Raw genomic sequence first — 144179 nt, 5'->3', positions numbered from 1 at the left:
TCCTTGGAGTGGGCAGGACACGTCCTGCGCCACTCGCACGATCTGTACCTGGCTCAACAACATTAACCCAATGGGCAGTGAGGGAAACATATCGCCCCTGTCCATGCTGACTGGTCCACGCATCGGTGGTGAGGTGGACCTTGCTACTGACGGCGTTCAGTAGCGCATGTTTTATGTTTGCCTCAACATGCCTGTGCAGGGCAGGGACAGCCTGCCTGCTGAAGTAAAAGCGGCTGGGCACCTTGTACTGTGGGACTGCCAATGCCATCAAGTCACGGAAGCTGTCAGTCTCCACCAGCCTGAACGAGAGCATTTCCAGGGACAACAGTTTGGCAATGCCTGCATTCAGAGCCTGTGCTCGGGGGTGGTTGGCCGAGAATGCCCGCCTTTTCTCCCATGCCTGTACTACCGATGGCTGTAGAGTAGACTGGGAGTGTGAGGATGACTGGGAAGGTGGTGCTGTGGGTGGAATTACACAAGGTCTCTGGGAGGAAGCCAAACCAGCTGTGCGTGAGCTGGAGGAAGAGGCAACACGAGCTGAAGAGGTGGTAGCTGCCGCTGTTGGTTGGCCTACATCTTCAGTGTGTTTCTGTAACTCCACCGCGTGCCTGGTCCGCACATGTTTCCACATATTTGTGGTATTGAGGTTGCTGACATTTTTCCCTCTTTTTACTTTATGATGACACAGCTTGCATTTGACAAAACAAATGTCATCTGCAACTGTGTCAAAAAAGGACCAGGCACTGCAAGTCTTGGGAGCGCCCTTTCTGGCTTTGGAAAGAGACAGGCTCCTAACGGGTGCCAAAGTGGAGGCTACAGGCTCCGCAGTCTTCCCCCTCCCTCTCCCTCTTTGGCCCGTAAGAGGAAGCTCTTCCTCTGAGCTGCTCCCACCACCTTCCTGTTCCTCACGCCACGATGGGTCAAGGACCTCATCATCTCCACTACCCTCTGCCACCAACTGCTCCTCCTGGGTAGTCTCAGCAGCACAGTACGCACGAGAAAGCGGCACCTGAGTTTCATCATCAGATGCGTACTGCGCTGTGGTCACCGGAGGCACTGGCCCACCTGCCTCTTCAGAGTCAGAGAGAAAAAGGTGTTGGGCATCACTGCACACTGCCTCTTCTTCCATTTCTCCAATGCTGCTTGGCTGGCCCCCTGTTTCCAAGCCAAGAGATTCAGAGAACAGAAGTAGAGACGGCTCCTGTCCTGGGCTCTCTGACTGCCTGGCCAATTTGGCAGGTGGTGAAGAGACAGATGGCTGCTCTCCAGTGCTCTGTGCCTGAGAGGATGTGGCACTAACTGAAGTCGATGCCGAGGCGTTAGCTGCCATCCACCCGACAACGGCTTCAATTTGGTCTTCACGCAGCAGCAGTGCACGGCGCTCTCCGACAAAGCTGCGCATGAAGGACTGTTCCCTGCTGAAACTGAGTGACGACGAGTCACCGGCGCCCGCAGCAGGCACAGAATCACCACGTCCTCTCCCTGCTCCTCTCCCTGCTCCGCGCCCACGCCCACGTGCCTTACTCCCTGCCCTCTTCATCTTGGTTGACAGATAAAGATAAGCAGAAAAGTACTAAGGCCTTAGTGTGCTTATTCCTGTAATGCTCCTCCTAACAGGTGTAAGAAACACTAATGTTGTAAATTGTGGACTAAACTTTATTATTTTTCAAATGTGGCCTACACAAGTGTTAAGTTGTGTTTGGTGAACTTAACCTTTTTTTTGGTGCAGATCGGGCTACAGAGCTAGTTTAAATCACACGGAGACCGTGCAGACAGCCGTAAACGGCGCTGCAAGGCCAAAAAACCCTCCTCTAGGTTATCCTATATAGTGTTTTTCCACTATTTAGCTGGATACAAGTGGAAAGACACTAATAGGAATTTTTTTTTTCAAATTTTAAACTGGCTGCACTATTTGAAAAAAAGGAAATTGTTTTTCAAGGTATGAGGCAGTAACGCACCCTGAGCTGAATCCAACCGGCTATGGCTGCACACAGACTACAGGGTGAGCTGCGCTCACACAGAGACCGTGCAGACAGCCGTAAACGGCGCTGCAAGACCCCAAAAAAACCCTCTAGGTTATCCTATGTAGTGTTTTTCCACAATTGAGCTGGAGACTGGTGGAAAGACACTAATAGGAATTTTTTTTTTTTCAAATTTTAAACAGGCTGCACTATTTCAAAAAAAGGAAAATTTTTCTCAAGGTATGAGCCAGTAACGAACCCTGAGCTGAATCCAACCGGCTATGGCTGCACACAGACTACAGGGCGAGCTGGGCTCACACGGAGACCGTGCAGACAGCCGTAAACGGCGCTGCAAGGCCAAAAAACCCTCCTCTAGGTTATGCTATATAGTGTTTTTCCACTATTTAGCTGGATACGAGTGGAAAGACACTAATAGGAATTTTTTTTTTCAAATTTTAAACAGGCTGCACTATTTGAAAAAAAGGAAAATTTTTCTCAAGGTATGAGCCAGTAACGAACCCTGAGCTGAATCCAACCGGCTATGGCTGCACACAGACTGCAGGGCGAGCTGGGCTCACACGGAGACCGTGCAGACAGCCGTAAACGGCGCTGCAAGGCCCTAAAAACCCCCTCTAGGTTATCCTATGTAGTGTTTTTCCACAATAGAGCTGGAGACTGGTGGAAAAACACTAATAGGAAATTTGAGAAAAAATGTGCAGCAGGCTGCACTAAGAGCAAAAAAGAACAACTGTGTGAGGCAGTGTGAACCCCCCCTGAGCTGAATACAACCGGGTATATGGCTGCACACAGACTACAGAGTGAGCTGCACACACACACACACACACACACACACAGAGACCTTGCAGAACGCTGTTAAAACAGCGCTGCAAGGCAAGAGCAAGGTGAACAGTGAAGAACACACAGCGTTTTGCTAAATTAGCCTTTGGAAAGGAAAATAAAGCAATTAGCAAGCTCAACTGGCCCTCAGTTAGAACACAGCGTCCTGTCCCTAACTGAAATCACAGCAGAGTGAGCGCAAAATGGCGGCAGCGCTTTTTTATAGTGCAGAGTGACATCATTTCAGCAGCCAATCCCAGCCTTGCCAGTACTTACATGCCCACCATGCTAAACAGGATGTGCCCACACTTTCATTCATTCCTCATTGGCTGCTGCGTTCAATTTGAATTCTGGGAACTTCCGATTCCGGTATCCGATACGCGGGAAGTATCGGAATTCGGTATCGGAATTCCGATACCGCAAATATCGGCCGATACCCGATACTTGCGGTATCGGAATGCTCAACACTAGTCGTAAGTTCAAAAAACAAGATGACCTGCACAAAGAACAATATTAAACAATGTGAGTAAAAAGCTACATAAAATAAGATAAAAACGAAAGACGCAAAGAAAAAATTTACAGAATTGGGGCAAAACTCAAGACCTTGTTAAGGTCTTTAGGATGTGTGCAGTCTATTCTCATGATCCATTTTGCCTTTAGTTTATGCATGTCTCTAGAAACACAAGCTGAACACAATGTATGGGCACTACAACGTATAGCGCACTACAATGGCAAAATTACAATTTTAACTTGGCAACATCCACTGCTGCTTGTTTGTGGAAAACATCCAAGGAGTCAAAATCTATCTACACCTATAAATTCCAAAAGGGGCATAATTTCAAAATGGGGTCACTTGAGTTGAGGGGGGATTCTACTCTTATAGAACTTAGGGGCTCTGAATATGGAGTCTGCAAACTATTCTACAAAAATTTGCTCTCCAAAAGTCAAAAAGTGCTCTGTCCCTCCTGAGTTTCATAGTATAGCCAAACAGTACTTACTATGCAGCCACATATGGGGTATTGTCAAGTTCAATTCTGTGGTATAAAATTCTGTGACACACCCATGGTGTCAATATGATCACTGGCCCTTAGATGCATTTGAGAGGTGTAATTGGTAAAATGGGGTTACTTATGTGGGGGGTTCTGCTGTTCTGGAACCGTAGGGGCTCTTCCTGGGTCATGGCACCCGCAAACTATAACAGCAAAATCTGCAATATAATGTGTCTCTCCTTCCCTTCTGAGCTTTCTACTGTGCCTGAAACAAAGTACCCGATTACATGTAGAGTATTGGCACACTTCAGAGAAAGTGAACAACAAACTGTGTGGTCCTTTGTTTCCTATTAGCCCTTAAAAATAGTGGGCTAACTTGGGGTTAAAACAGCATTTTAGTGTTAAAAATGTAATTATTTTTTGTTCACCACCCAATTTTATAAAATTCAGTGAGGCATGTGTGATGTGAAGATGTTCACTGCACCCATAGATGAACTCACTGAGGAGTGTAGTTTGTAAATTGTGGTCAATTATGAAGGGTTTCTGCTGTTCTGACCCTTCAGGGGCTCTAACAATGTGACAAGGCATCCTCAAACTTCAATATGGCGCTTCGCTTTTGAGCTTTGTACTGTGTCTCAAAAGTATTTTTCGACCACATATGTGGTATTGGTGTACTTAGGAGAAATTGTGTAACAAATTGAACCATTCATTTTCTCTTATCATGCCTTTTCAAAATCAAAACTCACGGTCAAAGCAATATTTTAGGGGATTTTTTTAAATTTACTCAGCCCAATGTGTTACAATTCTGTACACCGGAGTGTTAAAAATGCTCACTACACCCCTAGATAAATTCCTCAATATGTGTAGTTTCCAAAATGGGGTCACTTATGAGGGTTTCTGCTGTATTGGCATGGCAGGGGCTCTTCAAATGTGACATTGTGTCCGCCATCTATTCCAGTCCAAATTGCACTCCAGAATTCAAATTGCGTTCCTTCTCTTCCGAGTCCTGTGGTGTCCTCTGACAGTAGTTTTCCACCACATATGGGGTATCTTTGTACTCAGGAGAAATAAGACAACAAATTTTACTTTCCACTTTCGCCTGTTGTCCTTGTGAACCTACGGGTTCAAGGTGCTCACTACACTTTTAAATAAATTCTTTGAGGGATGTAGTTTCAAAAAAAGGGGTCACCTGTGGGGGGGGGGTTTCCACTATTTAGGTACATCGAAGGCTCTCCAAACATGACATGGCATCCACTCTTTATTCCAGGGAATTTTTGCAAGTCAAAAGTCAAATAGCGCTCTTTCTCTTCCAAACCCTGCCATGTGCCCAAACAGTAGTTTTCCACTACATATCTTGTATTGGTGTACTCAGGAGAAGATGGACCACAAAATTTGTAGTGCAATTTTTCCTGTTACCCTTGTGAAAATGAAATATTTGGGGCTGAAGCAACTGAAGGGTTAATTAACTTCTTGAATGTGTTTTTGAGTACAATGAGGGGTGCAGTTTTTAAAATGTCACTTTTGGTATTTTCTGTCACATAGGTCCCTCAAAGTTACTTTAAGTGTTCCCTAAAAAATTGATTTTGTAAATTTTGTTGAAAAAACTAAAAATTGCTTATAAACTTTTAACCCTTGTAACTTCCTAACAATAATATGTTTCCAAAAATGATGCTGATGTAAATTAGACATATGGTAAATGTTATTTATTAACTATTTTATATGGTATAACTATCTAGTGTAAGGGCAAAAAAAATTCATAGTTTTTAAATGGTTAAATTTTGTCAAATTTTCAATATTTTCAAAAATAAACACAAATCATGTGTTAGGACTGGCGGAAGGCACCGAGTAAATAATAAGGTGCGTTCGCAGTCCGGGGTCCACCGTGCAGGAGAGAACCCGCTGCTGGCAAATGGCGGCACTATATGGCGGTGAAAACGAACTCTGTTACGTCACAGAGCCGTAGTACCGCACCAAGAGCGCAAGCAAGAAGTCACAGAACCCAATTCCAAGACACAGGATTGGGTTCGTCTCGACACCTCAACTGAGTGTCAGAATAAATTTAAGTAATTAGTAGCACAAGAGTGCGAGCAGTGCCGCACTGGTGGACGCCACTAACCACCCAGGCTTGGGTTGGAAAGCGCTTTAATAACGCATGGCGCCGCACTGGCCGTCACAGCAATAGACGCTGTAACGTATGTTTAGTGCTGAGACGTTGTAAGTTATGCTTAATGCTGATAGCTCAGCCGGGCGCTAGATAGCATACATCCACCTTTTGCGAACAGTCATACACAAGGGAAGGGATGTTTCACCTCTTAACCGCCGATACGCCTTTTAACGGCGGCAGTTAAGGATACTTAAACCACAGTGCCGTTAATTAACGGCGCTGTGGAAAAAGTGAATAGCGCCCCCCCAGCGTTGGATTTTCTCTGGGATCTCGGTTGCCGGGGGTAGCCAACACCGCAGAGAACATGATTCGGGGTTTTTTTTTACCAACCCCCAGGGTGCGATCACCGGTAATTTACCGGCGATCGTAAAAAAAACAAAAAAAACACGCGATTTCACATTTAATTTCTCTGTCCTCCGATGTGATCGCACATCAGAGGACAGAGAAATGGGGTCCCCAATAGCCCCCCGATACTCACCTGTCTCCCCCGATGCTCCTCGTGGCTCCCGATGGGCGCCGCCATCTTGTTCTGGCCAAAAAATGGGCATGCCCGCCGGCCAGCACTCAGAGGATCTTTGGGGTCTCGACTGCGGGGGGTATCCGAGACCCCAAAGAACATGATCAGGGTCGGTTTTCACCGACCTCTGTTTTGCGATCGACGGTAATTAACTGTTTACTGGCGATCGCAAAAAAACAAAAAAAAAAGCAATGTAATTCTCTGTCCTCTGATGTGATCGCACATCAGAGGACAGAGAAATAGGGGGATTCGGGGACCCTATCATACTTACCGGTGTCCCTGGGTCCTCCTGCGTCCTCTCCTGCCCGCCGGCTTCTTCATCTGGTAAGAAAATGGCGGGCGCATGCGCAGTGCACCCGCTATATTCTGCCGGCCAGCAGGTGGAGTAGTTGGGGCTAAATTTAGGGTTAGGGTTAGGGTTGGGGCTAAATTTAGGGTTGGGGTTGGGGCTAAATTTAGGGTTAGGGTTGGGGCTAAATTTAGGGTTAGGCTTCTTTCACACTTGCGTCGGTACGGGGCCGTCGCAATGCGTCGGCCCAACATACTGACGCACGTTGTGAAAATTGTGCACAACGTGGGCAGCGGATGCAGTTTTTCAACGCATCCGCTGCCCAGTCTATGTCCTGGGGAGGAAGGGGCAGAGTTACGGCCACGCATGCGCGGTCGGAAATGGTGGACGCCACGTACAAAAAACGTTACATTGAGCATTTTTTTGTGCCGACGGTCCGCCAAAACACAACTGATCCAGTGCACGATGGACGCGACATATGGCCATCCGTCGTGATCCGTCGGCAATACAAGTCTATGGGCAAAAAACGCACCCTGCGGGCACATTTGCAGGATCCGTTTTTTGTCCAAAACGACGGATTGTGACGGATGCCAAACGACGCAAGTGTGAAAGTAGCCTTAGAGCTAGGGTTAGGTTTGGGGCTAAAGTTAGGGCTAAGGTTAGGGTTGGGGCTAAAGTTAGGGCTAGGGTTAGGGTTGGGGCTAAATTTAGGGCTAGGGTTAGGGCTAAAGTTAGGGCTAGGGTTGCGGCTAAAGTTAGGGTTAGAGTTGGGATTAGGGTTAGGGTTTGGATTAGGGTTGGTATTAGGATTGGCATTAGGGTTACACTTGGGATTAGGGTTAGGTTTGGGATTAGGGTTAAGGTTAGGGTTGGGATTAGGGGTGTATTGGGATTAAGGTTAGGTTTCAGATTAGGGTTGAGATTAGGATTAGGGGTGTGTTGGATTTAGGGTTTTGATTAGGGTTATGGTTAGGGTTGACATTAGGGTTGTTTTGGGGTTAGGGTTGTGATTATCGTTAGGGTTGTGATTAGGATTATGGATCGGGTTGGGATTAGGGTTAGGGGTGTGTTGGGGTTAGGGTTGGAGTTAGAATTGGGGGGGTTCCACTGTTTAGGTACATCAGGCGGTCTCCAAACATGACAGCCAATTTTGCGACAGTCAAATGGTGCTCTCTCCCTTCTGAGCTCTGCCGTGCGCCCAAACAGTGGGTTACCCCCACATATGGGGCATCAGCGTACTCGGGATAAATTGGAGAACAACTTTTAGGGTCCAATTTCTTCTGTTACCCTTGTGAAAAACACTTGGGGGCTAAAAATCTTTTTTTGTGGAAAAAAAATATTTTTTTTATTTTCACGACTCTGCATTATAAACTTCTGTGAAGCACTTGGGCATTCAAAGTTATCACAACACATCTATATAAGTTCCTTGGGGGGTCTAGTTTCCAAAATGGGGTCACTTGTAGGGGGTTACTACTGTTTAGGTACATCAGGGGCTCTGCAAACGCAATATAACGTCCACAGACCATTCTATCAAAGTCTGCATTCCAAAAAGGCGCGTCTTCCCTTCCGAGCTCTGCCGTACACCCAAACAGTGGTTTACCCCCACATATGGGGCATCAGCGTACTCGGGATAAATTGGACAACAACTTTAGCAGTCCAATTTCTCCTGTTACCCTTGTGAAAATAAAATCTTGTGGGCTACAAAATCTTTTTTGTGGAAAAACATTTTTTTCTATTTTCACGACTCTGCATTCTAAACTTCTGTGAAGCACTTGGGCATTCAAAGTTCTCACCACACATCTAGATAAGTTCCTTGGGGGGTCTAGTTTCCAAAATGGGGTCACTTGTGGGGGGTAACTACTGTTTAGGCACATCAGGGGCTCTCCAAACGCGACATGGCGTCCTATCTCAACTCCAGCCAATTCTACATTGAAAAAGTAAAACGGCACTTCTTCTCTTCCAAGCTCTGTGGTGTGCCCAAGCAGTGGTTTACCCCCACATATGGGGTATTGACGTACTCAGGAGAAATTGCACAACAACTTTTGTGGTCTGATTTCTCCTGTTACCCTTGTGAAAATAAAAATTTGGGGGCAAAAAGATAATTTTTGTAGAAAAAATGTGATTTTTTATTTTCAAGGCTCTACGTTATAAACTTCTGTGAAGCACCTGGGGGTTTAAAGTGCTCACCACACATCTAGATAAGTTCCTTAAGGGGTCTAGTTTCCAAAATGGTGACTCTTGTTGGGGGTTTCCACTGTTTAGGCCCATCAGGGGCTCTCCAAACGCGACATGGCGTCCTATCTAAATTCCAGCCAATTCTACATTGAAAAAGTAAAATGGCACTCCTTCTCTTCCAAGCTCTGCGGTGCGCCCAAACAGTGGTTTACCTCCACATCTGGGGTATCGACGTACTCAGAAGAAATTGCACAACAACTTTTGTGGTCTAATTTCTCCTGTTACCCTTGTGAAAATAAGAATTTGTGGGCGAAAAGATCATTTTTGTGTAAACAAATGCAATTTTTTTATTTTCACGGCTCTACGTTATAAACTTCTGTAAAGCACTTGGGGGCTCAAAGTGCTCACCACACATCTAGATAAGTTTCTTAAGGGGTCTAGTTTCCAAAATGGTGTCACTTGTGGGGGGTTTCCACTGTTTAGGCACATCAGGGGCTCTCTAAATGTGACATGGCATCCAATCTCAATTCCAGCCAATTCTGCATTGAAAAAGTCAAACGGCGCTCCGTCACTTCTAAGCTCTGCAGTGCGCTGAAACAGTGGTTTACCCCCACATATGTGGTATCGGCGTATTCAGGAGAAATTGCACAACAAAATTTATGGTTTAATTTCTGTTTTTACACTTGTGAAAATAAAAATAATGGTTCTGAATTAAAATGTTTGCAAAAAAAAGTTAAATGTTCATTTTTTCCTTCCACATTGTTTCAGTTCCTGTGAAGCACATAAAGGGTTAATAAACTTCTTGAATGTGGTTTTGAGAACCTTGAGCGCTGCAGTTTTTAGAATGGTGTCACACTTGGTTATTTTCTATCATATAGACCCCTCAAAATGACTTCAAATGTGATGTGGTCCCTAAAAAAAATGGTGTTGTAAAAATGAGAAATTGCTGGTCAACTTTTAACCCTTATAACTCCCTAACAAAAAAAAAATTTGTTTCCAAAATTGTGCTGATGTAAAGTAGACATGTGTGAAATGTTATTTATTAACTATTTTTCGTGACATATCTCTCTGATCTAAGGGCATAAAAATACAAAGTTTGAAAATTGCAAAATTTTAAAATTTTTTGCCATATTTCCGTTTTTTTATAAATAATCGCACGTAGTATCGAAGAAATGTTAACACTAACATGAAGTACAATATGTCACAAAAAACAATCTCAGAATCAGCGGGATCCGTTAAAGCGTTCCAGAGTTATAACCTCATAAAGTGACAGTGGTCAGAATTGGAAAAATTGGCTCGGTCATTAAGTACCAAATTGGCTCTGTCACTAAGGGGTTAAAGAACGACTTGCATTCATCAACACACATACGTTTTCAAATGTACACTAGCGCATGGCCGTGCGGCCATGTGAACCTTTTATAGCTGCAGCAAGTACAGGACCTTCCCAGAAGAACCAATGGGAGGCTGCCACAGAAGTTGAGCACCTTCAGGACCTTCATAGAGGACCAATGGGGTTTGCTGCAGTATCTAAGCATGTGACCCTTGATCTCCAACAGGAGATCTTGCCCTGGGCATGCTCAGAAGGGAAAAAGCAGGACTTAGTCCCAAAAACATCTGCTCGCCGCTGCCCAGTACTGGCTACAATGGTAGAAGCTGGAAAGGCAGCAGTAACCCTTTGCACAAAGTCAGACTGAGCAAGACGTAGGGACCGACGTCTCTGCTGAGTAGCCTTCACTGTGGCAGGAGAAGAATGGGAGACCGCAGCGGAGATGGACCGAGATTCCCCCTGTACAGAAGCGGGAACTCGACCCCTAACATCATATTGACCAAAATTTACCACTAATATGAAGTATAATGTTTCATGAAAAATAATTCTCAGAATCTGTGGGATATGTTGAAGCGTTGCAGAATATTACCGCATAAAGGTATACTCGTCAGGATTGTAAAAATTTAGCCTGGATAGGAAGGTGAAAACCAGCTTAGGTGTGAAGGGGTTAAAGATGTTGAACAAGATTCTTGGCCTACCTTCACACGTTCAGTATTTGTTCAGCATTTTACATCAGTATCTGTAAGCCAATATCAGGAGTGGGTGATAAATACAAAAGTGGTGAGGTGTTTCTATTATACTTTTTCTCTGATTGTTCTGCTCCTGATTTTGGCATAAAAATACTGATGTAAAATACTGACCAAATACTGAACGTGTGCACACGGCCTATTATTGATGGTCTATCCGTTTTAATTAATTAATTAATTAATTAAAGGTATGTCCTTATAATAGGCCATCAATATCTGTTTGGTTGAGGTCTGACTCTAAGTATCCAGGCCAATCAGTTGGATCCAAATGAACTGCAGTACCAGACACATCAACAATAAAAAGTGCAGTGCTGTGCCTGGGTAAAAAAAAAATAAAGTAAAAACTCTTTAATAACTTGGATGATTTTGTTTCTTGATCCTACACCATATTTAATTTCAATGAATTTAATTTCTCCAATTAGTAATCATCTATGATGTACAATACCTAATTAAATTGAAACCAAGTAAAGAACAGTGACCCTGACCTTTGTGGTTTGTAATTTACTTTAAATTATTCCATTGGATAATCTGCAAAATGCTTTAGCAATAAATAATTCAATAACAGAACCAGTATTCAAGAAAACATCATTTATAAAGAGGTAAGTTCAAACACGTATCTTGATTATTGATCTTGTATTCTAGGTATTTGACAACGGATCGCATACCGTTTCACCTAATGAACTATTGCAAAAGTTGGGTACCAAGCACTAGGAAACAATATATGTACATGAGTGTCAAATGGATTAAGATACCTTGATACATTTTCTATGTTGGTATATGTAATTTTATGCACCTAAGCCACATTAAAGGAGTTTTCTAAGACAACTTGTCCATATATTTTAGTGCCTGTGCCTGATATTGCACTTTTGTCTCATTTACTGAAATGCGAATGCACTGCGATAAGCTGCAGTACCAGGCACTGTCATTACAGAGCTGTGCTTGGTAATCAATGAAGGGGACACTACTGCACCTTGTCCTCTTTGATTTACAGACTGGTAGCGTTAAAGGAAGATGGACCTTCACTAATCTAAATGTATGGGATATCCTAAGGATTGCCATCAATATAGTTTTATAAACCCTTTTAATGACTATAGATTAAATATAAAACAATGCATGAAAATGGAACAAGGTTCAGGTACACCAAAACAAGAGATTATTCTGTTCTTTAAAATTCATGGAATATCTTTAATCATAGGCCATTGATATCAAAGAGAAAGAGAGATAGAAACAAGCCATGTACACAGGGATCACCTAAAATACACTGATATTTGTTTTGGTACTACAAAAGGGTTAAAACACATAAACATTTAAAAGTAATGAAATGACATGAGTGTTGTACAATTAGCCCACAATAGGGCCACAGCCCTCAATCAAGTGACATGACATGAAAAGTGGGTACAAATTCATATATACATACAAAAATATATTTAAACCTTTATGGTCAGAACACCAGGCAAAATAGTCCTAGATTCAATGTCATACTAATGTATAGAATATAATGGAAAAGACAATTCCCACTGAAAGTATGCAATCATACAAGGAGATTTTCCAAAAGATGAAAAAAGCACCAGGATGTTGCACAGCCTACAAACTGAGCACTAGTGTGTATAGAGTGTTACAGGTGTGCAAAGGGGAAATAACCAAAGTGTCAGGTAGACAGCTGCACAATACGTGTAAATAATCAAGCACCATGAAGGCATTGAAAAACATACAAATCAATGTATGAGACACTGGAAGCACACACTCAAATAGTGTGGCACAAACAGATAAAAGTTAATGCAGGGGTAAGAAATTAGGTGCATCAGAAGTAGGACAAAAAATATATGGAAGCATAGTCCTGCCTGTCATGTTTTGAGGGCTGATGGATTGCCCGACATATGTCACAACTATGAGTGGATTCCTCAGGGACCAGTAGATCAGCCCCCAAGTATCCGTGTGTATATATACAGGTCCTTCTCAAAAAATGAGCATATAGTGTTAAATTTCATTATTTACCATAATGTAATGATTACAATTAAACGTTCATATATTATAGATTCATTATCCACCAACTGAAATTTGTCAGGTCTTTTATTGTTTTAATACTGATGATTTTGGCATACAACTCCTGATAACCCAAAAAACCTGTCTCAATAAATTAGCATATTTCACCCATCCAATCAAATAAAAGTGTTTTTTAATAACAAACAAAAAAACCAACAAATAATAATGTTCAGTTATGCACTCAATACTTGGTCGGGAATCCTTTGGCAGAAATGACTGCTTCAATGCGGCGTGGCATGGAGGCAATCAGCCTGTGACACTGCTGAGATGTTATGGAGGGCCAGGATGCTTCAATAGCGGCCTTAAGCTCATCCAGAGTGTTGGGTCTTGCGTCTCTCAACTTTCTCTTCACAATATCCCACAGATTCTCTATGGGGTTCAGGTCAGGAGAGTTGGCAGGCCAATTGAGCACAGTAATACCATGGTCAGTAAACCATTTACCAGTGGTTTTGGCACTGTGAGCAGGTGCCAGGTCATGCTGAAAAATGAAATCTTCATCTCCATAAAGCATTTCAGCCGATGGAAGCATGAAGTGCTCCAAAATCTCCTGATAGCTAGCTGCATTGACCCTGCCCTTGATGAAATACAGTGGACCAACACCAGCAGCTGACATGGCACCCCACACCATCACTGACTGTGGGTACTTGACACTGGACTTCAGGCATTTTGGCATTTCCTTCTCCCCAGTCTTCCTCCAGACTCTGGCACCTTGATTTCCGAATGACATGCAAAATTTGCTTTCATCAGAAAAAAGTACTTGGGACCACTTAGCAACAGTCCAGTGCTGCTTCTCTGTAGCCCAGGTCAGGCGCCTCTGCCGCTGTTTATGGTTCAAAAGTGGCTTTACCTGGGGAATGCGGCACCTGTAGCCCATTTCCTGCACATGCCTGTGCACGGTGGCTCTGGATGTTTCCACACCAGACTCAGTCCACTGCTTCCTCAGGTTCCCCAAGGTCTGGAATCGGTCCTTCTCCACAATCTTCCTCAGGGTCCGGTCTCCTCTTCTCGTTGTACAGCGTTTTCTGCCACATTGTTTCCTTCCAACAGACTTACCATTGAGGTGCCTTGATACAGCACTCTGGGAACAGCCTATTTGTTGAGAAATTTCTTTCTGGGTCTTACCCTCTTGCTTGAGGGTGTCAATGATGGCCTTCTTGACATCTGTCAGGTCGCTAGTCTTACCCATGATGGGGGTTTTGAGTAATGAACCAGGCAGGGAGTTTATAAAAGCCTCAGGTATCTTTTGCATGTGTTTAGAGTTAATTAGTTGATTCAGAAGATTAGGGTAATAGGTCGTTTAGAGAACCTTTTCTTGATATGCTAATTTATTGAGACAGGTTTTTTGGGTTATCAGGAGTTGTATGCCAAAATCATCAGTATTAAAACAATAAAAGACCTGACAAATTTCAGTTGGTGGATAATGAATCTATAATATATGAAAGTTTAATTGTAATCATTACATTATGGTAAATAATGAAATTTAACACTATATGCTAATTTTTTGAGAAGGACCTGTATATAGTATATATATATATATATATATATACTGTATATACAAAAGTAATTAAAACAAGTGAGAGCAGCTGCGACGCTTACCAGGAGTCTCGTTGGAGACCAAGACGTAAATGTGTACATCATGGAAGACCCCCGGAAGCATCTCTGACTCCCAGATCACTGTTAAGAACAATGATGTCACACTTTTGTCCACTGACAATAAAACATTTCAAAATCGAAGAGAACTTGGAGTTTACAGGAAAAAAAATGTTAAGAAACATTTTTCCTGTATAATGAATTGTATATAAGGCAAAATTTTAAAAGGGTTTAAACAAATAATAATCTAAGTAAAGCAAAATGTATTTAATTTTATTAAAAAATGAAAATTGATGTGCAATTTATGAAGGAAGCAAGAAGTGCCAAAAATTAGGGACTCGGCGGGACTCAGATACACCCTGTATGAGACATAAAGACTTGCCTATCACCTGAAGCTACTTATCTAACTATCTCTGTTTTTCCCATAAATAAATCTTCATAACCAGGACCCTTGCATCATCTGTACTCTCAGCCTACATGCACTTAATAGCCCTCTGTGTCCATACACATACTTGTTGGTGACTGGTTGATGCAGCAATAATTGAACACCCGTCAAATTGTTATGTAGTGGTACTCCTAGACTCATAAAGGCTATGCACTAAGTATATAACCTGCCAAAAATTACAAACAGGGTCATCCATAAATTCTTGAAATCACCAACTGTGGTGCCTCATTCAAATATTGTGAACAAAGTTACATAGTTATGGTACTTCTACACTTATAAAAGCTCAGCACACAGTGCAAAGCCTGCCAATAATTAAAAGCAGGTTGATTCATACACCCTTTAAGGCACCAACTGTAGTATCACATTCAAATATTAAGAAAGTGTAGTTGTGGTACAGGGTCATACATACACCCTTCAAAGCACCTGGAGTTCCTCATACAAAATGTAGACGTGTAGTTGTGGCACTTCAACAATCAGGAAAAAATTATAAGGTGGGTCATCCAATCATCCATATACCCTTGAAGGCAACAACTGTCAGGCCTCATTCAAATATTGAGAATTAAAAACACTATATGCTGCTGTCATCTGGTTGTGTGGAAAAGTCAGGGCTAGTCCAGGCTTTGTTCATTTTTATCAGCGTGAATCTGTCAGCATTTTCTCAGCAAAAAACCCCTGTTATGTTGTTATGCCCCTCCCATCAGCACTGAAGACCTCAGCATAGACAAGACACTAGTGGCAGGGCAGCACAACACTTCCAAAGCATAGAGGGGCAGCTCTTGCCAGGTGTCCAGCTTTCAGGCTCAATAGTTGATGGTCGCAGAGAAATTTGGGAGTACGCAGTACTCCAGGATTATATCACAGAAGACAATGATGTCTTTGATACAAACCTCCCATTAACTATATGTCCGGTAGCTGACTTACAACCTGTAGAAGACTTATTTTAGTTTTTTTGTCAGACCAACAAAATTTCACACAAACTGAGTTCTACAGTGTGTATCACAATAGTAAATTTTTGAAAAATCAAATTTGTTCACCTCTAGCAGGCCAATTTTTGTTTTTATTTCAAACCAACAAAATTTCACACAAACCAAGCTCTACAGTATACAGTTAGGTCCATATATATTTGGACAGAGATAACATTTTTCTAATTTTGGTTATATATATTACCACAATTAATTTTAAACAAAACAATTCCGATGCAGTTGAAGTTCAGACTTTCAGCTTTCATTTGAGGGTATCCACATTAATATTGGATAAAGGGTTTAGGAGTTTCAGCTCCTTAACATGTGCCACCCTGTTTTTTAAGGGACCAAAAGTAATTGGACAGATTAAATAATTTTAAAGAAAATGTTAATTTTTAGTGCTTGGTTGAAAACCCTTTGTTGGCAATGACTGCCTGAAGTCTTGAACTCATGGACATCACCAGACGCTGTGTTTCCTCCTTTTTGATGCTCTGCCAGGCCTTCACTGCTGTGGTTTTCAGTTGCTGTTTGTTTGTCGGCCTTTCTGTCTGAAGTTTAGTCTTTAACAAGTGAAATGCATGCTCAATTGGGTTGAGATCAGGTGACTGACTGGGCCATTCAAGAATATTCCACTTCTTTGCTTTAATAAACTCCTGGGTTGCTTTGGCTTTATGTTTTGGGTCATTGTCCATCTGTAGTATGAAACGATGACCAATCAGTTTGGCTGCATTTGGCTGGATCTGAGCACACAGTATGGCTCTGAATACCTCAGAATTCATTCGGCTGCTTCTGTCCTGTATCACATCATCATTAAACACTAGTGACCCAGTGCCACTGGCAGCCATGCATGCCCAAGCCATCACACTGCCTCCGCCGTGTTTTACAGATGATGTAGTATGCTTTGCATCATGAGCTGTACCAAGCCTTTGCCATACTTTTCTCTTTCCATCATTCTGGTAGAGGTTGATCTTGGTTTCATCTGTCCAAAGAATGCTCTTCCAGAACTGTGCTGGCTGTTTTTAGATGCTTTTTAGCAAAGTCCAGTCTAGCCTTTTTATTCTTGATGCTTGAGTGGCTTGCACCGTGCAGTGAACCCTCTGTATTTACTTTCATGCAGTCTTCTCTTTATGGTAGATTTGGATATTGATACGCCTACCTCCTGGAGAGTGTTGTTCACTTGGTTGGCTGTTGTGAAGGGGTATCTCTTCACCATGGAGATTATTCTGCGATCATCCACCACTGTTGTCTTCCGTGGGAGCCCAGGTTTTTTGCATTGATGAGTTCACCAGTGCTTTCTTTATTCTCAGGATGTACCAAACTGTAAATTTTGCCACTCTTAATATTGTAGCAATTTCTTGGATGGGTTTCTTTCTGTTTTCACAGCTTAAGGATGGCTTGTTTCACATGCATGGAGAGCTCCTTTGACCGCATGTTTACTTCACAGCAAAACCTTCCAAATGCAAGCACCACACCTCAAATCAACTCCAGGCCTTTTATCTGCTTAATTGAGAATGACATAACGAAGGGATTGCCCACACCTGTCCATGAAATAGCCTTGCAGTCAATTGTCCAATTACTTTTTGTCCCTTTAAAAACAGGGTGGCACATGTTAAGGAGCTGAAACTCCTAAACCCTTCATCCAATTTTAATGTGGATACCCTCAAATGAAAGCTGAAAGTCTGAACTTCAACTGCATCTGAATTGTTTTGTTTAAAATTCATTGTGGTAATGTCTATACCCAAAATTAAATTAAAATGTTGTCTCTGTCCAAATATATATGGACCTAACTGTATATGACAATAATCAATTTTTGAACAATTAAATTTGTACACCTATAGCAGGCCATTTTTTCTTTTTTTCTTTCAAACCAACAGAATTTCACACAAAGTATGTTATAAAGTATGTATGACAATAGTCAATTTTTGGAACAAAAATATTTTGTGAACTGTACCAAGCCAAGCAGTTTAACCCCTTCATGACCCAGCCTATTTTGACCTTAAAGACCTTGCCGTTTTTTGCAATTCTGACCAGTGTCCCTTTATGAGGTAATAACTCAGGAACGCTTCAATGGATCCTAGCGGTTCTGAGATTGTTTTTTCGTGACATATTGGGCTTCATGTTAGTGGTAAATTTAGGTCAATAAATTCTGCGTTTATTTGTGATAAAAACGGAAATTTGGCGAAAATTTTGAAAATTTCGCAATTTTCACATCTTGAATTTTTATTCTGTTAAACCAGAGAGTTATGTGACACAAAATAGTTAATAAATAACATTTCCCACATGTATACTTTACATCAGCACAATTTTGGAAACAAAATATTTTTTTGCTAGGAAGTTATAAGGGTTAAAATTTGACCAGCAATTTCTCATTTTTACAACGAAATTTGCAAAACCATTTTTTTTAGGGACCACCTCACATTTGAAGTCAGTTTGAGGGGTCTATATGGCTGAAAATACCCAAAAGTGACACCATTCTAAAAACTGCACCCCTCAAGGTACTCAAAACCACATTCAAGAAGTTTATTAACCCTTCAGGTGCTTCACAGCAGCAGAAGCAACATGGAAGAAAAAATGAACATTTAACTTTTTAGTCACAAAAATTATCTTTTAGCAACAATTTTTTTGATTTCACAATGGTAAAAGGAGAAACTGAACCACGAAAGTTGTTGTCCAATTTGTCCTGAGTACGCTGATACCTCATATGTAGGGGTAAACCACTGTTTGGGTGCACGGCAGGGCTTGGAAGGGAAGGAGCACCATTTGACTTTTGGAATGAAAAATTGGCTCCACTCTTTAGCGGACACCATGTCACGTTTGGAGAGCCCCCGTGTGCCTAAAAATTGGAGCTCCCCCACAAGTGACCCCATTTTGGAAACTAGACACCCCAAGGAACTTATCTAGATGCATAGTGAGCACTTTGAACCCCCAGGTGCTTCACAAATTGATCCGTAAAAATGAAAAAGTACTTTTTTTTCACAAAAAAATTATTTTAGCCTCATTTTTTTCATTTTCACATGGGCAACAGGATAAAATGGATCCTAAAATTTGTTGGGCAATTTCTCCTGAGTACGCCGATACCTCACATGTGGGGGTAAACCACTGTTTGGGCACATGGTAAGGCTCGGAAGGGAAGGAGCGCCATTTGACTTTTTGAATGAAAAATTATCTCCATCGTTAGCGGACACCATGTCGCGTTTGGAGAGCCCCTGTGTGCCTAAACATTGGAGCTCCCACACAAGTAACCCCATTTTGGAAACCAGACCCCCCCAAGGAACTTATCTAGATGCCTAGTGAGCACTTTAAACCCTCAGGTGCTTCACAAATTGATCTGTAAAAATGAAAAAGTACTTTTTTTTCACAAAAAAATTATTTTCGTCTCAATTTTTTCATTTTCACATGGGCAATAGGATAAAATGGATCCTAAAATTTGTTGGGCAATTTCTCCCGAGTACGCCGATACTTTATATGTGGGGGTAAACCACTGTTTGCGCACACGGCAGGGCTCGGAAGGGAAGGCGCGCCATTTGACTTTTTGAATGGAAAATTAGCTCCAATTGTTAGCGGACACCATGTCGCGTTTGGAGAGCCCCTGTGTGCCTAAACATTGGAGCTCCCCCACAAGTTACCCCATTTTGGACACAAAACCCCCCCAAGGAACTTATCTAGATGCATATTGAGCACTTTAAACCCCCAGCTGCTTCACAGAAGTTTATAACGCAGAGCCAAGAAAATAAAAAATAACTTTTCTTTCCTCAAAAATGATTTTTTAGCCTGGAATTTCCTATTTTGCCAAGGGTATTAGGAGAAATTGGACCCCAAATGTTATTGTCCAGTTTGTCCTGAGTACGCTGATACCCCATATGTGGGGGTAAACCACTGTTTCGGCGCATGGCAGGGCTCGGAAGGGAAGGCATGCCATTTGGCTTTTTAAATGGAAAATTAGCTCCAATCATTAGCGGACACCATGTCACGTTTGGAGAGCCCTTGTGTGCCTAAACATTGGAGATCCCCCACAAATGACCCCATTTTGGAAACTAGACCCCCAAAGAACTAATCTAGATGTGTGGTGAGGACTTTGAACCCCCAAGTGCTTCACAGAAGTTTATAACGCAGAGCCATGAAAATAAAATAAAAAATTATTTTCTCAAAAATGATCTTTTAGCCTGCAATTTTTTATTTTCCCAAGGGTAACAGGAGAAATTTGACCGCAAAAGTTGTTGTCCAGTTTCTCCTGAGTACGGTGATACCCCATATGTGGGGGTAAACCACTGTTTGGGCACACGTTGGGGCTCGGAAGTGAGGTAGTGACGTTTTGAAATGCAGACTTTGATGGAATGCTCTGCGGGTGTCACGTTGCGTTTGCAGAGCCCCTGATGTGACTAAACAGTAGAAACCCCCCACAAGTGACCCCATTTTGGAAACTAGACCCCGAAAGGAACTTATCTAGATGTGTGGTGAGCACTTTGAACCCCCAAGTGCTTCACAGAAGTTTATAACGCAGAGCCGTGAAAATAATAAATACGTTTTCTTTCCTCAAAAATAATTATTTAGCCCAGAATTTTTTATTTTCCCAAGGGTTACAGGAGAAATTGGACCCCAATATTTGTTGTCCAGTTTCTCTTGAGTACGCTGATACCCCATGTGTGGGGGTAAACCACTGTTTGGGCACACGTCGGGGCTCAGAAGTGAAGTAGTGACTTTTGAAATGCAGACTTTGATGGAATGGTCTGCGGGTGTCACGTTGCGTTTGCAGAGCCCCTGGTGTGCCTAAACAGTAGAAACCCCCCGCAAGTGACCCATTTTAGAAACTAGACCCCCCAAGGAACTTATCTAGATATGTGGTGAGCACTTTGAACCCCCAAGTGCTTCACAGACGTTTACAACGCAGAGCCGTGAAAATAAAAAATAATTTTTCTTTCCTCAAAAATGATGTTTTAGCAAGCATTTTTTTATTTTCACAAGGGTAACAGGAGAAATTGGACCCCAGTAATTGTTGCGCAGTTTGTCCTGAGTATGCTGGTACCCCATATGTGGGGGTAAACCACTGTTTGGGCACACGTCGGGGCTCGGAAGTGAGGGAGCACCATTTGACTTTTTGAATACAAGATTGGCTGGAATCAATGGTGGCGCCATGTTGCGTTTGGAGACCCCTGATGCGCCTAAACAGTGGAAACCCCTCAATTCTACCTCCAACACTAACCCCAACACACCCCTAACCCTAATCCCAACTGTAGCCATAACCCTAATCACAACCCTAATTCCAACCCAACCCTAACCCTAAGGCTATGTGCCCACATTGCGGATTCGTGTGAGATTTTTCAGTATCATTTTTGAAAAATCCACGGGTAAAAGGCACTGCGTTTTACCTGCGGATTTACTGTGGATTTCCAGTGTTTTTTGTGCGGATTTCACCTGCGGATTCCTATTGAGGAACAGGTGTAAAACGCCGCGGAATCCGCACAAAGAATTGACATGCTGCGGAAAATACAACGCAGCGTTTCCGCGTGGTATTTTCCGCACCATGGGCACAGCGGATTTGGTTTTCCATAGGTATACTTGGTACTGTAAACCTGATGGAACACTGCTGCGGATCCGCAGCCAAATCCGCACCGTGTGCACATGGCCTAATTCTAAAGGTATGTGCACACGCTGCGGAAAACGCTGCGGATCCGCAGCAGCTTCCCATGAGTTTACAGTTCAATGTAAACCTATGGAAAACAAAAATCGCTGTACACATGCTGCAGAAAAACTGCACGGAAACGCAGCGGTTTACATTCCGCAGCATGTCGCTTCTTTCTGCGGATTCCGCAGCGGTTTTACTACTGCTACAATAGAAAATCGCAGTTGTAAAACCACAGTGAAATGCGCAGAAAAACCGCGGTAAATCTGCCATAAATCCGCAGTGGTGTAGCACTGCGGATTTATCAAATCCGCAGTGGAAATATCCGCAGAGGACCAGAATACGTGTGCACATACCGAAACCCTAACCCTACCCCCAACCCTACCCCTAACCCTACCCCTAACCCTACCCCTACCCCTACCCCTAACCCTACCCCTAACCCTAAACCTAACCCTAACCCTACCCCTAACCCTAACCCTAATTCTTACCCCAAGCTTAGTGGAAGAAAAAAAAAATCTTTATTTTATTATTGTCCCTACCTTCGGGGGTGACAAAGGTAGGGGGGGTCATTCAGTATTTTTTTTATTTTGATCACTGCGATAGGTTTTATCGCAGTGATCAAAATGCACTTGAAACTAATCTGCCGGCCGGCAGATTCGGCGGGCGCACTACGCATGCGCCCGCCATTTTGGAAGATGGCGGCGCCCAGGAAAGAAGACCACGGACCACGGGAGGCTCGGTAAGTATGATGGGGTGGGGGGGGAGCACGGGGGGGTGGATCGGAGCATGGGGGGGTAAATCGGAGCACGGGGTGGATCGGAGCACGGGGGGGTGCATTGCAGCATCGGGGGTGGATCGGACTGCAGGGGGGGTGGATCGGACTGCAGGGGGGGTGGATCGGAGTGCAGGGGGGGTGGTTGGAGCACGGGGGTGGGATTGGAGCACGGGGGTGAGCGGACAAGAGCTTGGGGGGGAGCGGACAGGAGGACGGAGGGGAGCGGAGCAGCGTAAAGGACAGATCGGAGGGCTGGGGGGGGCGATCGGTGGGGTGGGGTGGGGGCACATTAGTGTTTCCAGCCATGGCCGATGATATTGCAGCATCGGCCATGGCTGGATTGTAATATTTCACCAGTTATAATAGGTGAAATATTACAAATCGCTCTGATTGGCAGTTTCACTTTCAACAGCAAATCAGAGCGATCATAGCCACGGGGGGGTGAAGCCACCCCCCCTGGGCTAAACTACCACTCCCCCTGTCCCTACAGATCGGGTGAAATGGGAGTTAACCCTTTCACCTGATCTGCAGGGACGCGATCATTCTGTGACACAGCATATGCGTCACAGGTCGGATTGGCACCGACTTTCATGACGCATACGCTGTGTCACAGGTCGGGAAGGGGTTAAAAACTTTTTTTAAACCACTGAAATTTTACACAAAGCAGGTTAAACTGTATGGATGTCTAATTAAAAGCTGGAAAAAAAGGTTGAACCTTTATTTTTAATTTTATATACCACCATAATGTAACAATAACTGCATTATTAACAGTTTTTATGAGTTTTAGATACCACCATAATGTAACACAAAGAATGTAATACTCTATGGATGACAAATTCAATGCAGAAATTTTTTTGAACGTAAATATTTTGAAAGTGTAGTTGCTGTACTCCTACACTCATAAAGGCTTTTTACAAAGTGGAAAGCCAGGAAAAAATTATAAGGAGGTTAATTCGTTAGCTGGCTGCTCTATTTAACTCCACTTAGATCTTTGCTCCATGCCACCTGTCAATGTTCCAGTATTGGTCTAGTTCACTCCTGGATCGTTCTTGTGACCTGTCTTCCCAGCAGAAGCTAAGTTCCAGCTTGTATTTCTTTGGTTTGCTATTTTTCTGTCCAGCTCGCTATTTTTATTGTTGTCTTGCTTGCTGGAAGCTCTGGGACGCAGAGGGAGCGCCTCCGCTCCGTGAGTCGGTGCGGAGGGTCTTTTTGCGCCTCTGCGTGGTCTTTTTGTAGGTTTTTGTGCTGACCGCAAAGTAACCTTTCCTATCCTCGGTCTGTTCAGTAAGTCGGGCCTCACTTTGCTAAATCTATTTCATCTCTCTGTTTGTATTTTCATCTTTACTCACAGTCATTATATGTGGGGGGCTGCCTTTTCCTTTGGGGAATTTCTCTGAGGCGAGGTAGGCTTTATTTTTCTATCTTCAGGGCTAGCTAGTTCCTTAGGCTGTGCCGAGTTGCATAGGGAGCGTTAGGCGCAATCCACGGCTATTTCTAGTGTGTTTGATAGGATTAGGGATTGCGGTCAGCAGAGTTCCCACGTCCCAGAGCTCGTCCTTTATTATCAGAAACTATCAGGTCATTCCGTGTGCTCTTAACCACCAGGTCCATTATTGTCCTGACCACCAGGTCATAACAGTACAGGTGGCCCAAAGTACTAATGCATCTCAATAGAGGGATAAGAGAAGTTCTGAGACCATTATTTTTTCTTTGCAGTGTGTTTTGTCTCTCTCTTCCCCTTTACCTCTGGGTGGTTCAGGACACTGGTGTAAACATGGACATTCAAGGTCTGTCCTCATGGATGGATAATCTCACTACAAGGGTACAAAACATTCAAGATTTTGTGGTTCAGAATCCGATGTCAGAGCCTAGGATTCCAATTCCTGATTTGTTTTTTGGTGATAGATCTAAGTTCTTGAATTTCAAAAATAATTGTAAATTGTTTCTTGCCTTGAAACCTCACTCCTCAGGTGACCCTGTTCAACAAGTAAAGATCATTATTTCTTTGTTACGTGGTGACCCTCAAGACTGGGCATTTTCCCTTGCGCCAGGAGATCCGGCATTGCGTGATGTTGATGCGTTTTTCCTGGCGCTTGGATTGCTTTATGACTAACCTAATTCAGTGGATCAGGCAGAGAAAATCTTGCTGGCTCTGTGTCAGGGTCAGGATGAAGCGGAGATATATTGTCAGAAGTTTAGAAAGTGGTCTGTGCTCACTCAGTGGAATGAATGTGCCCTGGCAGCAATCTTCAGAAAGGGTCTCTCTGAAGCCCTTAAGGATGTCATGGTGGGGTTTCCCATGCCTGCTGGTCTGAATGAGTCTATCTCCTTGGCCATTCAGATCGATCGACGCTTGCGTGAGCGTAAAGCTGTGCACCATTTGGCGGTACTATCTGAGCATGAGCCTGAGCCTATGCAATGTGATAGGACTTTGACCAGAGCTGAACGGCAAGAACACAGACGTCGGAATGGGCTATGTTTTTACTGTGGTGATTCCACTCATGCTATCTCCGATTGTCCTAAGCGCACTAAGCGGTTCGCTAGGTCTGCCACCATTGGTACGGTACAGTCTAAATTTCTATTGTCTGTTACTCTGATTTGCTCTTTGTCATCCTATTCTGTTATGGCATTTGTGGATTCAGGCGCTGCCCTGAATTTGATGGACTTGGAGTATGCTAGGCGCTGTGGTTTTTTCTTGGAGCCCTTGCAGTATCCTATTCCATTGAGAGGAATTGATGCTACGCCTTTGGCCAAGAATAAGCCTCAGTACTGGACCCAATTGACTATGTGCATGGCTCCTGCATATCAGGAGGATATCCGCTTTCTGGTGTTGCATAATCTGCATGATGTGGTCGTTTTGGGGTTGCCATGGCTACAGGTTCATAATCCAGTATTGGACTGGAAATCTATGTCTGTGTCAAGCTGGGGTTGCCAGGTGGTACATGGTGATGTTCCATTTTTGTCTATTTCGTCTTCCACTCCTTCTGAAGTTCCAGAGTTTTTGTCGGATTATCGGGATGTATTTGATGAGCCCAAAGCCAGTGCCCTACCTCCTCATAGGGATTGCGATTGTGCAATTAATTTGATTCCTGGTAGTAAGTTTCCTAAGGGCCGATTGTTCAATTTATCTGTGCCAGAACACGCCGCTATGCGGAGTTATATAAAGGAATCCTTAGAGAAAGGCCATTTTCGCCCGTCGTCATCACCGTTAGGAGCAGGGTTCTTTTTTGTGGCCAAGAAGGATGGTTCTTTGAGACCTTGTATTGATTACCGCCTTCTTAATAAAATTACAGTCAAATTTCAGTATCCTTTGCCGTTGCTGTCTGATTTGTTTGCTCGTATTAAAGGGGCTAGTTGGTTCACCAAGATAGATCTTCGAGGGGCGTATAATCTTGTGCGTATTAAACAAGGCGATGAATGGAAAACAGCTTTTAATACGCCCGAGGGCCATTTTGAGTACCTGGTTATGCCATTCGGGCTTTCCAATGCTCCATCAGTATTTCAGTCCTTTATGCATGATATCTTCCGAGAGTACCTGGATAAATTCCTGATTGTGTATTTGGATGATATTTTGGTCTTTTCGGATGATTGGGAGTCTCATGTGAAGCAGGTCAGAATGGTGTTCCAGGTCCTTCATGCGAATTCCTTGTTTGTGAAGGGGTCAAAGTGTCTCTTTGGAGTTCAGAAGGTTTCATTTTTGGGGTTCATTTTTTCCCCTTCTACTATCGAGATGGACCCTGTTAAAGTCCAGGCCATTTACGATTGGACTCAGCCGACATCTGTGAAGAGCCTGCAAAAGTTCCTGGGCTTTGCTAATTTTTATCGGCGCTTCATCGCTAATTTTTCTACTGTTGCTAAACCGTTGACTGATTTGACCAAGAAGGGTGCTGATGTGGTCAATTGGTCTTCTGCAGCTGTAGAGGCTTTTCAGGAGTTGAAGCGTCATTTTTCTTCTGCCCCTGTGTTGTGCCAGCCAGATGTTTCGCTTCCGTTTCAGGTTGAGGTTGATGCTTCTGAGATTGGAGCAGGGGCTGTTTTGTCGCAAAAAAGTTCTGATGGCTCGGTGATGAAGCCATGTGCTTTCTTTTCTAGAAAGTTTTCGCCTGCTGAGCGTAACTATGATGTTGGTAATGGTGAGTTGTTGGCCATGAAGTGGGCATTCGAGGAGTGGCGTCATTGGCTGGAAGAAGCCAAGCATCGCGTGGTGGTCTTGACAGATCACAAGAATTTGACTTATCTTGAGTCTACCAAATGGTTGAATCCGAGACAGGCTCGATGGTTGTTATTTTTTTCCCGTTTTGATTTTGTGGTTTCGTACCTTCCGGGCTCTAAGAATGTGAAGGCTGATGCCCTGTCAAGGAGTTTTGTGCCTGACTCTCCGGGTATTCCTGAGCCGGCGGGTATTCTCAAAGAGGGGGTAATTTTTAAGAAGACGATAATCAATACAGGGTCTCAAGGAGCCATCCTTTTTAGCAACAAAAAAGAAACCCGCTCCCAATGGTGATGAAGACGGACCGAATATGCCCCTTCTCCAAAGACTCCTTAACATAACTCCGCATGGCGGCATGCTCTGGCACAGACAGATTGAAAAGTCGGCCCTTAGGGAACTTGCAACCAGGAATCAAGTTAATAGCACAATCACAGTCCCTGTGTGGTGGAAGGGAACTGGACTTGGGCTCATCAAATACCTCCTGGAAATCCGACAAAAACTCAGGGACCTCAGAAGAGGGGGAAGAGGAAATTGACATAAAAGGAACATCACTATGTACCCCTTGACAACCCCAACTAGTCACAGTCATAGTTTTCCAATCCACCACCGGATTATGTTCCTGTAACCATGGAAAACCCAGTACAACAACATCATGCAGGTTATGCAACACCAAAAAAAAGGCAATCTTCCTGATGTGCTGGGGTCGTGTACATAGTCATCTGCGTCCAGTACTGAGGCTTATCCTTGGCCAAGGGTGTAGCATCAATACCCCTCAAAGGAATAGGGCTCTGCAAAGGCTGCAAGGAAAAACCACAGCGCCTGGCGAATTCTAAGTCCATTAAGTTCAGGGCAGCGCCTGAATCCACAAATGCCATGACAGAAAAGGACGACAATGAGCAAATCAGGGTCACAGATAAGAGAAATTTAGGCTGTATAGTACTAATGGTAACAGACCTAGCGACTCTCTTAGTACGCTTAGGGCAATCAGAGATAACATGAGTAGAATCACCACAGTAAAAACACAGCCTATTCTGACGTCTGAATTCCTGCCGTTCTGTTCTAGTCAGAATCCTATCACATTGCATAGGTTCAGGACTCTGCTCCGAGGACACTGCCATATGGTGCACAGCTTTGCGCTCGCGCAGACGCCGATCAATCTGAATAGCTAGAGACATAGATTCGCTCAAACCGGCAGGCGTAGGAAAGCCCACCATAACATCTTTAAGGGCTTCAGAAAGACCTTTTCTGAAAATAGCAGCCAGTGCCTCCTCATTACATTTAGTGAGCACCGACCATTTTCTAAATTTCTGGCAGTATAATTCTGCCGCTTCCTGACCTTGACACAAGGCCAACAGGGTTTTCTCTGCATGGTCCACAGAATTAGGTTCGTCATACAATAATCCGAGCGCTTGAAAAAATGCGTCTACATTCAATAATGCTGGATCCCCTGTTTGAAGAGAAAAGGCCCAGTCTTGAGGGTCACCACGCAGCAAGGATATGATGATTTTCACTTGCTGAATGGGATCACCTGAAGAACGGGGTTTCAAAGCAAAAAACTATTTGCAGTTATTTTTAAAGTTCAAAAACTTGGATCTGTCCCCAAAAAACAAATCAGGAGTAGGAATTCTAGGCTCTAAAGCCGGAGTCTGGACAACGTAGTCCTGAATACTCTGTACTTGTGCAGCAAGTTGATCCACACGAGAAAACAAACCCTGAACATGCATGCCAGAGCATAAATCCTGAACCACCCAGATATCAAGAGGAAAAAAAAAGACACACCAGAGCACAGAGAAAAAAAATGGTTCAGAACTTTCTTTTCCTTCTTTTGAGATGCATTTAATTCATTTTCGGCCACTTGTACTGTTATGATACGGTGGTTTAGGAGCAACATGGAACGAGCTCTGAAGGAAGTGGAAACTGTACTGACCGCAGTCCCTAAGCTCAACACAACACTAGAAGTAGCCGTGGAATGCTCGGCTCTCTCTACTGCACATGTGTGCTGTACTCACGGTCAAGGAGCGCACGGTGCCTCACTCTATGGAGGTCACTAGGCACATGATGCCTCGCTCTCTGGCAGTACCGCTTTTAGTGTAGGGAGCCAATGGGAACAGTCCTTTTTTTCAGAGCCAGTGCTCTAAGGACGCTGCTCAGCCTCCTATGTGCTGCTTGTCCACCCCAAAAATCTCTGCTGTCATACCCGCTTTCTCTTAAGCTGGCCCCCCTGCCTCCAGGTCACCAGGTCTGTCAGCTGCAGTTCGTCACAGTGCCGGTGCTTCAGGTGCGTAATGCACTGCCCCCCTTGCTGCTCACACGCTGACAGCTGGGGACTCACTCCTGTTTTGCGTGTTTTTTCCCTCATCTTGGACCCAGGTTCCCTGTCTAAACACACCCTCTCTTCCTGGGTAATGGGGCCTGTCCGTTCCCCTATTCCTTCCCTCGGGAAACAGGGGACGCAGCCTTGACAGTTCTGGACCCGGCGCAGCACAGGTACCCGCAGCCCGGTCATCCTGAGTCCGTACATATCAGTTCTTTAATGCAATCATCATAGAAGGCATGTTCTAGTTTTCAAGAGCAAATTGTACATTACATCCAGAACAGTTTCACTTTAAAGGACTTTGTGGCTCATATCAATCCACAAGATGACACTAGTCACATACTTCATAATTTCAGCGGAAAATCATTTCCCCACAGATAGGTTGTGTATGTTCTGACTTCTGTAACATCATTTGGGTGATAATATTCATACCTATTTGCTTCATACAATATTAATCTTCTTCTTCAAGGCTTTGGAATATAATGTTGTAAAAGTGAAAGCAAGTTGGTGAAGTGTGTGTTAACTCAAATGTGAAAGTAATTGTCATCTTGACTATTTCTCCATTGCGTGTGCGGCTAACCACCTCATTGACCTTTTTTTGTCTTTTTGGCAAGAAAACAACAGCTCTATCAATACCATGTGGTTTTCCTATCAATTCATCATGCTGGTAAAGTAGGGGTGAGATTAGGGATCTACATAACATCTGTGGACTATAGTTAATATGACACTGTGACAAGACCCACTGTGTTATGATACGGTGGTTTAGGAGCAACATGGAACGAGCTCTGAAGGAAGTGGAAACTGTACTGATCGCAGTCCCTAAGCTCAACACAACACTAGAAGTAGCCGTGGAATGCTCCTAACTTTCCCTAGGCATCTCGTCACAGCCTAAGAGCTAACTACCCCTAAAGAAAGAAGCAGGAAAGCTATCTTGCCTCAGAGAAAATCCCCAAAGGATAGATTAGCCCCCCACAAATAATGACTGTGAGCGGAGAGGGAAAAGACATACACAGAATGAAACCAGGATGAGCACAGGAGGCCAGTCTAGCTAAATAGATAGGACAGGATGGAATACTGTGCGGTCAGTATAAAACACTACAAAAATCCAAGGTGTGGAGGGCAAATCTGCCTCCCAGAGCTTCCAGCAAGACAGAATAATTCACACTGATAAGCTGGACAAACATAGAAAGCACAGAATGGATAAGTCCACAAACTATGGACAGAAAAGAGCAAGCAAAAACTTAGCTTAGCTGAACTGGTCAGGATAACAGGGAACTCCAAAGAGATGTGAATCCAACCAGGAACCAATTACAAGTGGCACTGGCTGACGGACAGAGCAGGCATAAATAGCCGATAAGAAAAGACGATCAGTGGAAGCAGCTGAAGACAGCTAACTCCAAGGAGCAGCCATACCACTTGAAACCACAAGAGGGAGCCCAAGAGCAGAACTCACAAAAGTGCCACTTACAACCACCGGAGGGAGCCCAAGAGCGGAATTCACAACACCACTGGGGTTTAGCTACCAATTTCACATAGTTTGTGCACAGCTGAACAGAGATGCAAGAAAAAAACATTTTGATTCAATAACATGTTGGATGGATTATCTAGTGGAAACACCCATATATTAGAAGTCCCATCTACGACCACCACACTCTCCAATTGACACCTCTTGAAATACAGCCGAAATGTTAAAATATCTAGCTTCTGTTCTAGAAACTGCAGGGGCTCCTTTTTGACGTCCTCGTCCAACAAGTTCAGTATTAGTAGGTGATGGATTGTCAGAATCCGGCCAAGGAACACAAGGCTTCAGTAGTTGCGAGTACAGGCCCCGTGCTCTTCCATGTGCTCTTGCTCTTCCAGTCATAATTTAATCTAGAAGATTTCACCTTCGTAATCCAGAGACAGAGTACAACACCACCCAAGCATTCACCCTCTGGTCCTCAGACTTTCTATCTGCACAGTGACTGCCTCTAGGCAGAAGATTATGATGTTGGTAGTAGTTGGTGCATTTAAGACACAGTCATGAAGCAGCCATAACAACTTGAAACATAACTATTTTTACCGAGATACCACACTGTTCAATATGTGACCTGTGTTTTTATTTTTCCCCCAAAATAGTGTATAGACCAAGGGTAACAGACAGCAAATACAGTGGAATGTAGGCCTTAAATGCCACAATTTGTAGCCCCCAGATAGATCAGGCATCTGACAACGATACCAGACTGTTCAATATGTGGTCTGTATTTTTTTAGTTTTTCCCCCCAAATAATATATAGACCTAGGGTAACAGACAGCAAAAAAAGGTGAATGGAAGCCTCAAATTAAATAATTTGTAGCCCAAAGATACATGAGGTGTGTCATTTTTGCAGACTAACGAGCAGATCTAATATGATGCAGGTGTTAGTTTTGGTTGTGAAAATTTAAAGGGTGATTCCATAATTTTTTCCTCAGAATTGAGTGACTCCATAATTTTTCCCCTATGCTTGGTTAAAAAAAGTAACCATTACTGACTACCACATTTTTGCTCTTGATTTCTTTTAGTGTTTCTTAAAGCCAGAAAAATGCCATTTGAAATGACTTTAGTTTTGTGCCGTGCCTGTGATGTGCTTTTTTTCTACAAAATTAAACAACTGAATGAACATCCTCCAAGGCCGGTGATTCCAAATTTTTTGCCAGAGGTTGCATATGTGGCTTGTGTTTTTTTATTTTTTACCCCAAAATAGTGTATAGATCTAGGGTAACAGACAGCCAAAAAAGTGGAACGTAGATCTGAAAAGCAACTATTTGGAGAGCACAGATAGACCAGGAGTCTGACGGAGATAGAACACTGTTAAAAATGTGGCCTGGATTTTTTGGGGCCCACCAAAATTGTGTCAATAAGGAGGCTATGACACTAAAAAAAAATGTTGGAGTACTAAAATTGTAAAATATTTAGTGCAATGATGTGCGATGCGTGTGGCGGACAAACACAGTGATAAATATAAGAACTGTAGCTAAATATTTTTTGGCCAGATAAAGATGTTTTGGTCAGCAAAATGGTGTCCATAAATGTTGTAAGGCACTCCAAAAAATACTACAGTACAAAAAAAGGGCAGAATTTTCTGTGCACTCAGATGTGATACCTGGGACAAAAAAAGCAGTTTGAAATTGCTAGATTTTCACGCTGTTGTATTAAAATGACCTGGCTGTAGTCTGCAGTGTGACCAAGCAAATAAATGTAGAAAAAAAGGTCTCTGGATTGCTTTGTAATAAAATTAGCAAGATTCAGGTGCTAAAAAAATTTAATCCTAACCACAGATATCTGCAGCTAGGTATATATAAAATAGGCAGCAGCAGACAGTAATGGACCCTCTTGATGTATGCAGTGAGATCCATATACTCACATACAGTGCCTGCATGCCTTGCACTGATGTGAATATGCGTACATAGACTCCCCTGCCTACCTAGCACTGCAATCAATATACCCCTTAATTAACCCTGTTAAACTGTTGATTTATCTGAATTTGAGGATTCTGTGATGGTAAACCCACACTAACTAATAAAAGAAATAATCTGACCCTGTCTCAGCAGCAGCTTTCCCTACACTAGCTGAGTCCGGAGCAGAATGCACCGAGCAGGGCGGCGTCAAGTCTTTTATAGACCTGATGACGCTGTACAGCCAGCCAATCACTGTAATACCACAACAAAGATGGCTGCGGTATTACAGTGCATGGCAGACAATCTCTGCATGTTCATTGGCGCTCAAAATTTCCGGGGCGCAGACCCAAGATCCCGCCGAATACTCCCGGAAATGCTCAGTGCTCACCGAGTACACAGAGTACCATGATATTTGGGTGAGTAACGAGTAGTGGCGAGCACGTTCGATCATTACTACTGTCTATTCCGATATTTGGAAGCAGAATGAACAAAAACAGCAATTCAGGAATTGCTTGCCTTTTTTATGCCATCCGCGTGAGGTAAAAATGATAAAGTAGTTTTATTCTTCAGGTTAGTACTATTACAGAAATACCTCATTTATATAGTTTTTTTATGTTTTGGCGCTTTTAAGCAATGAAAACCATTTTATAGAAAAAATATGTATTTTTTTGCATCGCTTTATTCTGAGAGCTTTAACTTTTTTAGCTTTCCACAGATGGAGGTTGTTTTTTTGCAGGACAAGATGATGTTTTCAGAGATACTTTTTACATTCCTCTTTTTGATCTTGTTTTATTCCACTTTTTCTTAGGCAGTATGATGATAAAACATCATTTCTTTCCTAGTTGTTTTCTTTTTACTTTGTTCACTAAGGGTTTAACTAGTGGGACAGCTTTATAAGTCGGGTTGTACCGCACACAGCGATACCAAAAATGTGTACAATGTATACTGCCCAAAAAAATAAAGGAAACACTTAAACAACAGAATATAACTCCAAGTAAATCAAACTTCTGTGAAGTCAAACTGTCAACTTAGGAAGCAACACTGTTTGACAATCAATTTAACATGCTGTTGTGGAAATTGAATAGACAACAGATGGAAATTGTTGGCAATTATCAAGACACACTCAATAAAGGAGTGGTTCTGCAGGTGGGGACCACAGACCACATCTCAGTAACAATGCTTTCTGGCTGATGTTTTGGTCACTCTTGAATGTTGGTTGTGCTTTCACACTTGTGGTAGCATGAGACGGACTCTACAACTCACACGAGTGGCTCAGGTAGTGCAGCTCATCCAGGATGGCACATCAATGCGAGCTGTGGCAAGGTTTGCTGTATCTATCAGCGTAGTGTCCAGAGGCTGGAGGCACTACCAGGAGACAGGCCAGTACACCTGGAGACATGGAGGGGGCCGTAGGAAGGCAACAACCCAGCAGCAGGACCACTACCTCAGCCTTTGTGCAAGGAGGAACAGGAGGAGCAATGCTAGAGCCCTGCAAAATGACCTCCAGCAGGCCACAAATGTGCATGTGACTGCCCAAATGGTTAGAAACCGACTCCATGAGGATGATCTGAGTGCCCGATGTCCACAGATGGGGGTTGTGCTCACAGCCCATCACTGTGCAGGGCGCTTGGCATTTGCCACAGAACACCAGGATTGACAAATTCGCCACTGGCGCCCTGTGCTCTTCACAGATAAAAGCAGGTTCACACTGAGCACATGTGACAGACATGACAGAGTCTGGAGATGCCGCAAAGAGTGATCTGCTGCCTGCAATATCCCTTAGCATGACCAGTTTGGCAGTGGTTCAGTAATGGTGTGAGGTGGCATTTCTTTGGAGGGCCGCACAGCCCTCCATGTGCTTGCCAGAGGTAGCCTGACTGCCATAAGGTACTGAGATGAGATCCTCAGACCCCTTGTGAGACCATATGCTGGTGCGGTTGGTCCTGGTTTCCTCCTAATGCAGGACAATGCCAGACCTCATGTGGCTGGAGTGTGTCAGCAGTTCCTGAAAGAAAGGAAGCATTGAAGCTATTACTGGCCCGCCCGTTCCCAAGACCTGAATCCGATTGAACACATCTGGGACATCATGTCTCGCACCATCCATCAACGTCACATTGCACCACAGACTGTCCAGGAGTTGGCGGATGCTTTAGTCCAGGTCTAGAAGGATATCCCTCAGGAGACCATCTGCCGCCTCATTAGGAGCATGCCCAGGCGTTGTAGGGAGGTTATACAGGCATGTAGAGGCCACACACTACTGAGCATAATTTTCTTGTTTTGAGGCACTTCATTTTTCACTTTGATTTTGAGCATCATTCCAACTCCAGACCTCCGTGGGATATTAGTTGTGATTTACATTGATCATTTTTAGGTTTTATAGTTCAACACATTCCACTATGTAATGAATAAAGATTTACAACTGGAATATTTAATTCAGTGATATCTAGGTTGTGGGATTTTAGTGTTCCCTTTATTTTTTTGAGCAGTGTATATATTTTATTATTATTTTGTGATTTTTCTAAAAAAAAAAAAACTATCTTTTTTTTCACTTTTTTAATTTGATCCACTCTGGGACTTTCACATTTGCAGGCTGATCGCTTTTAAAGCATTGGAATGCAGGAGAAATCCTATGCTTTTACAAACTGTCAGATCTGCACTGACAGACAAACTTGCTACATCATGCTCTGAGCATTATCTAGCAAGATTGGTAGCTTTGGTGACCCAGGTCACCATGGCAACGATCGGCCCATAGTGATTACGTCGTGAGGGCACCGATCGGAGAGCAGAGGGAGCTATCCACCACATGCCTGCTAAATGCTGCGATTTATATATATTTATATATATTTAGAGGGTTAAAGTGGTGGTGATCGCCTGCGCACAGCCTCCTGTGAGTTTGAGATTGCCACGCACTGTGAGGATTCACTGGTTTCTGAGCCAGGACTGAAGGGTATATGTGCGTTATACAGACTTCTAGCCAGAGCCTGGCCATACACATACACATGTCAGGGCGCGGCCTCTTTCAATGCAAATGTATGGAGTGAGGCCAAGCTCACTGAACGGGCTCTGGCCGAGAGTATGTATAACTCACACATACCATCCAGTCCCACCTCACAATCCAGCGAATCCTTACAGCGCACTGTCCGTGCGCTGGGGGATCGAAAAATGTGTAATCACATAGAGTGACTGCAGACTTATTGATTTGGACTGAACAGCCCCTTTAAAGATGAAAGAATAACGGTACAGCCCCCTTCCTCTCCTGACTCATTTTAAAACATATTGAGAACTTGTGCTCCCATTAAATGGGAGATTTAATGTGAATGAAAACAGTACACCTCTCTGAACGGTGTCTGGGAGGCCGTGATTGGTGTTGTCCAAAAAATTGTTGATCAGCAGATTAAGAAGCTCAACAAAGCCTACAAATGTTACTCCCATAAACACGAAATGTTTGAGAAAAAACAATATCTATATTGGATATTATATTTGGACAATCAGCAAACACATAAAAACATATAAAAAGAAGAGATCATGCAGATTAAAAAATCGGGAAATAATACAGAATACATTTAGATCTGTCCGAAAATAATATTTAAAACAGTCATATACACACTGTTGGGGCTAGCGGAACGCACCAAATAATAAGACTGATAGTGTACGGTGCGTTCGTAGCCCGGGGTCCACCGTGCAGAGATGGAACCTGCTGCTGAGTAATGACGGACTATATGGCGGTACTCATAAGTATACTCGCGTGGGTTAAACTTCACCCAACGTGAAGGAAGCGATCCTGTTGCGTCACAGGATCGCGGTACCGCACATAGAAGGCGAGCAAGCAGTCAGCGAACTTAACCCCAACTAGGATTGAAGTCCGATTAGACCACTTGCTGACACAACACCGCAACAGGGTGTGTTAGGCAACTCTTATAATTAGAGCACCGAAGTGCGAACTGTGCCGTGCTGGCAGGCACCACTAAGCACCCAGACGTGGGTCAGGAAGCGCACAACTGGCGCGTGGCGCCGCACTGGCGGTCACAGCAATAGACGCTGATACGTGTGTGACACGTTGAGTGATTTGTCGGGCGCTAGGTAGCAGCCATACTCCATACGCGAACAGTCATACAATAGGGTAGGGGTATTTAATGAACGACTTGCACTCACAACAAACACACGTATTCAATTGTACACTAGCGCATGGCCGTGCGGTCATGCGCAGTTTATATAATTGCAGGACAGGAAGTGGCCACAGAAACTTTGCCCTTCCAGGGCCTGCCAAGAGGACCAATGGAATGCGCTGCAGAGCCAGAGCACATGACCCTAGATCTCCAACGGGAGATCTTGCTCTGGGCATGCTCAGTGTGCGCAAACAAGGACTTAGTCCCAGGGAAGTCCGCTCGCCGCTGACCAGCACTGACTTTAATGGCAGGAGCTGAAGAAGCAGCAGTAACTCTCTGTACAGAGTGAGAGCGAGCAAGACACTGGGAGCGACGTCCCTGCTGAGCAGACTCCACTGCGGCTGGAGGAGAATGGGAGACCGCAGCGGAGACGGATCGAGATTCCCCCTGTGCAGCAGAGGAAACTCGACTCCTAACATTACCCCCCCTCCTAGGGCCCCCCCTCCTTGGGCCTCGCTACGCTCGAAGGCAGCAATGAGCTGTGGGGCCCGAATGTTTTCAGCAGGCTCCCAAGACCTGTCCTCTAGACCATAACCCTTCCAATCCACCAAAAAAAACTTTTTGCCGCGTACCACCTTGCACCCCAAAATAGCGTTCACCTCGTAATCGTCCGTAGACGAACCCGATGTCCCGGCAGATGACTCGGAAAACCGGGACATGTATATGGGTTTCAAGAGGGACACATGAAAGGTGTCGGTGATACCCAAGCGTGGAGGAAGAGCCAGGCGGTAGACCACAGGATTAACCTGTTCGAGAACCTTGAAGGGACCCAAGTAGCGAGGAGCAAACTTAGTGGACTCAACTCGCAGCCTGATGTTACGGGCGGAGAGCCACACCAAGTCGCCAGGGGCAAAAGTCGGAGCGGGGCGCCGATGAACATCGGCGGAGGACCTCATTCTCTCCTTGGAGGCCCGAATGGCATCCTGCGTGCGATCCCAAATGCCCCGTGCCTCCACAGCCCAGTCTGCCACCCTGGGATCAGCGGAAGACACAGGCATGGGCACAGGAACACGCGGATGCTGGCCGTAATTTAAGAGGAATGGAGTCTGACCGGTAGAGTCGGCTATGGCATTGTTAAGTGCAAACTCTGCCCACGGTTGCAAGGATGCCCAGTCATCCTGTCTGGCAGAAACAAAATGTCGCAGATATGTGACCAAGGTCTGGTTGGCCCTTTCTACCAACCCATTCGTCTCGGGATGATATGCCGAAGACAGATTTAACTCAATACTGAGTAGACGACATAGCTCCCTCCAGAATCGAGACGCAAACTGGGGACCCCGGTCACTAACAATTTTGTCTGGCATACCGTGTAAGCGAAAGATATGCTTGATAAACAAGACAGCCAACGCCCATGCAGATGGTAGCCGTGGAAGATGCACCAAATGCACCATTTTGGAAAAATGATCGGTGATCACCCAGATAATGGTGCAATTACGAGACTTGGGTAAGCCAACCACAAAGTCCATCCCGACCATCTCCCAGGGCCTGTCAGCCACGGGCAGAGGATAAAGCAACCCAGCTGGCCGTTGCCGAGGAGTCTTGTTCCTGGCGCAAGAGACACACGCCCAAACGTACTCCGCGACATCACGAGCCATATGCGGCCACCAGTATGTCCTCGCCAGTAACTCTGATGTCCTTTTAGTACCAAAATGTCCACCCACCCTGGACGAGTGCGCCCAAGAGAGAACCTCCGGTCGCAAATTAGATGGAACAAAAGTCTTGCCCGGGGGCACAGACTCCAGCGAAACCGGGGCCACGGTTCTCAAACTCTCGGTGGGGACAATAAGCCGAGGCTCCTCCTCCTCCTCCACAGATGACACAACGGAGCGAGAGAGAGCGTCGGCCCGAATGTTCTTCTCCCCAGAAAGGAAATGGAGGGTGAAATGAAACCGGGAGAAGAACAAGGACCATCTGGCCTGGCGAGAATTCAACCGCTGAGCTGTCTGCAGATACACCAAATTTTTGTGATCTGTGAAGACTTGGAAGGGAAAACGTGCTCCCTCCAAGAGATGTCTCCACTCCGAGAAAGCCAACTTCATGGCTAGCAACTCCCTGTCCCCGATGGAATAATTCCTCTCTGCTGGTGCGAAGGTCTTGGAGAAAAAGAAGCAAGGATGCTTCCGACCTTGAGCATCCTTTTGGAAGAGGACTGCTCCAGCACCAACAGAAGAGGCATCCACCTCCATGATAAATGGCTTATCAACATCGGGGCGATGAAGAATGGGAGCGCTAGCAAAGTGGGACTTAATAGAAGTGAAGGCCTTGGAGACCTCCTCAGACCACAATTTGGGATTCGCCCCCTTCTTGGTGAGGGCAACCAAGGGAGCTACCAAAGTTGAGAAATGCGGGATGAACTGGCGATAATAATTGATGAACCCCATAAAGCGCTGCACCGCTTTAAGAGAATGGGGTTCCTGCCAGTCCATCACAGCCTGTAGTTTGGCAGGATCCATAGCCAATCCCTGGGCTGAGATGATGTAGCCTAGGAAAGGTAAGGACTCCTGCTCAAACATACACTTCTCCAACTTGGCATAGAGGGAGTTTGCCCGTAGGAGGTCGAAGACTTTGCAAACATCTCTCCGGTGGGAGTCAATATCTGGAGAGTAGATGAGAATATCATCCAGATAGACTACGACCGAGGTGGAAAGCATATCCCGCAAGATATCGTTCACAAAGTCTTGGAAAACAGCTGGGGCATTACAGAGCCCAAAGGGCATCACCAGATATTCATAGTGCCCATCCCTGGTGTTAAAAGCCGTCTTCCATTCGTCCCCCTCACGGATGCGAATCAGGTTGTAAGCACCCCGCAGATCTAATTTAGTAAATACCCTTGCTCCCCGAAGCCTATCGAACAGTTCAGATATCAAAGGCAAAGGGTATTTATTCTTAACGGTGATGGCGTTAAGACCCCTGTAGTCTATGCATGGACGCAATTCCCCACTCTTCTTCTGCACGAAGAAGAACCCTGCCCCAGCAGGTGACACTGACTTCCTGATGAACCCTCTTGCCCGATTTTCCTGGATGTACTGTGACATTGCCTCCGTCTCCGGGAGAGATAGCGGATAGACTCGACCCCGGGGAGGCTCAGCACCAGGCAAGAGGTCAATAGGACAGTCATAGGGGCGATGGGGCGGAAGGGTCTCCGCCGCCTTTTTGGAGAATACGTCTGCATATGACCAATTCTGCTTGGGGAGAGAGGAAAGATCTGCGGGTACCTCAGTTGTAGCTACCTGAACGCACTCCCTCTGACTCCTACCCCCACAAGATTCACCCCATCCCAGAATTCTGCCTGAGGACCACTCGATATGAGGAGAGTGGTACCGTAGCCAAGGTATTCCCAACAGGACTTCATCAATTCCCTCTGGAATGACGAGCAGAGAAATATTCTCCTGATGAGATGGCGACATGGACAGAGTAAAAGGGATGGTCTAGTGAGTTATCTGTGAGGGCAGAGTCGACCCATTCACCACTCGTACCGTTACAGGTTGAGCTAGCATAACCAGAGGTATTGCGTGGCGTTGGGCGAAGGCAGAAGACATAAAATTGCCCTCCGCCCCAGAATCCACGCAGAGCTCTACCGAGTGGGAGAATGAGCCTATAGTAATTGTCCCCTTAAAGGACAATTTAGAGGCAAACGTCACCGTGTCTAGTGTACCTCCACCTACGACCACTAGACGCTGACGTTTCCTCGACCGCTGAGGACATCTGGTGGCTAAATGTCCAGACTGCTGGCAAACATGACAGACCCTGAGTGCACAAACGGTCCGGGACTTAGGTCCCGCTTGTGACACTTCCCTGGCCTCATGTGACTCAGGAACCAGGACCGGAGATTCCAGAGGTTTGGCGAAAGTAGGAGCCAGCCGAAACCTCTGCCTACACTGGGCTCGCTCTAACCTCCGCTCGTTAAAACGGAGGTCAATTCGAGTGGAGACTGTTATTAACTCCTCCAGTGTGGCAGGAATCTCCCTAGTGGCCAGAGCGTCCTTTACATGGTCAGCCAAGCCCCTCCAAAATATGGGGATAAGAGCTTTATCCGACCATTCCAGCTCAGATGCTAAAGTGCGGAATTGGACGGCAAAATGACTGACCAAGGACTCACCCTGAGTTAATGCCAGCAGTTGGAGCGCAATGTCATGGGTGACTTGAGGTCCTAAAAAGACCTGTTTTAAAGTGCTCAAAAACAGAGGAGCACTCTGCACCACATGATCGCCACGCTCCCACAGCGGCGTAGCCCATTCCAACGCCCTGTCCGACAATAGAGACACAATAAATCCCACCTTAGCCCGCTCTGTGGGGAAACGTGCAGCTAGAAGCTCGAGATGAATAGAGCACTGACTCACGAATCCCCTACAAAATTTGCTATTACCAGAAAATTTTTCTGGCAGCGGGAGGCGAGAAAATGTCGGAACAGGGGTGGCAATGGACAAAGTTGCTGCAGCCACGCTGGCAGCCTGTACAGCAACTGCGGTAACATCCACAGCTGAGGTTGCGCTCTCGAGAGCCGCCAACCTACCCTCCAGCTGCTGTATATACCGCAGGGATTGCTGTTTGTCCGTCATCACTAGCCAGACCCTGGCGCTAGTGTAATGTTAGGGCTAGCGGAACGCACCAAATAATAAGACTGATAGTGTACGGTGCGTTCGTAGCCCGGGGTCCACCGTGCAGAGATGGAACCTGCTGCTGAGTAATGACGGACTATATGGCGGTACTCATAAGTATACTCGCGTGGGTTAAACTTCACCCAACGTGAAGGAAGCGATCCTGTTGCGTCACAGGATCGCGGTACCGCACATAGAAGGCGAGCAAGCAGTCAGCGAACTTAACCCCAACTAGGATTGAAGTCCGATTAGACCACTTGCTGACACAACACCGCAACAGGGTGTGTTAGGCAACTCTTATAATTAGAGCACCGAAGTGCGAATTGTGCCGTGCTGGCAGGCACCACTAAGCACCCAGACGTGGGTCAGGAAGCGCACAACTGGCGCGTGGCGCCGCACTGGCGGTCACAGCAATAGACGCTGATACGTGTGTGACACGTTGAGTGATTTGTCGGGCGCTAGATAGCAGCCATACTCCATACGCGAACAGTCATTTAATAGGGTAGGGGTATTTAATGAACGACTTGCACTCACAACAAACACACGTATTCAATTGTACACTAGCGCAGAGGTCCCCAACTCCAGTCCTCAAGGCCCACCAACATGTCATGTTTTCAGGATTTCCTTAGTTTTGCCCAGGTAATAATTGCATCACCTGTGCAATGCAAAGGAAATCCTGAAAACATGACCTGTTGGTGGGCCTTGAGGACTGGAGTTGGGGACCTCTGCACTAGCACATGGCCGTGCGGTCATGCGCAGTTTATATAATTGCAGGACAGGAAGTGGCCACAGAAACTTTGCCCTTCCAGGGCCTGCCAAGAGGACCAATGGAATGCGCTGCAGAGCCAGAGCACATGACCCTAGATCTCCAACGGGAGATCTTGCTCTGGGCATGCTCAGTGTGCGCAAACAAGGACTTAGTCCCAGGGAAGTCCGCTCGCCGCTGACCAGCACTGACTTTAATGGCAGGAGCTGAAGAAGCAGCAGTAACTCGTTGTACAGAGTGAGAGCGAGCAAGACACTGGGAGCGACGTCCCTGCTGAGCAGACTCCACTGCGGCTGGAGGAGAATGGGAGACCGCAGCGGAGACGGATCGAGATTTCCCCTGTGCAGCAGAGGAAACTCGACTCCTAACACACACAGGTGCTTCTCACAAAATTAGAATATCATCAAAAAGTTAATTTATTTCAGTTCATCAATACAAAAAGTGAAACTCATCTATTACATAGAGTCATTACCAACAGAGTGATCTATTTCAAGTAAAACACCTGGAAAGGCTTGCAAAGCATTTACAAAGGTCCCATAGTCTGTTGATCTATTTCAAGTAAAACACCTGGAAAGGCTTGCAAAGCATTTAAAAAGGTCCCATAGTCTGTTTCAGTAGGCTCCACTATCATGGGGAAGACTGCTGACTTGACAGATGTCCAGAAAGCAGTCATTGACACACTCCACAAGGAGGGTAAGCCACAAAAGGTCATTGCTAAAGAAGCTGGCTGTTCACCGAATGCCGCATCCAAGCATATTAATGGAAATTGAGTGGAAAGAAAAAGTGTGGTAGAAAAAGGTGCACAAGCAACCGGGATAACCGGAACCTTGAAAGGATTGTCAAGAAAAAGTTATTCAAAAATTTGGGGGAGATTCACAAGGAGGGACTGTTGCTGGGGTCATTGCTTCAATAGCCACCAAACACAAATGTATCCAGTACATGGGTTACAAGTGTCACATTCCTTATATCAAGCCACTCATGACCAATAGACAACGCCAGAAGCGTCTTACCTTGGCCAAGGAGAAAAAGAACTGGACTGATCTCAGTGGTCCAATGTGTTGTTTTCAGATGAAAGTAAATTTGGCATTTCATTTGGAAATCAAGGTCCCAGAGTCAGGAGGAAGAGTGGAGAGGCACACAATCCAAGCTGCTTAAGATCTAGTGTGAAATTTCCACAATCAGTGATGGTTTGGAGAGCCATTTCATCTGCTGGTATAGGGTCACTGTGTTTTATCAAGACTGTCTACCAGGAAATTTTAGAGCACTTCATGCTTCCCTCTGCCAACTAGGTTTCTGGAGATGAAAATTTCATTCTCCAGCAGGACTTGGCACCTGTCCACTCTGCCAAAAGTACCAAAACATGATTTAAAATAAACAGTATCACTGTGCCTGATTGGCCAGCAAACTCACCTGACCTTAACCCCATAGAGAATCTATAGGTTATTGTCAAGAGGAAGATGAGAGGCACCAGACCCAACAATGCAGACGAGCTGAAGGCTGCTATCAAAGCAACCTGGGCTTCCACAACACCTCAGAAGTGCCACAGGCTAATCGCCTCCATGCCATGCCACATTGATGCAGTAATTGATGCAAAAGGAGCCCTGACCAAGTATTGAGTGCATTTACTGAACATACATTTCAGTAGGCCAATATTTTGGATTTTAAAATCATTTTTCAAGCTGGTGTTATTAAGTATTCTAATTTAGTGAGATAATTACTTTTGGGGTTTCATTGGCCGTAAGCCATAATCATCAACATTAACAGAAACACATGAAATAGATCGCTCTGTTTGTAATGACTCTATATAATAAATGAGTTTCACTTTTTTGTATTGAAGAACTGAAATAAATTAACTTTTTGATGATATTCTAATTTTGTGAGAAGCATCTGTATGTCTATTGCTATAAGTGGCATGCCCTTGTTTGGGTTTTCAGATTAAGAAACTGACAGACTCCGTGGATGGAAGAATTATAACTTTTATTGAGAAGAAGGTTGGCAATTTTTTTTTAAATGTCAGAACTGTATTTTTTTAGATTTAGTTGTTTCGTTATTTTCACTTTAGCAGATGAAACAATTGAGATATCAAAATTTACATTTTTCATTTAGTTGCATAATAATTCTGCACATAAAGATATTCTCCTATATGAGACAAATTCTCATTTTTACTTTCTTAAATATTCAGGTTAATTAATCTTTTGGATCAACTCACTGCAATATAGTTGTTAAATAATAAAAATAATCATCCAACTACAACTTGCCTAATAGTTGTGCACACAGTGTACCCCATAAAGCTATCAATAAAAACATCAGCTCAGGGGGAAAAAAAAAAAAACAAAAACCATAAGGCCGCATCCCCATGGTCAGTGATCGGCAGCGCTTTAAACGCAGCACATGGCCGCTCCGTCCAAAGCGCTGCCGGCTTTTGAGCGCAGGTGATTCCGCATGTGTTCATTGAACCATGCGGAATCACCACGTCCAATACATTGTATGGGTGACAATTATCTTGGAGAGACTCGCGTTTCCACAAGATAAACAGACATGTGGCGGTCTGGAAAGATGCGCCGCATGTCCGTCTCCGCAGGGAATCCGGAGGCGTCCGTGCACGCATAGTTTAGATGGGATTTCTTGAAACCCTATCCACTATGCTGTAACATCTTGATGCTGCAGCTTGGACTCTGCGAATGTGGGAATATACCCCTAACACAGCACCCATGACCAAAAAATGGAAACATTGCACGTCTCAGAAAATGGCAACTTTTTTTCACCACTTAGTAATATTAAAAAAAATTATTAAGAACTATGCATGTTTGATATAACAATATTTATGCTAACCTGGAGAATCATTTTGCAGTATATTGAAGGCTGTAAAAACCAAAAAAACAATAGCAGAATCACAGTTTTTTTTGTCATTTTGACACACTTGAAATTTTCTCCCAATTTTCTAGTGCATCACATGATTAAATTGTATGATGTCATTCAAAAATACAACTCGCTTTATTAAATATAAGTAGTGTTGAGCGATACCGTCCGATACTTGAAAGTATCGGTATTGGATAGTATCGGCCAATACCCGAAAAATATCGGATATCGCCGATACCGATATCCGATACCAATACAAGTCAATGGGACACCAAGTATCGGAAGGTATCCTGATGGTTCCCAGGGTCTGAAGGAGAGGAAACTCTCCTTCAGGCCCTGGGATCCATATTAATGTGTAAAATAAAGAATTAAAATAAAAAATATTGATATATTCACCTCTCCGGCAGCCCCTGGACATCACGCTGGTAACCGGCAGGCTTCTTTGTTTAAAATTAGCGCATTTAGGACCTGCGAATGACGTCGCGGCTTCTGATTGGTCGCGTGCCGCTCATGTGACCGCCACGCGACCAATCAGAAGCCGTGACGTCATTCGCAGGTCCTAAATTCCTAGAATTAGGAGTTTAGTGAATGAGAATGACGTCGCGGCTTCTGATTGGTCGCGTGGCGGTCACATGAGCGGCACGTGACCAATCAGAAGCTGCGACGTCATTCGCAGGTCCTAAACGCGCTCATTTTAAACAAAGAAGCCTGCCGGTTACCAGCATGATGTCCAAGGGCCGCCGGAGAGGTGAATATATCAATATTTTTTATTTTAATTCTTTATTTTACACATCCCTATGGATCCGATACCGATACCCGATACCACAAAAGTATCGGATCTCGGTATCGGAATTCCGATACCGCAAGTATCGGCCGATACCCGATACTTGCGGTATCGGAATGCTCAACACTAAATATAAGCCATCATAAAGCTATGTGGAGGTACAGTGGGTACGGAAAGTATTTATACCCCTTTAAACTTTTCACTCTTTGTTTCATTGCAGCCATTTGGTAAATTCAAAAAAGTTCCTTTTTTTTCTCATTAATGTACACTCTGCACCCCATCTTGACTGAAAAAAACTGAAATGTAGTAATTTTTGCAAATTTATTAAAAAAGAAAAACTGAAATATCTCATGGTCATAAGTATTCAGACCCTTTGACTAGCATTGATTAGAAGCCCCCTTTTGAGCTAGTACAGCTATGAGTCTTCTTGGGAACGATGCAACAAGTTTTTCATACCTGGATTTGGGGATCCTCTGCCATTCTTCCTTGCAGATCCTCTCCAGTTCCGACAGGTTGGATGGTGAACGTTGGTAGACAGCCATTTTTAGGTCTCTCCAGAGATGTTCAATTGGGTTTAGATCAGGGCTCTGGCTGGGCCAGTTAAGAATGGTCACAGAGTTGTTCTGAAACCACTCCTTTGTTATTTTAGCTGTGTGCTTAGGGTAATTGTCTTGTTGGAAGGTAAATCTTCGGCCAAGTCTGAGTGAACCTGAACGGGCACTCTGGAAGAGGTTTTCATCCAAGATATCTTTGTACTTGGCCGCATTCCTATCTGCCATAAAGGCCTGACTGGTGGAGGGCTGCAGTGATAGTTGACATTGTGGAACTTTCTCCCATCTCCCTACTGCATCTCTGGAGCTCAGCCACAGTGATCTTGGGGTTCTTCTCTACCCCTCTCACGAAGGTTCTTCTCCCACCCCACGTTTACTGTTTGGCTGGGCGGCCAGGACTATGAAGACTTCTGGTGGTCCCAAACTTCTTCCATTTAAGGATTATGGATGCCACTGTGCTCTTAGGAACCTCGAGTACTGCAGAAATTCTTTTGTAACCTTGGCCAGATCTGTGCCCTGCCACAATTCTGTCTCTGAGCTCCTTGGCCAGTTCCTTTGACCTCATGAGCTGTGAGGTCTTATATAGACAGGTGTGTGCCTTTCCAAATCAAGTCCTATCAGTTTAATTAAACACAGCTGGACTCCAATGAAGGAGTAGAACTATCTCAAGGAGGATCACAAGGAAATGAGCAGCATATGACTTAAATACGAGAGTCTGAGCAAAGGGTCTGAATACTTATGACCATGTGATATTTCAGTTTTTCTTTTTTATTAAATTTGCAAAAATGTCTACATTTCTGGGCTTTTTTAGTCAAGATGGGGTGCAGAGTGTACAATAATGTAAAAAAATGAACTTTTTTGAATTTACCAAATGGCTGCAATGAAACAAAGAGTAAAAAATGTAAAGAGGTCTGAATACTTTCCGTACCAACTGTAAAATAGAAAGTTATGGCTCTTGGAAGAAGGGGAGGAAAAAATGAAAGCATAAAAAATGAAAAATTGCCATGTCAGGAAGGGATTAATTATTTCATGACATTATTTTCAACAGTGTATATTTTTTATTATATTTCTTATTCTATTACTTTTGTGCCATGCTTATCTGTATCTAATATTGAGCTTACGCAATCAGTTTCAATAATTTTTTTCAGAAGATATTTTACAAGGCACACTTACTTAATATTCAGGGGTGCCATTGATGGTAACCACAACTGTATCAGAAATGAATGTCAAGAAAGTGCTGTCTTTTTGGCAACTTATTGTATACATCTCAGTAACATGCAGCAGTAGTGTCATAGACCTACAGTTTACAGATGACCTTGCATTTGGGAACACCCCAATATCAACTGCTATGTTAACATAAATAGTCCCAGTTGTAAATTATAGACATGAAGCATAGAATCTTTTTGAAAGATATTCCCAAATTCTAGGACACTTACAGCAGAAGATCTGTACTTGATATAAAGCTAATATAGCACATTTATCACCTCTTGAAGCCAACTGTTGGGTTATAGATGAACTAACAGTTCTCAAAGTGAGAATAAGAAGAAAAAAGACAAAAATAAGAAAATGAATCATACTTCTTACAGTTACTGTACCATTCTGTTCAGTAGATTTATAGAAAAATAGATGTGGGAAACTGCATTTATTAAGTAAAATTATGTCTATTTCAATTTAATATTGACCTTAAGTTTAACTCGGAAAACTGATTTTTGAGGTCAGTCACAAAATCATCAAGAATAAATCAGGCGAGCTATAACCAGGTAAGAATATTGAAGCTTTAGGGAACTCTTTTCAAAGATGACCTAGATTGAAGCAACCACTCAAGTTGTGCAGTAGAGAGACTCCAATAAATGAAAATGATAATTTCCAATGCTCAGCTAAAATTCTAATACCGTATAGCAATCCCAACCACTTAAGTCTTTTGAATGACTAAGTTACAGTTTTGGAAAAAAAACATTGTATAAATATGACATTTACATTGAATATACAGTTATACAGTGTATGTGCTTAATGTTTGTAGAAGGAACTCAAAGCTGTGAAATGTTCGCATAATATGCATTTTTTTATGTGTCCTTTGAAGTAGGACATACAGTTGTGTGAAAAAGGGTTTGCCCCTTCCTGATTTCCTGTTCTTTTGCATGTTTGTCACACTAAAATGTTTCAGATCACCAAACAAATTTAAATATTAGTCAAAGATAACACAAGTAAACACAAAATGCAGTTTTTAAATGAAGGTCTTTATTATTAACCCCTTAATCCCATTTCACATACTATCCCGTCAAGGTGACCTGGGACTTAATTCCCAGTGACGGAATAGTATGTCATACTGTTTAGTGCGACATCGCGACTTAAGTTGCAGTGATCGCATTAATTTTTCGGCTCCATCTTACCTGGAGGAAGATGGCGTCGGCACCCCAGGGCCTGGCTCTGCCCCCCAGGCCTCTCGATCGCTGTGATTGGCTGTTCAATTCTGAACAACCAATCACAGCATTTCTCATTGTTTCAGCCAATTAGATTGGCTGAAACAATGAGGTCCCAGGCTAGGATCGAGTACCGATGTACTCGATCCTAGGGCCGGTGCCTGGTAACTCCAGGCATCGACAAACCCCCCCGGATTGTCGCGATCGCCGATCGTATCGATCGCGCCAATCAAAGGGCACAGCGGTGGTATTGCCACACTGTGCCCTGCTGTACCGGCCTGGATCGGTGCTGCAATAGCACCGATCGTAGGCAAGAGCCTAGTGCAGGCCCAGCAGGGCCTGCAGGATCTGATTGGCGCGACTGATGCTATCGACGATCATGCCAAACACAGGGCACAGTGGCGGTCACGTGATTGCTGTGTGCCCTGCTGGTGACCTGGCTGTGACCTGCCTAGGATCGGAGGGATGCTAGGCAGTTGCCATGGTCACCAGGGCCTGCAGGGATTGGTGGGATCGATGTTATCATTAGATCCCACCAATGACAGCTCACAGCAGTGGTGTGACTGCTCTGTGACCTGTCTGTCACCTGCAGGTGACCTGTCTAACCGCTCTGCAGGGGTCCCCACTCTAGCTGAGGACTCCTGCAGAGCGGTCACACAGCCAGATCTACTCTTGCTGGGCCTTGTGGTGCTACAGAAGCCTGTAACACCACAATCCCTGCATCAGTGCATTACAAAAGAAAGAAATAAGACCGAAGAAAGAAGAAAGAAGAGAGACTACAAACGTAAGTGTTATCAGCCCCTACCCAATCTATCTTCACCCCCCAATCCCCCATTCCCTCTCCCCCCTCTTTTTTACCCCATCCATCCCTCTTTGCGCCCCCTCCGTGCGCACTTTTAGCAGCCGCCGAGCATTGATTGGTGATGCAGTTCACCGATCAACACTCGTGCTCTCTTTTTTTTCATCAGCCCCCTTTGCCCAATTCCGTACACCCATCCTGCAGCTGCCAAACTTTGAAGTGACGCAGTTCACTTATCAGAGCTTGTGCCTGCCATTTTCCTTTTTTTTCACCACACCTGTGCGAACACCCAGCAGCCGCCGAACTTTGATAAGTGACACGGTTCACTTATCAAAGCTCTCTTGCCTGTCGTTTTCTTTTTTTTTCACATCTCCATGCGCTCACTCAGCCGCCGGGTCTAGCCTGTGCCTTCCTTTTCTTTTTTAAATTTCTCACATCTGCGTGCGCCCACCCAGCCACCGCATCTAACCCGTGCCTTCCTTTTCTTTTTTTTCACATCTCCGTGCGCTCACCCTGCCGCCGCGTCTAACCCGTGCCTTCCTTTTCTTTTTTTTCACATCTCTGTTCGCACACCCAGCAGCCGCTGAACTTTGGAAAATGACGTGGTTCACTTATCAGATCTCTCGTGCCTTCCGTTTTTTTTTCACATCCCCATTTGCACACCCAGCAGTGGCTGAACTTTGATAAGTGACGCGGTTCACTTATCAGAGCTCTTGTGCCTGCCGTTTTTTTTTTCACATCCCCGTTCGCACACCCAGCAGCCGCCGAACTTTGATAAGTGACGCGGTTCACTTATCAGAGCTAGGGCCTGCTGTTAGACTTTTCTTTCACAGGTATTTTTTTCCCCCTATTTGCTTTTTTTTTCCTTTAGCTTTTTCTTTTCAGAGTAGTTTGCACCAAGCACTATCCCCCCCCACACTTACACATAGTTACCAATAAAGTACACCCAAGCACCATACTTACAAAAAAAATGTCACGCTCATCCCGTTCGTCCCAACAGCGCTATTCAGCGGAGGAGGCATATTCTTTCCTTGCCTCTGACACTGATAGCGGGGGAGAGGATCCCACTTTTCTTTATTTTTCCAATTCTTCCTCATCCTCTTCCCACTCCTCATCTTCCTCCTCCGGCCCTGCGGAACTGCCACGCAGACGCCGCAAGACAGAAGATGAGGCAGCGCCCATCATTGATGAAGATGATGAAGCGCCCACCATTGCCAATGACGAACCAGCACACTCACTGCGGACCCCATATGGACCTCGCCACCCGAAAATTACGAGCCACTGATTCCTGATTTTGTGGCAGAATCAGGAATCAAGTTTGACACCCCCGGCCTCACAGAACTAGACTTTTTCAAAGTCTTTTTCTCTGAGGCTTTCGTTAACCTCATGGTGGAGCAAACTAACTTGTATGCTCGGCAATTTTTGGACCAAAACTCAGGTTCATCATATTCTTACTGGTCTCCTGTAGATGCAGTTGAAATTATGCAGTTTTGGGGCCTGGTCCTCCACATGGGGATCCTGAAGAAGCCTGAACTTCGGCAATATTGGAGTGTTGATATTTTATATAACACTCCAGTGTTCCGAATGGTCATGACCCGGACATGTTTTGAGGTCATCCATAAGTTCCTGCATTACAACGATAATGCACGGTGTCCCGCACGAGATGACCCCAACTTTGACCGTCTGTTCAAAGTTCGGCCGGTCATCGAACACTTCAACAAAAAGTTTGGTGAAGTGTACGTGCCTCAAAGGGACATCTGCGTGGATAAGACCTTAATTCATTTTAAGGGGTGGCTCAGATTCCATCAATACCTGTCCAGCAAAAGGGCCAGGTACGGAATCAAACTCTATTAGCTGTGTGAGAGTACCTCAGGGTACACTTACAGCTTTAGAGTGTACGAAGGCAAAGACATCAGGATTGAACCGCCTGAGTGTCCTTCTATCCTGGGAGTGAGTGGGAAAATTGTGTGGGATTTGGTGCACCCACTGCTGGATAAAGGTTATCACCTCTATACCAATAACTTTTATACCAGCATCCCAGTCTACAAATCTCTCTCCGCGAGGTACCGCAGCCTTCGGTACTGTCCGCAAAAAACAGAGAGGCATCCCAAAGATGCTACTTGGGCAGACTCTCAGAAAAGGTGAGAGCAAAGCCCAATGTAGCAACCACCTGCTGGTGGTCAAGTACAAGGACAAGAGGGATGTCGTTCTATCGACCACCATACACGGTACCTCTACAGAGGTCAGCAAACCGACCTGTGTACTGGGGTATAACAAAAACATGGGGGGCGTTGATGTCTCTGATCAACTCCTCCAACTGTACAGTGCTTTGAGAAAAGCCATGTTGTGGTAGAAAAAGCTGTCCGTGTACATCGTACAAATGGCAATGCTCAACGCTTTCCTGCTGTCACGATGTGCACACAACACCGATACGTCGTACCTTCATTTCCAGGAGGTAGTGGTTAAGGCCCTGATGTTTGGCACGAGGGAAGGAGTGGGCCCCAGTACTTCTGGAACTGAAGGTGCACATATCGTACCAGGTTTAGCATTTTCCTGGGGTGGTCCCACCAACTGGAAAAAAAGGTAAGCCGCAAAAAAGGTGCCGAGTGTGCTACAAAAGAGGAATATGCAAAGACACCATCTATCAATGCGACACCTGCCCCGAAAAACCTGGCCTGTGTATGAAGGATTGCTTTAAATTGTACCACATCTCCATGCACTGCTAATTTGCAGGAAACAGATTTATTCCAAAGGAGGCACATCTACGTAAGTTCTTTGGGGGTCTACTTTCCAAAATGTTGTCACTTGTGGGTTTTTTTCCTGTTTAGGCACATCAGGGGCTCTGCAAACGGAACATGATTCCTGCAGACGATTCCATCAAAGTCTGCATTCCAAAACGTCAGTACTTCCCTTTCGAGCCCCAACGTGTGCCCAGTTTTTTCCCACATATGGGGTTCCAGCGTACTCAGGACAAATTGGACAACAACTTTTGTAGTCCAATTTCTCCTGTTACCCTTGGGAAATAAAAAAATTGGGGACAAAATATCATTTTTGTGGGCAAAAAATATGATTTTTTATTTTCACACCCGGCCGTTATAAACTTCTGTGAAGCCCCTGGGGGTTCAAAGTGCTCATCACACATCTAGATAAGTTCCTTAGAGGGTCTAGTTTCCAAAATTGGGTCAATTATGGGGCGGGTTTCCGTTGTTTAGGCACATCAGGGGCTCGTCAAACGGAACATGATGGCCGCTGAACATTCCATCAAAGCCTGCATTCCAAAACGTCAATACTTCCCCCACATTTCTCCCACATTTGGGGTACCAACATACTCAGGACATATTGGACAACAACTTTTGTGGTCCAATTTCTTCTGTTACCCTTGGGAAATTAAAAAATTGGGGACCAAAAGATCATTTTTGTGGGCAAAAAATAGGATTTTTTATTTTCACACCCAGGCTTTATAAACTTTAGTAAAGCACTTAGGGGTTCAAAGTTCTCACCACACATCTAGACAAGTTCCTTATGGGGTCTAGTTTCCAAATTGGGGTCACTTGTGGGGGGTTTCCACTGTTTAGGCACATCAGGGGCTCGTCAAACGCAACATGGCGCCCGATCGCAATTCCAGCTAATTTTAAGTTGAAAAAATCAAACGGAACTCCTTCCCTTCCGAGCCCTGCCATGCGCCCAAACAGTGGTTTCCTCCCACATATGGGGTGTCAGCGTACTCAGAACAAATTGGACAACAACTTTTGCTGTCCAATTTCTCCTGTTACCTTTGGGAAAATAAAAAATTGGGGACTAAACAATCATGTTTGTGGAAAAAATATGATTTTTTATTTTGACGCCTGGGCGTTATAAACTTCTGTGAAGCCCCTGGGGGTTCAAAGTGCTCATCACACATCTAGATAAGATCCATAGGGGGTCTAATTTCCAAAATGGGGTCACTTGTGGAGGTTTCCACTATTTAGGCACATCAGGGGCTCGTCAAACGCAACATGGAGTTCGATCGCAATTCCAGCCAATTTTAGGTTCAAAAAATATCAAACTGCGCTCCTTCCCTTCCGAGCCCTGCCATGCGCCCAAACAGTTGTTCCCCCCCACATATGGGGTATCAGCGTACTCAGGAAAAATTGGACAACTTTTGCAGTCCAATTTCTCCTGTTACCTTTGGGAAAATAAAAAATTGGGGACTAAACGATCATGTTTGTGGAAAAAATATGATTTCTTATTTTCACGCCCGGCCGTTATAAACTTCTGTGAAGCCCCTGGGGGTTCAAAGTGCTCATCACACATCTAGATAAGTTCCTTAGGGGGTCTAGTTTCCAAAATTGGGTCAATTATGGGGTGGGTTTCCGTTGTTTAGGCACATCAGGGGCTCGTCAAAAGCAACATGGTGCCCGATCGTAATTCCAGCTAATTTTAAGTTGAAAAAATCAAACGGAACTCCTTCCCTTCCGAGCCCTGCCATGCGCCCAAACAGTGGTTTCCTCCCACATATGGGGTGTCAGCGTACTCAGAACAAATTGGACAACAACTTTTGCTGTCCAATTTTTCCTGTTACCTTTGGGAAAATAAAAAATTGGGGACTAAACAATCATGTTTGTGGAAAAAATATGATTTTTTATTTTGACGCCTGGACGTTATAAACTTCTGTGAAGCCCCTGGGGGTTCAAAGTGCTCATCACACATCTAGATAAGATCCTTAGGGGGTCTAATTTGCAAAATGGGGTCACTTGTGGAGGTTTCCACTATTTAGGCACATCAGGGGCTCGTCAAACGCAACATGGAGTTCGATTGCAATTCCAGCCAATTTTAGGTTAAAAAAATCAAACTGCGCTCCTTCCCTTCCGAGCCCTTCCATGCGCCCAAAAAGTTGTTCCCCCCCACATATGGGGTATCAGCGTACTCAGGAAAAATTGGACAACTTTTGCAGTCCAATTTCTCCTGTTACCTTTGGGAAAATAAAAAATTGGGGACTAAACGATCATGTTTGTGGAAAAAATATGATTTTTTATTTTCACGCCCGGCCGTTATAAACTTCTGTGAAGCCCCTGGGGGTTCAAAGTGCTCATCACACATCTAGATAAGTTCCTTAGGGGGTCTAGTTTCCAAAATTAGGTCAATTATGGGGTGGGTTTCCGTTGTTTAGGCACATCAGGGGCTCGTCAAAAGCAACATGGTGCCCGATCACAATTCCAGCCAATTTTAGGTTGAAAAAATCAAACGGCGCTCCTTCCCTCCCGAGCCCTGACATGCACCCAAACAGTGGTTCCCCCCCACATATGGGGTATCAGCGCACTTAGGACAAATTGGACAACATCTTTTGAAGTCCAATATCTCCTGTTACCTTTGGGAAAATAAAAAATTGGGGACTAAATGATCATGTTTGTGGAAAAAATATGATTTTTTATTTTCATGCCCGGGCGTTATAAACTGCTTTGAAGCCCCTGGGGGTTCAAAGTGCTCATCACACATCTAGATAAGTTGCTTAGGAGGTCTAGTTTCCAAAATGGGGTTACTTGTGGGGGGTTTCCCCTGTTTAGGCACATCAGGGGCTCGTCAAGCGCAACATGGCGTCTGATCGCAATTCCAGCCAATTTTAGGTTGAAAAAATCAAATGGCGCTCCTTCCCTTCCGAGCCCTGCCATGCGCCCAAACAGTGGTTTCCCCCCACATATGGGGTATCAACATACTCAGGACAAATTTGATAACAACTTTTGCTGTCTAAATTCTCCTGTTACCTTTGGGAAAATAAAAAAATTGTTGCTAAAATATCGTTTTCGTGACTAAAAAGTTAAATTTAAATTTTTTCCTTCAACATTGCTTTAGCTCTCGTGAAGCACCTGAAGGGTTAATAAACTTCTTGAATGTGGTTTTGATCAGCTTGAGGGGTGCAGTTTTTAGAATGGTGTCACTTTTGGGTATTTTTTGCTATATAGACCCCTAAATGTGACTTCAAATGTGAGGTGGTCCCTAAAAAAAATGTTTTTTTGTAAATTTTGTTGAAAAAATTAGAAATTGCTGGTCAACTTTTAACCCTTATAACTCCCTAACAAAAAAAAAAATTGTTTCCAAAATTGTTCTGATGTAAAGTAGACTTGTGGGAAATGTTACTTATTAAGTATTTTGGGTGACATACAGTACAAACCAAAAGTTTGGACACACCTTCTCATTTAAAATTTTTTCTGTATTTTCATGACTATGAAAATTGTACATTCACACTGAAGGCATCAAAACTATGAATTAACACATGTGGAATTATATACTTAACAAAAAAGTGTGAAACTACTGAAATTATGTCCTATATTCTAGGTTCTTCAAAGTAGCCACCTTTTGCTTTGATGACTGCTTTGCACACTCTTAGCATTCTCTTTGATGAGCTTCAAGAGGTAGTCACTGGGAATGGTCTTTCCTCTGTTTGTGGTCAATATCGGTCAATATCTCAGGTGGTGGCCTGAGGCTATTTTATAGGGACCCTAGCGTCGCTCCTCCTCCGCGTTGCCACCTTGTCTGCTTAGGTTCTTAGGTCGGGCAGCCAACTTGGAATTGACTGTCCTGCCGGTCTCTGAAGTAAAGCGTAGAGTCTATTACTCCCCCGGTGTTCCGGCTACCAGATCTGCGCTCAATGGGAGGCAGCCTGCTTCTAGCTGGTCTCCCACTGGTCTTTTACTCCTGTTGCTACGACTTCGGTGCTCACTCACTACGGCACACTTCCTTTCTTGTCCTTTCTTAGGAGGCTGCCGCATGGGTTGCAGGCGCAGTTTCGTATCCCTCTTTCCTTCCTGGGCCAAGCCCAGTCTGCTCCTATCCTCTCCTCCTCTGCCTATCTCCTTCTCTCTCCAGTCAGCTTCTGCCTCCAACTGACCTCACTTCCTAACCAAACCCCCAGTTTTACCCAAGTGTGAGGAGTGGCCTAAAAGATAGAACCCTTAGCTCCCCCTGGTGGCTGGCGTGTGATGTGTGTGTGTCAATATAAAAGTCTCACACTCAACTTCAGAGTATTAAATTTTTTATTGGTGCAAGGTAGCACTGGAAACGTTTCAGCTCAAACCGAGCTTTCATCAGTCACTACAATGTGTGAAAAAAACCCATAAATAACACAAAAACCATAACAGACCGTATATAAATAAATACAAAATAATATAAAATGGAACAAAGGTATATACAAATAGATGCAAGATTATATAATAGCCAGAGATATATTACACAATATGCAGAGCGTATCACGCCGCAGAGAAAACACGCCAGTACATCCTTGCTACATGAAGGTATAGAAGATAAAAGATAAAGGAGACACACATACCGTGCTGTGCCTTACGTATAGTGATCGGACTTAGTGCGTATGTAAGATCATGCTTGATAACCTAATCTGGCATGAGAAAAATGTGGATTAAGTAGAGTGATGATGTGAACTGGGAGTAGTAAAAAATCCTAGCAAGGCGGACTGGTACTTACAGCTAAACCTCTGAAGATGGGTAGGGTAGTGGTGTTTTAACGCCTAAACTAAAATATAGAGGTACTGTGATTACAGATGGAAGGAGAAGCATATATATATACACAGTGGCCATATGATATGTAAATTTGGCAGTGGTATTACCTTATAATAAAGTGTGTCACTTGAAAGGGCCAGAGACATGAAATAGCCAGCATAAGGTGAGGACTGTAAGAGATATGGCATAGTGAGGGAGGTTAAGGAGACAGGTGAATGTAGTGGCTCAATAGTCTAACGCTGTGTAACAAAGCGTACTCTACCTTATGGATATACTGTCCGTGGTAAGAGGTAGTTGCCTAAGACGGCCACCAATGGAGCAGGGGCTAAAGGGATATAACATAAATCAAAGATAGCCTAATAGTGCATCGCTACTATCAGAGGGATCCTGGCTCAGAGTGAGGGGAATACCTGTTAGGAGAAGCCGCCTGTGTCGGGATACCGTCCCTGGAGACGCGGAGTCCACCGCTCGTCTGTCACAGCGGACAGAAGGCGTGCTATTTGAGCCTGGCACTAACAGCTGATAGGAGCGCCGAAACTGGAAATGACGTCCGGAATATCGGCCGGGGCGGAAGTTAATGGCCGTGCGTTTCACTGTGAGGAACAGCGTTCCACCAGTGAAGCGCTAGATATATCTATCCAAAACCCTTATATATGGAGTAAGGGACCAAAAGAAAGGGAAGAGGGGGCGGTAAATGTAAAGAAAGAAAAAAAGGGAATAAAAGAAAAATATATATACGGATTCAATGGAGTGGGTGGAATGAAAGGAGGAGCCAAGAAGGAACAAACTAAGTAGCTAGAGAGGAAATGGTATGAAAGAACCTATTAATGTGAATAATGCGTGCCTTGTAATGCATTTATGCAAATAGGCTATAGTGATTGTGGCAAACTATGCCCGATATAATCGGGTAAGGTGGTAATAGCTCAATAATATGCATATATACGTGCATCACTTAAGTAGGTGGTATAAAGATAGCTGTGACATACTATGCCTGATACGATGGCGTAATATAGTGATAAAGGTGTCATTTACACATAAGTGCATTTCCATAGTGATGGTGACATAGAAGAGGTGCTTCAGATGGTGACTTGAGACGTACCATTCATCATTAATATAGACGGTTCTAAAAAACAAAAATACAAAGTCAGAGCATATACATAAAAACAACTTCATATGCACAGTATGCGTGTCATAATATTGAAATAATAACCTTCAAATAAAAGCAGCTAATTCATAGTCCCTATTGAGACCTCTGGGTGATAAGGTATCCAATGTATGGATCCAATATGCTTCACGTTTTTTAAGCATAAGGATCCTATTTCCCCCCCTGCATTGTACGGGGACATGCTCTAGAACCTGAAACCTTAATTGGGAAATATTATGCTTCTGTGCGTGAAAATGATAGGGTAATGGAAGTAGTAAGTTCTGGCAACGGATTGTAGATTTATGTTTGGATACTCTGTCCCTGATGGACTGTGACGTCTCCCCCACATACAATAACCCGCATGGACATTTAATTACATATATTACATACGTGGAATCACATGTGAAGTATCCTTTAATTTTAAATTCCTTGCCTGAATGTGGATGTCTAATCGGATTGCCTTTTTGAATGTTGTTGCATTGGACACACCTTAGGCAAGGGAAGGTGCCCTCCTTTGGTGTGCCCAAAAATCTTTGTCGTGTGATGATGTTAGTCCCGATGTCTGCCTTTATTAGATTATCCCTTAGGTTGGGGGCACGTTTAAAACAGGGTAAGAATGGATTCTGAAATTCCCTAACTTTGGGATAGGCATTAGTGAGGATCGGCCAATAACTCCGTATGGTTCTGTGTAATCTGTACATAAAGGGGTGAAATGTGTGGACAAATGGGATACGGGAGTCCGTATCAGTCTTAGGTCTGTTGGTAGTGGTCCTGGATTCTTCAAGAAGGGAAGAGGGATAGCCTCTAGCCCTGAATTTTTGGGTCATCTCCTGTATACGTAATTCCCTGATGTCAGAATCAGAAACAATACGTTTGACCCTTTGGTACTGTGCTTTCGGTATGGATCTTTTTGTGGATGGCGGGTGTAGGCTATCAAAATGTAAAAGACTATTCCGGTCTGTATCTTTGGAATAAAGGTCCGTGCTTAGAAGTCCGCTGGAATCTTTTACTACCATTGTGTCTAAAAAATTCATTCTCCAAAGATCGTAGTTCATGGTGAAAGTAATCCCAGGCCAGGATGTGTTAGGAAAGGATAGGAAATTGTGGAGGGATTCTTCCGAACCTCGCCATATGCAGAAAACATCGTCTATATACCTCTTCCACACACTAACGTGGTCCCTAAATAGGGGATTGGGATAAATCACACTCTCCTCGAAGTCGATCATATATGCGTTTGCATAAGGTGGTGCGGCGTGCGATCCCATAGCGGTCCCCCGTTTTTGTAGATTTTTGGGCACACCAAAGGAGGGCACCTTCCCTTGCCTAAGGTGTGTCCAATGCAACAACATTCAAAAAGGCAATACGATTAGACATCCACATTCAGGCAAGGAATTTAAAATTAAAGGATACTTCACATGTGATTCCACGTATGTAATATATGTAATTAAATGTCCATGCGGGTTATTGTATGTGGGGGAGACGTCACAGTCCATCAGGGACAGAGTATCCAAACATAAATCTACAATCCGTTGCCAGAACTTACTACTTCCATTACCCTATCATTTTCACGCACAGAAGCATAATATTTCCCAATTAAGGTTTCAGGTTCTAGAGCATGTCCCCGTACAACGCAGGGGGGGAAATAGGATCCTTATGCTTAAAAAACGTGAAGCATATTGGATCCATACATTGGATACCTTATCACCCAGAGGTCTCAATAGGGACTATGAATTAGCTGCTTTTATTTGAAGGTTATTATTTCAATATTATGACACGCATACTGTGCATATGAAGTTGTTTTTATGTATATGCTCTGACTTTGTATTTTTGTTTTTTTAGAACCGTCTATATTAATGATGAATGATACGTCTCAAGTCACCATCTGAAGCACCTCTTCTATGTCACCATCACTATGGAAATGCACTTATGTGTAAATGACACCTTTATCACTATATTACTCCATCGTGTCGGGCATAGTATGTCACAGCTATCTTTATACCACCTACTTAAGTGATGCACGTATATATGTATATTACTGAGCTATTACCACCTTACCCGATTATATCGGGCATAGTTTGCCACAATCACTATAGCCTATTTGCATAAATGCATTACAAGGCACGCATTATTCACATTAATAGGTTCTTTCATACCATTTCCTCTCTAGCTACTTAGTTTGTTCCTTCTTGGCTCCTCCTTTCATTCCACCCACTCCATTGAATCCGTATATATATTTTTCTTTTATTCCCTTTTTTTCTTTCTTTACATTTACCGCCCCCTCTTCCCTTTCTTTTGGTCCCTTACTCCATATATAAGGGTTTTGGATAGATATATCTAGCGCTTCACTGGTGGAATGCTTTTCCTCACAGTGAAACGCACGGCTATTAACTTCCGCCCCGGCCGATATTCCGGACGTCATTTCCGGTTTCGGCGCTCCTATCAGCTGTTAGTGCCAGGCTCAAATAGCGCGCCTTCTGTCCGCTGTGACAGACGAGCGGTGGACTCCGCGTCTCCAGGGACGGTATCCCGACACAGGCGGCTTCTCCTAACAGGTATTCCCCTCACTCTGAGCCAGGATCCCTCTGATAGTAGCGATGCACTATTAGGCTATCTTTGATTTATGTTATATCCCTTTAGCCCCTGCTCCATTGGTGGCCGTCTTAGGCAACTACCTCTTACCACGGACAGTATATCCATAAGGTAGAGTACGCTTTGTTACACAGCGTTAGACTATTGAGCCACTACATTCACCTGTCTCCTTAACCTCCCTCCCTATGCCATATCTCTTACAGTCCTCACCTTATGCTGGCTATTTCATGTCTCTGGCCTTTTCAAGTGACACACTTTATTATAAGGTAATACCACTGCCAAATTTACATATCATATGGCCACTGTGTATATATATGCTTCTCCTTCCATCTGTAATCACAGTACCTCTATATTTTAGTTTAGGCGTTAAAACACCACTACCCTACCCATCTTCAGAGGTTTAGCTGTAAGTACCAGTCCGCCTTGCTAGGATTTTTTACTACTCCCAGTTCACATCATCACTCTACTTAATCCACATTTTTCTCATGCCAGATTAGGTTATCAAGCATGATATTACATATGCACTAAGTCCGATCACTATACATAAGGCACAGCACGGTATGTGTGTCTCCTTTATCTTTTATCTTCTATACCTTCATGTAGCAAGGATGTACTGGCGTGTTTTCTCTGCGGCGTGATACGCTCTGCATATTGTGTAATATATCTCCGGCTATTATATAATCTTGCATCTATTTGTATATACCTTTGTTCCATTTTATATTATTTTGTATTTATTTATATACGGTCTGTTATGGTTTTTGTGTTATTTATGGTTTTTTTTTCACACATTGTAGTGACTGATGAAAGCTCGGTTTGAGCTGAAACGTTTCCAGTGCTACCTTGCACCAATAAAAAATTGAACACTCAATGACACTGAAGTTGAGTGCGAGACTTTTATATTGATTATTGATGGTTTGGGAACCTAGTCTCTGCACCACATATATAGCAGTGCACACGGTGTTTATTCATGAAGTGTGTGTGTGGCTGTGATACCTGGCAGGGTGAACTCCTTTGGTGCCATCAGACGTAACATCGCTCCCCCTGGTGGAAGAACGACATTTCTGCAACAACCAGGACTCTGGGGCGCTGCACTATGACTTCCCTTATGATAAAAGTCACTCCATCTTTGTATACCTTTTATATATATACTTTTTTATATTTTTTATTATTTTTATCTTTTTAATTATTTATATGTATATTTTTGCATACTAATATATATTCTTGACCGCTAGTGGTGTATTAACTGCAATGTATTTACTCTGTATTAATTTTTATTTTTTATACCATCATAGGCGATTTTTACTACAATTTACCGATTCGGGGATTTTCCTCTTTGCCCTTGTTCCGGATCGGGCCGTGCAGACTTTGGCTTAGATTTTTGATCCGGTTAGGACACACCTGACTGATGAAATGACATTGATGACATGTCATACATATATTTTCTGTTTATATTGTGCTTACTATGTAAAATGTTTTGTTATAATCACTTTTCATAATGAACATTTCAATTTGTATGTATGTAATTATGGAGCAATATGGGTATAATTCTTTTATATATATATTTATATATATTCTTTGTCCCCCATTTATTATTCTACTAGCTGAAGAGCCCGGCGTTGCCTAGGCCTAGTAAATATCTGTGGTTAGTTGTAGCACCTCACTTATTTTCCCATCACGCCTCTCATTTTCCCCCCTCACATCTCTCATTTTCTCCCTTACACCTCTTATTTTCCCCCTCACTCCTCTTATTTTCCCCCTCACTCCTCTCATTCCCCCCTAACACTTGTCATTTCGACCTCACATCTGTCATTTTCCGATCACTCCACTCAGGGCCGGCTCCAGGTTTTCGAGGGCCCCGGGCGAAAGAGTCTCAGTGGGCCCCCCTCTTTAACACATATCCCGATTTATGATGCACAGATACGGCAGAGAAATGTATAGTACAATGCCAGATTTCACTTCTTACATGAGTGACAGCTATTGTAAATTCTGCAGTGTATATATACAGGACAGGAGGAGTTGTACTGTGCAGTGTATATATACAGGAGAGGTGCTTTTCTGTTTTGAGTTTTTCTATGAAATAAAGACTTTTCTACATAAACAACGTTGTTTGGTTTTGCGGCCCCAACAGATCTGTGCTACAAAGTAACAGGCGGCTCGGGCATTAATGAGGGACCTGATGCTGAATCCTTTCCACAAACCCTAATGACCCAATTAGTGCCCCGTCATTAGAAGTCATTAAACGCCTCCCTGTCCCGAGCAGTCATGTACAGTATGGGGGGATCCTGCAGCCCACCCCCTGTCTGCTCCATACCATACACTGCCCTCTGTCGCGCTCACTATTATCCTGTGCATTTCTCTGTCATCGTTACCCCATGTTACACTTGTCACCCCCCACTACAGAGTAGCAGGGCAGCCAATGTCACCCCCTCCCGGACTCTAATGGCAGCAGGAAATGTCTGCTCCTCTATTGGGTTGGAACCTGATTTAATCAAGGAACAATGTGGATTTGTTGCCGGTGGCTGCAGGGGAAGGGTTAAGTGATGCCATGTCCTTGGTGGGAGCAGTGGCAGCTGCTGGGACCTGGACAGAGACAACCAATGTTGCTGTGACTGCACAGTGTGACCTGGAGGAGAGAAGCTGAGACTCCGGAGCAGAAATCACCCACATGCCAGCACTGGGCAGAGTCCCTCCAGTCACCAGCCTGGGGCCACGGGGCCCCAACGTACAGCCCACAGCTCAGTTTTATCCATGGCAGCAGCTCCCCTTCCTCCTGGCATCTGGTTAACCCCATTTCTGCGGGTCGGATTGTTATCTTTAAGGTTCAGCAATAACCTTCATACACATGGGAAGGGGTTAAGCTTTTTCCTACCCCACTGGTGCAGGTTTGGTGCAGCATGCATGTATTCTGGGAGAGCTGGGTGGCTGCAGGTTGCAGGCTGCACCCCACCAGCTGCTCCTCCAGACATCACCCACATTTTTAGGCAGCAGAGTCAGACAGCAGCAGACTGAGCCATAAGACCAACTGCAATCACTGCTGGATACCTTTGCACTCACTCAGTCACTGGTAGCAGCTCCTCCGGAATCTGCCTGATAAGTTCAGCTCAGCACTGCAGCCAGCCAGGGGCAGAGATCAGAGCAGAGAACGTGCTCTCTCCGCCCACAAACAATGTCACACTGGCTGCCTTATCTTAACCCCTATGTGCCTGCCTGGCTGCACTGACTGAGTGAGAAGATGCTTGTGTCAGAGCTGGCACATAGGGGTTAAGAGAATGCAGCCAGCAGTGACTTTGTGGGCGGAGAGAGCATGTTCTCCTGCTCTGCTCTCCCAGATGTATCTATGACAGCGTGAGTGGGCCCCCCTCTCTTCCCAGGGCCCCGGCATTTGCCCAGGTGCGCCGGGTGCTGACGCCGGCCCTGACTCCACTATTTTCCCTCACTCCTCTCATTTTGCACTCACACCTTTTCATTTTCACCACACACCCCTCATTTTCACCTCACACCTCTCATTTTCCCCTCAGTATATACATGTTTGTCATCTCCCTTATATATAGTATACACCTGTATGTCATCTCCTGTATATAGTATATACCTGTATGTCATCTCCCCTGTAAATAGTATATACCTGCTGTATGTCATCTCCTCCTGTATATTGTATATACCTATGTCTCATCTCCTCCTGTATATAGTATATACCTGTATGTCATCTCTTCTGTATATACTATATACCTGTATGTCATCTCCTTCTATATATAGTATATACCTGTATGTCATCTCCTGTATATAGTATATACCTGTATGTCATCTCCCCTGTATATTGTATATACCAGCTGTATGTCATCTCCTCCTCTATATACCTATGTGTCATCTCCTCTTTTATATAGTATATACCTGTATGTCATCTCCTCCTGTATATAGCATATACGTGTGTCATCTCCTCCTGTATATAGTATATACCTGCAAGTCATCTCCTCCTGTATATAGTATATACCTATGTGTCATCTGCTCCTGTATATAGTATATACCTGTGTGTCATTTCCTCCTGTATATAGTATATACCTGTGTGCGTCATCTCCCCTGTATATAGTATATACCTGTGTGTCATCTGCTCCTGTATATAGTATATATGTGTATGTCATCTCCTCCTGTATATAGCATATACGTGTGTCATCTCCTCCTGTATATAGCATATACGTGTGTCATCTCCTCCTGTATATAGTATATACCTGCAAGTCATCTCCTCCTGTATATAGTATATACCTATGTGTCATCTGCTCCTGTATATAGTATATACCTGTGTGTCATCTCCTCCTGTATATAGTATATACCTGTGTGTGTCATCTCCCCTGTATATAGTATATACCTGTGTGTCATCTGCTCCTGTATATAGTATATATGTGTGTGTCATCTCCTCCTGTATATAGTATATACCTGTATGTCATCTCCCCTGTATATAGTATATATGTGTGTGTCATCTCCCCTGTATATAGTATATACCTGTGTGTCATCTCCTCCTGTATATAGTGTATATCTGTGTGTCATCTCCTCCTGTATTAGACCTCGTTCACACATTATTTGCTCAGTATTTTTACCTCAGTATTTGTAAGCTAAATTGGCAGCCTGATAAATCCCCAGCCAACAGGAAGCCCTCCCCCCTGGCAGTATATATTAGCTCACACATACACATAATAGACAGGTCATGTGACTGACAGCTGCCGTCTTTCCTATATGGTACAGTTGTTGCTCTTGTAGTTTGTCTGCTTATTAATCAGACTTGTGTGTGTTTTAGGGCGAGTTTCATGTGTCAAGTTGTGTGTGTTGAGTTGCGTGTGGTGACATGCATGTAGCGACTTTTGTGAGATGAGTTTTGTGTGGCGACATGCGTGTAGCAACTTTTTGTGTTGAGTTGCATGTGACAGGTTAGTGTAGCAAGTTGTGTGCAGCAAGTTTTGCGCATTGTGAGTTTTGCGCGTGGCGAGTTTTATGTGTGGTGTGTTTTGAGTATGTGCAAGTTTTGTGTGAGGCAACTTTTGCATGTGTTGCAACTTTTGTGCATGTGGCAATTTTTCCACGTGTGGCGAGTTTTCCATGATGTGAGTTTTACACGTGTGGTGAGTTTTGCGTGAGCCTAGTTTTGCACGTGGCGAGTGTTGCGCGTGGTGAGTTTTGAGCGGCGACTTTTGTGTTTTGACTTTTATGTGGCGAGGTTGGTGTATGTATGGTGAAATGTGTGCTGAGGGTGGTATATGTGTTCCAGCACGTGGTAGTGTGTGGCACATTTTGTGTGTGTGTGTGTTGATATCCCCGTGTGTGGTGAGTATCCCATGTCGGGGCCCCACCTTAGCAACTGTACGGTATATACTCTTTGGCGCCATCGCTCTCACTCTTTAAGTCCCCCTTGTTCACATCTGGTAGCTGTCAATTTGCCTCCATACTTTTCCTTTCACTTTTTCCCCATTATGTAGATAGGGGCAAAATTGTTTTTTGAATTGGAACGCGCGGGGTAAAAATTTCGCCTCACAACATAGCCTATGACGCTCTCGGGGTCCAGATGTGTGACTCTGCAAAATTTTGTGGCTGTAGCTGCGATGGTGCAGATGCCAATCCCGGACATACACACACACATTCAGCTTTATACATTAGATATACCTGTAAGTCATCTCCCCTGTATATAGTATATATCTGTATGTCATCTCCCCTGTATATAGTATATACTTGTATGTCATCTCCTCCTGTATATAATATATAGCTGTATATCATCTCCCCTGTATACAGTATATACCTGTATGCTCTTTTAACGTACTGGTGACTGCAACAAATTGATAACTACAGCGAACTGGTTATTACAACGGCAGTTTGCAATTTTCACTCGGCAACATTCATTCAAAATCAGCGATACACCTGTAGATAAATTCCCAAAGGGGTATTATTTCCAAAATGGGGTCACTTGAGGGGGGGGTTCTGCTCTTCTAGCAATTAGGGCCTCTGTATATGGAGTCTGCAAAATTTTTCTAGGAAAGTCTGTGCTCCAGGAGGCAAATAGCGCTCTATTCCACCCGAGTCTCTCCGTATGACTAAGTAGTACTGTACAGCCACATATGGGGTACTAGATGGTGGCCCGATTCTAACGCATCGGGTATTCTAGAATATGTATGTATGTATATAGCAGCCACATAGTATATAGCACAGGCCACGTAGTATATAGGAGTACTATGTGGCCTGTGGTATATACCATGTGGCTGCTATATACATACATACATATTGTAGAATACCCGATGCGTTAATATAGGCCAAACAGTAAATAACACAGCCCACGTAGTATATAACACAGCCCACACAGTATATAACACAGCCCACACAGTATATAGCAGCCACGCAGTATATAACACAGCCCATGTAGTATGTAACACTGGACACGTAATATATAACACAGCCCACGTAATATATAGCACAGCCCATGTAGTATCTAACAGTGGCCAGGTAGTATATAGCAGCCACGCAGTATCTAACACAGCCGACGTAGTATTTAGCAGTGTGGGCACCATATCCCTATTAAAAATAATAATGAAAATAAAAAATAGTTACGGTATATACTCACCCGCCGGAATCCAGCGTAGATCCAGTGAACCTCGGGCGATGCGCGCACGGCTGCCGCCATCTTGCGTTCCCAGGATGCATTGCGAAATTACCCAGATCACTTAGCGGTCTCGCGAGACCGCTAAGTCTTCTGGGTAATTTCGCAATGCATCTCTGGGAACGGAAGCTGGCGGCAGGCGCGAGCGCACTGTCGGACTACGGAAGGTGAGAATAGCAGGTTTTTTTATTTTTTTTAATTATTTTTAACATTAGATCTTTTTACTATTGATGCCACATAGGCTACCACGGCATAACGCGGTCCGTTACCGCTGGCATTAACCCTGTGTGAGCAGTGACTGGAGGGGAGTATGGAGCGGGCGCTGACTGCGGGGAGTATGGAGCGGGAGCCGGGCACTGACTGCAGGGGAGTAGGGAGGGACTAATCGGACTGTGGCCGTCGCTGATTGGTCGCGGCAGCCATGACAGGCAGCTGGCGAGACCAATCAGCGACTTGGATTTCTATGACAGACAGAGGCTGCGACCAATGAATATCCATGACAGACAGACAGAAGGACAGACGGAAGTGACCCTTAGACAATTATATAGTAGATTGCCACGTTCTGTAGAAATTGTGGGACAAATTTTGGTGCCATTTTTACCCACTTCTTATGTGAAAATGTAAAATCTGGGGCTAAAACTAAATTTTGATGGTAAAAATGTAGTTATTTTTTCTTCACTGCTGAATGGTATAAAATTCCGTGACACACCCGTGGTGTCAATATTATCACTGCACCCCTAGATGAATTCATTGAGAGGTGTTTGTAAAATGGGGTCATTTATGAGGAGTTCTGCTGTTCTGGCACTTCTTGGCCTCTCCCAAAAGGTCATAGTACTTGCAAACTATAATCATAAAATCTGGTGATCCTTGCCTTCTGAGATTTCACTGTGCTTAAAAAATATTTCTGGTTTTACATGTAGGGTATTGGCGCACTAAGAAAAAAAATCGACCTGATTGTTGTAAAAAAAATTCCTATTATCCCTTGGAAAAAATTAGAAACTTGTGGCTAAAACATTTTTGTGAAGAAAATTTGATTTTATTATTTTCGCGGTTCAACGTGAAAGGTGCTCACCATGCACCTAAATACATTTCTTGAGGAGTCTATTTTCCAAAATGAGGTCACTTGTTGGGCATCTCCACTGTTTAGTCACATCAGGACTTGACGTGCGCTAATGATTTCAGTAAATTTTACCTTCAAAAAGTCAAATGACACTCTTTCCCTTCCAAGCCCTTCCATGTGCCCAAAAGTAGTGTTCTCCCTCATATGGGGTATCAGTGTACAGATCTAGTTCAGTTCCCTGAGGGGTCTAGTTTCCAAAATGGTGTCACTTGTGGGGGATTTTCACGATTTAGGCACATCAGAGGCTCTCCAAACGCAACATGGTGTCCACCAATTCTTGCAGCAAATTTTAAATTAAAAAAGTCAAATGGTGCTCCTTCCCTTCCAAGCCCTGCCATGTGCCTAAACAGAGGTTTACTCCCTCGTGTGGGGTATCGGCGAACTCAGGAGGAATTGTACAAGAAATTTTGGGGTCCATTTTTTCCTGTTACTCTTGTCAGAATAAAAAATTTTGCATCTGACGTAAAATTTTGTGGAAAAAGTTAAATGTTCATTTTTTTCCACATTCCAAAAATTCTTGTGAAGTACCTGAAGGGTTGATAAACTTCTTGAATGTGGTTTTGAGCACCTTGAATGGTGCAGTTTTTAGAATGGTATCACTTTTGGGTATCTTCTATCATATATCGTTTATCAAATTTGTCCCTCATACCTTGAAATCGTCAGGGGGGCAGGTCTTTCCCCCTTAACATAGATGCACCACAGCCATCACTCAGGGCCTCTGCGCGCCGGGCGCCGCCTCCTCTTGCTTTATTAGCGTCCCCGGCGCCTGCGCTGTAAGTTCGAAGGACAGTGCAACTGCGCATGCCTGAAAAAAACTTACAGTGCAGGCGCCAGGGACGCTAATGAAGTAAGAGGAGGTGGCGCCCGGCGCGCAGAGGCCCTGAGTGATGGCTGTGGTGCATCTGTTAGGAGGGAAAGACCTGCCCCAGGATGATTTCAAGGTATGAGGGACAAATTTGATAAACGATTCTTTCAGCAGTGGCAGGAACAAGAACTAAAAGATCCACCTTGACATAATGCAGCATTAATGCTGCACAAGGTGGCTCTTTTAGTTACAAAAGCCTGGGGTGACAGGTTCCCTTTAATGTGCAAACCACCCTCGTGGGAAAAGGGGTTAAAGAAATATCCAAAAAATGTCCAACATTCAATTGTACATCTAAAGTAAATCTTAAATTCATGTCATCATTATTCAAATAACTGACAAATTCTGTTGCTAAGATGGAATCATCCTTTCCTTATCAGGAGGATGTCATCAATGAAACGACCCATCCACCTGATATGGGAGTGAGAATTGTTTTTAACATATTTATTAATGACCTTGTAGCAGACATACATTGTAAAATTTCAAAATTTGCAGTTGATACTAAAGTCTTCAATGCAATAAACAAAGAGGAGTATAATTTAATATTACAGAGGGATTCATGTAAGTCTGGTGTGAAAAATGGCAATTGAAGTTTAATGTAAATAAAATAAATTAAAATATGTTCTAAATGGTAAAACACTGGGTACTGTCACTGAAAAAAGACATAGTTGTATAGTTGGACAGCAAACTCAACTTTGGTGACCAGTGCTAGGCAAATGCTGCTGAGGCACATAAAATCATGGTATGCATTAAAAAGGCATAGATGCTCCTGACAAGAGCATAGCTTTGTGTCTATACTAGTCAAACTAAAACCATGGGTCAACATTCCTGTTAAGGTACCTTCACACATAACGATATTGTTAACGATATCGTTGCTATTTGTGACGTAGCAACGATATCGTTAATGAAATTGTTATGTGTGACAGCGACCAACGATCAGGCCCCTGCTGGGAGATCGTTGGTCGCTGAATAAAGTCCAGAACTTTATTTCGTCGCTGGACTCCTGCTGACATCGCTGGATCGGCGTGTGTGACACCGATCCAGCGATGTCTTCACTGGTAACCAGGGTAAACATCGGGTAACTAAGCGCAGGGCCGCGCTTAGTAACCCGATGTTTACCCTGGTTACCATGCTAAAAGTAAAAAAAACAAACACTACATACTTACCTACCGCTGTCTGTCCTCCAGCGCTGTGCTCTGCACTCCTCCTGTACTGGCTGTGAGCCGGAAAGCAGAGCGGTGACGTCACCGCTCTGCTTTCCGGCTCACAGCCAGTACAGGAGGAGAGCAGAGAAGCAGAGCGCAGCGCTGGAGGACAGACGGCTGTAGGTAAGTATCTAGTGTTTGTTTTTTTTTACTTTTAGCATGGTAACCAGGGTAAACATCGGGTTACTAAGCGCGGCCCTGCGCTTAGTTACCCGATGTTTACCCTGGTTACCGGCATCGTTGGTCGCTGGAGAGCGGTCTGTGTGACAGCTCTCCAGCGACCAAACAGCGACGCTGCAGCGATCCGGTTCGTTGTCGGTATCGCTGCAGCGTCGCTTAATGTGAAGGGGCCTTTAGTATAAGTGCAATCTGTAGGTGCATATTGTAGGGCACTTAGTTAACACTATCTTGATCAAAAGATAAAAGGTGTACCCAATTAAGATAGTCCCAAACTCTAGTGACTCATGTCACAATCCATTTTTAGATTTGTGGCAGTTCTGGAACCACTTTGTTTAAATGTAGCTTTTTTTTCTTTCAGTCCATCGGGGGTTAATGTCAGTTCCCCCCCATCCCCCCCCCCCCCCCGGCAATCTGGTGTAACTGCAGTGTTGCTGGGTCAGCTGATGTGGGTGATGACCACTCCCACCATCCTTTAAATGGTCACCTGATGCATCAGCTGGTTGTTGATTATAGAGTTTATCTTTGGAGACCAGCCTAGTAGGAGCAGCTCTATTATGTCAGCCACTTCTGGTGTTTGGAGTCATGTTGCTGTGCTATCTGCAGTGTGGAGCTTGGCAGTGGTGTCTGGAAGCTAAGTGCTGTATTTTCACCTTGTCCCTTTGGTGTTTGTCACTGTCCCCTGTGTGTAGTATCTGCAGTGGTGAGGCTAGTACCCCTTGCCAGCTAGTGCACTCGCCAGGGCAATATTAGATGACAGCGAGGGACTTAGGTTCATGATGGTGGCGGGGGGAAGGACCCGATTATGGTGTTAGGGGAATGCAGGGACAGGCTCAGGTTTGAGGTCAGGTGGTGATCATCCCCATTTCCCTATCTGTAGGGCCTTTTTCTCCTCAATACCATCCCGATGTGTGTGTTGCGCCGTCCGCTGACAGAACACCCATTGGGTCGCTTTATATGCCGTGACATTATCACCAACCATCACATTTTTCTGGTGAAACATGACTCAATTGCAGGACTTCACCCAACTGATCCAGACTGTCACTGATGAGCTTAAGGAGCTGCAGTCTCAGGTGGTGCAGCAGCTTTAACAGTTGTCAGGGTTTTGGGTCTCGGCTCATGTGCTGGCTCAACCGGAACCCAAGATATCTCTCCCTGACAGGTTCTCTGGATGGAGAGATAAATTCTTGGTTTTTCAGGAGGCCTGTAAATTATATTTCAGGCTCCACCCTCCTTCTTCAGGGAGTGAGGAACAGCGTGTGGGGATAATAGTCTTCCTTCTCAAGGGTGATCCCCAATCCTGGGCCTTCTCCCTGCCGACTTATCCATCATCTTTGCAGTGGGTGGACAAGTTTTTTGCGGCCTTGGCGCTGGTGTATGGTGATCCTGATGGCATGTCCCTGGCTGAGTCTCAACTCTGCAAAATCAAGCAGGGTGGGCCGGCCGGCTGAGGAGTACTGCTCAGAGGTCAGGAGGTGGGCCACTGAAATAAAGTGGAATGACCCTGCCCTTAGGAACCATTTTTGTCAGGATTTGTCACCTAGGCTAAAAGATACTCTGGTGCAGTATGCTACTCCTGGGTCATTGGAAGCCGCCATGGCCCTAGCTATCCGGGTGGATAGATGCCTCAGGGAGAGACGTACACCAAATCTGCCCCATGTTGTCCTTTCTAGGGAGGAGGACACATCGCTGCAGGTGGATGAACCTATGCATGTGGAAGGAGTCTCATCTCAAACAGGGTTGCCTGGAGTTTGCCGTGATATGCAAGCATGTTTCTACTGTGGGTAGACTGGTCATTTCATCAAGGTCTCCCCAGCTCGTGCCAAAGTACCTTCACCATCTCAAAAACTGCATCCCCCAGGCCGTGTGGAGGGAGGCGTCCAGGGTGTGTATATTTCCTCCATCTTTTCATCTCAGTGCACCATCCCTGCTGAAGTGGTGGTTGGCTGGGTAACTGAGACTATACCGGTGCTTGTGGACGGTGGAGCTGGAGTTAATTTGGATGATCCTAGCTTTGTCCAGATCCATGGTCTGAGGGATCAACCATTGGGTCGCTTTATATACCGTGACAACTCACCTCACTATGCGCCAGCAGGCCTCAAAATAGACTGGGGTGGAGCGGTTAGAGCAGAACATGGATATGACTGTACTCAGTACCTGTCTGTGCACAGCCCAAAGTGGAGTGACCACACCCCAAAAGTACAAGAAACTACAACAAAAGGAAAAAACATGGACCTGCATTGTTATTAGTATAAGGGTATGTGCACACGCTGCAGATTTTGCTGCGGATCCGCAGCTGCGGGTCCGCCGCGGTTTCCCCATGCATTTACAGTATAATGAAAACCTATGGCAGCCCTCACAGATACGTGTGCACATACCCTAAGTGCAATGTGTAGTTGCAAATTCACACTGCGACTATTAACAAACAAAACCTAGAATAAAAATAAAATAATAAATAGATACCCTGCAGTAAATGAATAATGCTTCTTGTGGAGAGTGACATGCATGTATGAGGAGACTTACAGGCCATGCAATGCTCCTCTGGGAAATTAAATATACAAATTGTCTCTTCAGAGAGGAATAGGACTTGAACTCTAGTGCCAGCTATTGGAGGTGGCAATACTAAAAGTCAATATCAGCCCTTTAATGAGCCTTGCCATATGATTTAGAATAAAAGAAAAAAAACAGAATTTCAATTTACAGACACGTGTTTCAGGGTGTTGCTTCTCCTCAGAGCAAAAGCATGAGATCTGATTTGGCTGTATGAGACACCTCTGACTGAGGTCTAAGGGGTAACATCTCGCCTTGTGGAGAGTGACATACCTGACAAGAGAGTGACAGAAGCGTCAATCGGTGACAGTGCGTAAAGGTCAGGCTGCAATTGTGGAGCTCCAGGGCCACGGCGGTGAGCGCAGGTCGGCAGCGTGGTATTTACTTCTAACACCAGCCTACTAAGCGGTTCTCTCTGCTGGTAGATGTTATCGCTGCAGGGCGGTTCTAAATGATGAGAGCAGTGCTGCGGTAGCAACTTCTTCCAGAACAGCTTAGTAGCCTGGCATTAGTAGTAAAATGTCAAGCTGCCAACCTGTGGTCACCGCAGTGTTCAGAGTACAGCAGTGTAATAATGATGCTGCTGTGCTTTGATCACTGACTCGGCTCTACTCCATCAGTATAACGTCTTATTCAGATGTGTGTGCGCAAGAATGTCTGAATTACGCTTTAATGCTGTGTCTGCAATGCGCATCAGAAGTCAGCAGTAAAGCCTCGTTCAGATCACAGCTTTCATGCTTCTTGGCATGCTTTCCACCAGTCTTTCACCCTGCTTCTGGCACTAAAATTTAAGCTGTTCTTCTTTGTTTGATCGCTTGTGACTATCCATCATCCTCTTGATTGGGCTGCCCATGACAGGGTTTTGATGTGGTGGTCTCTTAATTTTTGTCAGAGCCTGAGGCGTATCTAGGTGCTCTGGCACCCGGGGCAAGAATTCAGTTTGGCACCCTCCCTTCCCCCCCGGACATATGTGATTTGCACACTTAGTCATGTACCCACGAGCTCCTCTCCCTAATGCTCTCAATGTTCAGTGAAAAACAGAGAGAAGCAGGACGAGAAGCTCGTTGTCACAGGACCATAAGTATGAAAATCGAATATGATTGAAGTGTCCATGTGACGACTACTGGAATCTGCAGAGCTGAATCCTGACATCGAAGGCTTCTGAATTCTCACAGCGAATGCACTGCACATTTTTAGGATTCTCCCTTGCCGGTGGACAGTCATGTCAGTGCAGCGCCCCAGAGACCTGGTCGTTGCAGTATGACGCTCTGCCGCTAAGGGGAGTGATGGTACGTCTGATGGCATTAAAGGAGTTCTTCTGACCAGGTATCACCAGCACACATTACACTTCACACTCCGGCCACTAGGGGGAGAAAAAGGCAGTATTTATTGGGCCACTCCTCACACTGGTAAAACTAGGGGTTAGATAGGAAGTTAGTCAGAAGCTGACTTGGTTGGATACAGGCAACATCCCGTGGCAGGGGGTGTTGCAGGGGGAAGATTCATGGGGGTCCCTGTCAGGCGTGGGAACCTGGCAGGTGCCTAGCGACCAGAATAGAACGTTACGGAACCGCGCCTGCACACCCCGCGGCGGTATTCTAAGAAAGAGACACGAAGCAAAGGATATTGTGGAACAGTGAGAAATGAGATCAAGCACAAAGGAGAGCCAGTAGGAGTCGTGCCTGGAGAACGGCAACATCCTACTGAGGCACGTAGCCGGTGGCCGGAACACCGAGGAAGTAACTGACTCTATGCCTTACTTCAAACTCCGCAGGACAGTTAATTATAGGTTGGCTGTCTACCTTACATCACCTAAGCAGACATAGGGGGCAACACGTGGAGAGGGGCATCTCTAGGGTCCCGAAAGAGCTCTGAGCCTACCCGTCAAACGGGTGCGTCCTAGCCATAACATACCTGGGGGACGGAGAACTAGAAAGATCTGGAACGAATTAGAAAGAACGAACGAACGAGAACAGATGTTGTGAGGACTATTCCGAATGCTCAGCAGGGCAGCACTACAACACACAGGCGCTAGTGGTAGGCAACGATTTCCACCTGTAAAGGGAACTCTGGATGTGCCATCGGACCGGCCGGTCTCAGACAGCCCTGTTAACCGTGCTCTGGATTGAGGATCCTGAAGTCTTCAGTAAAGAGGTAAAGAGACTGCAACCTTGTGTCCTCGTTATTGTCTGCACCTCACACCATCACCATCCATCTTACTGGGAAGCCCTGGGGACATACTTCATCTGTGGGAAGGTATACCATCTAGCTGCCATTCCATCACCCCAGCGGACCCCAAGCAGTGTCGGTCGCCCTGACCGAACACCACAGGAGGCGTCACGAAACCTTGACAAACTATCATCACCCCTTTTATTGGACGTCCCTTAGCAGGGTCACGGACTGGGTCCAGCCACCGTGACAACCCCAGAACTGAGACAGAAAGGACCGGTACCGAGTAACTTGTGGCCCTGTGTCTGGGGGAGCTCCAACTTGGCGTCACGAACAGGATCGTACTTAAGCCTGAAGAATTGGGTCATGTGTGCCTTGGAACTGTGATTGAAACGTGTTTGAACTGTGATTTATTGCTAAGACTGTGCATTGCTATTTGCCTCCAAGATTCCCGCCAAAACCGCCGCCATTGCCGCGCCACGAGGAGCGCAGGAGAAGGAGGGCATGACATGGGCGGAGACTGCCAAAGAGGCGCCAAAAGTGACGACCGCTCTCTCCGACTGCAGCTACAGGATGATGAGCTGAGGAATGGAGGAGCTCAAACCCCAGAAAATGGAGGAGCCTTGTGTGTGTGCTGTTGCAGGTCCAGGAGAGGAGACGGCGACCAGCAAGTGCCTGAGTGAAGACGAAGTGACCCAGGATCACTGCAACCTAGCGGAGCCGGACCAGGGCTTGCCGCCACAGGGGGACCCGGACTTCCTGGAGTTGCCGGAGGAGGCATCGAACCACCCAACTCCAGACGTGGGGTGGGCAACGGCAAAGAAATGGAAGTTGGAGCTGTGCCGGAAGATCACACAGGGAGAGCCGTGGTCAGAGCCGCAGCAGACTCCAGTGTCCTCGTCAGCAGAGCCGATCGACATCGGTGGAATCACATCAGACGCAGGTACCAAAAGCGACCCTGCCCCACCGACCGATCCAACTCCAGTGACTGCTCCCCATCCCAGCTGTGACCAGCCTTCCGTAACCGAGATCGGGGTGACAACCCTTTACGCCATGAAGGGGATACTGCCCCCGCTACCGATATCTATGGGCGAACCGTTAGACGTGAGTCCCGAGGGGGTGATCTTTGAGTGGGATGTGCCGAGGATCCAGCCAGACGGGTCCAGACAGGAGGGCTCTTACGTAGTTGGGCTCACCTGGGAGCAGTACAGACAATGCTTAGTTGCACAATGGGAAGACCGAGAACAAACGAAACAGACTGCCCAAAAAGTACCGAAATCTAAGACCAAACGTGGCAAAAAGGATCCGGTGAGACGAGGGACAGTGTTAGCCTTTCACCCAAAGAGGGGTTGGGGCTTCATACTCGAGCCAGGACTGCCGACCGAAATCTTTATTGCCAACTATAACATGGAAACTCAGTCCCGTGGTGGGGCCCTTGATCGAAGTTTGTGCAGGGGGGACCATGTGACCTACACCCACCACCGGAGTGAGCAGGGGTGGTATGCCAAGAATGTCCAACGATATGAGCCTACTATGGCGCCCCCTACTGCCGTGACTGAGATTAATGGCAGTCGTTCCCTGGTATTTGGCCTAGCGGATGCTAGCATTACTACCACCGTGCGTATCGGTACTCCTGCAGGATCTGCTATAAAAATTGACATCCATATCAAACCTGTTAATGACTTGACCACACCGGAGAGACAAACCCACAACGGTGATACGGCATCGGACGAGAGTTCAGATAGAGACCTTCCCCGGTCAGGAAGTGTGCATTTCTGACTGGTGCCATGCAACCTACCATCGCGAGGATAAACCTCGGAAACCTGAAACTGTAAATAGTTAACTAATTGTCTCTTGCTTTTTTTCTACTTAAAACCAGTCTATGGTTATTTCTTAAAGGGATCCCTATTGTTTTACATTTTTCTACTTTTCCATAAGTTCATCATTGTTTAAAAGACTGCCGGATCATGAACAGTGAATGATTCCAAAACTGTGTTGTATATAGTTTGCGCCTTATTAAAGGCGCCCTCTACTGGTTTTACAAAAAGAAAGAAGGCTTTGCGAAGAGACTGCTTTTGGACATGACGCAGAAGGTCTTGCTTTCAACGGACTTGCAGACAGAGAGAATCTGCACTATCTCAGAGACTTGGTTCCCTCTTAAAGGGAATGTTCACATGTTGCACTTAAAGGGAACCTGTCACCTGAATTTGGCGGGACTGGTTTTGGGTCATATGGGCGGAGTTTTCGGGTGTTTGATTCACCCTTTCCTTGCCCGCTGGCTGCATGCTGGCTGCAATATTGGTTTGAAGTTCATTATCTGTCCTCCATAGTACACGCCTGCATAAGGCAAGATTGCCTTGCGCAGGCGTGTACTATGGAGGACAGAGAATGAACTTCAATCCAATATTGCAGCCAGCATGCAGCCAGCGGGTAAGGAAAGGGTGAATCAAACACCCGAAAACTCCGCCCATATGACCCAAAACCAGTCCCGCCAAATTCAGGTGACAGAGTCCCTTTAAGCATGATGTTGCCTTAGGAAAGTTAAAGAATTGTAATAATGTTGATAATGTTAGAAACTGTTGATAATGTTGTTAGAGATTGAGGACAGGAAAAGATTGAAAGTGAACCTGTAGGGGTTAGAGAGAGAGTCCTCCTGAGAACCGTAGAACGATAGTTGGTTGCTGATAGAAAGACAATGACAGAAGGCACAGCCAAGGAGCTAGGCGGTCCTGCATTGGTGAAGCTAGAAAGAGAAGAAAAGTTGAGTTTGTATTGTAGTACTTTATAGTAGGCCTTTAGTGGGTTCAGCTTATATGCCCTTAAAGGAAAAGTTAAATTATTGTTCAGAATTTGCACTTAGTAGAATACCCGGCAGGGTACCAGAAGTTATTTATAGTCAAAATGTTATTTAACCCCTTAGTGACAGAGCCAATTTGGTACTTAATGACTGAGCCAATTTTTGCAATTCTGACCACTGTCATTTTATGAGGTTATAACTCTGGAACGCTTCAGCGGATCCCGCTGATTCTGAGAATGTTTTTTCGTGACATATTGTACTTCATGATAGTGGTAACAATTCTTGCGATTATTTATGAAAAAACGGAAATATGGCAAAAAATTTTAAAATTTTGCAATTTTCAAATTTTGTATTTTTATGCCCTTAAATCAGAGAGATATGTCACGAAAAATAGTTAATAAATAACAATTCCCACATGTCTACTTTACATCAGCACAATTTTGGAAACAAATTTTTTTTGTTAGGGAGTTATAAGGGTTAAAAGTTGACCAGCAATTTCTCATTTTTACAACACTTTTTTTTTTTAGGGACCACATCACATTTGAAGCCATTTTGAGGGGTCCATATGATAGAAGATAACTAAGTGTGACAGCATTCTAAAAACTACACCCCTCAAAGTTCTCAAAATTACATTCAAGAAGTTTATTAACCTTTTACGTGCTTCACAGGAAATGAAACAATGTGGAAGGAAAAAATTAACATTTAACTTTTTTTTGCAAACATTTTAATTCAGAACCATTTTTTTTTATTTTCACAAGTGTAAAAACAGAAATGTAACCATAAATTTTGTTATGCAATTTCTCCTGAATACGCCAATACCCCATATGTGGGGGTAAACCACTGTTTGGGTGCACCGCAGAACTTGGAAGTGAAGGAGCGCCGTTTGACTTTTTCAATACAGAATTGGCTGGAATTGAGATCGAACGCCATGTCACGTTTAGAGAGCCCCTGATGTGCCTAAACAGTGGAAACCCCCCACAAGTGACACCATTTTGTAAACTAGACCCCTTAAGGAACTTATCTAGATGTGTGGTGAGCACTTTGAACCCCCAAGAGCTTCACAGAAGTTTATAACGTAGAGCCGTGAAAATAAAAAATCGCATTTGTTTACACAAAAATGATCTTTTCGCCCACAAATTATTATTTTCACAAGGGTAACAGGAGAAATTAGACCATAAAAGTTGTTGTGCGATTTCTCCTGAATACGCCAATACCCCATATGTGGGGGTAAACCACTGTTTGGGTGCACAGCAGGGCTTGGAAGAGAAGGAGCGCCGTTTTACTTTTTCAATGTAGAATTGGCAGGAATTGAGATTGGACGCCATGTCGCATTTGGAGAGTCCCTGATGTACCTAAACAGTGGAAACCCCCACAAGTGACACCATTTTGGAAACTAGACCCCTTAAGGAACTTATCTAGATGTGTGGTGAGCACTTTGAACCCCCATGTGCTTCACAGAAGTTTATAACGTTGAGCCGTGAAAATAAAAAATCGCATTTTTTCTACAAAAATGAATTTTTGCCCCCAAATTTTTATTTTCACAAGGGTAACAGGAGAAATTAGACCACAAAAGTTGTAGTGCAATTTCTCCTGAGTATGTCAATACCCAATATGTGGGGGTAAACCACTGTTTGGGCACACCGCAGAGCTTGGAAGAGAAGGAGTGCCGTTTTAGTTTTTCAATGTAGAATTGTCTGGAATTGAGATCGGACGCCATGTCGCGTTTGGAGAACCCCTGATGTGCCTAAACAGTGGAAACCCCCCACAAGTGACACCATTTTGGAAACTAGACCCCTTAAGGAAGTTATCTAGATGTGTGGTGAGCACTTTGAACCCCTATTTGCTTCACAGAAGTTTATAACGTTGAGCCGTGAAAAAAAAAAATCGCATTTTTTCTACAAAAATGATTTTTTTGCCCCCAAATTTTTATTTTTACAAGGGTAACAGGAGAAATTAGACCACAAAAGTTGTAGTGCAATTGGAAGAGAAGGAGTGCCGTTTTAGTTTTTCAATGTAGAATTGTCTGGAATTGAGATCGGACGCCATGTCGCGTTTGGAGAACCCCTGATGTGCCTAAATAGTGGAAACCCCCCACAAGTGACCCCATTTTGGAAACTAGACCCCCCATGGAACTTATCTCGATGTGTGGTGAGAACTTTGAATGCCCAAGTGCTTCACAGAAGTTTAGAATGCAGAGTCGTGAAAATAAAAAAAAAAATTTTTCCACAAAAAAGATTTTTTAGCCCCCAAGTTTTTATTTTCTCAAGGGTAACAAGAGAAAACGGACCCCAAAAGTTGTTGTCCAATTTGTCCTGAGTATGCTGGTACCCCATATGTGGGGGTAAACCACTGTTTGGACGCACGGCAGAGCTCGGAAGGAAGGAGTGCCATTTTGGAATGCAGACTTTGATAGAATGGTCTGCGGGCGTTATGTTGCGTTTGCAGAGCCCCTGATGTACCTAAACAGTAGAAACCCCCCACAAGTGACCCCGTTTTGGAAAGTAGACCCCCCAAGGAACTTATCTAGATGTGTGGTGAGAACTTTGAATGCCCAAGTGCTTCACAGAAGTTTAGAATGCAGAGTCGTAAAAATAAAAAATATTTTTTTTTCCACAAAAAAGGTATTGTAGCCCCCAAGTTTTTATTTTCACAAGGGTAACAGGAGAAATTGGACCCCAATAGTTGTTGTCCAATTTATCCCGAGTACACTGATGTGCCATATGTGGGGGTAAACCACTGTTTGGGCACACGGCAAAGCTCGGAAGGGAGGGAGCACCATTTGACTTTTTGAGCGCAAAATTGGCTGTCGTATTTGGAGACCCCCTGATGTAACTAAACAGTGGAAACCCCCCAATTCTAGCTCCAACCCTAACCCCAACACACCCCTAACCTTAATCCCAACCCGATCCATAATCCTAATCACTAAGCCTAACGATAATCACAACCCTTACCCTAAAACAACCCTAATGTCAACCCTAACCATAACCCTAATCAAAACCCTAAATCCAACACACCCCTAACCCTAATCTCAACCCTAACCTCAAACCTAACCCTAATCCCAATGCACCCCTAATCACAACCCTAATATTAACCCTAATCCCAAACCTAACCCTAATCCCAAGCGTCACCCTAATGCCACCCTAACCCTAATACCAACCCTAATCCAAACCCTAACCCTAATCCCAACTCTAACCCTAACTTTAGCCCCCACCCTAGCCCTAACTTTAGCCCCGGCCCTAACCATAGCCCTAAGGCTACTTTCACACTTACGTCATTTGGCATCCGTCGCAATCCGTCGTTTTGGACAAAAAACGGATCCTGCAAATGTGCCCGCAGGATGCGTTTTTTGCCCATAGACTTGTATTGCCGACGGATCGTGACGGATGGCCACACGTCGCGTCCGTCTTGCACTGGATCAGTTATGTTTTGGCATACCGTCGGCACAAAAAAGTTCAATGTACCTTTTTTTGTACGTCGCGTCCGCCATTTCTGACCGCACATGCGTGGCCGTAACTCCGCCCCCTCCTCCCCAGGACATAGATTGGACAGCGGATGCATTGAAAAACTACATCCGCTGCCCAAGTTGTGCACAATTTTCACAACGTGCGTCGGTATGTTGGGCCGATGCATTGCGACGGCCCCGTACCGACGTAAGTCTGAAAGAACCCTAACCCTAAATTTAGCCCCAACCGTAAACCCTAATTTAGCCCCAACCCTAACCCTAAATTTAGCCCCAACCCTAACCCTAGCCCTAACCCTAGCCCTAACCCTAACCCTAACCCTAGCCCTAACCCTAGCCCTAACCCTAGCCCTAACCCTAGCCCTAACCCTAGCCCTAACCCTAACCCTAACCCTCGCCATAACCCTAACCCTAACCCTAGCCCTAACCCTAACCCTAGCCCTAACCCTAGCCCTAACCCTAATTTTAGCCCCAACTGCTCTTCTCCTGCCGGCCGGCAGATGGCGATAGATGGCGGGCGCACTGCGCATGCGCCCGCCATTTTCTTTTCCCTGGCGGCCAGGAGGAGCAGCAGGAGGACCCAGGGACACCAGTGAGTATGATAGGGTCCCCGAATCCCCCTATTTCTCTGTCCTCTGATGTGCGATCACATCAGAGGACAGAGAATTACACTTTGCTTTTTTTTTTTCTGCGGTCGCCGGTAAACAGTTAATTACCGGCGATCGCAAAACAGGGGTCGGTAAAACCGACCCTGATCATGTTCTTTGGGGTCTCGGCTACCCCCTGCAGCCGAGACCCCAAAGATTCTCCCAGCGCCGGCCGGCGGGCGCACTGCGCATGCGCCCGCCATTTTGATGATGGCGGCGCCCATCGGGAGCCACGAGGAGCACCGGGGGAGACAGGTAAGTATTGGGGGGCTACCTGGGACCCCATTTCTCTGTCCTCTGATGTGCGATCACATCGGTGGACAGAGAAATTAAAAAGAAATCGCGTGTTTTTTTTTTGCGATCGCCGGTAAACGGTTAATTACCGGCGATCGCAAAAACCCCCCCGAATCATGTTCTCTGGGGTCTCGGCTACCCCCGGCAGCCGAGACCCCGGAGAAAATCCGACTCTGGGGGGCGCTATTTACTTTTTCCACAGCGCCGTTAATTAACGGCGCTGTGGTTTAAGTACCCTTAGCAGGAGCCGTTAAAAGGCATATCGGCGGTCGTTAAGGGGTTAAAAATATTTAACCTTGTTTTGTTTGTAACGTTCAAGAGTCCTCACCTCCCATAATGGGAAGCTTTGTTATATTTACTTGTTTCCAGCATTCCAAAATTTTGTATGTCTTTTGCTAACATGTATTGTTGTTCTTCCCAGTCCAGGAGTACTGGATTTAACCGGGGGGGAGTGCAGCGCCCCAGAGACCTGGTCGTTGCAGTATGACGCTCTGCCGCTAAGGGGAGTGATGGTACGTCTGATGGCATTAAAGGAGTTCTTCTGACCAGGTATCACCAGTACACATTACACTTCACACTCCGGCCACTAGGGGGAGAAAAAGGCTTTATTTATTGGGCCACTCCTCACACTGGTAAAACTAGGGGATGATAGGAAGTTAGTCAGAAGCTGACTGGGTTGGATTTAGGCAACATCCCGTGGCATGGGGTGTTGCAGGGAGAAGATTCAGGGGGGTCCCTGTCAGGCGTGGGAACCTGGCAGGTACCTAGCGACCAGAATAGAACGTTACGGAACCGCGCCTGCACACCCCGCGGCGGTATTCTAAGAAAGAGACACGAAGCAAAGGATATTGTGGAACAGTGAGAAACGAGATCAAGCACAAAGGAGAGCCAGTAGGAGTCGTGCCTGGAGAACGGCAACATCCTACTGAGGCGCGTAGCCAGTGGCCGGAACACCGAGGAAGTAACTGACTCTATGCCTTACTTCAAACTCCGCAGGACAGTTAATTATAGGTTGGCTGTCTACCTTACATCACCTAAGCAGACATAGGGGGCAACGCGTGGAGAGGGGCATCTCTAGGGTCCCAGAAGAGCTCCGAGCCTACCCGTCAAACGGGTGCATCCTAGCCATAACATACGTGGGGGATGGAGAACTAGAAAGATCTGGAACGAATTAGAAAGAACGAACGAACGAGAACAGAAGTTGTGACGACTATTCCTGAATGCTCAGCAGGGTAGCACTACAACACACTGGCGCTAGTGGTAGGCAACGATTTCCACCTGTAAAGGGAACTCTGGATGTGCCATCGGACCGGCCGGTCTCAGACAGCCCTGTTAACCGTGCTCTGGATTGAGGATCCTGAAGTCTTCAGTAAAGAGGTAAAGAGACTGCAACCTTGTGTCCTCGTTATTGTCTGCACCTCACACCATCACCATCCATCTTACTGGGAAGCCCTGGGGACATACTTCACCTGTGGGAAGGTATACCATCTAGCTGCCATTCCATCACCCCAGCGGACCCCAAGCAGTGTCGGTCGCCCTGACCGAACACCACAGGTGGCATCACAAAACCTTGACAAACTATCATCACCCCTTTTATTGGACACCCCTTAGCAGGGTCATGGACCGGGTCCAGCCACCGTGTCAACCCCAGAACTGAGACAGAAAGGACCGGTACCGAGTAACCTGTGGCCCTGTGTCTGGGGGTGCTCCAACTGCACAAGCATGTGATTTGTATACTTCTGACCACATTCCGACTAGACGTGTCTGGCCTCACTCAGTTCATTTTCATTGAGTGAGGCCACACATGTCTAGTCAGCACATGACTGCATGAATGTAAATCGCCAGCACAAGAGAATCCTAACAGTGTGCAGTACGCACTGTGAGGATTCAGAAGTCTGCAGTCACAAAGAATGACTGCAGACTCATTACAAACCTGGACATTCCCTTTAATGCTCCTAACAAATAAAAACATTAGAGTTAGTTAGTGTCACAAATAACATTTACATCCAGGTACCTTATAGATGACGTCGTCTCTAGAGTCGTTCTCCTTCTTTTCTTCATCTTGTCCAAACCCCATGATGAGTTTTCTCATCCACAGTTGTCTCTGCAGACTTCCATCTTCTCCGCTCTTCCGCAGCAAATCTCCACATGATGCCCTTAAAGATACAAGTGTCATTATAATGCTCCTGAATAAAAAAATTGCCCCTCACTATATTGTCTGCACAAAATATGACCCCCACACTGTCCCTCTTCAAACTGACCTCTCCTTTCCATACCGGGCCCTCTTCACACTGTTCTCTCACACTGTGTCCCCCCTATAGGGCCCAGTATTTATACTGTACTCTCATCACACTCCCCCTCCTTGGTATACTGTCCCTTCCTGGATGCGCCCTTACACTGTCCCCCATGCTATGCCCCCACTACTCAGTTTCTATTCTGTGTCCACTCACATTTCTCCCCCCATACTGTCCTCAGCTTTTTCCCCAATGCTGTCCTCAGCTTTCTCCCCCCATACTGTCCTCAGCTTTCTCCCCCATATTGTCCTCAGCTTTCTCCCCCCATACTGTCCTCAGCTTTCTCCCCCATATTGTCCTCAGCTTTCTCCCCCCATACTGTCCTCAGCTTTCTCCCCCCATACTGTCCTCAGCTTTCTGCCCCCATGCTGTCCTCAGCTTTCTCCCCCCATGCTTTCATCAGACTTCAGTCCCCATGCTGTCCTTAAATTCTTTGGTGTCTTCAGCTCCATTACCCCGAGCACTTACCACCAACCGCAATGCTGTGTCTTGTGTTATCTATCGCCTATGAAGAGCCTGCGAGTGACGTCAGCAGCGTGCGTGATCATATGACCTGATGATTAAGCTGCTGGCGTTTCACTGAGCAGGAAGTACCGGGGGCAGTCAGGACTTTGTTCAAGTGTACTCGCGTCTGAAGACGCCGTCCAGTACAAATCTCCGAGAAGTGAAGCGCAGCACCTTCTGTGAGAACAGCAGAATCTCAGTGTGGGGGCGGCAGAATGCCGCCGACGGGGAGCTTCCTCCTTGGATCGCGCATCAGGCGGCCCGATGGCGCCCCCTGTCGGCTGCGCCTGGGGCATATGCCCCGGCTGCCCCCCTTAGATACGTTGCTGGTCACAGCTGTATATGTGGGGGGAGCGCCCGTGCCGTGGATCTTCTGTGTGAGAAATCACCTGGTAACTGCTGCCCCGCCCTCCCTCCCATTTTTTAATCGTCAAGGCCTGGGGGTTAGTGGCTGAGCTGCGGTGTTTGGATAAAGTTGATTTATTAAGTTGGAAGTTATTGATAATTTTGATTTAATCTTATTGATCTAATAAAAGGCCTTGGCCAAAATATTCTCCACCTAAATCAATGTGTGTGTTCTATTTAGGTAAGGAAGATATTAAGGTACAGTAATTTGTATAATGGACGCCCCCCTTTTGGTGAATACAAAGGGGGTCGCATGATAACACAGCCTCTCCTCCCCCCCCCTCTTTTTCTTTTGTTTCTGTTGTGGTGTATATGGGTTATTGAATGAATTGGTTTACAAAGGGTTAATGGTGTTCAGTAAGCTGTGCTGGGCACGAGCAGGTTCAATCTGGTTTTTACTGGTATGTTTTCCCGCACTTTTTGCGGTTTTTGATTGGTTAAAGGCAAAAGTGCGGGGGGGGGGTTTTGTGTATAAAAATCAGCTGTTTTAACGGCTCGTCGCCAGTCAGCTGAGAAGATCAAAGAGTGAAGACGGATGATGGAAGCCCTCCTTCAGCAGCTGATTCAGAGGGCGGAGGCGGAGGGTGGCACCGATTGGCTGCGGAGTTGCCTGGCTATAAGACCTGCTATGAAACCTACCTCTGAAAATGAGGTGCCGGCTTCTCCTGCTCCACGGTCGTCGCCTTCCCCTCAGCCTTTGGAAGCTTCCCCGGCCAGGTCAAGTCGGAGCCTGCGTAGACAGCGGAGGGCGAGAGTCGTCTATTCGCCAGAGCCGCCATCGGTGTCTGCTCCTGATGTTTCCAGCGCGCGGCGCTGCGGTGGGCGGAGAACAGCGAGGCGGAAGTCCCGGAGTCCGCCGCGAGATCTTCACCGCGGTCAGCTGTCTTCGTTACCTCAGGCGCCGGGGAATGATGTCATGTCCGGTGAGTCGCTTGTGGAAGACCCGGAAGTGATCCCGGCGCCGGTGAGGAGAATCACTGAAGCGGCTAACCGCTGTAGCCGTACAAGCGCTGCAGCGGTTCAACGATCCCAGGCACCGATGTCCCTCCAAGGCGGTGAGCAATTCAGCGCGAGCGCTTCATCTGCCGCTGCTGCCGCTGGCAAGTCTTGGATCTCTGCTGCGTCGGCTTCGTGTCAAGATGACAGTCGTCTGCCACACGGATCGCATTTGCCCACCGGAGTGGGCTTGAGTACGGGTATCACTTCTAACGCCGTTGGACTTCATGGAGCTGGTGAGAACAATAATGTCCCTCTATCTGTTAGTCCTCTGGAAGTGAAGGATTTAGTCAGGGAAGCGTTAGTGGATTATTTGGGTAATGGGGTTTTTCCTGTCATGCCCAGATCTTCCTCTACTGATGTTAATGCTGGTAATTTTAGTGCAGTTTTAAAGCCTGGTCTGCCAGAAGTGCTGTTAAAAGAATCGCTCACATGTGATGTTTCGCCGCTGGGCTTTCATTTGAGCCCTGCGGTGAAAGAGCAAATTTGGAGCAGGTCATTTATAGATTTATTTTCGCTTTTACCTTCTGGCAGGGAACAGCAGAATAAGTATGAGAAGAGAGATGATTCTGATGATAAGAAGAAATCTAATCCCGTTAAGTCTTTTAACAATTGGGTTCAGGCTTTCTCAATTTATTCTGCTGTTCTCGGTGAGAAGTTTCCCAATCTTTGTTCTGGGCTTTTTCAGCACTTGTATGCTATACTTGAGGCTCATCGAAATTTTGGGGGTATGGCCTGGTTGCTGTACGACGAAGCTTTCAGGCAGAAATTGTCTATGTTCCCTAACCTAACGTGGGGTACCAAAGATGTTGGGTTATGGGTTAATCTTATGTTACCTCAGAGGTTTCAGACACAAAGGCAAACCCCTACCCCCTCAGTAAGGAGGGGTGTGTGCTTTGCATATAATGAATCTAGTTGTAAATGGGCCCAGAATTGTCGTTTTCGACACGAGTGCTCTTTCTGTGGAGGCATGCACCCGATGTCCAAGTGTTTCAAGAAACAGATGCAGTCTAATCAGCCAGGACATAGCAGAGAGCCATTTTCAAAGGGCGCAGACGCCAGTGATGCTGGGAAAAATGGCGCATTGGCTAGAAATTTACCCAGATCAGGAGAGTAGTTCTCTCCTGTTTAACGGTTTTTTAAAGGGGTTTTTTGTGCCTCCGTTTAAAGGTAATGGTTGCAAATTAGTTGAAAATCTAACATCTGTAGTTGAGTTTTCGCATGTGGTAGAGGAGAAAATCATAAAAGAGCTAGAGGCAGGTAGGATTTCTGGTCCTTTTGATTCTCCTCCGTTTGTGGATTTTAGGATTTCTCCTTTGGGAGTCGTTCCTAAAAAGGAGGTTGGGTCCTATAGACTCATTCATCATTTATCGTACCCCAGAGGTGCGTCATTAAATGATGATGTGGCAAATGTGAATTGCTCTGTTCATTATACCTCGTTTGACGTTGCTTTAGATTTGTTGCGTAAGTTTGGTTGTAATTCCCTTATGGCAAAGTCAGATATCAAGTCGGCATTTCGGATTTTACCGGTTAACCCAGATGGGTTTAGCTCTCTTGGTTTTTCGTTTCAGGGTAAATTCTTTTTTGACAAATGTCTGCCTATGGGTTTTTCCCTGTCTTGTTTTTATTTTGAGTCTTTTTCTAAGTTTCTCCAATGGGTAGTTGAGTTTGATTTTGAAGGTGGCGGTATGCTACATTATTTGGATGATTTTTTATTTATTGGTCCAGCTAGTTCAGTTATTTGTCATTCTATGTTGAGCAAGTTTTTGAGTATTTGTAATCATTTTGGCGTTCCCATTGCGGCAGAGAAGACGGTATTTCCTTGTACATCGTTAGAATTTTTGGGTATTTTATTAGATTCTGAAAGCATGACGTGTTCTTTGCCCCTTGAGAAAGTATCTAGATTGTATGCTTCCGTTTCTCGTTGTTTAGCGTCAGAGAAGGTTACTCTAAAGGAGTTGCAGTCGTTGTTGGGATCTTTGAACTTTGCTCTAAGAATTATCCCCATAGGCAGGGTGTTCTCCAGGAGGTTATATGAAGCAACTGCTGGCCATTCCTCTCCTAACTCTCATATTCGGCTCGGTTCAGCGTTAAAAGAGGATTTGAAAGTGTGGTTGAAGTTTTTGTCCAAATTTAATGGAAGAACGGTGTGGCAGGCACCGTTTGTTTCTGCAGAGGATTTGTCTTTGTTTTATTTTGCTGATAGAGAGTTAGGTGTTAGTTTATCATTTTTGTCTTTTTGGTCGTCCGAGGTGTGGCCTTTGTCATGGCAACAGCACAAAGTTATTGATAATCAGACAGTTTTGGATTTGTTCTCTGTATTTTTATGTTTACAGCTTTGGGGTTCTCTTCTTCAGAATAAGAGAATTTTGTTTTTGTCCAGTAATCAAGGCTTAGTTTTTGCATTGAATACTTTGTCATCAAAGAACAGATGGGCTGCTAGGATTATTAGGCACTTGGTTTTTCTTTGTTTGGAGTATAACATTTGGCTAAAGGCGTCTTTTTCTTCTGCGAGCAATAGTAATGATACATTTGTTTATCGTCGCCAGCTTTTTCTGCACAAGAGAGGAATTCAAGAGGAGGAAGGAAACAGAGCAATTTGCCCACAATGGATTTGGGATGTGATACAAGATTAGCTTCACACTTCATTTCTAAATCTCTGGCTGATCGAACATGGGCCGAATATTCGGCGGCATGGAATTTATGGTTTAATTTTTGTTTAACAAAAAATCATCCACATGCAGTTTGTAACGTAGAAATGTCACTGTCATTCTTAGAGTATCTGGTAAAAAAAGGTTTATCTTACTCAGCTTTGTCAAAACATGTAGCTGGCGTTTCATTTTTTCTTAAGGTTTTAGGTACTAATCCTATGTCTGACATCTTTCATGTACGTCAATTTTTGAAAGGTTTTAGGAGGGGCCATTTCAAGCCTGATGAACGCCGTCCGATTTCTTTTCAATTATTAAAAAACCTCTGTTCATCTGTTTTCTTAGTTTGTATTAATGAGTTTGAGTCATGTCTTTTCTCTACAGCCTTTTCTTTAGCGTTTTTTGCAGCGTTACGGGTTGGAGAGCTGGTGTCCCAGAAGAAGTCTGTTCCGTCTGGTCTCTTTGTTGAGGATGTTACAATTTTTGATTCCCATGTCATATTATTTGTGCGTAAATCCAAAATGGATCAAATGGGTAGGGGCTCCTCTTTGCGGCTGAACTCGATATCTGATACTAGCATTTGCCCTGTTGCCAATACGAAAAGATGGGTGTTGTTAAGGCCTAATATCAAAGGCCCATTTTTTATTCACCTTAATGGCGAGCCTGTGACTTGTTTTCAGTTCAATTTTATTCTCAAAAAATGTTTAAAGGAGCTGAATCTGTCACATTTGAAACTATCATCCCATTCTTTTCGTATTGGAGCTGCAACTGAAGCCGCTAGATTAGGCTTTCGTGATAACACAATTAAAAAAATCGGCCGCTGGGACTCTGATAGATTTAAATTATACATTCGCCCTAATTTGTATTCCTCTTAATATTTGGTTCATTTTTTAGGAATATGGTCGGTGTGGATCATCGGACATTCTTATGTTTTCTGGGCTGAAAAGAGGGCGAATGTGAGAACTTATACGGGGAATCTTTCTTTTAATTCTTCTTTTCTCCGAGTATTTTGGTTTAGCAGGCGCGGTATGCAGTGGAAGAATTTAGTTGAAGACATGAGAAGATTGAAGAGATTATGGCCTGTACCGAACTTGATAATTTTTCATCTTGGAGGGAATGATCTTGGTAGAATCAGCACGCTGAATCTAATTGCTTTCATGAAAAGGGATGTAGCTATTTTGAAAACAGAGTTTAGTAATGCAACAATTGTATTTTCAGAGATCATCCCAAGGTTTTTATGGTTCAGTACCAATATGTTATTTTTGGAGAGGATTCGTAAGCGAGTCAATAGGAGCTTGGAAAAATTTATGGGTTTAATTGACGGTTTTTCTTACAGGCATGTTGATCTGGAGGAAATTATTCCGGGCATGTACAGGAGGGATTGGGTTCATTTGTCTGATGTTGGTCTGGACGTGTTAAATTTGGACTTCCAGACCATCATTGAGAAATGACTTTGGCGTTTTGGGGGGGCCTCGCCTTCTTAAGGCTAGGCGTTTGGGAAAGTCGCCCGTTAATTTCGGGTGGATTGGATTATATCTGTGGAGTTTTTAACCAATTTACTCAAATCTCAATGGTTATATTTATTTCTTGGATTAAGATAAATTTTTATGTAACCCAAAAATAAACGCCACGGCCATTTTATCCCAACCAGAACTCTGTGTCAAGTGTTTTTATTGGGAGTTTATTATGGGGCTTGTGTTACCATGGACGCCCCCCTTTTGGTGAATACAAAGGGGGTCGCATGATAACACAGCCTCTCCTCCCCCCCCTCTTTTTCTTTTGTTTCTGTTGTGGTGTATATGGGTTATTGAATGAATTGGTTTACAAAGGGTTAATGGTGTTCAGTAAGCTGTGCTGGGCACGAGCAGGTTCAATCTGGTTTTTACTGGTATGTTTTCCCGCACTTTTTGCGGTTTTTGATTGGTTAAAGGCAAAAGTGCGGGGGGGTTTTTGTGTATAAAAATCAGCTGTTTTAACGGCTCGTCGCCAGTCAGCTGAGAAGATCAAAGATCCCTCCCTCCCTCCCTGAAGTTATGTTTTTATGTTATTTATTGTTCGTCGTGCCGTTTATTTGTGGGAAAGACGCCCGTTAATTTCGGGTGGATTGGATTATATCTGTGGAGTTTTTAACCAATTTACTCAAATCTCAATGGTTATATTTATTTCTTGGATTAAGATAAATTTTTATGTAACCCAAAAATAAACGCCACGGCCATTTTATCCCAACCAGAACTCTGTGTCAAGTGTTTTTATTGGGAGTTTATTATGGGGCTTGTGTTACCATGCCATGAGCAGAGCTATACATCTAATCCCACCATGCTTAATACAGTCCTCTGAACTGTGCAACAAATCCCATCACATGGGACACGGTCTGCAGGGCCATGCATCTAATCCCATCATGTGTCATATACTCTGTGTATTTAACTTCATCCTCTGTGATACACTTCACTGAGCCATGTATCTAATGCCATCATCTAAGACACGGTACGCTGAGCCATGCATGAGCTCTATATCTAAACCCACTGTGTCATACACTCCTGTGTGATGTACTTTGTGTATCTAACTCCATCCTGTGTGATACACTCTGCTGAGCCTTATATCTCATCCCAGCATGTGATACAGTCCGCGTATCTAATCCCAGTGCATGATACAGTCTGCGTATCTAAACCCAGCGTGTGATATGGCAAGCAGTACCAACTAACAGAGTCAGAGCTGTCAGCCGTCCTCGATGATAGCAATAAAATGTCTCCGCACTGTGATCCTAAACTTCATCCTCCCTTATCCTTTTACAAACCCCTAGAAGGAGAGGAGACGTCACACACATGAGCAGATCCAGCCCACAGTTACTGCAGTGTTAATGTGAGCTAGCACTACACTAGGTTTTCATGGCAGCAGCTTCTCCCCACAGTTTTAAAAAGTGGAAAATATAAAAACTGTTTAACCCCTTAGTGACAGAGCCAATTTGGTACTTAATGACCGGGCCAATTTTTGCAATTCTGACCACTGTCACTTTATGAGGTTATAACTCTGGAACGATTCTGAGAATGTTTTTTCATCATATATTGTACTTCATGTTAGTGGTAACATTTCTTCGATATTACTTGCGATTATTTATGAAAAAAATGGAAATATGGCAAAAAAATTTAAAATTTTGCAATTTTCAAACTTTGAATTTTTATGCCCTTAAATCAGAGAGATATGTCACGAAAAATAGTTAATAAATAACATTTCCCACATGTCTACTTTACATCAGCACAATTTTGGAAATAATTTTTTTTTTTGTTAGGGAGTTATAAGGGTTAAAAGTTGACCAGCAATTTCTCATTTTTACAACACCATTTTTTTTAAGGACCACATCACATTTGAAGTCATTTTGAGGGGTCTATATCATAGAAAATAACCAAGTGTGACACCATTCTAAAAACTACACCCCTCAAGGTTCTCAAAACCACATTCAAGAAGTTTATTAACCCTTTATGTGCTTCACAGGAACTGAAACAATGTGGAAGGAAAAAATGAACATTTAACTTTTTTTTGCAAACATTTTAATTCAGAACCATTTTTTTTATTTTCACAAGTGTAAAAACAGAAATGTAACCATAAATTTTGTTATGCAATTTCTCCTGAATACGCCAATACCCCATATGTGGGGGTAAACCACTGTTTGGGTGCACGGCAGGGCTTGGAAGAGAAGGAGCACCGTTTTACTTTTTCAATGTAGAATTGGCAGGAATTGAGATTGGACGCCATGTCGCGTTTGGAGAGCCCCTGATGTGCCTAAACAGTGGAAACCCCCCAAAAGTGACACCATTTTGGAAACTAGACCCCTTAAGGAACTTATCTAGATGTGTGGTGAGCACTTTCAACCACAATGTGCTTCACAGAAGTTTATAACGTTGAGCCGTGAAAATAAAAAAAATCGCATTTTTTCTACAAAAATGATCTTTTTGCCCCCAAATTTTTATTTTTACAAGGGTAACAGTGCAATTTCTCCTGAATACGTCGATTCCCAATATGTAGGGGTAAACCACTGTTTGGGCGCACCGCAGAGCTTGGAAGAGGAGGAGTGCCGTTTTACTTTTTCAATGTAGAATTGTCTGGAATTGAGGTCGGATGCCATGTCGCGTTTGGAGAGTCCCTGATGTGCCTAAACAGTGGAAACCCCCCACAAATGACCCCATTTTGGAAACTAGACCCCCCATGGAACTTATCTAGATGTGTGGTGAGAACTTTGAATGCCCAAGTGCTTCACAGAAGTTTAGAATGCAGAGTCGTAAAAATAAAAAATATTTTTTTTTCCACAAAAAAGATTTTTTAGCCCCCAAGTTTTTATTTTCACAAGGGTAACAAGAGAAATTGGACCCAAAAGTTGTTGTCCAATTTGTTCTGAGTATGCTGGTAACCCATATGTGGGGTAAACCACTGTTTGGGCACACGGCAGAGCTCGGAAGGGAAGGAGCGTCGTTTTGGAATGCAGACTTTGATAGAATGGTCTGTGGGCGTTATGTTACGATTGCAGAGCCCCTGATGTACCTAAACAATAGTAACCCCCCACAAGTGACCCCATTTTGGAAACTAGATCCCCCAAGGAACTTATCTAGATGTGTGGTGAGAACTTTGAATGCCCAAGTGCTTCACAGAAGTTTAGAATGCAGAGTCGTGAAAATAAAAAAATATTTTTTTTCCACAAAAAAGATTTTGTAGCCCCCAAGTTTTTATTTTCACAAGGGTAACAGGAGAAATTGGACCCCAAAAGTTGTTGTCCAATTTATCCCGAGTACGTTGATGCCCCATATGTGGGGGTAACCCACTGTTTGGGCGCACGGCAGAGCTCAGAAGGGAGGGAGCACCATTTGACTTTTTGAGCGCAAAATTGGCTGTCGTGTTTGGAGACCCCCTGATGTACCTAAACAGTGGAAACCCCCCAATTCTAGCTCCAACCCTAACCCCAACACACCCCTAACTCTAATCCCAACCCGATCCATAATCCTATTCACAACCCTAACGATAATCACAACCCTAACCCCAAAACAACCCTAATGTCAACCCTAACCATAACCCTAATCAAAACCCTAAATCCAACACACCCCTAATCCTAATCTCAACCCTAACCTCAAACCTAACCCTAATCCCAATACACCCCTAATCACAACCCTAACCTTAACCCTAATCCCAAACCTAACCCTAATCCCAAGCGTAACCCTAATGCCAACCCTAACCCTAATACCAACCCTAATCCAAACCCTAACCCTAATCCCAACTCAAACCCTAACTTTAGCCCCAACCCTAGCCCTAACTTTAGCCCCGACCCTAACCCTAGCCCTAAGGCTACTTTCACACTTGCGTCGTTTGGCATCCGTCGCAATCCGTCATTTTGGACAAAAACCGGATCCTGCAAATGTGCCCGCAGGATGCGTTTTTTGCCCATAGACTTGTATTGCCGACGGATCGTGACGGATGGCCACACGTCGCGTCCGTCGTGCACTGGATCAGTTGTGTTTTGGCGGACCGTCGGCACAAAAAACGTTCAATGTAACTTTTTTTGTACGTAGTGTCCGCCATTTCTGACCGCGCATGCGTGGCCGTAACTCCGCCCCCTCCTCCCCAGGACATAGATTGGGCAGCGTATGCGTTGAAAAACTACATCCGCTGCCCACGTTGTGCACAATTTTCACAATGTGCCTCGGTATGTCGGGCCGACGCATTGCGATGGCCCCGTACAGACGTAAGTGTGAAAGAAGCCTAACCCTAAATTTAGCCCCAACCCTAACCCTAAATTTAGCCCCAACCCTAACCCTATCCCTAGCCCTAACCCTAGCCCTAACCCTAGCCCTAACCCTAACCCTAGCCCTAACCCTAGCCCTAACCCTAGCCCTAACCCTAACCCTAACCCTAGCTCTAGCCCTAACCCTAGCCCTAACCCTAACCCTAGCCCTAACCATAATTTTAGCCCCAACTGCTCTTCTGCCGGCCGGCAGATGGCGACAGGTGGCGGGCACACTACGCATGCGCCCGCCATTTTCTTTTGCCAAGAGGATGCCAAGAGGATGCCGGCGGCCAGGAGGAGCAGCAGGAGGACCCACGGACACTGGTGAGTATGATAGGGTCCCCGAATCCCCCTATTTCTCTGTCCTCTGATGTGCGATCACATCAGAGGACAGAGAATTACACTTTGCTTTTTTTTTTTTACGGTCGCCGGTAAACAGTTAATCACCGGCGATCGCAAAACAGGGGTTGGTAAATACGACCCCGATCATGTTCTTTGGGGTCTCGGCTACCCCCGGCAGCCGAGACCCCAAAGATTCTCCCAGTACCGGCCGGCGGGCGCACTGCGCATGCGCCCGCCATTTTGAAGATGGCGGTGCCCATCCGGAGCCACGAGGAGCACCGGGGGAGACAGGTAAGTATTGGGGGGCTACCTGGGACCCCATTTCTCTGTCCTCTGATGTGCGATCACATTTTTTTTTGCGATCGCCGGTAAACGGTTAATTACCGGCGATCGCAAATGCAGGGTCGGTAAAAAAAAACCCGAATCATGTTCTCTGGGGTCTCGGCTACCCCTGGCAGCCGAGACCCTGGAGAAAATCCAACTCTGGGGGGCGCTATTTACTTTTTCCACAGCGGCCGCCGTTAAAAGGCGTATCGGCGGTCGTTAAGGGGTTACATTATTTTTCATATTTTACACTATTAAGATATAGAGATAGAGACAGGATCAGGTCAGGGACAAGCTAAGGTCAAGTACCAGGAGATAAGGAGATAAGGGAGATAAGGAGCAGGGTTGGGTAGGAGGAATGTCAGCAGACAGGGGTAGGGGTCAGATGAACGCAGCAGGACAGATTAGGAAACTCACCAAGGCCAGCTAAACACGACGAAGGTACGAAATATTACTGGCACTGCACACAGGTAGCAACACAGAGATATAGCAGCCCGGACACAGGAATGAGGCAAGGAAAATTAACCCCTGACATGACCAGACCGGGAAAGGAGAGATAAGACAAAAACCCGGCCTGGATCATGACAGTATGTTATTTTAGTTGGTGCAGCCAAACTAATGTCCAAGGTAGGGGTGTAGGGGTCAGCAAGCTTTTTTTTTTACTTTGAGGGCCATATTGAACTCTACAAGATGGTCGCAAGCCATATTCTTTCTGATTAAATTGTGTGCCTCTTTAAAGGTTAGAATTTCCTTGGTGCCCCCTTTATAAACTAATAATGCTATATGTGCCCCTGTAAATAATAGAACCCAAGTGCCCCCAACAAAGACTTAATGCTATAAATGCCCCTTTATAATGCAATAATGCCTTGTGTACAACCGTTAAAAGTGATAATCCCACACAGGACCTTAACCCCTTCCCGACCTTTGACGCCACGTAGGCGTCATAAAAGTCGGTGCCAATCCGACCTGTGACGCCTATGTGGCGTCATGGAGGGATTGCATCCCTGGAGATCGGGTGAAAAGGTTGACTCCAATTTCACCTGATCTGCAGGGACAGGGGGAGTTGTACTTCAACCCAGGGGGGGTGGCTTCCCCCCCCCCCGTGGCTACGATCGCTCTGATTGGCTGTTGAAAGTAAAAATGCCAATCAGAGCAATTTGTAATATGTCACCTATAAAAACTGGTGACATATTACAATCCAGCCATGGCCGATGCTGTAATATCATCGGTCATGGCTGGAGACCCTGATGTGCCCCCCCACCGATCTCCCCAGTCCTCCGGTCCTGTGCTCCGCTCCCCTCCGTCGTCCTGTCTGCTCCCCGGTCCTCCTTCCCGCTCCCCCGTGCACCAATGCTACCCCAGTGCTCCGATCTCCCCCCCTCATACTTACCGAGCCTCCCGGTGTCCGTCCGTCTTCTCCATGGGCGCCGCCATCTTCCAAAATGGCGGGCACATGCGCAGTGCGCCCTCCGAATCTGCCGGCCAGCATATTTGTTCCAGGTATATTTTGATCACTGCGATATAACCTATCACAGTGATCAAAATAAAAACAATAGGAAATAACCCCCCCACCTTTATCACCCCCATATGTAGGGACAATGATAAAATAAAGAAAATATATATTTTTTTCCCACTAGGGTTAGGGTTAGAACTAGGGTTAGGGCTAAGGTTAGGGCTAGGGTGTGGGTATGTGAACATGGTGCGGATTTGGCTGCGGATCCGCCACGGATCCGCAGCGGATTGCCCGCTGCGAATTCTTAGCAGTTTTCCATCAGGTTTACAGTACCATGTAAACCTATGGAAAAACAAATCCGCTGTGCCCATGGTGCGGAAAATACCGTGCGGAAATGCTGCGTTGTATTTTCCGCAGCATGTCAATGTTGTGCGGATTCCGCAGCGTTTTACACCTGTTTCTCAATAGGAATCTGCAGGTGAAATCCGCACAAAAAAACATTGGAAATCCACTGTAAATCCGCAGGTAAAACGCAGTGCCTTTTACATGCGGATTTTTCAAAAATCGTGCGGAAAAATCTCACACGAATCCGCAACGTGGGCACATAGCCTTAGGGTTGGAATTAGAGTTAGGGTTGGAATTAGGGTTAAGATTAGGCTTGTGGTTAGGGTTATGGATAGGGTTAGGGGTGTGTTGGGGTTAAAGTTGTGGTTAGGGTTGGGATTAGGGTTAGGATTAGGGTTAGGGTTGGGATTAGGGTTACGGGTGTGTTGGGGTTAAGGTTGTGGTTATGGGTGTGTTGGGGTTAGGATTGTGATTAGGGTTATGGCTACAGTTGGGATTAGGGTTAGGGGTGTGTTGGCGCTAGTGTTGAAGTTAGAATTGAGGGGTTTCCACTGTTTAGGCACATCAGGGGTCTCCAAACGCAACATGGCGCCACCATTGATTCCAGCCAATCTTGCGATCAAAAAGTCAAATGGTGCTCCCTCCCTTCCGAGCCCCGACGTGCACCCAAACAGTGGTTTACCCCCACATATGGGGTATCAGCGTACTCAGGACAAACTGGGCAACAACTATTGGGGTCCAATTTCTCCTGTTACCCTTGTGAAAATAAAAACTTGGGGGCTAAAAAATCTTTTTTGTGGAAAAATTTTTTTTTTTTTAATTTTTACGACTTCTGTGAAGCACTTGGGCATTCAACGTTCTCACCACACATCTAGATAAGTTCCATTGGGGGTCTAGTTTCCAAAATGGGGTCAATTGTGGGGAGTAGGGTTGAGCGACTATTTTAGGGTCGAGTCGGGTTTCGCAAAACCCGACTATCTCAAAAGTCGAGTCGAGTGAAATCGGCCGATTATGGCGAAAAGTCGGGGATCGACCGAAACATGAAACCGAATGCAAAGTCAATGTGAAATCTATCTTTTTTCTCTCTCTCTCTCTCTCTCTCTCTCTCCTCCGTCCCTGAACAGAAAAGCTGGTGTTACACATTGCAAATCGCTACAGCGCACAAGCGACAAGATGGCGATAGGCGTCCACGCCCCTAACACCTATGTCATCACTCTGCCCACGCTCCTTCATTGGCTGAAAAAATGGTGCCAAACGCGTCATACGAAACGCGACTTTGGCGCGAAGATCGCCAACCGCATGCCCGATCCCACACTAGGTTCGGGTCGGGTTTCATGAAACCCGACTTTGCCAAAAGTCGGCGACTTTTGAATTTGTCCGATCCGTTTCGCTCAAGCCTAGTGTGGAGTTTCTACTGTTTAGGCACATCAGGGGCTCTCCAAATGCAACATGGCGTCCGATCTCAATTCCAGCCAATTCTACATTGAAAAAGTAAAACGGCACTCCTCCTCTTCCAAGCTCTGCGCCCAAACAGTGGTTTACCCCCACATATAGGGTATTGACGTACTCAGGAGAAATTACACAACAACTTTTGTGGTCTAATTTCTCCTGTTCCTGTTACCCTTGTGAAAATAAAAATTTGGGTGCAAAAAGATCATTTTTGTAGAAAAAATGTGATTTTTTATTTTCACGGCTCTACGTTATAAACTTCTGCGAAGCACCTGGGGGTATAAAGTGCTCACCACACATCTAGATAAGTACTTGGGGGGTTTAGTTTCCAAAATGGGGTCACTTGTGGGGGGTTTCTACTGTTTAGGCACATCAGGGGCTCTGCAAATGCAACGTGATGCCCGCAGACCATTCCATCAAAGTCTGCATTTCAAAAGTCACTACTTCCCTTCCGAGCCCCGACGTGTGCCCAAACAGTGGTTTACCCCCACATATGGAATATCAGTGTACTCAGGACAAACTGGGCAATAAATATTGAGGTCTAATTTCTTTTGTTACCCTTGTGAATATAAAAAATTGCTTGCTAAAACATAATTTTTGAGGAAAGAAAAATGATTTTTTATTTTCATGGCTCTGCGTTGTAAACATCTGTGAAGCACTTGGGGGTTCAAAGTGCTCACCCATTATCTAGATAAGTTCCCTGGGGGGTCTAGTTTCCAAAACGGGGTCACAGGTGGGGGAGCTCCAATGTTTAGGCACACAGGGGCTCTCCAAATGCGACATGGTGTCCGCTAACGATTGGAGCTAATTTTTCATTCAAAAGTCAAATGGCGCTCCTTCCCTTCCTAGCCTTGCCGTGTGCACAAACAGTGGTTCCTCCACATGTGAGGTATCAGTGTACTCAGGAGAAATTGCCCAACACATTTTAGGATCCATTTTATCCTGTTGCCCATGTGAAAATGAAAAAATTGAGGCTAAAATAAATTTTTTGTGAAAAAAAAATACTTTTTCATTTTTACGGATCAATTTGTGAAGCACCTGGGGGTTCAAAGTGCTCACTGTGCATCTAGATAAGCTCCTTGGGGGGGTCTAGTTTCCAAAATGGGGTCACTTGTGGGGAAGCTCCAATGTTTAGGCACACAGGGGCTCTCCAAATGAGACATGGTGTCCGCTAAAGATTGGAGCCAATTTTTCATTGAAAAAGTCAAATGGCGCTCCTTCCCTTCAGAGCCCTGTCTTGCGCCCAGACAGTGGTTCCCCCCCACATATGGGGTATCGGCGTACTCAGGACAAATTGTACAATAACGTTTGGGGTCCAGTTTCTCTTTTTACCCTTGGGAAAATAAAAAAATTGTTGCTAAAACACCATTTTTGTGACTAAAAAGTTAAATGTTCATTTTTTCCTTCCATGTTGCTTCTGCTGCTGTGAAGTACCTGAAGGGTTAATAAACTTCTTGAATGTGGTTTTGAGCACCTTCAGGGGTGCAGTTTTTAGAATGGTGTCACTTTGGGGTATTTTCAGCCATACAGACCCCTCAAAATGACTTCAAATGTGAGGTGGTCCCTAAAAAAAATGGTTTTGTAAATAAAAAGTTAAATGTTAATTTTTTTTAAAACATTCCAAAAATTCCTGTGAAGCACCAGAAGGGTTAATAAACTTCTTGAATGTGGTTTTGAGCACCTTACGGGGTGCAGTTTTTAGAATGGTGTCACACTTGGGTATTTTCTATCATATAGACCCCTCAAAATGACTTCAAATGAGATGTGGTCCCTAAAAAAAAAAATGGTGTTGTAAACATGAGAAATCGCTGGTCAAATTTTAACCCTTATAACTCCCTAACAAAAAAAATGTTGTTTCCAAAACTGTGCTGATGTAAAGTAGATATGTGGGAAATGTTATTTATTAACTATTTTGTGTCACATAACTCTCTGGTTTAACACGGACAACAATCTCCTCCTTATTGATATCAGAGATCAAGTGACCTCTATACACAACATAATCCACTATACTAAGACCAATAATACTAAATACAAAAGGAAAAAATACCGCCACACCATGACCAGACCACATATTACCACCACATAGTGACCGAATAATATCACATACAGGGGACAAACACCGCCACACCATGACCAGATCACATATTACCACCACATGGTGACTAAATAATATCACATACTGTAGACTGTAAGCCCTCGTGGGCAGGGTTCTCTCTCCTTCTGTACCTGTCTGTTGTGAATTCTGTTGTCAAGCTCCCTCCTGTGGTCATGAATGGTACTTCGGCTGGTTCTGTCCATGGGCTTCCTCTGGTGGTTGTGAGTGGGGCTGCGGCTTCTGAGTTTCCTTCCACAAGTGACGAGGTTAATTCGTTAGCTGGCTGCTCTATTTAAATCCACTTAGATCATTGCTCCATGCCACGTGTCAATGTTCCAGTATTGGTCTAGTTCACTCCTGGATCGTTTTGGTGACCTGTCTGCTCCAGCAGAAGCTAAGTTCCTGCTTGTTTTTCTCTTGTTTGCTATTTTTCTGTCCAGCTTGCTATTTTGATTTTTGTCTTGCTTGCTGGAAGCTCTGGGATGCAGAGGGGCGCCTCCGCACCATGAGTCGGTGCGGAGGGTCTTTTTGCGCCCTCTGCGTGGTTTTTTGTAGTTTTTGTGCTGACCGCAAAGTTACCTTTCCTATCCTCTGTCTGTTCAGTAAGTCGGGCCTCTCTTTGCTAAATCTATTTCATCTCTGTGCTTGTGATTTTCATCTTAACTCACAGTCATTATATGTGGGGGGCTGCCTTTTCCTTTGGGGAATTTCTCTGAGGCAAGGTAGGCTTATTTTTCTATCTTTAGAGCTAGCTGTTGTGAATTCTGTTGTCGGGCTCCCTCCTGTGGTCATGAATGGAACTTCGGCTGGTTCTGTCCATGGACTTCCTCTGGTGGGTGTTTCTGAGTTTCCTTCCACAGGTGACGAGGTTAATTCGTTAGCTGCTGCTCTATTTAACTCCACTTAGATCTTTGCTCCATGCCACCTGTCAATGTTCCAGTATTGGTTTAGTTCACTCCTGGATCGTTCTTGTGACCTGTCTTCCCAACAGAAGCTAAGTTCCAGCTTGTATTTCTTTGGTTTGCTATTTTTCTGTCCAGCTTGCAATTTTTATTGTTGTCTTGCTTGCTGGAAGCTCTGGGACGCAGAGGGAGCGCCTCCGCACCGTGAGTCGGTGCGGAGGGTCTTTTTGCGCCCTCTGTTTGGTCTTCTTGTAGGTTTTTGTGCTGATCGCAAAGTAACCTTTCCTATCCTCGGTCTGTTCAGTAAGTAGGGCCTCACTTTGCTAAATCTATTTCATCTCTGTGTTTGTATTTTCATCTTACTCACAGTCATTATATGTGGGGGCTGCCTTTTCCTTTGGGGAATTTCTCTGAGGCAAGGTAGGCTTTATTTTTCTATCTTCAGGGCTAGCTAGTTTCTTAGGCTGTGCCGAGTTGCATAGGGAGCGTTAGGCGCAATCCACGGCTATTTCTAGTGTGTTTGATAGGATTAGGGATTGCGGTCAGCAGAGTTCCCACGTCCCAGAGTTCGTCCTTTATTATCAGTAACTATCAGGTCATTCCGTGTGCTCTTAACCAACAGGTCCATTATTGTCCTGACCACCAGGTCATAACAGCTAGCTAGTTCCTTAGGCTGTGACGAGTTGCATAGGGAGCGTTAGGAGCAATCCACGGCTATTTCTAATGTGTGTGATAGGATTAGGGATTGCGGTCAGCAGAGTTCCCACTTCCAAGAGCTTGTCCTGTATTATTAATAACTATCAGGTCTTTCTGTGTACGCTTAACCACCAGGTCCATTATTGTCCTAACCACCAGGTCATAACAGTACAGGTGGCCCAAAGTATTAATGCATCTAATAGAGGGATAAGAGAAGTTCTGAGACAATTTTTTTTTCTTTGCACTGTGTTTTGCCTTTCTTTTCCCCTAGACCTCTGGGTGGTTCAGGATACAGGTGTAGATATGGACATTCAAGGTCTGTCCTCTTGGATGGATAATCTCACTGCAAGGGTACAAAACATTCAAGATTTTGTGGTTCAGAATCCGATGTCAGAGCCTAGGATTCCAATTCCTGATTTGTTTTTTGGGGATAGATCTAAGTTTCTGAATTTCAAAAATAATTGTAAATTGTTTCTTGCTTTGAAACCTTGCTCCTCAGGTGACCCTGTTCAATAAGTGAAAATCATTATTTCTTTGTTATGTGGCGACCCTCAAGACTGGGCATTTTCCCTTGCGCCAGGAGATCCGGCATTGCGTGATGTTGATGCGTTTTTTCTGGCGCTTGGATTGCTTTATGATGAACCAAATTCAGTGGATCAGGCAGAGAAAATCTTGCTGGCTCTGTGTCAGGGTCAGGATGAGGTAGAGATATATTGTCAGAAGTTTAGGAAGTGGTCTGTACTCACTCAGTGGGATGAATGTGCCCTGGCAGCAATTTTCAGAAAGGGTCTCTCTGAAGCCCTTAAGGATGTCATGGTGGGATTTCCTATGCCTGCTGGTCTGAATGAGTCTATGTCTTTGGCCATTCATATCGATCGATGCTTGCGTGAGCGTAAAGCTGTGCACCATTTGGCGGTATTATCTGAGCATAGACCTGAGCCTATGCAATGTGATAGGACTTTGACCAGAGCTGAACGGCAAGAACACAGACGTCGGAATGGGCTGTGTTTCTACTGTGGTGATTCCACTCATGCTATCTCCGATTGTCCTAAGCGCACTAAGCGGTTCGCTAGGTCTGCCACCATTGGTACGGTACAGTCGAAATTTCTTTTGTCCGTTACTCTGATTTGCTCTTTGTCATCCTATTCTGTTATGGCATTTGTGGATTCAGGCGCTGCCCTGAATTTGATGGACTTGGAGTTTGCTAGGCGCTGTGGTTTTTTCTTGGAGCCCTTGCAGTATCCTATTCCATTGAGAGGAATTGATGCTACGCCTTTGGCCAAGAATAAGCCTCAGTACTGGACCCAATTGACCATGTGCATGGCTCCTGCACATCAGGAGGATATTCGCTTTTTGGTGTTGCATAATCTGCATGATGTGGTCGTTTTGGGGTTGCCATGGCTACAAGTCCATAATCCAGTATTGGATTGGAAATCTATGTCTGTGTCCAGCTGGGGTTGTCAGGGGGTACATGGTGATGTTCCATTTTTGTCTATTTCGTCATCCACCCCTTCTGAAGTCGCGGAGTTTTTGTCGGATTATCAGGGTGTATTTGATGAGCTCAAATCCAGTGCCCTACCTCCTCATAGGGATTGTGATTGTGCTATTAATTTGATTCCTGGTAGTAAGTTTCCTAAGGGCCGACTGTTCAATTTGTCTGTGCCAGAACACGCCGCTATGCGGAGTTATATAAAGGAATCCTTGGAGAAAGGTCATATTCGCCCGTCGTCATCACCGTTAGGAGCAGGGTTCTTTTTTGTGGCCAAGAAGGATGGTTCTTTGAGACCTTGTATTGATTACCGCCTTCTTAATAAAATTACAGTCAGGTTTCAGTATCCTTTGCCGCTGCTGTCTGATTTGTTTGCTCGTATTAAAGGGGCTAGTTGGTTCACCAAGATAGATTTTCGAGGGGCGTATAATCCTGTGTGTATTAAACAGGGCGATGAATGGAAAACAGCATTTAATATGCCCGAGGGCCATTTTGAGTACCTGGTTATGCCATTCGGGCTTTTCAATGCTCCATCAGTATTTCAGTCCTTTATTATTATTATTTTTATTATTATTATTTATTTATATAGCACCATTGATTCTATGGTGCTGTACATGAGAAGGGGTACATACAAGTTACAAATATCACATACAGTAAACAAACTAACAATGACGGACTGATACAGAGGGCGAGGACCCTGCCCTTGCGGGCTTACATTCTGCAGGATTATGGGGAAGGAGACAGTAGGTTGAGGGTTGCAGGAGCTCCGGTGTTGGTGAGGCGGTAGCTCCGGTGTTGGTGAGGCGGTAGCTCCGGTGTTGGTGAGGCGGTAGCTTCGATAGTGATGAGGCAGCAGCGGTGTCAGTGCAGGCTGTAGGCTTTCCTGAAGAGATGAGTTTTCAGGTTCCGTCTGAAGGATCCGACTGTGGTTGACAGTCGGACATGTTGGGGCAGAGAGTTCCAGAGGATGGGGGATATTCGGGAGAAGTCTTGGAGGCGATTGGATGAGGAGCGAATAAGTGTGGAGGAGAGAAGGAGGTCTTGGGAGGACCGGAGATCACGTGAGGGAAGATATCGAGAGATTAGTTCAGAGATATATGGAGGAGACAGGTTGTGGATGGCTTTGTAGGTCAGTATTAGCAATTTGAACTGGATACGCTGAGGGAATGGGAGCCAGTGAAGAGATTTGCAGAGGGGGGAAGCGAAGGAGTAGCGAGGAGAGAGATGGATTAGTCGGGCAGCAGAGTTAAGGATGGACTGGAGAGGTGCAAGGGTGTTAGCAGGGAGTCCTTTATGCATGACATCTTCCGAGAGTACCTGGATAAATTCCTGATTGTATATTTGGATGATATTTTGGTCTTCTCGGATGATTGGGAGTCTCACGTGAAGCAGGTCAGAATGGTGTTCCAGGTCCTTCGTGCGAATTCTTTGTTTGTGAAGGGGTCAAAGTGTCTCTTTGGAGTTCAGAAGGTTTCATTTTTGGGTTTAATTTTTTCCCCTTCTACTATCGAGATGGACCCTGTTAAAGTCCAGGCCATTTATGATTGGACTCAGCCGACATCTGTGAAGAGTCTGCAAAAGTTCCTGGGCTTTGCTAATTTTTATCGTCGCTTCATCAGTAATTTTTCTAGTGTTGCTAAACCGTTGACTGATTTGACCAAGAAGGGTGCTGATGTGGTCAATTGGTCTTCTGCGGCTGTGGAAGCTTTTCAGGAGTTGAAGCGTCGTTTTTCTTCTGCCCCTGTGTTGTGCCAGCCAGATGTTTCGCTCCCGTTTCAGGTCGAGGTTGATGCTTCTGAGATTGGAGCAGGGGCTGTTTTGTCGCAAAGAAGTTCTGATGGCTCGGTGATGAAAAAATGTGCCTTCTTTTCTAGAAAGTTTTCGCCTGCTGAGCGCAATTATGATGTTGGCAATCGAGAGTTGTTGGCCATGAAGTGGGCATTCGAGGAGTGGCGTCATTGGCTTGAAGGAGCCAAGCATCGCGTGGTGGTCTTGACGGATCACAAGAATTTGACTTATCTCGAGTCTGCCAAATGGTTGAATCCTAGACAGGCTCGTTGGTCGCTATTTTTCTCCCGTTTTGATTTTGTGGTTTCGTACCTTCCGGGCTCTAAGAATGTGAAGGCTGATGCCCTGTCAAGGAGTTTTCTGCCCGACTCTCCGGGTGTTCCTGAGCAGGCAGGTATTCTCAGAGAGGGGGTAATTTTGTCTGCCATCTCCCCTGATTTGCGGCGGGTGCTGCAAAAATTTCAGGCTGATAGACCTGACCGTTGCCCAGCGGAGAAACTGTTTGTCCCTGATAAATGGACTAGTAGAGTTATCTCTGAGGTTCATTGTTCGGTGTTGGCTGGTCATCCTGGAATCTTTTGTACCAGAGATTTGGTGGCTAGATCCTTTTGGTGGCCGTCTTTGTCACGGGATGTGCGTTCTTTTGTGCAGTCCTGTGGGACTTGTGCTCGGGCTAAGCCCTGCTGTTCTCGTGCCAGTGGGTTGCTTTTGCCCTTGCCGGTCCCGAAGAGGCCCTGGACGCATATTTCTATGGATTTTATTTCGGATCTCCCTGTCTCTCAAAAGATGTCGGTCATTTGGGTGGTTTGTGATCGCTTCTCTAAGATGGTCCATTTGGTACCCTTGTCTAAATTGCCTTCCTCCTCTGATTTGGTGCCATTGTTTTTCCAGCATGTGGTTCGTTTACATGGCATTCCGGAGAACATCGTATCGGGCAGAGGTTCCCAGTTTGTTTCAAGATTTTGGCGATCCTTTTGTGCTAGGATGGGCATTGATTTGTCTTTTTCCTCGGCTTTCCATCCTCAGACAAATGGCCAAACCGAACGAACTAATCAGACTTTGGAAACATATCTGAGATGCTTTGTTTCTGCTGATCAGGATGATTGGGTGTCCTTTTTGCCTTTGGCTGAGTTCGCCCTTAATAATCGGGCCAGCTCGGCTACTTTGGTTTCGCCGTTTTTCTGCAATTCTGGTTTCCATCCTCGTTTCTCTTCAGGGCAGGTTGAGTCTTCGGATTGTCCTGGTGTAGATACTGTGGTGGATAGATTGCAGCAGATTTGGACTCACGTGGTGGACAATTTGACATTGTCCCAGGAGAAGGCTCAACGTTTCGCTAACCGCCGGCGCTGTGTGGGTCCCCGACTTCGTGTTGGGGATTTGGTTTGGTTGTCGTCTCGTAATGTTCCTATGAAGGTTTCCTCTCCTAAGTTTAAGCCTCGTTTCATTGGTCCGTATAAGATTTCTGAGGTTCTCAATCCTGTGTCATTTCGTTTGACCCTTCCAGCTTCTTTTGCCATCCATAATGTGTTCCATAGGTCGTTGTTGCGGAGATACGTGGCGCCTGTGGTTCCATCCGTTGATCCTCCTGCCCCGGTGTTGGTTGAGGGGGAGTTGGAGTATGTGGTGGAGAAGATTTTGGATTCTCGTATTTCGAGATGGAAACTCCAGTACCTGGTCAAGTGGAAGGGTTATGGTCAGGAAGATAATTCCTGGGTCTTTGCCTCTGATGTTCATGCTGCCGATCTGGTTCGTGCCTTTCATTTGGCTTGTCCTGGTCGGCCTGGGGGCTCTGGTGGGGGTTCGGTGACCCCTCCTCAAGGGGGGGGGGGTACTGTTGTGAATTCTGTTGTCAAGCTCCCTCCTGTGGTCATGAATGGTACTTCGGCTGGTTCTGTCCATGGGCTTCCTCTGGTGGTTGTGAGTGGGGCTGTGGCTTCTGAGTTTCCTTCCACAGGTGACGAGGTTAATTCGTTAGCTGGCTGCTCTATTTAACTCCACTTAGATCATTGCTCCATGCCACCTGTCAATGTTCCAGTATTGGTCTAGTTCACTCCTGGATCGTTTTGGTGACCTGTCTGCTCCAGCAGAAGCTAAGTTCCTGCTTGTTTTTCTCTTGTTTGCTATTTTTCTGTCCAGCTTGCTATTTTGATTTTTGTCTTGATTGCTGGAAGCTCTGGGATGCAGAGGGGCGCCTCCGCACCATGAGTCGGTGGGGAGGGTCTTTTTGTGCCCTCTGCGTGGTTTTTTGTAGTTTTTGTGCTGACCGCAAAGTTACCTTTCCTATCCTCTGTCTGTTCAGTAAGTCGGCCTCTCTTTGCTAAATCTATTTCATCTCTGTGTATGTGATTTTCATCTTAACTCACAGTCATTATATGTGGGGGGCTGCCTTTTCCTTTGGGGAATTTCTCTGAGGCAAGGTAGGCTTATTTTTCTATCTTTAGGGCTAGCTAGTTCCTTAGGCTGTGACGAGTTGCATAGGGAGCGTTAGGAGCAATCCACGGCTATTTCTAGTGTGTGTGATAGTATTAGGGATTGCGGTCAGCAGAGTTCCCACGTCCAAGAGCTTGTCCTGTATTATTAATACCTGGAAATAGCAAAGAAGAAAAAAAGCCAGCTCACCAAGTAGCCACCGCAGGAGCACGGAACCCAACGCTGATCCACGCGGTCATCTCATGAAGAAAAGAAAAAATCGTTCCAGCTCCAAATAGTAAAATCCAAATTCCAACTTTATTAAACCAATATAAAAACAACGGTGGACATATGCTCTACATGTGCATATCAGGACACGAGCGACGCGTTTCGATCCTACACGGATCTTTATCAAAGCCTTTGATAAAGATCCGTAAAGCCTTTGATAAAGATTCCAAAGTTGGAATTTGGATTTTACTATTTGGAGCTGGAACGATTTTTTCTTTTCTTCATTATTAATAAATATCAGGTGTTTCCGTGTGCTCTTAACCACCAGGTCCATTATTGTCCTAACCACCAGGTCATAACACCTGTCAATGCCTTGTTTTTGCTCATATTTATTGTATTTGTCTATATTTGCCCCCTTTTCACATGTAAAACACCATGGACTAAATGGCACTATAAAAAAATGTATAATAATAACATACGGGGGACAAATACCGCCACACTATGATCAGAACACATAGTGACCAAATAATACCACATACAGGAGACAAATACTGCCACACCATTACCAGACCACATATTACCACCACATAGTGACTGAATAATACCATATACAGGTGATTAATACACTCACATCACGACCAGACCACATAGTGACTGAATAATACCGCATACATGGGATTAATGCAGTCACATCATGACCAGACAACATAGTGGCCAAATACTACCACATACAAGAAAAATAACAACAAAACAAGATCAGATCACATATTACCACCATATAGTGAGAGTACTGATCATTAATAAAAACCACAATACTAATAACACTAATATTACCACTGGTGACATTATTCACAGGAGCTCTTTCTATAGTGTCAGTGTACAGATAATACAGTGATCACCAGTGACATTATACACAGAAGCTCTGTATATAGTGTCAGTGTACAGGTAATACAGTGATCATCAGTGACATTATACACAGGAGCTCTGTATTTAGTGACAGTGTACAAGTAATACAGTGATCACCAGTGACATTATACATAGGAACTCTGTATATAGTGTCAGTGTACAGATAATACAGTGATCACAGGACCAATATACACAGGAGCTCTGTATATAATGTCAGTGTAGAAGTAATACAATGATCACCAGTACCAGTGCCATTATACACATGAGCTCTGTATATAGTGTCAGTGTACAGGTAATACAGTGATCACCAGTGACATTGTACACATGAGCTCTGTACATTGTATACAGTATATAGTGTACGTGTACAAATAACACACTGACTCACCGGTGACATCTGTAGTTGAAGTCTTTCATCTTCATCCAGTGCAGACATCATCACTTCTTCCAGCAAGGACTCGTCTCCGCAAAAAATAACACAGTTATATATAGCTGATCACTTCCAGAGCACATTCCTGTTATGAACAGGTAATTCAGAACCACAATGGACCTTGAAGTTCAGAGCACACAAAGGGACCTGACATTTACCAAAAACATAGGACGAGCTCTGAGACGTGGAAACTCTGCTGACCGCAATCCCTAATCCTATCACACCACACTAGAGGTAGCCGTGGATTGCGCCTAACGCTCCCTATGCAACTCGGCACAGCCTGAGAAACTAACTAGCCCTGAAGATAGAAAAATAAGCCTACCTTGCCTCAGAGAAATTCCCCAAAGGAAAAGGCAGCCCCCCACATATAATGACTGTGAGTAAAGATGAAATACAAACACAGAGATGAAATAGATTTAGCAAAGTGAGGCCCGACTTACTGAATAGACCGAGGATAGGAAAGATAGCTTTGCGGTCAACACAAAAACCTACAAACAACCACGCAGAGGGGCAAAAAGACCCTCCGCACCGACTAACGGTACGGAGGTGCTCCCTCTGCGTCTCAGAGCTTCCAGCAAGCAAGAAAAACCAATATAGCAAGCTGGACAGAAAAAAATAGCAAGCAAAAGTAACACAAGCAGAACTTAGCTTATGCAGGAGAGACAGGCCACAGGAACGATCCAGGAGGAAGCAAGACCAATACTAGAACATTGACTGGAGGCCAGGATCAAAGCACCAGGTGGAGTTAAATAGGGCAGCACCTAACGACATAACCTCATCACCTGAGGAAGGAAACTCAGAAGCCGCAGTACCACTCTCATCCACCAAAGGAAGCTCATAGACAGAACCAGCCGAAGTACCACTCACGACCACAGGAGGGAGCTTGGCCACAGAATTCACAACAGTAGCCCCCCTTGAGGAGGGGTCACCGAACCCTCACCAGAGCCCCCAGGCCGACCAGGATGAGCCACATGAAAGGCACGAACAAGATCGGCAGCATGCACATCATAGGCAAAGACCCAGGAATTATCTTCCTGACCATAACCTTTCCACTTAACGAGATACTGGAGTTTCCGTCTCGAAACACGAGAATCCAAAATCTTCTCCACTATATACTCCAATTCCCCTTCAACCAAAACCGGAGCAGGAGGATCAATAGATGGAACCACAGGTGCCACGTATCTCCGCAACAATGACCTATGGAACACGTTATGGATGGAAAAAGAAGCCGGAAGAGTCAAACGAAAAGACACAGGATTAAGAACCTCAGAAATCCTATATGGACCAATGAAACGAGGCTTAAATTTAGGAGAGGAAACCTTCATAGGAATATAACGAGATGACAACCAAACCAAATCCTCAACACGAAGTCAGGGACCCACACAGCGCCTGCGGTTAGCGAAACGTTGAGCCTTCTCCTGGGACAAAGTCAAATTGTCCACCACATGAGTCCAAATCTGCTGCAACCTATCCACCACAGTATCCACACCAGGACAGTCCGAAGACTCAACCTGCCCTGAAGAGAAACGAGGGTGGAACCCAGAATTGCAGAAAAACAGCGAAACCAAAGTAGCCGAGCTGGCCCGATTATTAAGGGCGAACTCAGCCAAAGGCAAAAAGCACACCCAATCATCCTGATCAGCAGAAACAAAACATCTCAGATATGTTTCCAAGGTCTGATTGGTTAGTTCAGTCTGGCCATTTGTCTGAGGATGGAAAGCCGAGGAAAAAGACAAATCAATGCCCATCCTAGCACAAAAGGCTCGCCAAAACCTCGAAACAAACTGGGAACCTCTGTCAGAAACGATGTTCTCTGGAATGCCATGTAAACGAACCACATGCTGGAAAAACAATGGCACCAAATCAGAGGAGGAAGGCAATTTAGACAAGGGCACCAAATGGACCATCTTAGAGAAGCGATCACAAACCACCCAAATGACCGACATTCTTTGAGAGACGGGGAGATCAGAAATAAAATCCATAGAGATGTGTGTCCAAGGCCTCTTCGGGACCGGCAAGGGCAAAAGCAACCCACTGACACGAGAAAAGCAGGGCTTAGCCCGAGCACAAATCCCACAGGACTGCACAAAAGAACGCACATCCCGCGACAGAGACAGCCACCAAAAGGATCTAGCCACCAAATCTCTGGTACCAAAGATTCCAGGATGACCAGCCAACACCGAACAATGAACCTCAGAGATAACTTTATTCGTCCTCCTATCAGGGGCAAACAGTTTCTCCGCTGGGCAACGGTCAGGTCTATTAGCCTGAAATTTTTGCAGCACCCGCCGCAAATCAGGGGAGATGGCAGACAAAATTACCCCCTCTTTGAGAATACCCGCCGGCTCAGGCTAACCCGGAGAATCGGGCACAAAACTCCTAGACAGGGCATCCGCCTTCACATTTTTAGAGCCCGGAAGGTACGAAACCACAAAGTCAAAACGGGAGAAAAACAGCGACCAACGAGCCTGTCTAGGATTCAACCGTTTGGCAGACTCGAGATAAGTCAAGTTTTTGTGATCAGTCAAGACCACCACGCGATGCTTAGCTCCTTCAAGCCAATGACGCCACTCCTCGAATGCCCACTTCATGGCTAACAACTCTCGATTGCCAACATCATAATTTCGCTCAGCAGGCGAAAATTTCCTGGAAAAGAAGGCGCATGGTTTCATCACCGAGCAATCAGAACTTCTCTGCGACAAAACAGCCCCTGCTCCAATTTCAGAAGCATCAACCTCGACCTGGAACGGAAGCGAAACATCTGGTTGGCACAACACAGGGGCAGAAGAAAAACGATGCTTCAACTCCTGAAAAGCTTCCACAGCAGCAGAAGACCAATTGACCACATCAGCACCCTTCTTGGTTAAATCAGTCAACGGTTTAGCAATACTAGAAAAATTATTGATGAAGCGATGATAAAAATTAGCAAAGCCCAGGAACTTCTGCAGACTCTTCAGGGATGTAGGCTGAGTCCAATCATAAATGGCCTGAACTTTAACAGGGTCCATCTCAATAGTAGAAGGAGAAAAAATGAACCCCAAAAATGAAACCTTCTGAACACCAAAGAGACACTTTGACCCCTTCACAAACAAAGAATTAGCACGCAGGACCTGGAACACCATTCTGACCTGCTTCACATGAGACTCCCAATCATCCGAGAAGACCAAAATATCATCCAAGTATACAATCAGGAATTTATCCAGGTACTCTCGGAAGATGTCATGCATAAAGGACTGAAACACTGATGGAGCATTAGAAAGCCCGAATGGCATAACCAGGTACTCAAAATGGCCTTCGGGCGTATTACATGCTGTTTTCCATTCATCGCCCCGTTTAATATGCACAAGATTATACGCACCACGAAGATCTATCTTGGTGAACCAACTAGCCCCCTTAATCCGAGCAAACAAATCAGACAGCAGCGGCAAGGGGTACTGAAATTTGACCGTAATTTTATTTAGAAGGCTGTAATCAATACAAGGTCTCAGCGAACCATCCTTCTTGGCCACAAAAAAGAACCCCGCTCCCAATGGCGACGATGACGGGCGAATATGACCCTTCTCCAAAGACTCCTTCACGTAACTCCGCATAGCGGCGTGCTCAGGTACAGATAAATTAAACAGTCGACCCTTAGGAAACTTACTACCAGGAATCAAATCGATAGCACAATCACAATCCCTATGCGGAGGTAGGGCATTGGACTTGGGCTCATCGAATACATCCCGGTAATCAGACAAGAACTCTGGGACCTCAGAAGGGGTGGATGATGAGATAGACAGAAATGGAACATCACCATGTACCCCCTGACAACCCCAGCTGGACACAGACATAGATTTCCAATCTAATACTGGGTTACAGACTTGTAGCCATGGCAACCCCAACACGACCACATCATGCAGATTATGCAACACCAGAAAGCGAATATCCTCCTGGTGCGCAGGAGCCATGCACATGGTCAGCTGGGTCCAATACTGAGGCTTATTCTTGGCCAAAGGCGTAGCATCAATTCCTCTCAATGGAATAAGACACTGCAAGGGCTCCAAGACAAACCCACAGCGCATAGCAAACTCCAAGTCCATCAAATTCAGGGCAGCGCCTGAATCCACAAATGCCATGACAGAATAGGAAGACAAAGAGCAGATCAAAGTAACGGACAAAAGAAATTTCGACTGTACCGTACCAATGGTGGCGGACCTAGCGAACCGCTTAGTGTGCTTAGGACAATCGGAGATAGCATGAGTGGAATCACCACAGTAGAAACACAGCCCATTCTGACATCTGTGTTCTTGCCTTTCAGCTCTGGTCAAAGTCCTATCGCACTGCATAGGCTCAGGTTTATGCTCAGATAATACCGCCAAATGGTGCACAGATTTACGCTCACGCAAGCGTAGACCGATCTGAATGGCCAAAGACATAGACTCATTTAGACCAGCAGGCATAGGAAATCCCACCATGACATCCTTAAGGGCTTCAGAGAGACCCTTTCTGAAAATAGCTGCCAGCGCACATTCATTCCATTGAGTGAGCACGGACCACTTTCTAAACTTCTGACAATAAATCTCTATCTCATCCTGACCCTGACACAGAGCCAGCAAATTTTTCTCTGCCTGATCCATTGAATTAGGTTCGTCGTACAGCAATCCGAGCGCCAGAAAAAACGCATCAATATTACATAATGCAGGATCTCCTGGCGCAAGGGAAAATGCCCAGTCTTGAGGGTCGCCACGTAATAAAGAAATAATGATCTTAACTTTTTGAACTGGGTCACCAGAGGAGCGGGGTTTCAAAGCCAGAAATAGTTTACAATTATTTTTAAAATTCAAAAACTTAGCTCTATCTCCAGAAAATCACTCAGGAATAGGAATTTTAGGTTCTAACATAGGATTCTGAACCACTAAATCTTGAATGTTCTGTACTCTTATAGTGAGATTATCCATCAAAGAGGACAGACCCTGAATGTCCATGTCCACACCTGTGTTCTGAACCACCCTGATGTAAAGGGGAAAAGAAAGACAGAACACAGTGCAAAGAAAAAAAATGGTCTCAGAACTTCTCTTTTCCCTCTATTGAGAAGCATTAGTACTTTGGGCCTTGTAGCATGGCTAAAGGGTTTGTAGTCGATGGGAGGTATGTGCCACATAAGTGCCTGGTTGCTGTAATGTAGCCCGGAGTATTCCTTTCTTGCACATAATCTTGTATATGTGTTTCAGGACCTGTGGTAATGTCAGACCACATGGCTAATCATGTGATGGGTTACTGGGTGGGGTTAGCTCTTTATAAGACTGGCTAATCCTTTACACAGCAGAGATGTGTGGAGGTGAAACCCTCCTGAGTGTGTCACGGCTTCAGGACTGAGCCGGATGAACTGGACACTTGTTTTTCTTTACCTGAACCAAAGGCTATTTGTTTTCTGTTGTTTGCAACATGGTTTATGAAGCAATAAACCCAGTGAACTTTAAAGGAACACGTCTCCTGAGTGTCAGCCGTCGCAGCTGAGTGAGTGAAATCCTTACAATTGGTGGAGACGTGCGAGCAGCGTTCCCAGCGGAGACGTGAGTTTATTTTGAATGTCCTGGGTCAAGGCTGTTGCAAGCCAGCAAGCATTGCCGGAGAAAATGGAGGACCTGCTGAAACAATTGGTCCAGATGCAGTCACAGCAGGAGAAAAGGCAGCAAGAGACCAACAGGCTGTTGATGCAGCAGATACAACAGAGCCAGCAGGAGCAACGGCAGCAGATGCAACAAAGCCAGCAGGAGCAACGGCAGCAGATACAACAGAGCCAGCAGCAGATGCAGCAGAGCCAGCAGGAGCAACGGCAGCAGATGCAGCAGAGCCAGCAGGAGCATCAGCAGCAGATGCAGCTTCTGGCAACCGCCATCCAGGGCAAGGCGAGCGCCCCAACCCCAGGTTTGGCTGATGACACCCACGTCCGGAAAACGGTAAGACGCGCGTTGCAGAAAATGACTCCCGGGGATGATGTTGAGGCCTTCCTGACGGTGTTTGAGAGGGTCGCTGAGAGGGAAAAACTTCCGCCAGAGCAGTGGGCAGAGGTACTTGCGCCATACCTGACGGGAGAACCCCAGAAGGCGTACTATGATTTGACCTTGCAGGATGCCAAAGAGTATCACAAATTGAAAGCCGAGATTCTCGCACGTTTGGGGGTGACACTGACTGTCAGGGCACAGCGAGTTCACTCCTGGGGCTATCACTGGGACAAACCACCTCGTTCCCAAATGTTTGATCTGTTGCACCTGGTCCAGAAATGGCTGCAGCCAGAATCCTCTGCGCCTGCACAGATGGTAGAACGGGTGATGATGGATCGGTTTGTCCATTCCCTCCCGAGGCCTATACAGTCTTGGGTTGCCCAGGGTGATCCCCAGAATGCCGACGAGCTGATCGGACTGGTTGAGAGGTACCAAGGGTTGGAAGGCTCCTTCGGGAGGCAGCCCATGCCGTACTGGGGATCCCAGAAGGCAGCTGAGTCCCAAAAAGGGGTGGTGCGTCCAAGGTCACAAAGGGCGGGGGAGGTGGTGCCCAAGGTCCCCACGGGTGATATTATTTGTTGGAGGTGCCACAAGCCAGGACATATAGCTGCCCGTTGTTCCCAAACCACTGAGCAGATGGACTGCAGCATGGGACGCCGTTGTTCATACTATGCGTATCCAGCTTGCAGTGTGAACTCTCCGCCCAACGAGGGACCTCAAGCATGTCCCGTGAAGGTGAACGGTCAAGCAGTAACGGCACTGTTAGACTCGGGGAGCCTAGTGACCCTGGTGAGGGCCACTTTTCCTCTCCACCTGCTCCCGGGAAAGAAGGTCGGAGTGCGGTGCATACATGGTGATGCAAAAGACTACCCTGTGGCCAGTGTGAACATTGAAATTACATGTGGCACGGAGTCCCACATAGTCGGCGTCGTTCAGGACTTGTTGCACCCTATAATTATTGGCCGGGATTTCTGTTTGTTTTGGGATTTGTGGGGGAAAGGTTCTGAGCTCCCTAGCAAGAGTAGGGAACCAGTGAACCCGGGAAGGGTGGTGCCACACCCAGAGTCAGACAGATTTCCTTTTTGTGTCCTGGCTGGAGATGAGGAGGAAGTGTCCCCTGCATCTGACATTCTGGAGTTAGAGGTATCCGGTGAAAATTTTGGGACTGCCCAACATAGGGACCCCACTCTGAGGGAAGCCTTTAATAATGTCACAGTTATTGACGGGGTGGTACAGGAGCCGGGGGCAGACACAAGATTTCCCCATTTTCTAATGAGCAGGGAGTTGTTGTACCGGGTCACGAAAATAAGGGAGGAGTTGGTAGAGCAGTTGGTAGTGCCGGGTCCATATAGACGGAAGGTGTTGGACATGGCCCATTCACACATCTTGGGTGGACACCTAGGGGTGGAAAAAACGCAGGAACGGGTTGTGCAGAGGTTCTATTGGCCTGGGTGCCACCGGGAAATAGTGAACTATTGCAGGTCCTGCCCTACATGTCAGCTAACTGCTCCCACTCCTCATTTCCGGAACCCCCTTGTGCCACTGCCCATTATTGAGGTGCCATTCGAGAGAATTGCCATGGACTTGGTCGGTCCCTTAGTTAAATCAGCCCGGGGCCATCAGTATATATTAGTCATCCTGGACTACGCCACACGCTATCCTGAGGCAATTCCCTTGAGAAATTCTTCTTCAAAGAGTATAGCTCGCGAGTTGGTCCATGTCTTTTCCCGGACAGGTCTGCCGAAGGAGATCCTGACTGACCAGGGGACACCTTTCATGAGCAAGGTGATGAGGGAACTATGCAAAGCCCTGAAAATCTCCCAGTTGAGGACCTCGGTGTACCATCCCCAGTCAGATGGCCTTGTTGAGAGATTTAACAAGACACTGAAGAGCATGCTGAGAAAAGCTATAGAGAAAGACGGTAGAGACTGGGATTGTCTCTTACCCTATTTGATGTTTTCCATTCGTGAAGTTCCACAGGCCTCCACAGGTTTCTCACCGTTTGAGCTTCTGTATGGCCGACATCCACGAGGACTCCTGGATATAGCCAAGGAAACCTGGGAAGCCGAAGTCACGCCCCACAGAAGCGTCATTGAGCATGTGGCCCTGATGCAGCAGAGGATTGCAAAGGTGATGCCTATCGTGAAAGAACACCTTCTCCAAGCACAAGAAGCTCAGGCCAGGGTCTACAACCGGTCTGCAAGAGTGAGGCAATTCAATCCGGGAGACCGAGTTCTTGTGTTAGTTCCGACAGTGGAAAGCAAGTTCTTGGCCAAATGGCAAGGGCCATATGAGGTTGTCGAGAAACTTGGTGAAGTAAACTATAAAATTCACCAACCAGGAAGACGGAAACCATTCCAAGTATACCATGTCAACCTTATCAAGCCGTGGCAAGATAGAGAGCCGACAGTAACTCCATCGTTGTTAAGCAACCCAGAAGATGAGGTTGGAGCGGTTACTATAGCGGAGACGCTATCGGAGTCCCAGAAACAACAATGCCGGGAGTTACTCCAGAAAAACAGGGACCTGTTTTCCGAGTTGCCTGGGTACACGAAGGTCATAAAGCATGAGGTCCTGACAGAGCCCCATGTGCGCGTGAACGTGAAGCCCTATAGAATTCCTGAGGCCCGTCGAGAAATAGTCTCCAAGGAAGTGGAGCGTATGTTGAAGCTTGGAGTCATTGAGGAATCCAAGAGCGGTTGGTCGAGCCCAATTGTCTTGGTCCCAAAACCTGATGGGGAGTGGAGATTTTGCAACGACTATAGGAAGTTGAATGAGGTCTCCAAGTTCGACGCATATCCCATGCCCCGAGTTGATGAGCTCATCGAAAGGCTTGGGCCCGCCAGGTACATAACCACCTTGGATTTGACGAAGGGGTATTGGCAGATCCCCATGGCACAGGAAGCCAAGGAGAAGACGGCGTTTTCTACACCAGATGGATGCTTCCAGTATGTCCGGATGCCATTTGGCCTACAGGGAGCTCCGGCCACCTTCCAAAGGGCTATGGATAGAGTCCTTGCACCCCACAAGGCATACGCTGCTGCGTACCTAGATGATATCGTCATCTTTAGCCCGGACTGGGAGAGTCATCTGGAGAAAGTCCAAGCGGTGTTTGATGCTATAAGAGAGGCCGGATTTACAATAAACCCGAAGAAGTGTGCATTGGGTAAAGAAGAAGCTAAGTACCTTGGATACATAGTGGGTCATGGAGAAATAAAACCCCAAATCAGTAAAGTGGAGGCAATTCAAACATGGCCAAAACCAGTTTCCAAGAAGCAAGTTAAAGCCTTCCTGGGAATCGTGGGATATTACAGGAGGTTCATCCCAAACTTCGCCACAATGGCGGCGCCTCTGACTGACCTGCTAAAAGGGACAAAATCAGTAATGGTTAAGTGGTCCGAAGAAACAGATTCAGCCTTCCAAGAAATGAAAGAGGCTTTATGTAAGCAACCCGTTCTGATGGCCCCAAACTTCAAGAAAGAGTTTATTCTTCAGACAGATGCCTCAGATGTTGGGGTGGGAGCAGTCCTTTCCCAAGAACTACATGGGGAGGAGCATCCTGTTCTCTATCTGAGTAGGAAGCTGTCCTCATCTGAAAAGAACTACTCAATCGTTGAGAAGGAGTGCTTGGCCATAAAATGGGCAGTGGACACATTGCGGTACTATCTGCTGGGACGTAAATTTAGACTGGTATCTGACCATGCCCCGCTTAGGTGGATGAGAGAAACGAAAGGAAGAAATGCTAGAGTCACCCGTTGGTTCTTAGCCCTGCAGGACTTCAGTTTCCATGTGGAACATAGGGCCGGAAAGCTGCACGGTAATGCGGATGCCCTATCGAGAATCCCTTGTTTAGTGGGGGAAAGTGCCAAGCCCCACGGCTTTAGGCAGAGGGGGGAGGTATGTAGCATGGCTAAAGGGTTTGTAGTCGATGGGAGGTATGTGCCACATAAGTGCCTGGTTGCTGTAATGTAGCCCGGAGTATTCCTTTCTTGCACATAATCTTGTATATGTGTTTCAGGACCTGTGGTAATGTCAGACCACATGGCTAATCATGTGATGGGTTACTGGGTGGGGTTAGCTCTTTATAAGACTGGCTAATCCTTTACACAGCAGAGATGTGTGGAGGTGAAACCCTCCTGAGTGTGTCACGGCTTCAGGACTGAGCCGGATGAACTGGACACTTGTTTTTCTTTACCTGAACCAAAGGCTATTTGTTTTCTGTTGTTTGCAACATGGTTTATGAAGCAATAAACCCAGTGAACTTTAAAGGAACACGTCTCCTGAGTGTCAGCCGTCGCAGCTGAGTGAGTGAAATCCTTACAGCCTCCAGTACTGTTATGAACAGGTAATTCAGAACCACAATGGACCTTGAAGTTCAGAGCACACAAAGGGACCTGACATTTACCAAAAAAAAATAGGACGAGCTCTGAGACGTGGAAACTCTGCTGACCGCAATCCCTAATCCTATCACACCACACTAGAGGTAGCCGTGGATTGCGCCTAACGCTCCCTATGCAACTCGGCACAGCCTGAGAAACTAACTAGCCCTGAAGATAGAAAAATAAGCCTACCTTGCCTCAGAGAAATTCCCCAAAGGAAAAGGCAGCCCCCCACATATAATGACTGTGAGTAAAGATGAAATACAAACACAGAGATGAAATAGATTTAGCAAAGTGAGGCCCGACTTACTGAATAGACCGAGGATAGGAAAGATAGCTTTGCGGTCAACACAAAAACCTACAAACAACCACGCAGAGGGGCAAAAAGACCCTCCGCACCGACTAACGGTACGGAGGTGCTCCCTCTGCGTCTCAGAGCTTCCAGCAAGCAAGAAAAACCAATATAGCAAGCTGGACAGAAAAAATAGCAAACAAAAGTAACACAAGCAGAACTTAGCTTATGCAGGAGAAACAGGCCACAGGAACGATCCAGGAGGAAGCAAGACCAATACTAGAACATTGACTGGAGGCCAGGATCAAAGCACCAGGTGGAGTTAAGTAGAGCAGCACCTAACGACATAACCTCATCACCTGAGGAAGGAAACTCAGAAGCCGCAGTACCACTCTCATCCACCAAAGGAAGCTCATAGACAGAACCAGCCGAAGTACCACTCACGACCACAGGAGAGAGCTTGGCCACAGAATTCACAACAATTCCCCACTATTTTCCCTGAATTCTACACTATGTCAGATGAAGAAAAAAAGACATAGTGCAACCCTGCACAGTAGCAGGACCTCCTTTTGTTCTCCCCATGGAAGACAGTAACCTCATAAGTAAATTACAGCAGTAATAATGTCCCCTGATTGGCCCCTACAGTAATTATGTCCCCACATTCCACCATAAACTAATAATGTATGTTCCTCATCCTGACCGCCATACAGTAATTATGTCACCCCTTTATTTAATAAGGTGCCAGATCCTGGGCCCCTTTATTTAATATCCCCATCCTGGACCCTAATGTCCACGTTAATAAGGTTCCTATCCTGAGCCCCTTCCAGTAATAATGTTCTCATCCTGGGCCCCTATGTCAACTTTAATAACGTCCCCTCCCTGGGCCCCTAAATCTGCCCCTATGGCCACTACCTTGGCCAATCACAAAGGGGGGATTGTTCTCACCTTCTTGCGCTCCCCGGCGTCCTCTTGTGGCTTCATATTTGGCGTGGTCTTTAAAATGGCTGACGACTGCCGCTGTGACAGGGCGCTCTGCTCTGTGACAGGCCACGCCCTGATGTCACATAACAGTAACATTGAAAGGCTGCCGACCTATCAAAGGCTGCAGGAGTCATTTAAAAATGTTGATGCATGGCCTGTCAGAGAGCAGAGTGCCCTGTCACAGCTGCAGCTGGCATTCATCTTGATGTGCACTGTCGGCAGGGTCAGCTGCAGGTTTTCGTGGGCCTCGGGTGAAAGAGTATCAGTGGGCCCCTTTAAAACTTGCCACGATTCCTGATGTACAGATAAAAAAATACAGGTATAGTACAATATATGGACACCACATAGTCCTCCATACAGTATTACGGGCACCACATATTCTGCCATACAGTATTATGGGCAACCACATAGTCCGCCATACAGTATTATGGGCAACCACATAGTCCTTCATACAGTATTATGGGCACCTCATAGTTCGCCATACAGTATTATGGGCACCACATAGTCCTCCATACAATATTATGGGCACCTCATAGTCCTCCATACAGTATTATGGGCCCATATAATGCTGATTCCTGATGTACAGATAAAAAATACAGGTATAGTACAATATATGGACACGACATAGTTCTCGATACAGTAATATGGACAACCGCATAGTCCGCCATACAGTATTATGGGCAACCACATAGTCCGCCATACAGTATTATGGGCACCACATAGTCTGCCATACAGTATTATGGGCAACCACATAGTCCTCCATACAGTATTATGGGCACCACATAGTCCGCCATACAGTATTATGGGTAACCACATAGTCTGCCATACAGTATTATGGGGAAACCACATAGTCCGCCATACAGTATTATGGGCCCATATAATGCTCATTCATACAGTATTTCAAGAGCCGAATATACTGCTCCTCCATACAGCACATCACGAGCCCCATGTAATGCTCCTCTGTACAGCACATCATGGGCCCCATGTAATGCTCCTCTCTAGAGCACATCACGGGCCCCATGTAATGCTCCTCCATATAGTATTATGGGCCCCATGCGTCTCCATACAGTATTATAGGTCCCCTGCTCCTCCATACAGTATTATGGGCCCCATGCTCCTCAATGCAGCACTTCATGGACCCCATGTAATGCTCCTCCATACAGTATTATGGGCCCCATATAATGGTCCACACAGCTCCCTACACACTGTACGATGGTCTCCACAGCTCGCTATACATTGTATGATGGTCCCCACAGCTTCCTATGCACTGTATTATAGTCCCCACAGTTTCCTATGTACTGTATGATTGTCCTCACAGCTTCCTATATACTGTATGATGGTCCCCACAGCTCTCTACGCTCTTTTAGATGGTCTCCACAGCTCACTATGCACTGTATGATGGTCCCCACAGCTCCCTACACACTGTATGATGGTCACCACAGCTCACTATGTACTGTATAATGGTTCCCACAGCTCCCTATATAGTTTTTAATGTCCACACAGCTTCCTATACACTGTATGATGGTCCTCACAGCTCCCTTTATACTGTATGATGCCCACACAGCTCCTTATATTCTGTATGATGGTCTCCACAGCTCACTATACACTGTATGATGGTCCCCACAGCTCTTTATGCACTGTATAATGGCCCTCACAGCTCCCTATACACTGTATTATTGTCCTCGCAGCTCCCTATATACTGTATGATGGTCCACACAGCTCCCTACTCACTGTAAGATGGTCCCACAGCTTGCTATACACTGTATGATGGTCTCCACAGCTCCCTATACACTGTATGATGGTCCTCACAGCTCCCTATATACTATATGATAGTTTGAGAGCTTCCTATGCTCTGTATGAAGGTCTGCACACTCACTACACACTGTAAGATGTCACCACAGCTCCCTATGTAAGGGGTTACAGAGGACAGCTTATACCCTGCACCTGCTTCTAAGTTCTTGAATGTCTAATAGCTACATATATGTGTTGTTATGTTGTATAATGCCTTGTATCATATTGCTGCTATGATGTATAATATATATATATGTGTGTTCTGGTACTGTATAGATAAGGAAACTGTAGTATTTCTGTGGCGCCCCAGGGTCCTGGTCGTCGCAGTGGTATTGCTTTCCTCTCGGGGAGAGTGAAGCTATGTTTGGAGGCAAAGAAGGATAACTGCATCCAGGTGTCACTAACATGCAACACATTTCACACTCCAGGCCACCAGGGGGAGCTCTTGCTCCTATTTATTAGGTCACTCCCCACATAGGTAAAACTGGTCGCCTGTAGGGAAAGTTAGTCAGTTGCTGGCTGAGCTCCGCTCAGTTAGTTGGTCCCTGGCAGGGGTGGGATCCTGTCAGAGAACGAAGGAGAAGAACACGGAGCTGTGCATGCCCTCAGAGCTGCAGCTCCCAGAAAGAGACATTGAAGGCAGAACTGTATTGCAGTGAGCGTGTAAGGAAGTAATAGCAAAGGATTGGATACCTCAAGGGGACCAGCCCTACACAGGCTGCCTCCTTCTGAGGCGCAGACTGCCGGTAGCCGGAACACCGAGAGAGTAAAGACCTTTATACCTTGCTTGATATGTCAAAAGTAAAAGAAAAGATGCTACAGGATTTTTACAGGATGGAAATGATGAAATGGTAAGAAAGGATGTTGAGAAGGCCGAACTTTTAAATTCCTATTTTGCATCTGTTTTCTCTCAGAAAGAAAATCTAACATCACCTGATTTTCACTGTTCTATTAAGGGAATAGAAGAATCCAGGATATCTATAAACAGAAAGATAGTGAGAAAACACTTAGCTAAGATAAATGAATTCAAGTCTCCAGGTCCAGATGAATTACACCCCTGAGTACTGATGGAGATAGCAGAAGAAATTTTTGAACCAATCTCCATAATCTTTGAAAATTCTTGGAGAAGAGGAGAAATCCTAGAAGACTGGAGAAGAGCAAATGTTGTTCCTATCTTCAAAAAGGGGAAGAAGGTGGACCCAGGGAACTATAGGCCGGTGAGTCTGACGTCTATACCAGGAAAGATCTTTGAACAAATTATTAAACAACATGAATGTAAGTACCTGGATAAGACTGGGTTCACATTACGTTTCCCCAGTCCGTTAGATGGACTGCATTACACCGCGGCATAACGCAGTGTAATGCAGTCCGTTAACACCGCCATTAAGCCCTATGTTGGACGCATCGCTAGCGCACGCCCAAAATTTGCATGCGCTATCGATGTGTCGTCATTGAGTGACGGATCCTGGGACGTGGGCTGCAGCGTTTACGGGTCCGTCACTGCTAGCGCAGATAGAGCATCTGCTAATTCTATCTGCGCTGATATTTCGGCACTTGCGTTAACGCAGCCCGTTTAACGCATGTGTTGGACGGGCTGCTTTAACGCAATGTGAACTTAGCCTAAGAATGAAGTGATTAAACAGAGTCAGCATGCAGGGCCGGCTCCAGGATTCTCAGTGGCCCCCCGAAGGAGTCTCAGTGGCCCCCCCCCCCTTTAACACATACCACGATTAATGATAGCATATAACACAACCATGTAGTATATAACACAGCCCATGTAGCATATAACAGCCCATATAGTAAATAGCACAGCCCACATAGTATATAACACAGACATGTAGTATCTAGCACAGACATGTATATAGCACAGCCCACGTAGCATATAACAGCCCATATAGTATATAGCACAGCCCACGTAGTATATAACACAGCCATGTAGTATATAGCAGAGACATGTAGTATAAAGCACAGCCATTGTAGCATATAACAGCCCATATAGTATATAGCACAGCCCACGTAGTATAAAGCACAGCCATGTAGTATATAGCACAGACATGTAGTATACAGCACAGCCCTCCTCCCCCAAGAATGGCCCCATAGTCCAGTACTCACTGTTATAATTACAAAAAAAAAAACTCCTCACCTCTCAACGTGCCCGCGCTGCTCCCTGCTCCGATCTCGGCTGCTGCCGCTGCACTGCCTGACACACAGCGAGTGCGCGATGATGGCAGTGTCAGAGGCAGAGTGGGGAATGATGGGAGAGGGAGCGTCAGGTGATGCTCTCTCCTCCAACATTTGCTTTGAACTTTACCGGCAGACGTCGGTATAGTTCAATGCGGTGATGGGGGAGTTGGCGCTGGTGACAGGTGGGCCCCCCTGCCTCACAGAGGCCCCATAGCAGCTGCGTAATGTGCAGCTAGCTGAGGGCCCCTGGGGGGAGTGGGGGGCCCTAGGAAGCCTGCCCCTGATGTCGGCCCTGAATGGGCCCCCCTGTCTCGCCAGGGCCCCGGCACTTGCCCGGGTACGCCGGGTGCTGACGCCGGCCCTGTCAGCATGGGTTTGTAACTAATAGGTCATGTCAGACTAACTTAATTTTCTTCTATGACAGAATTACTGACTTGGTGGATCAGGGAAATGCTGTAAATATAGTATAATTTGACTTCAGCAAAGCATTTGACAAAGAATCTCACACAATCCTTATTGAAAAAATGACTAAGTATGGAATGGACAAGGCAACTGTTAGGTGGATTCATAACTGGCTTAGTGTTCGGACCCAAAGAGTGGTCATAAATGGCTGCACATCCAGTTGGAGGAATGTCTCAAGTGGGGTACAGCAGGGCTCTGTCCTGGGCCCTATATTGTTCAGCATCTTTATCAATGATTTAGATGAAGGAATTGAGGGTCAACTGATTAAATTTGCTGATGACACAAAGCTAGGAGGGATATCTAATACTAGAGAGGAGAGAGAGAGGATTAAAAAAGATATAAATAAACTGGAGCAGCGAGCAGCAACTAACAGAACGGTTTTTAACAGGGAAAATGCAAAGTACTACATCTGGGCAATAAAAATGAAAAAAGCATATACAGAATGGGAGGAATAGGGCTAAGCAACAGCACTTGTGAAAAAGACTTGGGTATACTAATAGATTACAGACTGAACATGAGTCAACAGTGTGATGCAGCAGCAAAAAAGGCAAATACAATTCTGGGATACAGAAGCATACAGTCTAGATCACGTGAAGTCATTATTGCCCTCTACTCCTCTCTGGTCAGACCTCATCTGGAGTACTGTGTCCAGTTTTGGGCACCACATTTTAAAAAAGACATCAACAAACTGGAGCTAGTTCAGAGAAGGGCGACCATAATGCTGTCCGGTCTGCAAACCATGTCCTATGAGAAACGTTTACAGGATTTGTGAATGTTTAGCTTGCAAGAAAGAAGACTGAGAGGAGACTTAATAGCTATCTACAAATATCTCAAGGGCTGTCATATTGTAGAAGGATCATCTTTATTCTCATTTGCACAAGGAAAGACTAGAAGCAATGGGATGAAACTGAATGGGAGGAGACACAGATTAGATATTAGAAAAAACTTTTTGGCAGTTAGGGTGATCAATGAGTGGAACAGGCAGCCACGAACGGTGGTGAGTAGGGTTGAGCGAAACGGATCGTTCATTTTCAAAAGTCGCCGACTTTTGGCAAAGTCGGGTTTCATGAAACCTGACCCGATCCCTGTGTGGGGTCGGCCATGCGGTACGCGACTTTCGCGCCAAAGTCGCGTTTCGTATGACGCGCTTGGCGCCATTTTTTTCAGCCAATGAAGGGGCGTGGGCAGAGTGATGACATAGGTCTTAGGGGCGTGGACGCCTATCGCCATGTTGTCGCTTGTACGCTGTAGCGATTTGCACTGTGTAACACCAGCTTTTCAGTTTTCAGTTCAGGGACGGACTGAGGGGAGAGGGGGAGAGAGAGAGAGAGAGAGAGAGGGAGAGGGAGAGAGAGAGAGAGAGAGAGAGAGAGAGAGAGAGAGAGAAAAAAAAAATCCCATTGCCTTTGCATTGGGTTTCGTGTTTCGGTCGATCCTCGACTTTTCGCCATAATCGGCCGATTTCACTCGACTCGACTTTTGAGATAGTCGGGTTTCGCGAAACCCGACTCGACCCTAAAAAAGTCAAGGTCGCTCAACCCTAGTGGTGAGTTCTCCTTCAATGGAAGTCTTCAAACAGAGGCTGGACAGACATCTGTCTGGGATGATTTAGTGAATCCTGCTTTGAGCAGGGGGTTGGACCAGATGACCCAGGAGGTCCATTCCAACGCTTCCATTCTATGATTCTATGATAAGCTTGTACATGAAAAGTTCAGTGCTGATATCTTTTTGCTCCTCGTCTGTGAATAAATTGGCAAATGTTACAAACTGACACAGTTCATCGATAAATGTAAAGTCCAAGTCATCTGAATAAGACCTGACGAGTTGCTCTGCTGTGGCCTTAAGCTCATCTGAAGACAGTTCTTTCAGATGGCTAAAAAAGCTAAATTTGCTTGATATATCTATATTTATAAGAGGCTTCGTGATTACTCGCTAATCCCGCCCCTGCACAGTAGCTCCGCCCCCACCACATCACCACACAATCCCGCCCCCCACCCCATTACCACACATAATCCCATCCACACACATTACCACACGAGGCTCCATCCTCACACATTACCACACGAGTGTTGTGAATTCCGCTCTTGGGCTCCTTTCGGTGGTTGTAAGTGGCACTTTTGTGAGTTCTGCTCTTGGGCTCCCTCTTGTGGTTTCTAGTGGTATGGCTGCTCCTTGGAGTTAGCTGTCATCAGCTGCCTCCACTTATCTTCTCTTCTGCTTGGCTATTTAGGTCTGGCTCTGTCTTCAGCCAGTGCCACTTGTAAATGGCTTCTGGTTGGATTCACATCTCTTTGGAGTTCCCTGTTATCCTGACCAGTTCAGCTAAGCTAAGTTTTTGCTTGCTCTTTTCTGTCCATAGATTGTGGACTTATCCATTCTGTGCTTTCTATGTTTGTCCAGCTTATCAGTGTGAATTTATTCTGTCTTGCTGGAAGCTCTGGGAGGCAGATTTGCCCTCCACACCTTTAGTCAGGTGTGGAGTTTTTTTTGTAAACTCTGCGTGGATTTTTGTAGTGGTTTATACTGACCGCACAGTATTCCATCCTGTCCTATCTATTTAGCTAGACTGGCCTCCTGTGCTCATCCTGGTTTCATTCTGTGTATGTCTTTTCCCTCTCCACTCACAGTCATTATTTGTGGGGGGCTAATCTATCCTTTGGGGATTTTCTCTGAGGCAAGATAGTTTTCCTGCTTCTTTCTTTAGGGGTAGTTAGCTCTTAGGCTGTGACGAGATGCCTAGGGAGAGTTAGGAGCATTCCACGGCTACTTCTAGTGTTGTGTTGAGCTTAGGGACTGCGGTCAGTACAGTTACCATGTCCTTCAGAGCTCCTTCCATGTTGCTCCTAGACCACCGTATCATAACAGTACAAGTGGCCAAAAATGAATTAAATGCATCTCAAAAGAAGGAAAAGAAAGTTCTGAACCATTTTTTTTCTGTGCTTTGGTTTGTCTTTTTTTTTTTTTTTCCTCTTGATATCTGGGTGGTTCAGGATATATGCTTTGGCATGGATGTTCAGGGTTTGTTTTCTCATGTGGATCAACTTGCTGCAAGAGTACAGAGTATCCAGGACTATGTTGTCCAGACTCCGGCTTTAGAGCCCAGAATTCCTACTCCTGATTGGTTTTTTGGGGACAGATCCAAGTTTTTGAACTTTAAAAATAACTGCAAATTGTTTTTTGCTTTGAAACCCCGTTCTTCTGGTGATCCCATTCATCAAGTAAAAATCATCATATCCTTGCTGCGTGGTGACCCTCAAGACTGGGCTTTTTCTCTTGAAACAGGGGATCCGGCATTATTGAATGTAGATGCATTTTTTCAAGCGCTCGGATTATTGTGTAACGAACCTAATTCTGTGGATCATGCAGAAAAAACCCTGTTGGCCTTGTGTCAAGGTCAGGAAGCGGCAGAGTTATACTGCCAGAAATTTAGAAAATGGTCTGTGCTCACTAAATGGAATGAAGAGGCTCTGGCTGCTATTTTCAGAAAAGGTCTTTCTGAAACCCTTAAAGATGTTATGGTAGGCTTTCCTACGCCTGCCGGTTTGAGCGAATCTATGTCTCTAGCCATTCAGATCGATCGGCGTTTGCGCGAGCGCAAAGCTGTGCACCATATGGCAGTATCCTCTGAGCAAAGTCCTGAACCTATGCAATGTGATAGGATTTTGACTAGAATAGAACGGCAGGAATTCAGACGTCAGAATAGGCTGTGTTTTTACTGTGGTGATTCGGCTCATGTTATCTCTGATTGCCGTTAGCTTACTAAGAGAGTCGCTAGGTCTGTTACCATTAGTACTATACAGCCTAAATTTCTCTTATCTGTGACCCTGATTTGCTCATTGTTGTCCTTTTCTGTCATGGCATTTGTGGATTCAGGAGCTGCCCTGAACTTAATGGACTTAGAATTCGCCAGGCGCTGTGGTTTTTCCTTGCAGCCTTTGCAGAGCCCTATTCCTTTGAGGGGCATTGATGCTAAACCCTTGGCCAAGGATAAACCTCAGTACTGGACACAGATGACTATGTACATGGCTCCTGTACATCAGGAAGATTGCCGTTTTCTGGTGTTGCATAACCTGCATGATGTTGTTGTACTGGGATTTCCATGGTTACAGGAACATAATCCGGTGCTGGATTGGAAAACTATGTCGGTGACTAGTTGGGGTTGTCGAGGAGTACATAGTGACGTTCCTTTGATGTCAATTTCCTCTTCCCCCTCTTCTGAGGTCCCTGAGTTTTTGTCGGATTTCCAGGATGTATTTGATGAGCCCAAGTCCAGTTCCCTTCCTCCACATAGGGACTGTGATTGTGCTATTAACTTGATTCCTGGTTGTAAGTTCCCTAAGGGCCGACTTTTCAATCTGTCTGTGCCAGAGCATGCCGCCATGCGGAGCTATGTTAAGGAATCTTTGGAGAAAGGGCATATTCGGCCCTCTTCATCACCATTGGGAGCGGGTTTCTTTTTTGTTGCTAAGAAGGATGGCTCCTTGAGACCCTGTATTGATTATCATCTTCTTAATAAGATCACGGTCAAATTCCAATACCCCTTGCCTTTGCTTACTGATTTGTTTGCTCAGATTAAGGGGGCTAGTTGGTTTACTAAGATTGACCTCCGAGGGGCATATAATCTTGTTCGTATTAAACAGGGTGACGAATGGAAAACTGTATTTAATACGCCGAAGGCCATTTTGAATACCTTGTGATGCCATTTGGGCTCTCTAATGCTCCATCTGTGTTCCAGTCTTTCATGCATGATATTTTCCGAAATTATCTTGATAAATTCATGGTCGTATATTTGGATGATATTTTGATTTTTTACGATGATTGGGAGTCTCATGTGAAGCAGGTCAGGATGGTGTTCCAGATCCTTCGTGATAATGCTTTATTTGTGAAGGGGTCTAAGTGCCTATTCGGAGTTCAGAAGGTCTCTTTTTTGGGTTTTATTTTTTCTCCCTCGTCTATAGAAATGGATCCTGTTAAGGTCCAAGCTATTCATGACTGGATCCAACCCACATCTGTGAAGGGTCTTCAAAAATTTTTGGGCTTTGCTAATTTCTATCGCCGTTTCATTGCCAATTTTTCCAGTGTGGTTAAGCCCCTTACTGATTTGACGAAGAAAGGCGCTGATGTGACTAATTGGTCCTCTGAGGCTGTTGAGGCCTTTCAGGAGCTTAAACGACGATTTACTTCTGCCCCTGTGTTGCGTCAACCGGATGTTTCTCTTCCTTTTCAGGTTGAGGTCGACGCTTCTGAGATTGGGGCAGGGGCCGTTTTGTCTCAGAGGGAGTCTGATGGTTCTTTGATGAAACCGTGTGCTTTTTTTTCCAGAAAATTTTCGCCTGTTGAACGCAATTATGATGTCGGCAATCGGGAGTTGTTGGCTATGAAGTGGGCGTTTGAGGAGTGGCGACATTGGCTTGAGGGAGCTAAACACCGTGTTGTGGTCCTGACCGATCATAAGAATCTGATTTACCTCGAGTCGGCCAAGCGGCTGAATCCTAGACAGGCTCGATGGTCCCTGTTTTTCTCCCGTTTTGATTTTGTGCTCTCGTATCTTCCGGGATCTAAGAATGTTAAGGCTGATGCCCTCTCTAGGAGTTTTTCGCCTGATTCTCCTGGAGTCCTTGAGCCGGTTGGCATTCTTAAGGAGGGGGTGATTCTTTCTGCTATCTCCCCTGATTTGCGGCGGGTGCTTCAGGAATTTCAGGCTGATAGGCCTGACCGCTGTCCAGTGGGGAAGCTGTTTGTTCCTGATAGATGGACAAGTAAGGTCATTTCTGAGGTTCATTGTTCAGTGTTGGCTGATCATCCTGGGATTTTTGGTACCAGAGATTTGGTTGCTAGGTCCTTTTGGTGGCCTTACTTGTCGCGCGATGTGCGTGCTTTTGTGCAGTCCTGTGGGAATTGCGCCCGGGCCAAACCTTGCTGTTCCCGCGCTAGTGGGTTGCTTTTGCCTTTGCCGGTCCCTGAGAGGCCCTGGACGCATATTTCCATGGATTTTATTTCGGATCTTCCTGTTTCCCAGAAGATGTCTGTTATCTGGGTTGTTTGTGATCGGTTCTCTAAAATGGTCCATCTGGTACATTTGCCTAAGTTGCCTTCCTCCTCAGATCTGGTTCCATTATTTTTTCAGCATGTGGTTCGTTTGCATGGCATTCCGGAGAATATTGTGTCTGACAGGGTTCTCAGATTGTCTCTAGATTTTGGCGGACCTTTTGTGCTAGGATGGGCATTGATTTGTCTTTTTCTTCGGCGTTTCATCCTCAGACTAATGGCCAAACTGAGCGAACTAATCAGACCTTGGAGACCTATTTGAGATGCTTTGTGTCTGCTGATCAGGATGATTGGGTGTCTTTCTTGCCGTTGGCCGAGTTTGCCCTTAATAATCGGGCTAGTTCGGCTACTTTGGTTTCACCTTTCTTTTGTAATTTTGGTTTTCATCCTCGTTTTTCTTCTGGGCAGGTTGAGCCTTCTGATTGTCCTGGTGTTAATTCTGTGGTGGACAGGCTGCAGTAGATTTGGACTCATGTGGTGGACAATTTGACGTTGTCTCAGGAAAGGGCTCAACGTTTTGCTAACCGCCGTCGGTGTGTTGGTCCCCGGCTTCGTGTGGGGGATTTGGTTTGGTTGTCTTCTCGTCATGTTCCTATGAAGGTTTCTTCCCCTAAGTTTAAGCCTCGGTTTATTGGTCCTTATAAAATTTCTGAAATTATTAATCCTGTGTCTTTTCGTTTGGCTCTTCCTGCCTCTTTTGCGATTCATAATGTTTTCCATAGATCTTTGTTGCGGAAATATGTGGTGCCCGTTGTTCCCTCGGTTGACCCTCCTGCCCCGGTGTTGGTTGAGGGAGAGTTGTTATATGAGGTTGAGAAGATTTTGGATTCTCGTTTTTCGAGGCGGAGGCTTCAGTATCTTGTCAAGTGGAAGGGTTATGGCCAGGAGGATAATTCTTGGGTTGTTGCCTCCGATGTCCATGCCACCGATTTGGTTCGTGCTTTTCACTTGGCTTGTCCTGATCGGCCTGGGGGCTCTGGTGAGGGTTCGGTGACCCCTCCTCAAGGGGGGGCGGTACTGTTGTGAATTCCGCTCTTGGCTCCCTCCGGTGGTTGTAAGTGGCACTTTTGTGAGTTCTGCTCTTGGGCTCCCTCTTGTGGTTTCTAGTGGTATGGCTGCTCCTTGGAGTTAGCTGTCATCAGCTGCCTCCACTTATCTTCTCTTCTGCTCGGCTATTTAAGTCTGGCTCTGTCTTCAGCCAGTGCCACTTGTAAATGGTTTCTGGTTGGATTCACATCTCTTTGGAGTTCCCTGTTATCCTGACCAGTTCAGCTAAGCTAAGTTTTTGCTTGCTCTTTTCTGTCCATAGATTGTGGACTTATCCATTCTGTGCTTTCTATGTTTGTCCAGCTTATCAGTGTGAATTTATTCTGTCTTGCTGGAAGCTCTGGGAGGCAGATTTGCCCTCCACACCTTTAGTCAGGTGTGGAGTTTTTTTTGTAAACTCTGCGTGGATTTTTGTAGTGTTTTATACTGACCGCACAGTATTCCATCCTGTCCTATCTATTTAGCTAGACTGGCCTCCTGTGCTCATCCTGGTTTCATTCTGTGTATGTCTTTTCCCTCTCCACTCACAGTCATTATTTGTGGGGGGCTAATCTATCCTTTGGGGATTTTCTCTGAGGCAAGATAGTTTTCCTGCTTCTTTCTTTAGGGGTAGTTAGCTCTTAGGCTGTGACGAGATGCCTAGGGAGAGTTAGGAGCATTCCACGGCTACTTCTAGTGTTGTGTTGAGCTTAGGGACTGCGGTCAGTACAGTTACCATGTCCTTCAGAGCTCCTTCCATGTTGCTCCTAGACCACCGTATCATAACACACGAGGCTCCGTCCCCACACATTACCACATGATGCTCCATCCTAACACATTACCACACGATGCTCCATCCACACACATTACCACACGAGGCTCCATCCCCACAAATTACCTCACGAGGCTCCGTCCCCACACATTACCAAACAAGGCTCCGTCCACATACATTACCACACGAGGCTCTGTCCTCACACATTACCACACGAGGCTCCGTACACACACATTACCAAACGATGCTCCGTCCTCACACATTACTACACGATGCTCCATCCTCACACATTACCACACGAGGCTCCGTCCACACACATTACCACACGAGGCTCCGTCCACATACATTACCACACGAGGCTCCGTCCTCACACATTACCACACGAGGCTCCATCCCCCACATTACCACACAAGGCTCCGCCTCCCCACATACCACACGCAGCAATTCAACCACTTCAGCTAAGGTAAATGTACATTTAATTGCATAATCACCAGCAGCGTTAATTAGATATCAATGAGCGTGCCGAGCGTTAGCTGGCTGGAAACAGCTAGTCTTTATATGTTTGAAGACGTTGGTCAAGAGAAGCAATAAACTGATCAATGATAGGCAAGAAAGTTTCTGTTCTGTATTTTTTAGAAGGGCTGAGTTGTACTTCTTCCGTATGGCCATAATCCAAATGATTGAGACACACGTTTCGGCGCCTGTGTCAAATTATCGTCTGAACATACTCAGAGGAACCAGACAGCTCTTCGCCTTACTTCTCATAATGTTTGAAGGAGTCACGCTTTGATACGACATAGTTTTTTAATCTGGTCAGTGACGCCACAGCAGTGTTTAGATCGAGTTTTGCATGTTGTAGATTTTTACTAGTAGCATCTGTTCTTTGCAGGATATCATTCCAGAAGGTGGTGTTGATACCAATTTCAAGCCGATTCATTTGTATTAACAGTCCTTCTGCTTCACACCGCTGGGCTCTATATATATATGAGGGGCTGCTGCTGGGCTGTACATATATATGAGGAGCTGCTGCTGGACTGTATATATATATGAGGAACTGCTGCCAGGCTGTATATATCAGAGGCTGTTTACCTGTATATATCCGAGTCTTTTGCTGTACTGGCTGTATATAGAATAGAGACTGAGGGGCTGTATAAAGTGTATACACAGCACTATACTGTAAACAGGTCCACACTATATACATACAGTATACACAGACACACTGTACTGCAGGATATAGTGTGGACCTGTATATACAGTATGGTACTATGTAGGACCGAAGCTGCAAGAAAGATACACAGACAGAAAAACAGACACAGACAGAGATCATACTTACCCACCGCGACACTGTGAAGACTGAACTACTTCACCTCTGGATCTTCAGTGACTGAAGATCCAGAGTGAAGTCCTGCTGCTCTCCGCTGTGGTGAATCCTCTTCTCGCGCCGACATCGTGGCTCCACCTCCTTCCTCGAAGGTAGCTTAACAAACTCTCATCTGGTCTAATCTGAGGGAGCGATCATGTAGCTGAATAGGTAGCGCCTAGAAGCTTCTGTTGGGATTGGAGAAGGCTGCCGCATGCCATAAGCTAAGCATTAGGTACAGGGAGGGTACTAAGGAAGTCTGGCTAGGTTAGCCATGTCAGTGGATGCTGACGCAGGTCAGGTGCCATGACTCTGCCGCTCTGCGCCAGCCACTGAGATGTAGGACCTTAGCCAGGTCCCTATACTTTCAATAGTTTCTCTTTTGTTAAATGTTCCTTATCATTAGATGTGTATTTTACATGTTTTGAGATATTTATCCCTATATTGGTGGGAGGCCCCCGCTTGGTGGGTGGCCCAGGGCCTGGGCCCCTTGGGCCCCCCCTAAATCCAGCCCTGCTGGTAAGGAAGACTAGGGGCAGGGAGCTTAAATTTAAGTGCTTAGCGTAGAACACAAGAATGTGATTCCAGCCATATTCTGAAAGCGATTAAAAAAATATTATGTACCCCAAAATGTTCCCAATGAAAACCTTAACTTATCCCACACAAATACAGGTAGGTCCATATATATTTGGACAGAGACAACATTTTTCTAATTTTGGTTATAGACATTACCACAATAAATTTTAAGCACAACAATTCAGATGCAGTTGAAGTTCAGACTTTCAGCTTTCATTTCAAGGTATCCACATTAAAATTGGATGAAGGGTTTAGGAGTTTCAGCTCTATAACATGTGCCACCTTGTTTTAAAGGGACCAAAAGTAATTGGACATATTAAATAATTGTAAATAAAATGTTCATTTCTAGTACTTGGTTGAAAACCCTTTGTTGGCAATGACTGCCTGAAGTCTTGAACTCATGGACATCACCAGACGCTGTGTTTCCTCCTTTTTCTTGCTATGCCAGGCCTTCACTGCGGTGGTTTTCAGTTGCTGTTTGTTTGTGGGCCTTTCTGTCTGAAGTTTAGTCTTTAACAAGTGAAATGCATGCTCAATTGGGTTGAGATCAGGTGACTGACTTAGCCATTCAAGAATATATCACTTCTTTGCTTTAATAAACTACTGGGTTGCTTTGGCTTTATGTTTTGGGTCATTGTCCATCTTTGGTATGAAAAAACAACCAATCAGTTTGGCTGCACTTGGCTGGATCTGAGCACACAGTATGGCTCTGAATACCTCAGAATTCATTTGGCTGCTTCTGTCCTGTGTCACATCATCAATAAACACTAGTGACCCAGTGCCACTGGCAGCCATGCATGCCCAATCCATCACACTGCCTCCGCCATGTTTTACAGATGATGTGGTATGCTTTGGATCATGAGCTGTACCTCGCCTTCACCATACTTTTCTCTTTCCATCATTCTGGTAGAGGTTGATCTTGGTTTCATCTGTCCAAAAAATGTTCTTCCAGAACTGTGCAGCTTTTTTAGATGTTTTTTAGCCTTTTAATTCTTGATGCTTATGAGTGGCTTGCACCGTGCAGTGAACCCTCTGTATTTACTTTCATGCAGTCTTCTCTTTATGGTTGATTTGGATATTGATACGCCTACCTCCTGGAGAGTGCTGTTCACTTGGTTGGCTGTTGTGAAGGGGTTTCTCTTCACCATGGACATTATTCTGCGATCATCCACCACTGTTGTCTTCCGTGGACGCCCAGGTCTTTTTGCATTCATGAGTTCACCAGTGCTTTCTTTCTTTCTCAGAATGTACCAAACTGTAGATTTTGCCACTCCTAATATTGTAGCAATTTCTCGGATGTGTTTTTTTCTGTTTTTGCCGTTTAAGGATGGCTTGTTTCACCTGCATTGAGAGCTCCTTTGACCACATGTTTACTTCACAGCAAAACCTTCCAAATGCAAGCACCACACCTCAAATCAACTCCAGGCCTTTTATCTCCTTAATTGAGAATGACATAACGAAGGGATTTCCCACACCTGTCCATGAAAAAACCTTGGAATCAATTGTCCAATTACTTTTGGTCCCTTTAAAAACAGGGTGGCACATGTTAAGGAGCTGAAACTCCTAAACCCTTCATCCAATTTTAATGTGGATACCCTCAAATGAAAGCTGAAAGTCTGAACTTCAACTGCATCTGACTTGTTTAAAATTCATTGTAGTAATTTCTAGAACCAAAATTAGAAAAATGTTGTCTCTGTCCAAATATATATGGACCTAACTGTATATTTATATTTAAATTATAAAGAAAAATGTCAGGATATTTGTCCATGAACTGAATCTCAAGAAAACATGCACCATGCAGCAAGACCAATACCCAAAGAACACAAGTTGATATACAAAAGTAAGGTTAAATAATAGGGATGGGCGAACCCGAGGATGTTTGGGGTCTGGTACCCGTCTGAACTTTTAATCCAAATTTTGGTTCAGGTAGCAGAAAAAAAAGAGATTTATTCTGTGGCTGTATAATAGATTATAAATCACTTTTCTAATTGTCCAATGTACTATTGGCTTAAATATAAATTTGAGAACATTATCAAAACATAGCCACAGGTACTGGGAATTATAGATTGCAGACCACTTCTGTACACCTTGTGATTGAAATGTAATTCTACAAACTACCAGCAGAGGTCTCTAAAGATTTGGTTAAAAGTTTTTCTCAAGCATATTCCATTTTTAGGTCAGTAGTCTCTGCTGCAAATTCAGTCACAGTAAATGATCTGAACTTTGCTCTGAGAATGCCTCTGCAGTAATGAAAAGAGTAATGAAAAGCAGAAAAGCAGTGGCCATTTCTCAGTCTTTCATATATCAGTTACCATCCTTGGCCTCATGCTCTGTCCAGAACCAAGGACAAGGAACTTCAGTGCAATGTCTTGGTAGTTTTCTTTGATCAGAAAAATGGAATTCATGATGGAATAGATCAATACAGCAGTTACACATTGCTAATGCACTGCAAATTAATTTTTATTAAGGACAAAAGTAGAAGATCTTTTGTCTCTTATGATCTGATATAAAAATAAAGATTTCATAAAAATAGAAAATAAGAATAAAATAACATTTAGAAAAACAGATATCTTTAAATAAACATATTATTAAATGTGACGTGATTATTAAATACTTGTACCTACAATAGGTTAACACGTGTTTTTTTCAGCTAACTTGTCTGAGTTTACTGGAACAGATTGAGCAGAGAACTGATGATTTAGAGCAGGCCTGCAAAACAAATGGCCTGCGGGCCGCATGTGGCCCTCCGAGAGGTTTGCTGTGGCCAGGGCTGCCAATAGGAATCTCAGCGCCCCATACTGGCAAAATTTTCGGGGCCCCCTTGAGACTCCGCCCAGGCTCCAGCCCCACCCCTCGAACCATCCAGAGTACCACTGCTCCCTCTTGGAAAAACTCCACTTCAGCAACATGTTCTCACCAATCACACATTACCAGTTTCCATCACCAGATCACACATATAGCCAGCAGCTTTTGTTTTGGCCAAAAGATTTTTTAATCTGCCACCACGACAGGCCTGGCTCTACTCCACTGTAACTTACTAAACATTTGTTAAAATGTACAATACAATTTCTGGATATTTTCATTTATTTTAAATTTTTTGAAATGACCAATAATATTACAAACAAGGAACAAATACCGTCGCACCATGACCAGACCACATATTACCACCATATAGTGATCAAATAATAGCACATATGTGACACCCCAGAAGTTCGGCTGTCACAGTGGTATTGCCTTCCTCACGGGGAGGGTGATGCCATGCTTGGAAGCGAGGAAGGATCGCTTTAACAGGTAACATGTACACCCAACACTGTTCTGACTCCAGGCCAGAAGGAGGAGATCTGATCCAGTTTGTGGGTGGCTTCCCTATATATTCTGGCTGGAGGAGGAGTGAGTTAGTCTGTCAGAGAGGAGTAAGGAGTGAGAAATGGAAAGCTGGGGCTGTGCAGACACGTGGTTCTGTAGCTCCAGGAAAGAGAAGAGAGGGACAGAGAAGTCTGAGAGACTGCAAGGGGAGAATAGGCAAAGGAGAGGAAAGATACTGGGAGTGGAGCTGCGAGAAGGCTTGTCAGGAAATAGGAAGAAGTTCTTATTATTTCAATTACACATACAGGGCTCTCAGCCGTAGTTTCCTCTGCCTGCCAGCACAGGCTGGAATTCTAAGCCACTCTTCCTCCCTTCCCCCTGCTATATAGCTGTAATGTGAGACCGTCATGCCAGCAACATTCACTGAGGAATTTTTATGGCTTTGAGCTGGGAAAGCCAGTCTCCTATCTAAACCACTCATCCCCCCTCCCGAATGATACCAGCTATAACTGGTACAACTTTCAAACCGCATGGGACTCTTTTGTTCTTGAAAAGTTATGTATAATGGCACTGATCAGGGATAGAGATATAAGGGTTACATATTCTGAATGTCCACTGAGAGATCTATAACTCACTGAAATCACTAGGATCCAAACCCAACGAAAAGCAAGGAACAGATTTCTCTGTAAGCAGGTCATATATCTACTCTGTGTTTATACTTAAAGGAACCCCCATGATGTGGTGAGCATCATGCTCATTGTGTCGTTTGTCTACGAGGTTCATACAGCGCGATATGTATAGAAATGGCTTGTCATAAATCTAAGAAAGGGGAGTATTCAGCCTCTGAGTGAGGTCACCAGAGAGGGAGTGCCTTGGTTCTGGGCACGGAGATTAGTGAGTGAGCCATCAGTTTTCACTTGTCTTTTGTCCTGGGTCTAACTGAGAGCCGGTCATGCACTGGGATATATGTCCACCCTTCCCCCGAGCCACATGGTTTGCCATGATCTGAAATGATATGAGAAAACTGTGTTTCTTTTCAACTTTAATCCTTTTTTATTTGTAATTGTTTGTACATGCGATACTTGTCTACTTTTATAATATCTTTTCAGACTTTTGTAAACACTGCCCACCTTTTTTTGGAGTAAATTTTCGGATGACTCTGTGGTTGTGGGATGCATTAGGGGAGATCAGGGGGATGAGGAATACAGAAGGGTGGTGTCGAACTTCGTGGATTGGTGCAATGGTAACTATCTACAACTAAATGTTAAGAAAACTAAGGAGTTGGTGGCCAACTATAGCAGGATAAAGATGGAATGCTTACCGATCACTATTGCTGGTCAGGAGGTAGAGCAGGTGGAGAGTTACAAATATTTGGGGGTCCATTTGGATAGCAAACTGGACTGGAAATGCCACTCAGAGTTTGTCTACAAGAAGGGGATGAGCAGATTGTATTTCCTAAGGAAACTGAGGTCTTTTAACCCCTTAGTGACAGAGCCAATTTGGTACTTAATGACCGAGCCAATTTTTGCAATTCTGACCACTGTCACTTTATGAGGTTATAACTCTGGAACGCTTCAACGGATCCCGCTGATTCTGAGACTGTTTTTCCGTGACATATTGTACTTCATGTTAGTGGTAACATTTCTTCGATATTACTTGCGATTATTTATGAAAAAAACGGAAATATGGCGAAAATTTTTAAAATTTTGCAATTTTCAAACTTTGTATTTTTATGCCCTTAAATCAGAGAGATATGTCACGAAAAATAGTTAATAAATAACATTTCCCACATGTCTACTTTACATCAGCACAATTTTGGAAACAAAATTTTTTTTTGTTAGGGAGTTATAAGGGTTAAAAGTTGACCAGCAATTTCTCATTTTTACAACACCATTTTTTTTTTAGGGACCACATCACATTTGAAGTCATTTTGAGGGGTCTATATGATAGAAAATAATGAAGTGTGACACCATTCTAAAAACTACACCCCTCAAGGTTCTCAAAACCACATTCAAGAAGTTTATTAACCCTTTACGTGCTTCACAGGAACTGAAACAATGTGGAAGGAAAAAATGAACATTTAACTTTTTTTTGCAAACATCTTAATTCAGAACCATTTTTTTTATTTTCACAAGTGTAAAAACAGAAATGTAACCATAAATTTTGTTATGCAATTTCTCCTGAATACTCCAATACCCCATATGTGGGGGTAAACCACTGTTAGGGCACACCGCAGAACTTAGAAGTGAAGGAGCGCCGTTTTACTTTTTCAATGTTGAATTGGCTGGAATTGAGATTGGATGCCATGTCGCGTTTGGAGAGCCCCTGATGTGCCTAAACAGTGGAAACCCCCCACAAGTGACACCATTTTGGAAACTAGACCCCTTAAGGGACTTATCTAGATGTGTGGTGAGCACTTTGAACCCCCAAGTGCTTCACAGAAGTTTATAACGTAGAGCCGTGAAAATAAAAAAATCGCTTTTGTTTACACAAAAATGATCTTTTTGCCCACAAATTCTTATTTTCACAAGGGTAACAGGAGAAATTAGACCACAAAAGTTGTTGTGCGATTTCTCCTGAATACGTCGATACCCCATATGTGAGGGTAAACCACTATTTGGGCGCACCGCAGAGCTTGGAAGTGAAGGAGCGCCGTTTTACTTTTTCAATGTAGAATTGGCTGGAATTGAGATTGGACGCCATGTCGCGTTTGGAGAGCCCCTGATGTGCCTAAACAGTGGAAACCCCCCACAAGTGACACCATTTTGGAAACTAGACCCCTTAAGGAACTTATCTAGATGTGTGGCGAGCACTTTGAACCCCCATGTGCTTCACAGAAGTTTATAACGTAGAGCCGTGAAAAAAAAAAATCGCATTTTTTCTACAAAAATGATCTTTTTGCCCACAAATTTTTATTTTCACAAGGGTAACAGGAGAAATTAGACCACAAAAGTTGTTGTGCAATTTCTCCTGAGTACGCTGATACCCAATATGTGGGGGTAAACCACTGTTAGGGCGCACCGCAGAGCTTGGAAGAGAAGGAGTGCCGTTTTACTTTTTCAATGTAGAATTGGCTGGAATTGAGATCGGACGCCATGTCGCGTTTGGAGAGCCCCTGATGTGCCTAAACAGTAGAAATCCCCCACAAGTGACCCCATTTTGGAAACTAGACCCCCCATGGAACTTATCTAGATGTGTGGTGAGAACCTTGAATGCCCAAGTGCTTCACAGAAGTTTATAATGCAGAGCCGTGAAAATAAAAAATATTTTTTTTTTCCACAAAAAAGATATTGTAGCCCCCAAGTTTTTATTTTTACAAGGGTAGCAAGAGAAATTGGACCCCAAAAGTTGTTGTCCAATTTGTCTTGAGTATGCTGGTACCCCATATGTGGGGGTAAACCACTGTTTGGGCGCACGGCAGAGCTCGGAAGGAAGGAGCGCCGTTTTGGAATGCAGACTTTGATAGAATGGTCTGCGGGTATTATGTTGCATTTGCAGAGCCCCTGATGTACCTAACCAGTAGAAACCCTCCACAAGTGACCCCATTTTGGAAACTAGACCCCCAAGGAACTTATCTAGATGTGTGGTGAGAACTTTGAATGCCCAAGTGCTTCACAGAAGTTTAGAATGCAGAGTCGTGAAAATAAAAAATATTTTTTTTTTCACAAAAAAGATTTTGTAGCCCCCAAGTTTTTATTTTCACAAGGGTAACAGGAGAAATTGGACTGCAATAGTTGTTGTCCAATTTATCCCGAGTACGCTGATGTGCCATATGTGGGGGTAAACCACTGTTTGGGCGCACGGCAGAGCTCGGAAGGGAAGGAGCGCCTTTTTGGAATGCAGACTTTGATAGAATGGTCTGTGGGCATTATGTTGCGATTGCAGAGCCCCTGATATACCTAAACTGTAGTAACCCCCCACAAGTGACCCCATTTTGGAAACTAGACCCCCCAAGGAACTTATCTAGATGTGTGGTGAGAACTTTGAATGCCCAAGTGCTTCACAGAAGTTTAGAATGCAGAGTCGTGAAAATAAAAAATATTTTTTTTTTCACAAAAAAGATTTTGTAGCCCCCAAGTTTTTATTTTCACAAGGGTAACAAGAGAAATTGGACCCCAGAAGTTGTTGTCCAATTTATCCCGAGTACGCTGATGCCCCATATGTGGGGGTAACCCACTGTTTGGGCGCACGGCAGAGCTCAGAAGGGAGGGAGCACCATTTGACTTTTTGAGCGCAAAATTGGCTGTCGTGTTTGGAGACCCCCTGATGTACCTAAACAGTGGAAACCCCCCAATTCTAGCTCCAACCACTAACCCTAATCCCAACCTGATCCATAATCCTAATCACTAACCCTAACCATAATCACAACCCTTACCCCAAAACAACCCTAATGTCAACCCTAACCATAACCCTAATCAAAACCCTAAATCCAACACACCCCTAATCCTAATCTCAACCCTAACCTCAAACCTAACCCTAATCCCAATACACCCCTAATCACAACCCTAACCTTAACCCTAATCCCAAACCTAACCCTAATCCCAAGCGTAACCCTAATGCCAACCCTAACCCTAATACCAACCCTAATCCAAACCCTAAACCTAATCCCAGCTCTAACCCTAACTTTAGCCCCAACCCTAGCCCTAACTTTAGCCCCAACCCTAACCCTAGCCCTAAGGCTACTTTCACACTTGCGTTGTTTGGCATTCCGTCGCAATCCGTCGTTTTGGACAAGAAACGGATCCTGCAAATGTGCCCGCAAGATGCGTTTTTTGCCCATAGTATTGCCGACGGATCGTGACGGATGGCCACACGTCGCGTCCGTCGTGCACTGGATCAGTTGTGTTTTGGCGGAGCGTCGGCACAAAAAAACGTTCAATGAAATGTTTTTTTGTACGTCGCATCCGCCATTTCTGACCGCGCATGCGTGGCCGTAACTCCGCCCCCTCCTCCCCAGGACATAGATTGGGCAGCGGATGCGTTGAAAAACTACAGCTGCTGCCCACGTTGTGCACAATTTTCACAACGTGCGTCGGTATGTCGGGCCGACGCATTGCGACGGCCCCGTACCGACGTAAGTGTGAAAGAAGCC

Source organism: Ranitomeya imitator, chromosome 1 (genome assembly GCF_032444005.1).
Source record: "Ranitomeya imitator isolate aRanImi1 chromosome 1, aRanImi1.pri, whole genome shotgun sequence".
In the NCBI taxonomy this organism is placed as follows: Eukaryota; Metazoa; Chordata; class Amphibia; order Anura; family Dendrobatidae; genus Ranitomeya; species Ranitomeya imitator.
Note: the sequence above shows the minus strand (reverse complement) of the source record.